Genomic DNA, 144,179 nt, shown 5'->3' with positions numbered 1-144,179 from the left:
AAAAATAAAATGGTGTAGAAACGTGACATTGTGATTGGTACTCCATTGAGAGTGAAAGGTTGGATAAGGGGAAGTATATAAGCTTTATGTTGAAGGCTAAGTAAGCTTGTCCAAAGAATAATTATACTCTCCTAACATTAAAGGGAATGATCCTATGTATTGAAAATACACGGGCTTCCTGTGATTTTAGCTGTGGACCGTCGGATGAGGATCTAATCTCGAGATAAAACCTTCTCTCCCACAGGTTAACCCCTTCAACCGGTGGTCCTCGTATTTACAAATTTTCCACTGGACCGCTTTTTCCCAAATTTCCGTACTCTCTCCTCCCATATGTTTTTTTCTCTCTCTCTCTCCCCCCATATATGAGCGTTCAAATGCTCTGGAAGCCCGAAAACCCTGAACGGAGAGAGAGAGCGCCTCAATTTCTTTCATAGAACTCGACGCTCTGAAAGCCTAAAACCGAATGCAATGCTTGACGAGATATTTCACCCCATCTCCTCTAAAATCTCCCCCTCAACTTTATGCCCAATTTTTTTGTTTCTTTTGCCAACAACTTTTTGGCCTAAATCAGTTATAAGACCTGTATTGTGTATGGAACAATGTTGGAAAAACTGGGCAATCTAACCGGTGATTGCCCGGTTAGATAGGAACCAGCCATTGGCGGGTTATTGTTTTGGGTGCTTTTGGTGATAGGTAAGTATTTAAAAAAGAAAAAAAAAAAAGTATATAAAATCCTAAAAATTAAAAATTTGGTTTATAATGCATTCTTTTAATGTTCTTGACGTTGTGGTAAAGATTAAAAATTGTTTTGGTCATTAATACTCATTTTTGTTTTGGTCATTAATACTCATTTTTATATTTTTCTATTTTTTTTCAAAATTTTTTATAAATATCCTTAGGCACAAATCGATTTTTTAAAATCATTTTCTTCATTAATTTTCAACTTCATTTGAATGCGTTTTATTTTAATTATTCTTTATATACTTTTCATAGTTTAATAAAAAAAATTTAATCTTTTTTTATTTGTTTTCAACATTTTTTTGACCGCCTAAAACTTACCCGATTTGAACGGTTGAATCGGCCGGTTTACCAGTTAGGTCAGTTAAACTGCTTAAGAGCCCATGTCTGGGAAACAATTTCACTTCGATTTTACGAACACTTGTATGAAATTTGGCGATTCTCAGGCGGTGGTAGAGGCAAAGATGGAATTAGATGATTTTCCCCTTTCTTCCTTGAAACAAAACTTTCATCTCCTCAGCTCCAAGGTATTTTCTCACACCTAGGGCGTCTATGTGTGTCTAATTTGACCACGAAATTCCTCTCTCTCTCTAATTCATATTGCAGAGACATGGAAATCTTTCATCGAGGGTTTGGTTTATCCTGATCTCTGGTTCTTTGACGGTCTCTTAGTGGCAAGCAATTAGCATTTGACATGAAGAATATGAATGTCAGCTTGAATTTGTGCATGGACATATTGGATCGTGTATAGAATTGATTAGCTAATATAGAACTTTGGTACCTTCCGAATTAATGGTATTTTGTAGTTCATGAGTTTGGTCCTCTTGTAATTGACTTGTGATTGTCTAAATTCTTTGAGTTGCTTTTTTTATTTTATTTTATTTACTTTATGTTAGATTACATCTTATGATAGTGTTATTAACCATTCGGAGAAAAATAAAAGTTTTTGGTGTCTTTCAAGAAAATGCTTGTTAATGAAAGAAGGAAAAAGTTTATATAAGTTTACAATCTTAAAATGTAGAATTACAGATGCGCCTCAAAAATCCATCGGAAAATGTTGTTTTAAGTTGAAAAACCCTCTAATTGATCATCTTGATATCGAGATTAATGATTACGAAAAAAAAAAATTTAAGTTCCAGAAATAGTGCATCTCGCAACACATTATCCAGACTGTCCATTTTCAATATTTTCATATGTATGTAGATCTACTTGATTTTAACTATTTTTGGAGTTTAAATTCTATAATTAGGTATTAAAATAGATTTTCTGATAATCCTAAGAATGTTTTACACCAAAATTATATGTTATGATAAAATTTGGAGGCGCGTCTTTATTGGATTGTTTAACGTTGCAACCTTATAGAAACCACACCCATGAAAGAAATGGTCCATTTTATGTTTAATATCATATGCAGATTTTCACATCTTAGTATGTTTTATATGTGGATTTTCTAGTTGATGATTATTGAAGTAATTTTATTCATGGAGATGTAAATTTCTCTTGAAATATTGGTTGGAATTTTAACTGCTTCATGTTTAATATGTTTTCATAAGTTTTTGTTAATTCAAATTTCTGCAGATTTGGGCAACATATATCTTAAGTCATTATATTTTTGAGGTGTTAATTAGTTAGCTTGGTTTGATAAAATTACATATCATTGAGGACAAGAAGTTCTTGCTATTGCTTTATTTTTCTAGAAAATGTATCGATTATTTTAGTAGTTCCCTGCAAATTTTTGCAACTGTGATGTTATAAATCTCGATTTCTAGTTGGAGTCTTAAACCTGATATTTTGACTAGAGATAATTGCATTATTATTGCTTGTTTGTATTTTTTACAATGAATAATTTACAAATGTGTAAATGTGCCCAACTACGTGAAATACTGTATGATAACCATAGATGCTTGTGTTTCTTTAATGGCTTAAAAGATCATTCTCCTCTTTTTAACAAATTTTTAATAGTAACATTTCCATGCACTCTGGACATGGTTAGTTAGTGCATGTGGACATGTTCCCAAGAGATGCTGTTTGCAATGATGCATTCTATGACCTCAAAAACATGAAACAATGCGTAACTGATTTTGCTTTTGTTTTTTTTGCCTTCTCTTTGACTTGTAAACTAATCTGCTATTCATATGCAGAAAGATGAAGTTTTGCACTTTGAGGAACAGTGAACTCTTTATGTTATTCTGTACCATTGAAACCCTTGGCAGCATTAATAAACAAGACTTGCATCCACAACTTTATGAGTCATTGATATATTTTTCATTCTGTCGGTAAATTGAGATTTGAACTTTCATCGATGTGCTCAATCTACTAAACCAGGAGCCTGTACTGCTTAAATATTGGCAGTTCCTTTTTGAGTTTTTCATTTATATACTTACGCAGATTATTCCTCATTTTAATAATATGCTCATATAGTTGTGCATTTTATTCCCAAGAAAAAGGGGAGATTATGCAGCTTACGTGGATAGTAAAGTATATCCCACGACCGAGCAGTTCTTCATTAATAATCCTTCAATGCATGGTGAATTGCAAATTGTACCTTGAGCTTAAGTGCCTATTTTATACATCCTCTTCAAATTGCATGACAATTTGATGTATTGGCGAATGGATACTTTTGCATGACTTTCAACTTTGTAGAATGGGCTCGATTGGGGGATGTTGATTTGTGGTTCTATGCGATTTAAATATGCAAATCTCTCCAAATGGGCTGGTTGGTCTTTCTCTTTAATTTTTAGGTATAGGGCACAAATGAAAATAAGACGAAGAAAAAATTTAAAATTTGTGTTTGTGTTGAAGTATGAAAATGTTGAAGTAGTAAGGGGGGGGGGGGGGGGGGGGGGGGGGGGGGGGCGGGGACCACCCTCATATATAGTATATATGACCCCTGATCTCAACCATCGGATATGAGTAGATCTTGATGCTCATAGTTTTTGGCTTTTTATTTTTATTTTACAAATAATTTTGATGCAAACTTTGGGGCATGCATAGATTTGATAGGGGTACCCATGATAAAAATAAAATAAAAATATTTTTGGTGATGAAAAATTATCATAATTCTCCTAAAAATTGTATGGGCATTTTGGTCATTTATATATATATATATTTTATTTTTTTCCAGGTTCACCCTAATTTTATTTAGGGATACCTAAAATTTCATCCAAAAAAGTTTTATAGAAAAAATATGAAAAAATAAAACAGTGTTTGACATGACATTGTGGTATGAACAATCTTAGCCGTTTTATTCAGATTGATCGGCTAAGAAGTGGACATATAACTTATATGTTGTTGGGGTCTCATATAAACAATGCAACCATGGCTAGCATTACCTGAATAGCAGTGTGTTTCATAATTTGAAAGAAAATCTCATTATAGTCAACACCTTCGTTTTGCAATCAAACGTGTCTTAAATCGATCACCAGTAGTCTCAGGTGACTCATCTTTCGTCTTATAAACCCATTTACAACCAATGGCACGGGATCCTAAGTACGATTCTTCTAAAATGATTTTATTTCTTCATCCATGGCTTCTCTACATTCTACATTCGCTACTGTTACTATCATGTGTAACTTCCTTAAAAGTTGATGGCTCTTGGCTTGTGACAACCAGTGCATAAGCTACCATGTCCTCAAACAAGTACCGCGCCACTGGCTTTTTTATTCTTTTTCCCTTTTCAAGTTGAGCCTCTTCCTCAAGTGGAGTATGCTAAATGACCTCCTCATGATCAACATCTTCTTCCACTCTCTTATAGGGAATTTCTAATACATATTTTGGAGTATTTTCTATGGAGTATTTTCTAGAGTTGTCAACTCCACCTCAACTGTATTACTACTACTGCAATTTTCTTTGTTTGACCCTTCTGAATGTGCTTTAACATGACAGACTCATCTTAACATCACAATTGATAATAAATTTAGGCAGCTTAGGATTTGGGCACCACATTATGTGGCTCATAATCCCATCTGCATAACCAAGGAAAATATACTTCTTTGATCTAGGACTCAATTTATCATCCTTCACATGAACATATGCAAGACAACTTCTTAAATGAGAATAAGCAATAGGTTTACCGGACCATACATCTTGTGGTGTTTTATAGTCGATTGTTGTAAATGGTGACCTGTTGACGAGGTAACACGCCGTATTGACTGCCTCAGCCTAGAAGTCCTTTGACAAACCAACATTACTTAACATGTTGCGGGCATTATCTTGAAGTGTCATGTTTATGAGTTCAGCAACTCCACTCTGTTGTGGCGTCTTCGGAGTGGTGAAGTAACGAACAATTCCTTCGCTCTTACAAAAGTGCACAAACTCTACTGAAGTGTACCCTCTACCATTATCAGTCCTCAAGCACTTGACTTTCTTTCCAATATGTCTTTCGACAATAGCTTTGCAATGTTTGAATGTGTTAAATATACTATCTTTTTCTTCAATGTGTAAATCCACACCTTCTTTGAGAAATCATTTATAAAGGAAACAAAGTATAAAGATACACCTTTCGAGACACAACAGATGCATGGCCCTATATATCTGAATGAATATAGTAAAAAATGCCTTTTCTGGTATGTTCTGAAGTGCGAAACTGCACCCTACACTGCTTATTATAAACACAATGCTCACAAAAGTCTAACTTGTAGCTTTCCATGCCATTGATCAATTGCCATTTGGTAAGTTCCGCCAAAGCTCACTCACCCATGTGGCCCAAATGCATATACAACTGAGACAAGTCAAAATCACCATCATCAGATACGGAAATGGCTGCTCTATCTGTGATAGTATTCCCAAGCAGCATATATAAATTCGATCTGATCTTCTTGCCTTTCATCATAACCAGAGCACCCTTAAGAATCTTCAAAACTCCATTTTCTCCATCAAATTTACAGTCATTGGAGTCCAAGGCACCCAAAGAGATAATATTCATCTTTAGATTTGGAACATGTCTAACATCAGTCAAGGTTCTTGATAGTAATTGTCCCAACATCAATGGTTTTGAAAGTTGCATCATTCCTCATAAAACTGATCCACCATCAATGCTCTTGTATGTGGTGAACCAATCCTGATGATGACACATATGATAAGAACATCTTGAATTATGCGGCCACCCCGAGTATTGTAGAAATGCGGGGCTTGGCAATAAATATAATTTGTAAATATAATGTGATCCTAATTTTTAGAGAATACATAATATTTAACATGGAGATCATGAATATGAAAAAAAATAAAAATAAAAATAAAAACTAGAAATAATAATTATATTAAGAAAACATTTGGACCGTTAGTTACACTTGTTTTTAGATGGGCCACCTATTTGCATCGAAATTCAAGATGGATGCCTTATACCTCTGGACTGCATATTGTAGACATGCGGTCCAGCCCGCATGAAACAATTTTCCTTTTGATAATCGAGGATTAAAAAATATGTAACTCCATCCTTTTCACCCCTCAGATTATCATCATCGCACAACCTTTGTCCAACTAAGTGGGGCCGGCTACACAAATCCTAGTATGCCACTCTGCTCTATTAAGAGTCATGCCCTCATTGAGGCCATAAGTCATCATATCTTTTCTCACTGCTTACAACCATATTTAGCAAGTCCATGTTTAAAACATGATTTTTTCAAAAAATGCTTCAATTTTTTGAATCCGTAAGAACTCCAAGTTTTTAAAAGATATTAAAAAAATTATGTTTTTTTTTAATGAAATAGATATAAATCCATATTTAATCTTTTTTTTAAAAAAAAGAACTTCCAAAAACAACTTCTTCCCCATAACTTGATTTCTTCATTAATTTAATATTAATGAATTTTAGTTTAAAGATAAGCACATTAACAATGAGAGTAAATTAAGAATATTTAATAAAACATTCTATCACAAATTTCACCAATAAATTCCCTTTAAAAAAGTATACAAATACAAAAGTTATTGAATCATACAATAATTACAAATCATAATATTATATTATGTCATTTTTTATATATTTGATTTTTTTTCACTCCATTTTTTTTAGCCATATCCGAAATAATCATGATTCTTTAATTTACCATAATTTTTAGGAATCTGTATTTTTTATCCGATTTTTTACCTCTTATGTTTTGGAGTAAAACCTATTTATTAGCTATGTTTTGCTTTGCCGATAATAATATTTTTCCCAACTTGCTAACGATGCTTCTAACCATGTCCTTTTGGGCCTACCTTGTTTTTTAGCCTTCCACTTAACTAACACACACCTCCTAACAAGTAATATAATGAGTTGGCGCGGCACTTGTCACCCCCCCTAAGATCAATTTCCCGAAAAAAAAGAAAAAAAAGAAAAGAACACTACAGATTTCTTGAATGTCATCTCAATTCAACATGGACCGCCCATTTCAATGCCCACTAGATCAACCAAATTTGTGGCAGGAGCTCTGAATCTATTTTTTTTTTTTGGGGGAGGGGGGAATGGATTTACCTAAATTTTGATTAGTTTTGGGGTTCTCAATCAATAAATTCATGAAATGTTGGGTCCTCAATCAATAAAAGATGGATTTTGAATAGGACCTTATAGCGTTTACATGAGGCGGGAGCCACACGTTAACACTTTTGCAGCTTTCAGAGTGTCTATTACAACGGTGTAACTAGCGTTTCACTCTTTTGCTTATCCCTTCCTAAGGCTTCAATGATTTCTTTTGTTGAGAAGATTTTTAAATGGAAGAAATAATCTCTCCTTTACTTTTATTTTATCCATCAAATAGCAAGACAACATTATTAATGAAAAATCATTATAAAATAAGAGGTAAAATAACAAGGAAAAGTATATAATGAGACCATTTACTTTCGTTACAAGGTGATCACAATAAATCTTGACCATTAGATGTGAAATTGGGTGGCTACATTTATTTTATCGACCAAACTCAAAGTTTAAAACAAATTTTCTCGAACTTTATAATACACTCAAGCTATCAGATTTCACATCGGATGGATGTAAGAATTGTGACCTCCCTATTCTAAAAGTAAATGGTCTCATTTGTATAGCACCTGTGTATCATACACATGCACTTTGTCACATCCATTGCAGAGAATCACAATGGACTTTTTTTATCTCGAAAAGTGATTGTACGTAAGGGAACGCAATTCTACATTTGTGTCCCCCCCATGCATTAAAAATCTATCTAGGGATGGATGCAAAAACATGGTGGTTGCATATAAAAGTAAAACGGATGGTATACAAATTTTCTACAAGAAAATTTATGTTTAAATTTCAAAATTTATTTCTTTTTACACATTAATGCTGCCCATATTAGATATTATACATTCCAAATAAAAAAAAAAAAACTATGTTTAAAATCCATCTTAAACATAGATTATAGAGAGATGGCGCATTCCTATAACTGACTCATTAAAACCATACCCTTTTGATATTTCGTGGAAAAAAATTGCAATTACTCCATTGGGAAAAGTTTATATAGAGCCGAGGCTCTAAACAATCAAATTAGAGCTTACCTAAAAAATTTCACTAGAAGAGGTTGTTTTGATGCCCAAATATCTTCAAATTGATCATTTCGACATTAAGATGCATGAACATGAGAAAAAAAATAGATTTTAAGTTTTGGAAATAGTGTCTTTTTTTTGCATCGTTAATTTTCATGATTTTCAAGTTCTCATAGATATGTCGATCTACACTATTTTTGAAGCTTTAAACTTTATAAATAAAGATTAAAATATATTTTAAGGCTATTACAAATATTTTTAGTATTGAAACCATATTTCTCGATACTATTTGAAGGTAGACTCTAATTTGATTGTATAGAGCCTAGGCTCTATACAAACCACACCCTACTCCATTTCCCATGGTACAAAATTTACATTAATGCCGATAGAGTGTCCCTATCTACATATTGCGAGATGACTGGAGATTCATCTAAAATTTTGAAACCACTAAGTCATTGCCTTCTAACCACATTATTCAACACCAAACTAAAAGCTTCACCTACAAGAGTGTATAAAAAAGGAGATAGTGGGTCACCTTGCTTTAGTCCTCTAGATGCACTAAAAAAACATTTCGAGCATCCATTTATCAAAACAGAAAAGTGTGCCAATGACAAGCATCCACTAATCCACTGTCTCCACCTTACCCCAAAACCCATGCGCCTCAAATTTCATCCAACACCTTCCACTCCACCCTATATACTTTCTCCGTATCAAGTTTTAACAAAATCCCCGGCTTCTCACTCTGAATTTTAGAATGAATGTACTCCTGAGCAATAATAATCCTGTCCATGATCAATCTCCCTTTAATAAATGCTGACTGTATCCTAGAGACTAACAAAAACAATATTCTCTTCAGTCTTTTAGCTAACACCTTTGAAATAATCTTATATAAACTTATGAGCAAACAGATTGGCCGTAAATCACTAATCCCCACAATAAAACTCGTTTAGGGAATTAATGCAATATAAGTTGAATTTACACCCCTATTCAAAATTCCCCTATCCAGAAATTCATTAACCATCTATAAAAGCTCATCTTTTAACATAAGCTAGAATTTATGGAAAAAAACTAAGGGATAACCATCCGGCCTAGGGGCCTTATCACCTAGTAGCGAAAAAACAACATTCTTCAACTCATCTACTTTTACCTTCTTTTCCACTTCCAAAGCTATAGCAACTTAAAAGGAACTGCATCTAGCTTCACTATAAAAGGCAGTTCTAAAGAGAACACTTTTTGAAGTGATTAACGAATTCCATTTCCCATTCTTTTGAATTCTCCTCCTCCACCCCTTGAAATCTAATACTCGAAACATCATTCTGCCTTCTCCTGGTATTGGCTATAGCATGAAAAGTTTTTGCGTTCATATCACCTTCTTTCAACGACTTTACCATAGAATGTTGCATCCAATACACCTCCTCCATTCTTAACAAATCATGGAGAGTATTTGCAAGCACTCTCCTTTCTCCAACTAATTCCCCCGACAGTTGTCCATTGTCATGGATGTAATCATCAATATCTTTAATTCGTCCCATTGTATCTTCAATATGAAATTTGATGTTGAAATTCTGATCTCTTCTCTATTGGAGTAAGCTCTATTTTAATATCATAAGTTTTTTAAACAATATGTAGCCTGCCCAACCCAACACCATTGTGCAACCCCACACTTCTTTTATTGATTCAACAACCTCACCCTCCTCCAACCAAGCAGCCTCAATTGAAAAGGCCTAAAACCACTATAAACAACACCAGTTTGCAAAATCAGTGCCGTGTGATCCGAAGTAAACTTTTCAATAGTATTAACCTTAGCTAGAGGAAAACGATATTTCTAGTCATTGGTTGTTAAGAACCGAACCAATTTGCTAAGAATCAAATTCTGAACACAGTTATTCGACCAAGTGTATGTCGCCCCATTCAAAGGCAATTCAATAAATGTATGAGAGTTAATAAAATCATTAAATATTCTCACATTAGAGTTCAAAGAGTTACCCGAAGATATCTCATCTGATCATCTCACAAAATTAAAATCCCCACCCACACATAATGGTAAGTTAACCATATGAATAATATCAGATAATTCTTGAAACAACATAGCTTTCAAAATTTGAACAATTGGACCATAAATATTGATAATCATCCATCTAAAAGGAGAAAATGGACATTCCAAGATAACAGCCACCAAGTTGTTATGGAAAAAGACATCTATACAGACAAAAACTGAGGCAACCTATATCATCCATAAGCCCTTAGAAGAACCAATTGCATCCACCCCCACAAAACCAACATGCCCATGACCCAAAAAAGCAGAAACATACCTATGAGATAGACTGAGGAGTTTAGTTTCTTGAATCATCAAATTTTCTGGTCTATGACGACAAACCACCATAGCCAATTCTTGTTTGCGATGCATCCCACCCAGACCCCTCGCATTCCAGCTAAGAACTTTCATTGACAAATGATGTTTCTTCGATCCTAGCAATGGAGGCCACATTGATAGAGTTCAAGCTTGAGCTGCCTTCAATAGGGACAACCTCATTCAGCTCACTAAAAGAAATGCTTCTCCCACAAGATTCCAAAGAACATTGAGCCGCAATTCTGAGAGATGAGCGAGTTGGTTGGTTGTTTCTTTTCTCTTTTCCACCCCCTATTGACTGCTTAAAACCATCTGGCAACACAATATTTGTAGAGATATTTTCATCATACCACCTAGTTTCTTAGATATTGTCTGTTGCCTGAGCATCATTAAGTAGCTCCTTGTCATCAGCCATATTATTTGCAGGAGCCTCCACATTGTCTTTTATCATTGCCAAAACTTCACCATTTGTAGCTTTAAAAGACACACCCATCACCGCCACCATCTCCATATACTCAGCATCAGTATCCTCAAACTGCTTATCAATACTAAGATTGTCATTAACCACGGCTGGATTTAAAGGCAATTGATCATCAGGCGGTGGTTGCATCACATCTAGAGGTGGCACGAACTCTACCTCTTCTTTCAACCAAGCATCCATATTATCCCCAAAAGACAAGGTAACAGATTATGAGTTTGGAAAGATAATCTCATTTTCAAAATCGTCATCATTCAAAACCACCAAGGGTAAACCTTGTTCCTCCGAGAGTATTCTAGGCTCTAATACACTTGGCCTTCGATGTGCCACTTACCTAAAGGGCTGATATCATTCTGGCATTCTTGACCAAAAATCTCGAAGCAAACACCGGAGAAGGTGGGAATCCACACTAAGCAGAAGACGAGCCAGATACCACACCTCTGCTTCTTGCAACACTACATCTTTCGAAACAGAAGCACCACAATCAGAATCAAAAGTTTTTACAGAGGTTACCATCTCTCTCTCCACAACATATGGTTCTCTCCCCCTTTCTTCTTCCAAGACCACCGTCTCCCTGGACCCATTGATATCTTTTTCCTTTCCCTCTATGTAACTACCATCTTGTCCTTTCCAAGCCATCCTTCCTTCTTCTTTCCCAATGCATATCGCATGCCGAATCTTAATATCCTTCTTGTCCACCTTTCCAAATTCAATATTATCACAATAGTCCTTAGCCACCTTCTTTCCTTTATCCTTAATAGGAAAGACCACTCCGTCCTCGATAATTCCAAAAGTAATCACTGATAATCTTGAAAAATCTTGATGAGAAATATAAACTGTTGATTTAGGCTTTGAGACCTTCTTTTTAGAGATCCACATCTTTCTTTTTTCTTTTTTTTTTAAACTACGGCTAAATCTTTATTAAAAGATCTGACCTTTCCAAACTCACACGTGACCCACTCTTCCCCCCCGTAACAATATTACCAGACTTCGCCATGGTCAGCCTCCGATGCTTCTGCTCACAATGATTATTCCTTTGAGGTAGCTGAACATTGTTATTGTACCTTTTAGACTCAACTTTCACCGAATTATTTTGAGCGGTATGCTGTACAAAGTCACTATCATAACATTTCTTAATTTCATCCTCATGAGACTTAAAGATTTTAACACCTTCAACCACAACATTAATGGTTAAAAACTCCTTATTAATCTCAAGACGAACCTTATTAGGAATAGACAAAACTTTCTCACTGCAAATCTTAATCCTAACATAAGATAAGTCTATATCTTTTAGAGCTTCCAATCCACAGTTACATACTCACCACAAAGACCACCCAATCTTTGAAAAACCTTAACATTCCATACATAAAAAGGAACCCCCAACAATATGATCCAGAACAAACTGTTAGGAACAAAAGATTTGTGGGAGGAACTCTTCCACCCATTTATGGTTAACAAATTAGCTCTCACCCTATAAATATTAGTATGAAAAGCATACTTGACATCATCTTCAAATCTAAAAATAAAAAATAATCTTCCGTCCCCAAGTCGTTTTACTAGAGGTTCATACACTAAATGCCAACCCCGCTTTGATCAGTCTCTCGAACCAAATTCTTTGGTGGAGACAAGAGTACCAACTACCCACCCACTCTGTACTCTTTGGTGGAGACAGAGTACCAACTATCAAATGCTCATTACGAAAGAAGGACCCACCTTTGAAAGAAGGACCCACCTTTGCAAAGGAAAATGCAACATCTCTTTGCAAAACACTTCACCCCCCCCCCCCCCCATGCCTCCCCCCCGCCCCCGCCCACCAACCCACTCCCAAATTGCAGAGCAATGCCCCATCAAATGGTCTTCCCCCTAGGGATCAAGTGGAAAATCTGCCCCTGTTAATATTAAGGTCGACAAAGCCTTTCAATCTCGCAATTGAGGCCAAATGGTCTTCCCCCTAGGGATCAAGTGGAAAATCTGCCCCTGTTAATATTAAGGTCGACAAAGCCTTTCAATCTCGCAATTGAGGCCAAATACTCGGTATCAGGCTTTGAATCCACAGTTTCTTCCACTTCTTCAATCGATTCACAGAGTTAGGAACTTAGTTCTGCAATGCTCCTTGATTCTTTGGAGAAAACCGCACAACAGACAGGGAATCAAAAGAAACATAGGGTTTACTCCACCGTTTTCCTTGTTTCTTAAAAGAGTTGCTGAGCACTCAGACCTGCAATGCTCGCTCGCTTTCAAGGGTTTGATGTATACGAAAGGCCCAACTCTGAGCATCGATTCTCTCTCCCTCTCCTCAAAAGCTCTGCAATCTCTCTCAATTGCTACCATGAACAGCTGCACCAATAAGCCAATGGAAACCAATTTGTGGGTTTACTCCATCGATTCTCTCTCCCTCTCCTCAAAAGCTTTAGCCAATGGAACCCAATTTTTTCCGCCAATGGAAACCAATTTGTAGGTTTACTCCAGAAAAACTTAGGGTTTACTCACTCCATCGATTCTCTCTCCCTCTCCTCAAAAGCTCTGCCTTGTCCCCCACTATACTCTCTCCCATCTATTTACCTTACGTCCTCACCATATGCATTCCATGTCACTCAAGTGAGCCTGGGGATTTGACTTCATAATTTCGGGTTCTTCTAGTTTAATTCTTTGGTGGGAAAATCATATGTTTTTGGGATTTTTTTTTAATTTTCCAATTTATATCTCTTATTTTATTATCCTTCTTTCTTGCTAAATTATCATTGTAATGCTTACTGTAATTAACAGGAAGCTATGGACGTTTCAACTCTTACTATTACTTAGGGAAATAATTTATGCAGTGCCCAGGCTCTAAACAATCAAATTATAGCCCACCTCAAAAATTTCACTAGAAGAGGTTGTTTTGATGCTCAAATATCCTCAGATTGATCATCTCGACATCAAGATGCATGGGCATGATCAAAAAATGAATTTCAAGTTATGAAAATAGTGCATCTTGTAATGTATTTTTTGACGGTCAATGTTAAAGATTTTTCAGTTTTCATAGATTTACTCGATCTATACTATTTTTAAAGCTTTAAATTTTATAATTAAAAAAAAATATATTTAAATATTATTACATAGATTTTCAGTATTGAAATCACATTTCTTGATACTATTTAAAGGTATACTTTATTTTGCTGGTTTAAAACCTCGGCTTTATATAAACCGCACCCGTGTTCCTTGAGGGAGAGAGTAAGATCGAGAGAGAGTTTATTATTACACATTAAAGGTGTCAAAATTAAAAGAAAAGAGGGCGTATGGTGAATAGGTGACCATGATAAAAAAGTGGAAATCGCTCATGCAATTCAAAAAAAAAAAAAAAAAAAAAAAAAAAAAAAAAAAAAAAAAGGTCCACCAAAGGTCTACCTATAAAAATAGACCAGCCTAAATAAAAAGATTGTTTTGAAACATATTTTAATAGAAAAACTAACAATTTCTCACGTGTTTCAAAGTAACTAACCTCTCCAAACATTTCAGGAAAGGTGGTGGACCCCTTCTAGTTATAAAACTGACACGTTTAAACCCCTTGCTTGCCTTTTTCTTTTACAGATTATAATACCGGTGAGTTTTTTATGTTTCTCTTATAACATAAAACTTATATATTTCCCTTTATTCAACCGTTCATTATGAATGGAGGGCTACGATTGTTCCAATCACAATATCATGTTTCTATATTATTTTATTTTAAATTTTTTTCTATAAATTATTTTGACACCAAATTTTGGATGTCCAATCCTCTATTAAACTCGCACTAGCAAAAAATCTAAAAAAAATATTTTCAATAAAATAAAATAACCAAAATACCCTTGAAAGATTCAAGGGATATTTTGATCATTATATGTTATCAAAAAATTATTTTTAATATTTTTTATAGGTGCGCTCCAATGAGAAGATGGCACGTACCAAATTTCATATTCATACAATTTGCATTGAAAAAACTAAAAATAAAATACTTTGAGACATCGAATCTAAGATCAAACGGTGAGTGGCTCTCTTGATCAAAATTAGATGGCTGGATGGTAGGGGAAACATAGATCTTCTACACTGTAGGAGAAGTATAGAAACATTTCCCTTATAATAGTGCTCTTTGTTTTCGCTAGCTCTCTCTTCGTCCAACGGAATTGTGTTATTAGGATTGGACCGGCTATTGAATTGATGAGGCATCTGTTGGTCTACTAAAAGTGGTTCAATTAGGCTTTTAAAAATTTTAAAGACACCTTTGGTTTGTATGAAAATATTTTCTTGCAAAACAAACATGAACGTTGAATTAGGATTTTAGAAATTAAGGAAAAAATAGGAGTAACAGTGCAACATGAAAGATATTAAAAAAAAAAGAAAGAAAAGAAAAAAAAAACCAGTTTCGGCCAGTCAAAACCAACCAATCCAACTGACTAAAACCAGACAAAATTTGTTTTTGATCAGTATCAAACTGAATCTAATTTTTACTTCAAACTGTACCAGCTAAGACACCTATTAACAATCCAATTAGTCGAATCAGGCAATCCAATTTAATCTTAATAACTGTGATAACAAACATTCTCTCGCTTCTTCAGCCAATAAACCCCTCTCTCTCTCCTCCCACGAAACCTCCTCTCTATCTCTCTCAATCTGAATTTCTCTCTCACAGCCTTCCCTGGAAACACTCCTCTTTGGCTCTCATTTCCTCAACTATTAAAGTCTCTCTCTTTACTCTTAATAAGGACACAGGTGTTGCTTTAGCTCTCAATCATACAAGGAAAGAATCTCACTTGTCTTTAGAGAGAAAAGTTGTTTTGGTTGCCATTGGTCTTTAAAACAAGCGAGAGATCTGTCTAGTTGACCTCTTGTTATACAAGACACTCCACAAATACCCGCGTATATTTAATTAGGGAAAGTATAGAATAAGACCGTTGGCCTTTTGGTACAAGGTGAGACATTAATGGGTGGCTGCAATTATTCTATTGACCAAGCTTAAACTTTAAAAGAAATTCTCTCGATACATCCAAGCTATCAAACTTTACATCCAATGATTGAAAGAAATTGTGACCGCTTGTATCAAAGGTAAATGGTCTCATTGTATACATTCCCCTATAATTATACAAACTATATATACAATTATATGAACAACTAAGAGTAAGGGTTGATATTATATATGATATCCTTACTTTAAAGGGTGAGGTTTGTATAAAGTTTCAACCTTAAACAATCAAAAGAAGAGACATAATTTTGGGGTAAATTTTTTTTAAGATGGTCTAAGAATCTATTTTCATCTATAATATATTTTTAAACTAAAAAAATGATTCAAATCAAGCAGATTTATATATACATGAAAATCTAAAAAATAGACACTCTACGTGCTATTTTTTAGAACTAGAAAAATCTTATTTTATTTATTTTCTCCCAATTTATATATCTCGATGTCGAGATGATCAATTAGATAAATTTTTCAACGTCAAAATAGTCTTTCCTGAATTTTTGAAGTGCAGTTTAATTCTTCAATTTAAGGTGCCATGGTTATATAAACTTTTCCCTCTTTTAAACGCTCCTTATGGATTAATCTTGTACTCGAAGAGAACCTTGTCATGCAATTCATTACATTCACTATGCTCAAAACAGTCTTATGCAGAAATCAGCAGTAAGAAACACACAAGATCCCTATGGAAAGCAAAAACCAAAAAGGGATTGCAGGTTTCTCCCTCCTCTTCTCAATGCCAACCTTTCAGACACCCCTTCTCTGAAAACAACCAAAAAAAAGACCTTAATTTTCTACCAGTAGTAGTAGTTACATGAAGATAACCTCAAGGGCCTGTACAATGGCAACTACGAGAGGCCTCGGAACACTTAGAAGACCAAGCACTGTACTCACAAGAACAGGACCTAGACCCAATTGGAGCAAAGCTTCCCAACTTTTAGCTTGGACCAAAGCTTATGGTTCTTTGCAGCAACCACTTTGCAGCTTTCTTACAGGTATCCTTAATCAAATTTGCAGCTTTCTTATGGGTATCCTTAATCAAATTTGAAGCTTTCTTACAGGTGTCCTTAATCAAATTTGCAGCTTTCTTATAGGTGGCCTTGATACAGTTGAAAAAACCCTTCTCTCTCTCTCTCTCTAATCCAGATAAAGAAACCTCTCCCCCTGCGGGCAGTATGGTGATGCGCTTATAAATACTTGTTTGTCGGTTCAGTTCGCTGTCAATCTTCATGGGGGGATGAGCTTGGGATTTCATGAACTCTTTCTCTCTGGGATTTCATAAACCTCTCTCTCTCTTTTTCTCTCTCTATAAATTTCTGCGCATACCAAAGCTTCAGTTTAAATGAGGTCGAGTTCCAAAGACATAGGCATGCAAAATGGCATACGTACACCAATATTCTCTTCCCCTTTCCCTAGTCTATGTAACGGCGTTGCTAGGACAAATGGTTAGAAGCTTTTTGTGCAGGTTCTCTCTCTCCAAACATTCACATTTTACCTTAAACAGATCTTGTGGTCCCGCGGGTCGGAAATTTACATTTGGTCCTGCAATCAAGTCAATGTCCAAATTAATTATCATTATCAAAGCCTTTTTTCTTTGTTATTTGGGATCGGTTACACATATCTTGATTCGCTAATCTGCTTTATTGAGAGTCATATCCTTAGTTGGGCTGTAAATCGTCATATTTTTTTCTCACTACTTTCACTCATATCTTTTTAAGCCTACCCTTTGTCTTTTTTTAGCCTTCCACTTGAGCCAACTTGTATCTCCTAACACGTGTTGTACTGGGTTTACAATGCATATAGCCAACCTACCTAAGTCTACTTCTCTCATCTTGTCACCCATTAGAGTCCTACCAAAGTTCTTCCAAATGTATCCATTTCGAATTCTATATGTTATTATCTTGCTACTTATCCATCTCAACATCCTCATCTTATGACTATGTTGTTTCTTGACTGCCTGACATTCCGTTCCATAAAGTACAACAGGTCTCACAATTGTCCTATAAAACTTCCCTTTCAACTTTATTGGTACACGGCCATCATATAAAATTCAAGTTGTACATCTATACCTCGTCCGCCGAGCTCTAATTCTATATGCGATATCTTCCTCAATCTCTCAATTTTCCCTGATTAACAGCCCTAAGATATCGAAAGCACATTCTTTTTTATATATCTAATCTCATAATTATTTGGCAAAACATAGATTTATAAGTTGGAGAACTCAATATCTTTTTTTTCTCTTTTGCTATAAAAGTTGAATAATAGATGATTCCTAACTGCATAAAATAAAAATAAAATGATTCTAAGCACCAAATGTACAAATTGATCCTAAGGGACCACTATTTAAAGGCGATAGAATGACGACTCTCCTAGGGCGGTGAAGGTGAAAGGATTGAACAATGTGGGGAAGACGGCCCTCAGTTTGAGCTCAATGAATAGCGGGGCAACATGCAATGCCATCAAATTTTAGTAAGAAGGTTCTTAGGTTTGGGCAGGGAAGGGAAGCACGGTGATGCTTGATACGTGGAACGTTTTATGTTTTCCTATTAAAGGAAATTTATGCACATATAAATCATATAAATATTTTCATTTTATGTTCCAATTCAAAGTTTGATTTATTCTTAAATAACCAAATTGTCCCTACTTCTTACGTTTAAGGCTAACTGTTTACCTTTTATAATGCCTAAAATTAATTTGGACGTACAAGTTTTAGTTTTGTATAAGTGTATATTAAAAAAAAAAGGGCAAGTTTTCTATGTTTTCCCTACAGCATAAAAGTACTATCCTCTTCTTTATCCAACTGTCTATTTTGAATGGAGGGCTAAGATTGCCTCAATCACAATATCACATCTCTATACTATTTTATTTTTAATTTTTTTTCTATAAATTATTTTGACACCAAAATTTGGACCTCCATTCTTCTATCAAATTCGCACTAGCGAAAGATATTAAATTTTTGTAATAAATAAAATGACCAAAATACCCCTAAAATTTTTAAGGGGTATTTTGGTCATTATAATTATCGAAAAATTATTTTTAAAATTTTTAATAGGTTTGCCTCAATGAGAATATGGCACATGCCAAATTTCATATTCATACAATTCATATAAAAAAAACTAAAAAAAAAATATTTTGAGACGTCGGATCTAAGATCAAACAGTGAGTGGTTCTCTTGATCAAAATTGGATGGCTAGATGGTAGGGGGAGGATAGAACTTCTATGCTGTAGGGGAAGCATAGAAACCTTTCCCAATAAAAAATACTTTGAAACCTTGAAGATCCAAATATGCTTCATGTTTTTAAAAATGTAAAGAAACATCGGACCAATATGTTCAATTTTATTTTTTTTATTTTTTGTGTTGTTCAAAAACCCATTTCAAACATTGAAAGTCCGAAGTTTAACATATCTTAATTTATATTAATTTGTTCATGTAGTTCAAAAAAGTTGGACATTCCTAAATAAAGGCATTTTGGAAAAATAAAACTCGTGAAGGACAATGTACATAATATTGAAATGATAAAAAAGACATTTTTAATAACAATAAGTAGGGGTGGCAATGGACCCAAGACCCACCGGGTATGCTTGACATGGGTCCGAGTATGAGTCCAACCTTTGCACCTGGCAAGCTGGGTCCGGATCCAAAACCTGGAACCAAATACTATTCTGGACTGGGTCAGATCCAGACCCGTAAACTGTTAGAGATAAAATACTTCAAGCCCTGTTCATTTGGATGTATTAAGGTCATATATAATAAGAACTCATAATCATCTTTAGCTATCAAACGACAAATAAAGCGGCTTGAAATCTAATAGTGGGTGCTTGTGACCTTGTTGCCAATACTTTGGGTATGTGGTGGTAAAAAAAAGACAAAGAAGCTCGTAGTGAGGGTGGCAATGGACCCGAACAAACTCGAGACTGTCGGAATAGACCCAGGACCCGACGGGTTGGTTCCGGGTCCAAAACCTGGACCCAAATACATTCGGGTCTGGGTCCGGATCCAGCCAAACTATATCCATACCTGACCCGTTGCCACAATAAGTTAATACTATATATATATATATATATATATATATATATATATATATATATATATATATATATATATATATATATATATATATATATATATATATATATATAAAATTAGGCTTATATAACTCATGGTATTAAATATTTATCATCTGAAAAAAATAGTGTTATGCACATGCGTTGCTCGTGATCTGATTCAGTTATAATTGAATAAATTTTCATTTTGAAATAACATTTTCGAAAATGCATCATTTGATTAATAAGTTATTTTTAATTGAATAAGATTGATTAATTATATTTATATTAACTATTTTTTGACAAATACTATTAATTGATATAAAATATAAAAATATAAAATTTTTATTATTTATCACTAAATTTATATATTTATCACTATGCAATCAAAATAGAATAAGTAATATTTAATTCAAATACTAATAAGTAATTGATAATTCTATGTAATTATTTACCTGATGTTTTCTCAACAAATCACATTAGCAAATAATAGAAATATCATAACAAATCAAACTAAAACCCTTAATTTCATTACAACAATTCAAGGCAAAATCTTAGAAATTTTTATTCTAAAACTAATAGCCTAGTATATGGGGATCTAAAATTGCTAAAAAGTTTACATGCAAAAAATATTAACTGACTTCTCTATCAATTATTAGCCTCATTTACCCAATTTTTCTTGCCATCTAAAAAACAAAATAGTGAGCCCCTTTTTCCAAATAAAAGGTTAATGTTACAAATTATTCAAGCCCAACAATATAATACATAAAACTAAATCGCCTATATCAAATGTTCAAAAATCCCTTTTAAAATAATGTATAAAAAGGATTAAAATTCGTATAAAAGAATCAAATGCGACTGCAAAACTCTAATTTCTTAAACAATGATAGAAATCATACCTCGTATGACAACACGTGGCATCGTGAATATTCTTCTTTGCTCTTCTTCCCCTTAAGTACCTTCATGCTTTCTCTTCTTCTATGCTGAAGAGATAGGTAGCAGGCTGGTTTTCTCGCCATGACCTCTTACTCTCCAAAGACTCCTTGTGATAATAGATCTCTTTTCAAATTGCATAATGTCTGTATGTACATGTGATCTAAACTTAAAAAAAAAGAGAAAAAAAGCTCTAAAATATCATGTGTCCGACCCACAAAAAGAAGAGAAAGCATGCAGGTACTTACTTATTCCTCCTGAAGGCTTTTGAAGTTGCAGATGAAACATAAAGGCACAGCAAACAAAGCCAATGCAGAATTTTAGATAGAAGGTGAACTCCATAAGAAGTTATGTAACATCTCTCAAGGTTTATGTTTCAAAATTTAAATTCCAAAAATATGGGGCCTCTAGATATTTTTCAATATTGATCCAAAATAGAAAATTTTTCTTTAACAATCCTTATAGAGTGTATATCTATGTGACATCCTAGACATGGATAGTCATAAACTCTTTAGGAATTAACAATTCCTAAAATTTGGGACCTCTAGATATTTATTAATATTTATCCAAAATAGGGAGTACATGCCAGACAGAGGAAGGAGAAGAGGAAGAAAGGGAAGAGAGAGAGAGTACATATAAGAGAGAGAAAGTACATATTACGTATAAGAGAGAGAAAAAAGCATATTAGAGAGATAAGTGCATGCATATTTTAGGGAAAATCTATACGTACTATATCCTAACCTAAAATATATCTCTCATGCTAAAAGAGAGATTCCATATCTCATACTATGTTAAGACTTCTATCCTAATTAGGTTTAGAAGTCTTATACATAGAAGTCTCTCAAGTATGTTTAGATTCACGTGCCCCTCTCAACCTCTTAAAATAGATACGCTATTTTTTATTTTTCATGCAACAATGCGTGCTTGTCTCTCTCTCTCTCTCTGTTTATGCGTGAGTTTGATAAATTTATTGATTTATAGTTTTTAGTTTGTTATTTAAATTAAGGAAGTTATGGCTTTTTAGTTTTTTAATCAATATTTTTTAATTAATGTTTTTAGTTTGTTTTTGGTAGTTAAATTTTGGATAAAAGAATATTAGGATTTTGTTCATGGATAAATTGAGATACTCATATAATTTTTTTTGTCATGGAATTGCAAATTTGGAAGAATTCAATGCATACTATTGTATATACTTTTACAATACTTAGCAATTAGTCTGAATAATCTTTCACTTTCCATTATTTAAGTTTTATATGTTTTTATTTTTGTAAAGAATCGTGAGAGTAGACATGCACAAACAATGAATAAGGAGAGAAGAAGAGATAACACAACATTTACGTGGTTCAGACCGAAGCCTTATGTCCACAGATCTAAAGCTTCAACTGGCTACATCTTCATTGATTTTGAATAAATGTTTACATCAATAAGTACCTCTATATATAGAGGACTATCACACAATTACAATAAACAAATATGGTATGATTTTTTGAGATAGAAATAAATAGTAGGAGGCTTTATCACCAAACTAACTTGTTGACTAAGTAACTTTGACTTGGTCATGATTTTTATTTTCAACACTTTTATCACTATAAATTTTGATTCATAATTTACCTGCAAATAGGAGTAAAAAAAAAAAAATAGTGACCTTCTTCTTAAGGAGAGGAGAAAATGCTCATAGGATCAAATCTCAAACAATGGTATTACATAGCATGAATTTTTGTAGCATAAAAGTTTGATTGTGGTATGGGATTTAAAAGATTTGCTTAGAAACATATTTTGATCTCCACATACCAAATCAAAATTGGGATTGACCCAATATCAATTAGCTAGCAGAAAGTTATAGCCAACTGATAACCTAGAACCTAAACCACAACTAATAAAACGAACTGAAATCTAAAGACACCACACAAAATCAGCAGCCTCTCATATGATAACAATAGTGAGATCTCCATGAAGCAACTTACCATTAATGGGAATTTTTCTTCAAGATAGTGCCTTTTACTAGCTTCAGAATCACCAAAACACAAACCCAGTAGCCCCAAGGAAGGCGTACTTCTTTAACCAGGCTAGATGACATGATAAATTCAGGCAGCTGCGGTATTGCAGTAAAAGCATGTTGTCTACTTACCTATAAAAAGTAAAAACACCATAGTAGTCAGCACTATTCCAGTCAAATTCCTCAAAAACGAAAAAGATTCAGATAGTACTTTCGATGATTTGGGCTTGGTCCGAATGGCAAGATATTCAGTTTCGTAAGGGAGGTCAAGGATTCAAACCCATGAATTTGTCCCAAAATCAATGCAAGGCAATCTACCCTTAAATAGTAATTCAACAGGACCTCTAAGAAAGGGGCATTGCCATTTTCAGTAAGCCTTCTTGGATCTTCACTGTAACTTTGAGAGCCAATACCTTTAATACCTTTTAAGGTAATCGATACAAAATCCACGAATCGTTTGTGTATGAGTTAAAATCATATGTGCTGCTACAGACACGTGCATTGAATGAGTGAATACCTTAAGGAGCTATGCCGTATTGTGGACCGCACATAACATGAAGTTAGGATATTTGAGAAAACATGATCTTAGGATAAGCATTAGTTCAAAGGCTTTTAGTATATTTTGAATTTTATGTGAAAATTACTGTACAACTAAAGTGTACTTCTAAATTTTGTTGGCTTGAAAATCTATGTGCCTTCCATAGTCCATCGATTTGTTATTCATATTTATGATTGTTTCCTGATGATCTCATTTTGTTTTTGAACATCTTCCCAACTATAGAAAACCAAGAAGCCCAACAACCACTAATAAGCTATTCTCTCTAAAGCCCTCGCTCTCAAACGATCACTTCTTTGCTCTCTAAAGGTATAAGCGAGTAGTAATACTAATAATAATAAGTAGGAATTTGTATATTCTCTCATTGTTTGCCATAATATATTCAATAAAATGGTTGATAAAACTACTAACCAATTACTTAATTTATTATAGTTCATGCATGCAACCGTAAAACGACCAAAAGTCAATAGTTTGGCCCAACGTGTATATGCTTTTCTTTCTGTGTTTTCTCTTTTTATTATTATTATGCATGTTGTACTTCCAGGAAATCAAATAGCATATATTCATTTTTATGTAGTGCAATATTTATCTGCTCCTATCTTATCTGTTGTATGATTTACTGAATTAGTATGCAATACATATTCAAAAAGTGTAGTAACTATGTAATAACAAGAAGTGGGTCGTAACCCCGGAAACCACTCAATTCGTAAGAGTTCTTTGAACAACAATCAACATAGAGATTCACATTCCCGTGCTCGTCTGAGAGTGATGGAAATGGCATATCAACATGTTCAATACGAACAATCTCAAAATTCGAAAACTAATATTTCACAAGAGGTTTCTACACCATTGACAAATACTATTCCTTCATTATCAAACCAATTCTCCATTGACAATATCTATGACCACTTAGATAGAAGAGATCCTTTGCATATGGATATAGCTAATGGAATATATCCATTAGTTTCTGAGGAAACCTCTATTATTGACAATGGCAATGGTATGAACTCAAAATCATTGTCATTCTATACATATTTTGCTCACATATTTTTTGGAGAAAGAAAAACTCTAAACTTCATTTCCAATCATAAATACTATTTCTTCATCATCAAACCAATTCTCCAATGAGAATATCCCTTACCACTCAAAGAGAAGAAATCCTTTGCATATGGAAATAGATGATGGAATATGTCCATCAGCTTCCGAGGATACCTTATGTATTATTGACAATGACAACGGGTGTCATCTCATGCCTCCAATTATTTGTCGACATTGTCATGCACTCAAATTTCAATATGAAGCTTCCACTTTCTGTTGTGGAGGAGGTGGAGTGGAGTTAACTCACCTAGATACTCCGAATGAATTGTATGAATTATTTATACAATCATCTTATCTTACAAGCCAACTCAAAAAGAATATTAGATAATATAATGGTGCATTCCAATTTACTATATTTATTACTGGTGATGATAAAGCAAGTTCTCAAAACAGAAGCGACACATATAATTTTAATGTGAAATGACATATCAACGATCATGTTCCATCTCTAATCCCTAATGAACACTCTCCAAGGTTCTTGCAGTTATATTTCTATAATACAGATAATGAAGTTGGTAATCGTCTCAAACATTAAGACATGCTAAACCCCACTTTAATTGAGCTCCTTGCACAGATTTTACAGAAATATAATCCCTATGTCTCAGTTCTTCGAAGCATAATTCATTACCATGTTTTAAGACCATGTCGATTAGTCATCAATTGTGACCCAAGACTGGATCAAAGAGTTTACAATGAACCTATTGCATCACAAGTTGCTGCAGTTTGGATAGAAACAGATAATAATGCACAAATTCAAGGTAGGAATATTGTTGTCCAAGGGCAATCTGGAGAAACGATTAAAGTATAGAAAATTACAGGTTGTTATGATCCATTACAATATCCATTACTTTTCTCCGTGGTGAAACATGATGAGATCCTAAGATACTCAAAAGAGCAAATGAGTCCAACATGAGAAAAGGATATGTTACTTGTTGTGAATATTATGCATATAAATTGCATATAAGACTTGGTTAAAGAAATATCATTTTGCGAAGTGGACGGCTCTTACAACAATATTTGGTTGATATGTATGTAAAGATAGAGACATCTCGCCTTCAATTTTTTAAAGACAACTAACAAAGTTAAGAAACGAGTGCTATCAAGGCCTACACGATGCCATTGTAGATGGAGAAGTCAGAGCACATAAAGTTGGCAAAATGATTATATTACCAGCTTCGTTCATTGGGGGTCCAAGAGATATGCAAGCACGTTATTTAGATGCAATGGAGTTAGTCCGAAAATATGGAAAACCTAATCTCTTTATTACAATGATTTGTAATCCTAATTGGCCCACAATCAAAGACAATTTGAGCCTTGGTGACGTAGCCCACAATCGACTAGACGTTACTACAATGGTATTCAGAGAAAAACTAGAGGTCCTCAAGAAGTATGTCATAAAAGATAATTTGTTTGGGAAAGTAATTGCCCATGTATGTACCATTGAGTTTCAAAAGAGAGGTTTACCACATGCACATATGCTGCTAATTATGGCAACTAATGATAAGATATGAACAGTTCAGCAAGTTGACGCAATCGTTTCTGCCGAGCTACTCGATAGAAAGAAATGCCCCATATCATATGAACGTGTAATAAAGCATATGGCGCATGGCCCATGTGGGCCTGGGAGGAAGAAAACACAATGGCATATCAATGGGGAATGCAGGTTCAACTATCCACGAAGTTTCTCAGAGACTACAGTTATAACAGATGACAACTACCCAATTTATAAAAGAACATCAAATTGTGAGCCACACATGATGAACCACAATGTCATCAATAACACTTGGGTAGTCCTATACAATCAAAATTACTATTTGTTACAACTGTCATATAAATATTGAAGTCTGCTCCAGTATAGAAGCGGTAACATACTTATACAAGTACATTTACAAAGGACACAACAAAGTACAAATAAAAGTTGTGCTGGAGGTTGAAGAAACCATCATTGACGAGGTCCAAGAATTCCAGCAAGCAAGATGGGTGTCAGCACCAGAAGCTGCATGGAGAATTTTTTCATTTGATCTCAGTAGTATTATTCCAAGTGTTTATCGTTTCCCATTACATCAAACAAATCATCAACCAGTTCAATTCAAGGAAAATGATTACATTCCATATATACTTGAAAATGGCAGGTTGTCTTGTACGATGCTGACAATGTTGTTTTCGGCAAACTATCAGTTCTTCTCTGTTGTTTCTTCTGCTTGTCTTGTTATAGACTGGAGTTTTTTTAGAGCTTGAGAGAGAAACCATAATTTAGTTTCTGTTATTTCTGGGGTTTTCTTAGTCCTCTAGTCTCTAGAGAGAAATAAGCTTCTTTTGTCTTTGAGCCACCTTTTTTAAATGGTTTTGCTCTGTTCTGCGTTATACTTTTTCGAGTCCACTTGTCTCTAGAGAGAGAAAGGAACCCATCTCTTATTTTGCTCTGTATTAGGTTTTTTTGACTTGTTCTGTAGAGTGAAACTCGTTGGTTATTTGTTTGGGTTAGCTATCAACCTCAACTGTGTGTTCGTATAATCTCCATGGAATCGAAGCAGGAGCTTGAAGAAGAGGAAGATACGAAGAGAAACCCAACCATGGCTATATCCAACCCTTCCGCATGACACCAACACCTAGGGAGAGACCACAACCACCACCATAACGTACATGACAGAGGAACCCGAACTAGAGACCCTTACAATGGTGGCCTCAGCTGCACTAGAAAATCTAACAATTGCTTAGACAGGCACACCAAAGTCGAGGGCTAGGGCTGGCACATCTGGATGCCTGCCACTTGTCATAATCTTCCAACTAGCCATGTAGCTGGACCACAAATCCGACAGCGAGACCATCACTTGGCTCCTCCACCAGCCTACCATCATTGTGGCCACTATCCCAACCATCACTGTCTAAGTCAATGGATCCTTCAAAATCCCCACCTCTGTCCCTTCCACACCCTTACGTACGCTTTCCCTCACTCCACACTCAATTTGATAGAGAAGAAAGACATCTATCGAGAAGAGAGAAGAAAGAGAAAGAGGGGCTGACATGTTTTGAAAAGCCAAATACTGTCTGGTATTTCAAACACGCGGCAACAAATTCACCCAAGTTTAAACATATGTCTATGTTCGGTATTTATATTGTCGAGTATGGGGTAACTTAATAAAAAAAATTGAGCATGAGAGAGGTGGGTGGTACTTGTAATTTTGGGCAAATGAGTGCACATTTGATAATTAAGTTAGTATCTATACGTAATTTTCTATAAATCCTAATCAAACGCTAATTTATCAGTAGAAAGGCGGCAGTTGAGGTTGCTCCAAGTTTGTTGCTCCGAGAGAGAGGTAGCAAATTTGCTTGTAGAGTTTACCCGCACGGCTTGCTTGTAGAGAGAGAGCACAGAGAAGCGAGGCTCGAATAGGGACAGAGAAGAGAGGCTGAGTTAGCAACGAAGGGATTTTGAGAAATGTCAAAGAAGAGAGGTTGAGTTAGCAGCGAAAGGATTTGGAGAAATGGCACGTAAACAATTACCCGTCGCACCCTGTAATTGATTTCTTAGCTTTCCCCAGCGTAATAGTTTTCACAATATATGCGGAAATGATACCTAATCTATTTTCATCTCCTTATGCTTTAGGTATACTCAAACATTGAAAATGCTAGATTTCCTTATAATATGTTTCATTGTAATGGATTTCTAGCGGTGGGTGGTACTCGTTCTTTGTTACTATAGTTTTCATAAAATCAATAAAGTTATAGGTTGATTTGGCTCGTTCTTGTTATTTTAGTTTACATAAAATCAATAATTATTAAATGTTTCAGAAATCTTGATGATGGGGTTATCACACAGTAGTTACCAATATTTATTTCATAAGGTCAATCGTCGTATATGATAATTGTTTTTTTGTGTGTGGATATCTCTATGTGGAATTCTTCTGAGATTTTTGTATGATTCATCATTTGGGAATCTCTCTCCTGAGTTTTTCGAGCTCTTTTTCTGAATCATGATATGGGTTTTCTCTCTCTACAATTTAGAAAATTTCTTTGGAGTTTAGGTTATATTTAATATGAATAACAGTTAATTATTTTAATAATCTCTGATATGAATTTTGGTGCATTCTTTTTATAATCAAGGTGAGCCACATGCTGCTGAAATTATCAAAGTATGATCCATGATGTTGTTGAAATTAAACAGAGTATGATACATGTATGATACATGTTGCGTAAATTGATTTATCTCTCTGTACTTTAATTAGATTTATATGCTTCTCTTTATGGATTGGTTATTGAGAAGCTATTTTGTGCAACCTTCTTCTCTCTAGGTTTCTTTTTCTTCCTTTGTTGCAATTGTGAGATATCTTTCAGATTCTTTAGGCATACCATGAAGCATCTTTCGAGCCGTTTTTTGTGTGTGTGTGATTTAGTGTTAAACAGTAGCCATGTATTTCTTTTAAACATAGCCAAACAATAACAATGTATTTCCCATATTGCATCTAAATACTACTAAAATAGTAATAATCTATTTGCAAGTAATGTATTACGAATGTATTTCGCCAATAATATATTTATGCAATATATTTTCACTTATCCAAAACCCTTCAATGTAATCGACATGGTGTTCCTTGATAATCACTCAAAACTTCGTCACAATAACTTCAATCATTTTATTTGGAAGCGCTAGACATGACTTTGACCTAATTGAATATAAGTCAAAAGATATCAACAACTTCCAAATTTAGAGAAGAATCAACAAAGAGAACATGCATAGCAATCCACGAAATAAAAGGATGGCAGGCCCCATGCGGAGAATCCAATACTATAATAATGTTAGCGCCGATGCCTTAATCCTCAAAAACCCTAATTTATCAGTCTTTAAACTATTCTCTCTCTCCTCTTCTTTCAATCCTCCCCATCTTTCTCTGAGAACTACAAAACCTCCACCTAAAATTCTCTCTCTGCAAAAACCGGGCTTCAATGGCAAACAAAAGGATAAAGAGCAAATTTCTCATTTGTTTATGTCAACCTTACACCATTCATGAAAAGAAATCGCAACCACGAAAACAGACTGATCCTTTAAAATCTGATGAGCATGATTCAAATACATCACTAACCTCTGTCACCATCTCACCTGAAGATTTGATTCCAGTCATGATTTCCCCTTGCAGGAAGAATCTTACTGGAACGAAAAAAACTTGTAGCCATCGTCATCGGCTGAAAACTCAAAAGTTTCTTGCTAATTGTATCCCAAAGAAACTCATATTACGGACATTTCACCTTGATTAATTTTCCATTCTCTGTTGCTTAGTGTTATGACGAAGTTTTTTGGTCCTTATTTTTGCAGGCAAATATCAAGCAAGAGCCATATAGACCTCCTGTTTCATCCAAAAACAAAATCGTGCTGCGCAGGTTTTCCAGCAAGAAATTGGACGAAATAACAGGAGATTGTCAATTTTTTTCATCCCTAAGCAATCGTATATCAAATGGAGAATCTTGCAATAAAATGGATTCCGGCGCCAGACTCTCACTTGGCAAATCTTCCTGGTTCAGAATCAATAAGAGCTCTCCTTCACGTTGCTCATCTTGTCAACAAGTTTCTTCTTCCCAAGATTCCATTTATTTGAATCCAGTGACTCGCCGGAGAAGTGAAAATTTATGCATGGCCAAAAAATTAAGTTTTAAAACGAGTTCGTTTTTCTTGTTCTTTATTGTTTTAACTGCTGTGGTGTTTTGGGGGAGAACATGGGCTATTCTTTGTGCTTTAATGTGGCTTTACTTCGTCCCTCGCAGGAAAACTCTGAAGACTTTGCCAGGGATAGTGGACTCAGCCAGGAAATGGCACGGTCGAGGCTGGATTTAATTCGAGTGAGCAGGAGAAGAGGATACTCATGGACGATCTATTTTTTTGGGTGAGTCGTGGGGCAAGGGAGACGTAGTGTTATGTCTTTTGGCTTGGAAAAATTTGCTCTTTAGACACGAAAGTAAGTTCTGAATACTAACTTTTTTTTATGTGCTCCCTTTTTTTTTCTTTTTTTTTTTTATTTTAATTTTTGAGTGCTCTCGCTAAGTTGGTTACGGGTTTGAGCGGGTGTCCCACCCATAGTTAGCAAGTCGGAAACCATCGGTAAATCGGCTCACCATAAAATCGAAACCAAATCATTTTTATTTTAAAAAGTTAGATGAAAAAATCGGGTAAAAAACACGGATCGGCAAAAATATTTCATATAAAGATATTGTCAATATATTGGATTAAGCTCAAAAAATCGGAGTAAAAAAATCGGATAAATTTATAATATTAGAAATTTAAAATTCTAAAAAATAAAAATTATGTCAAACCATCAATAACTGATTCATCTATAAAAACTTTACTAGACTAATATAATTAAGTCAATTAATTTAGATGCTTCGTGACTTTGATGCAGTCATCCAATATTAAATACATAATTATCTAGTATATACCAAAACAATTGTACCATATAAATCTACCAATTACATACTAAAAACAAATATACTATATAAATTTATTCATTAAATACTTTAACTATAGTATGGTGACAAATATACTATATAAATTTATTCATTAAATTTTTAAACATCACATTTACTTGGCCAAGTACAAAAAAAAAATACATGATTTTTGTTTTCTCATTACAAGGATTTAACTATAGTAAGATGACTATGGTCACACCATAACTATGGTTAAAGTTTTATGAATCTCTTTAATTGAAAAGAGGCCTGTAGAAATTTGGGTTTCACAGTTGTGTTTACGGTTTAGAGAGAGAATGAAGAAGAAGAAGAGAGAGAAGAAGGTTACAGTTTAGAAAGAGAATGAGAAGAAAGAAGAGACGAAAATAGGGCTGGGCTCATAGCCAAGGTATATAGAGAAAGAAGAAGGAAGAGAGAAGAAGGAAGAAAGAAGAAGGAAGAGGTCATGGCTTCACAAACTCTAATGTAAGAGGCCCTAATTGATTTTTAGAAAAGAAAAGGAAGATGGGATGTCGATTTGGGATAGTTTAACCTTTATGGAAGAGGCCCTAACTGATTTTTAAAAAAGAAAAGGAAGATGGGATGTTGATTTGGGATTGTTTGAAGATGACTTTTATCTCTGATTTGGGATGTTGTTTGAGAGAAAGCCCTAACTCTATTAATTTGTCAAGAGGGGTTAACTGATTTTTAGAGAGAGAAAAAGAAGACGGTTTTCTATTTTCTTGGGGAAACAGGAAGCAGAGCTGAAGGATTAGGTTTGGGGACTAACCCTATATGTACAATTGCTTGCTCATGTAAGTTTACACAATGACACTCTGCATCTATTTGTTTAATTTTTAAAAAAAATTCAAAAAATTCGTACCTTCAATATGCAAGTGTAGCTTTGAAGAACATAGTGGGGATAAAAATTTCTATTTTAGGGTTTTTTTAAAATAATATTTTTTCTTTTCAAAAGCATGAAAGTAGCAATGGCTGCGATACACAAAAAGTAAAAAAAAAAAAAATTATCTTTCAAAAACAAAATTATAGGTAAAAAAAGATGTGATTTTTTGGCCGGATTTAAATCGTGTTATGAAAAAGCACATCTTAAACGTTTTTAAGAAAACTAGACGACTTTTGTCCGATCTTTTAAAAAAGTGGCCGTTTAAAACTTTTTCCATAAAAACGTCGATTTTTTTTAAAAAATCGCCCATTAAATAATGATTTGCTTACTATGGTCCCACCTGTTGTATTAGGTATCTCACGTGTATTGACGTGAGGAATGAGTACAAAGCGTTTACATGAAAAATAAAAGTAGGGAAAAGTTTATAGTGCCGAGGCTCTAAACAATTAAATTTGAACCTATCTCAAAAAGTTTACTAGAAGAGGTTGTCTTGATGTTCAAATATCTTCAAATTGATCATCTCGACATCAAGAAGCATGGATATGAGAATAAAATAGATTTCAAGTTTTAAAAATAGTGTGTTTTGTAACACATTTATGGACCGTCAATTTTCAAGATTTTCAAGTTTTCAAAGATCTGTTGATCTACACTATTTTTGAAGCTTTAAACTTTATAAATAAATATAAAAATATATTTTAAGGCTATCAGAAAGATTTCAAATATTGAAACCACATTTTTCAATACTATTTGAAGGTAGGCTCTAATTTGATTGTTTAGAGCCTAGGCTCTATACAAACGCACCCATAAAAGTAAGTAGTTTCATAACGTTTTTAGAGCGATTCCCGTAAGTTCCCTAAAATAAATAGTAAATACGGTTTGCTGCCTTCGAAAATTACCAACAAGGTATGGTAGTTTTTTTTTCTAAATTTGCCCGGCGATCCAAGGATATTTTTTGTTATTTATTTAGTAAAGCACAGCCCTGAGTTTTAGGGGCAGTGCTCAGGCGATTCGAGGTTGGAATTCTTGGACACTGAGGTTGTAATCCACAAACCGCTCTCTGGATTAAGAACTTCATGTGCAAGGACAGTCCGAGGTCCCCATCCTCATATCGCACTGCATTGTCACTTAGATTTTTTGGTATAGAGTGCGGTCTGAGGTTCACATTTTCGGACCGCTTATTCTTTCAGAAACTCAAAGGAGCGGTCTAAGGGTAGGGACCTCAGGCTGCTCTCTGGGCTAAGAAATCCAAGTGTCGGGGCGGTCCAAGGTTCCCATCCTCTTATTGAACTTTATTTGTTTTGAGCAGTGCCCAGATGGTCTGAGGATGGAAACCTTGAGCACCTCAATGAATGAGGTGCCTTTGGTTTGGGGTTATCCGAGAATGAGAACATCAGAATGCCTCAAGTAATGAGGAGCCCTTGCTTCAGGGGCGGTCCGAGGATTGCAACCTCGGACCGCCTGGGCAGTGCCCCTAAACTCGGAGCATTGGCCTACTAAAGAAATAACCAAAAAAAAAAACCATTGACCGACCTTCTCTGTAATATACGATAATAAACGGAGCATCTATTTTCCCAACCTTTTTAGGGGCCATACGTAAATCACTCAACTTTTATGTACAAGTATCTCGCTGCAACACTCACTCAAGCTTCTCAATGTATGGAGGGAGAGTTTCCATCTCTCATAAATAAGGTTCATGGCGTCGTTTTATGGGAGGAATATATGAATATCTAGAGAGTTATTTTGACTTTTCCAAGTTATTATAATCAACACTTGAATGGTTTTATTTCAATCTTCTTTTGCCCTCTGCTTCCTTTCTAAGTTACTCATATGAACCCTCACATTTTATTAATGAACTTGTAAAATGTGGAGGGTAACTCTCCCTATCGATTGTCAACATGTCGGTAACTTGATATGAAGGAGTAGAAGGGTGAAAGCAAATCAAAGTCAATTCATTCAAGTAGTGACGAGAAAAATAACTTGGAAAGAATAGCATACCAAATACTCGTGTACCACTCCCAAAGAATGGAGAAAAGGACAAATAACCAAAATGGCCCCATTAATCGGTCTTCGATACCTTCTATTTTCTCTGTAATTTACACTTGAGGGATTGTTCATACTATTTAGACAAGAGTCATTGGTTTAACGTAAGGTTTTAAAAAAAGATCCGTGACTCGACTCGTTCATCTAGCAAATTGGGTTGGATTGGTGGATTAGCTGTCAAGATCGGAGAATTGGTCATATCGGCTGGATCAAGCTTTAAAAAATTTAGTTTCCAAAAAAATGTACCTGATGCATTATGTACTTTCATTATTTTGTAAAAAACAAGAATAGTAGAATGTCCTTTTCTTATCTAACTATCTCATCATCATCGTAACCTTTTTCTTAACTATTTTGGGGCGGTTTGAAAGAAAGACCTATGTGATCTTTTGCCGGGGAAATACAATTTTTTTAAAAAGATAATAATAATCACCCCTTATAATTTTGGCAACAAGATTACTCACAGATAGTCTTATTACAAACAATAGAAATTCCAAAAATAAATAACACATCAATAAAATAAATCTCAACTACTTGATGCCAGTTATACAACCTAATCATGTGCTTGAGAATATAAAATAAAAGAACAAACAAATAAAAAAACAAACAAATAAAAGAAAAGATGACGGAGATTACCTCAACCGGGCTTTTTATACCACACGCCGAGTCACCACATCATTGACACGGGATCTGTGGTCTAGCTTCAATCTCGAACCGAGATAGCTGATTTCGGCCAAACTAGGTAACCACCCCTTAAAATCTGTACTAAACCTTAACCCCCAAAATTAACTTAGGTCCCCCTAACTTAGGTCTACAGAAGAGAGAGAGTACTACTTAGGATTTTGGAAAGAGAAAATTACAGAGAGAAATATAAAGGAGAGAGTGGGGCATGCCTTTTTATGAGAGAGAGAGGTGAGAGAGAGAAGAGAGAGAGAGAGGTTGTTTGTGTGTAGAGATTGGGGGAGAGCACCCCTATTTATAGTGGATATTTAGGTTTAGGGTTTATTAGGGTTTTCTCATAGTTTGACTTTTTCATGAGATTGAATCTAGACTGTTGATCAATGTGACTTGTGGAGTGAGAGATTTGAGCCATCAATTCTATAGATGTGTCATCAACATTATGGAAGATGTTTGGACTATTATCCCTCTCTCCTTAAACCATTTTCCCATCAATATATTTAAATAAAATAAATATCATGTATTCCATAAAATTGCATGATTCATCTCACATATTCCATAAAGATTTGTCAAATATTATCAAGTAAAGAAATACTATCAATATCTATTCAAATTGACCATATCCCTTTAAAGCAAACTTGCTATAAAACAAAATATGCCATGGTCAATATTTCCCTTCCAAGATTTGACCAAATGCCACAAATTAAAGTTACCAAAACTCAAAGTCTTGAACACAAAACAATTAAAGAGTATCCAAAGGGTGGGGCGTGCCACCCCTTTGAGGCACATGTAGGCCCCCACCCACATGCCACATGGTGGGCCCATGTATACTTTGGGCCCCCTATAGAATTTTATAAAAAATTTTAAAAATTAAATAAAACCAATTAATATATATTTGAATTTTTTACAACTTTGTAAAATCAATAACTGCATTTTTATAAGTCCAAAAATCTTAATTAAAATATTGAGATATTCATAAAAATTCAAATAATAAAACTAAAATCAATTCAATAATAAAATAAACACAATTAAATTTATATGATGGAAAAATGATCTATATGATTTTAAGAATTCAATATGTAATAATAGGGTACTCCACTTTCAACTGTGGACTACAAATCACACTAGCTTTATTGAACCAACTCAGTGTTTTTCATGACCCATAGTCCAACCAGGGGCTCATTAGCGGGTCACCAAAGTCAGGTCGATGAATCAATGGTCACAATCCACTCTATGGATTACAGGTCCTCCCCTAGAGACGAGTCAAGGTCACTACGACCTGATGCGACCACTGCTCTATGGTGCGTAGGGGTATCTCTCGTACATGCATACGCTTTACCCAAAGGTGGATATCTTACTTTCCCGAACGATCTATCGATATGCATGCCGTGTGATGGAACATGGATGAAGTTTTGGCCCTTGTCTCAGTAGGCCTACCATCACACACAAGGGTCACACAGTCCCTCGGCTCACTCATCTAGGCATAAACTCCGACCTCATCAAGGGCTAACCCAAAACCCTCTTCGGTTTATTTATTTCTGACCAAGTACCTTGGGTTTTCCAACCGATTGGTATAGATCGATAAGCACAATCTGGCATAAGCAAACATCATTTGCTTATTATGATCATCGAGGGATCACACTCCCACTGAGTTTATGTTTCACTATAATAAAAGTGTTTCAATACACACTCATAAGGCCACATAAACCTTACATCTCTCACTTGGCCTTTGAAGGCCTTACATTCTCTCTTCCTCACTTTCTTTCATCCCCATCTTTCTCACTTGTCTTACAAAAACATTAGGTACAACCCCCTTAGTCAGAGGGTCTGCAATCATCAAATCTGTAGATATGTAGCTGATCTCGATCTCTTTTAATCTTACATCATTTCTCAAGTGATAAAAATAAAGCTTAATATGCTTGGAGTTCTTGTGAAGTCGAAGCTCCTTAAAGACACAAATAGTTGCAGCGTTGTCACAGAAAATTCGCACTGCCTCACAACGTACAAGATGAAAATTAAGTTGATTAAGAAACTTCTTAATCCACAAGGCCTCCTTGGCTACTAGACAGCATGCCACATACTCGGATTCCTTAGTGGACAATGCCATAATATCTTGTTTCTTTGACTTCTAAAAAACTACACCCCCTCCAAGCATAAACACATACCCAGATGTAGATTTTACATCATCTGGATCCGCGAGATAGCTTGCATCTAAATATCTCTCTATTGCAGTTTCAGTTCCCCCATTATATGTGAGGGCATAGTTCATAGTCCCCTTTAAATATCTGAGAATTCTTTTTACAGCTTTTCAATGCTTCTCTCCTGTATTACTTTGGAAACGACTGACCAGACTCATGACGAAGGACAACTCAGAGCTTGTTCTCGTCATGACATACATAAGGGACCCAACTGCGTTCCTGTGTGGCACTCTCTCCATGGCTCTTATATCCATGTCTTCGGTAGAACACATCTTATTACTAAGCTTCGTCTTTTTGTTAATTGGGATAGATATGGGCTTGCACATGCTCATATCAGACTTTTCTAGAATCCTCTTACAGTAGGTTTTTTGGGAAAGTTGGATAGTCTTCTCTCTCTTATTTCTTATTATCTTGATTCCCAACACATATGAAGCTTCTCTAATATCCTTCATATCGAAGTGTTGTGCAAGGAATTTTCTGTCTCTACTACTAGGGCAATTGAGCTACTAACAATTAGCATATCATCCACATATAATGATATAAAGACCACATCACTCTCACTGACCTTTTGATATATGTAATAATCCTCATTATTTGTGGAGAACCCTGTAAGAGCAAGGGTCTCTTGGAATTTTATATACCACTGTCGCGATGCTTGTTTTAGGCCATAAAGGGATTTATTAAGTTTGCATATTAGGTTCTCTTTCCCGTTCTCCTCAAATCCTTTAGGTTGGGTCATGTAAATTTTTTCTTCTAAATCTCCATTTAAAAAGACTGTTTTGACATCCATTTGATGAACCTCAAAGTCAAAATGGGCTGCTATAGCTATAAGGATTCAAATGGATGGAAATTTGGTAACAAGAGAAAAAGTTTCATCATAATCTATCCCTTTTTTCTGGGTGAAATCCTTTGCAACCAACCTAGCTTTATATTTTTCTATTTTCCCTTCAAAGTTCAACTTTTTCTTGAAAATCCACTTACAACCAATGGCCTTACGTTTTTTAGGTAGGGGTACTAATTCTCATACATGGTTTTGGTTAATGGAAGCATACTCATCTTTCATGGCTTTTACCCAGTATTCTCTTTCAGAACAGGTCAAGGCTTCACGGTGAGTCCTAAGTTCTAAATCTGGATCTTCCCCAACCTTATCAAAATGTTCTCCAAGGTAGACAAAATGTTCTAGGTAAAGAGGTGGTCTACTGATTCGGTTACTTCGTCTTGGTTCAGATAATTGTTCACTTTCTATAGGGAGTTTAAGATCAAGTTGGGTTGGTTTAAAAGTTTCAGGTTCAGGGTCTCGAACTACGTTCTTGTTTTGGGCCTCCTCATAAAAGTCAGTTTGTTTTCTACTCACCCTTGCTTCAGGGAACTCTTCCTCGAAGAAGTGAGCATCATGGCTTTCAATAACTGCACATATTTCAAGGTTGTGGAATCGATATCCCTTACCATGATCTGGGTAACCAATGAAAATGGATTTGACAGTTTTGGATTGCAATTTGGTTCTTTTTGATGTGAGATAAGGACATGGGCTGAGCAACCCCAAACTTTCAGATGTTCAAGGGAGGGAGTACGACCTGTGAAAATTTCGTGAGGAGTAAGAGGAACAGCTTTTGTGGGAGTCCGGTTAAGGACATAATATATCGTTAATATGGCTTCTTCCCAAAACTCTAATGAGAGATTTGCATACCTCATCATACTCCTTACCATTTCTATTAAGGTCATATTCCTTCTGTCAGCTACACCATTTTGTTCAGGAGTATAAGGCATAGTGTACTGATGGATGATCCCATTTTCAATGTACAATTCTTTGAAAATGTCGGATGAATATTCCTCCCCTCTATCGGTTATAAGGACTTTAATATTCATGTTGGTTTGATTCTTTACTTGGGCTTTATATTCTTTAAATTTTTCTAGGGCTTCTGAGTTTGCATGAATAAGGTACACATAGCCATATCGCGAGTGATCATCTATAAAAAAGATAAAATATCTTTTTTCACTTTTGGTGGTCACATTCATAGGTCTACATATGTCACTATGAATGATTTTCAATACGCTAGTAGCTCTTTTTTCCCTAGTGGTATTTTTTCTTATTAATTTTCCTTGCACACTAGACTCTTACACTTTCGATAAATCTCCCTTATAGTTTTGAAGAAGCCCATCCATTTTTTATCTTTCCATTCGTTTGATATTAATGTGTCCTAACCTCATATGTCATAGGGTAGCATTCAATTCATTAGGAGATGAGACATAAGCAATATTTTATTTTATTTCAATAGTAAATAGCTCATCTACAGGTCGTCCAATCATGATTACATATTTTCCCTTTTTGACCACAACTTTTTTCCCAATGAAAGTGCTTATGAATTCAGCCATAGACATTTTAATAACTGAAACCAAGCACTTACTCATATCCGGAGCATAAAGTGCTTGTTTTAGGATCAAGGTGCTCCCACTCTTCAGTTTCAGCTCAAAATCTCCAACCCCAAGAACACCAATCTTCTGATTTCTTCCCATGTAAATATGTTGTTGTCCTAGGCCCATGAACGAAAACCATTCTTGGTGTTTATGACATGGGCCGTAGCACCAGAGTCAAGACAACAAGAAGTTCCCTTGGGGTTAGCCAGCATATACTTAAAAAACACAAATGCCAATTCTTTGTTGGTCCCTCCATATTTGTTAAAACAGCAACTATTGGCCATGTGGCCTATCTTTTTGCAAATAAAGCAAGTTCGAGTCTCTCTTTTTGCTCCCTTATTTCCAAAATCTCTCATTTTAAAATCTCTTTTCTTTCCATTTCTTCCCTTTTATTTCTTAAATTTAAAAGAAGGTGGATATTTTACCATATGCACAACTTCCCTTGAAGTTGTCGTCAGTAGTTACCTTGAATTTTTCCTCTCCTCTTCAGCTTTGATTGTAGTGATGAGTTCCTCTCCTCTTCTGGCTGAGATAGAAGATATGAAGATCTCCCATGAACTAGGAAGTAAATTCATAAGATGAATCACTTGCATAAGTCCATTAGGTTTCATTCCTGTATCTTCTAGCTCTCTGACTAGAGCACAAAACACGTACACATAATCTGCAAACTTGGTACCTTATGTTATCTTTAATTCATTATACCTCCTCATAGCCATGGTTTGCTTCATAAGAGAGGGTTCAATATATTCTCTCTCAAGCTTATCATAAATTTCACTTTTAGTATAGATTGACTCATACTCAAAAGCATATGAGTCAGTCATGGCAAATAAAGAATGTGTTTGCATGTCAGATTCCTCCTCTTCCAATTGGCGTACTAATCTTTAATGATTTGAGATGAGTCGTCAATTGGACGACGAGGTCGGTCTTCAAAGAGTACCTCATGCAAGTTTTTTTCATAGAGCACAAATTTGATTTTTCTTTTCCATGAAACAAAATTTGTCCCATCAAACCTTTCTGTTTTCAGGATCTCTGAGATGAAGGTACGAGCAGCCATATATTTCTATTCTCAAGCAAAATAAAAAAAGACTCCTAATGGCAATCAAGTAAAACTAGCTCTGATACCAATGAAAGAAAGACTTATGTGATCTTTTACTGAGGAAATACAATTTTTTTTTTTTTAATAATAATCACCCCATATAATTTTGGCAACAAGATTACTCACAGATGGTCTTATTACAAACAATAGAAATTCCAAAAATAAATAACATATCAATCAAATAAATCTCAACTACTTGATGTCATTCATACAACCTAATATTGTGCTTGAGAATATAAAACAAAAGAACAAACAAATAAAAGAAAAGATGCCAGAGATTTCCTCAACCGGCTTTTTACACCCCACACGGAGTCACCACATCCAATGGCGCTGGATCTGTGGTCTAGCTTCAATCTCGAACCAGAATAGCTGATTTTGGCCAAACTAGGTAACCACCACTTAAAATCTCTATTAAACCTTAACCCCCAAAATTAACTTAGGCCCCCTTTAATTTTTCCAACCCTTAAATTAACTTAGGTCTAAAGAGGAGAGAGAGTACTACCTAGGATTTTGGAGAGAGAAATATAGAGGAGAGAGAGTGGGGTGTGCCCCTCTAGGAGAGAGAGAGAGAGAAAGGTGAGTGAGAGAGAAGAGAGAGAGAGAGAGCTTGTGTGTGTGAAGAGATTGGGGGGAGAGCACGTATATTTATAATGGATATTTAGGTTTAGGGTTTATCAGAGTTTTTCTATAGTTTGCCTCTTTCATGAGATTGAATCTAGACCGTTGATCAAGGTGACTTGTGGGGTAAAAGATCTGAGCCATCCATTCCACAGATGGGCCATCAACATTATGGAAAGTGTTTGGACCATTATTCCCCTTTCCTTAAACCATTTTCTCATCAATATATTTAAATAGAATAAATATCATGCATTCCATAAAACTGCATGATCCATCTCACATATTTCATAAAGATATGTTAAATATTATCAAGTAAATAAATACTACCAAATGTAAATAAGATAAGGTCAATTTTTACTATCTATTCAAATTGATCATATCCCTTTAAAACAAATTTGTTATAAAACAAAATGTGCCATGGTCAATATTTCCCTTCTAAGATTTGACCACATGCGACAAATCAAAGCTACTAAAACTCAAAGTCTTGAACACAAAGCAATTAAAGAGTATTCAAAGGGTGGGCGTGCCAACCCTTTATGGCACATGTTGGCCCCCACCCACATGCCACATGGTGGGCCCATATGCACTTTGGGCCCCCATGAAATTTTATAACAAATTTTAAAAATTAAATAAAACGAATTAATATATATTTGAATTTTTTACAACTCCGTAAAATCAATAACTGTATTTTTATAAGCCCAAAAATCATAATTAAAATATTGAGAGATTCATAAAAATTCAAATAATAAAACTAAAATCATTTCAATAATAAAATGAACACAATTAAATTAATATGATGGGAAAAGGATCCATATGGTTTTAGGAATTCAATATGTAATAATAGGGTACTCCACATTCAATTGTAGACTACAGACCACACTAGCTTATCGAACCGATCCAGTGTTTCCCATGACCCACATTCCAAGCAGGAGTTCATTAGCGGGTCACCAAAGTCAGGTCGATGAATCAAGGGATCACAATCACAGTCTTTATATTACAGTTCCTCTCTTAGAGACGAGTCAAGGTCACCACGACCTGATGCGACCACAACTCTATGGTGCATAGGGGTATCTCTCGCACATGCATACGCTTCACGCAAAGGTGGATATCTGGTTTTTCCGAACGATCTATTGATATGCATGCTGCGTGATGGAACATGGATGAGGTTTTGGCCCCCGTCTCAGTAGGCCTACCATCACATACAAGGGTCATACAGTCCATCAGCTCACTCATATAGGCATAAGTTTCGACCTCATCAAGGGCTAACCCAAAACCCTCATCGGTTTATTTATTTATGCCTAGGTACCTTAGGTTTTCCAATCGATTGGCGAAGATCGATAAGCACAGTCCGGCATAAGTAAACATCATTTTCTTAGTATGGTCATCGAGGGATCACACTCCCAGTGAGTTTATGTTTCACTATAATAAAAGTGTTTCAATACACACTCATAGGGCCTTTAAAGGCCACATAAACCCAACAAGATTATATGAATCTTGATTTACCATTTTGTTCTATCAAGGGCCATACCTTCAGTGAGGCCGTAAATCCACATATCTTTTTTCACTACTTCCAACCATCTCTTTGGATCTACCCCTTGTCTTATTTTCGCCTTCCATTTGAAGTAACTCACATCTCCTAACAAGTGTTGTAGTGGGTCTACGATAAATATGGCCAGCCCACCTAATTTTACTTTCTCATCTTATTGCTTATTGGAAGCACATCTACAGTCTCCCCAATATATTCCTCTTGAATTATGTCTTTTATTATCTTGCCACTTATCCATCTCAATATCATTATCTTAGCTACACTCATCCTAAGTGTTGTTTCTTAACCACCTAATATTCTGCACCTTAGGCAAGCAATAGCACTTGTCCAGGGCTAACAGCCGCATCCAGAATGGGCTTCTTGCCGATTTTGACAAGATTGCATGAAACTAAACCCTCTTCAATCATAGGGTAATCCAGATCACTGAGATAAGTTTGGAATGGTATAGACAAAGGACCCAGGAAAGTTGATTGAGTCTTTATTCATAGGCTTTAGATGCGTTGGGATAGCATTCTCTGCTTGGTCTCCCAACTCGTTTAATCTGTGATGAGATGCAAACATTGGTCGAGGAAGAGCTAGTATAGGGCTGAAAGGTTTGACGTTCATTCAGATGTTATATACCGATAGAAATATATCTATTTGAGCCGATAATTATATTTATGATAATCAAAATATTTTTATATATACCGATAAAAATATTCTGATTATCACAAATATAATTATCGGCCCAACTAATTGGATGCTAAGGGTTAGTAAAATATTCTCTACCCCTTGTAAGCTTGCGTAGAGCCCACAACGTATCATCCCACACTTGGGTCATTTGCAAATCTATTGGAGTATCATTTTGTCATCCTCTCCTATGATAAGTATTATAATTATCAGCTCAACTAGTCGTTAGCTGAGGATTAGTGAAATAGTATCTACCCCCGTATGTTTGCGTAGAGCTTAGGACCTATCATCCCACAATGGGGTCGTTCGAGTGCAGGACAACACTTGCCAAAAGTTGGTTAGCCAGTCATGCGGAAATCGTGCAATAGCAGAATCCTGATGCCCTCGCTAGGAACCTGCATGCCTCATACCGGCCGGATGAGGAACCGGGCTTATTTTCTTGAAGATTGTTTGCAACCATTGTTCGTAAAGCTGGCTGGTTTGAATCGTAACTTGCTAGTTAGATGGGAACCGCCAAGGTTTCATAAGGGCCGGTTTTAGAGTACAAATAGCATAGGGTACAACACCAAAAAATTTTCGGCCCAAAACCGGCAGGTTAGAGGTCGAATCGTCCATTTTTTTTTAGTAAAACCGGCCGGTTTTATGCTAACCGGACTGGTTAGATGATATAACGGGTGTTTTTAGGAAATAACGGTAATGTACACATTATGGCCGTTATTTTAAAATCAGGGCTGTTATTTGTAGTAGGCATTCTTGAATTTAAATTTTCACTTATTTTTATTCACTTTCATGCATTTTTTTGTCTTTTTTCGTGTTTTATTGCCGTAAATCACTAGCTAGAATCTATAAACCAAGAAATTTGGATTGAAAACAAAAAAAAAAAGAGTTTCTTGGATTTAAATGGCGGATTTTTTGGGTTTTTGAAAATTTCTGCCATTCTTTCAATAATTTATTCAATACCTAATGGTTCTTGAAGAAATTTGGTGGGTTTGATAAATAATCAAAGTATTTATCAGATTCATGTTTCAATTTGTTCAAAAAACCAAATATTACGGATCGATTTTGGCCTGAAATGCTGCTACTGCTCAAAGAACCTGTGCTCGATCCAAAAATACAGATTTTTTATCAATTTATTGGTCTTTCTTATCACATTAAGTTGTGGATTTTGATCATCAAGGCTTAATCTCTCAAATAAAATAGGTATATCTATTTATGATTGTTTAAATGTTTTTAGATGAATTTTTTGTTGCACCATATTATGAAAATTTCATATATATGAAATTTCTGCCATTTTTTCAATTAAATTAAAATACCGAATATTTTTTTTATGAGATTGGTGTGTTTGAAAGATGATCGAAGCCTTTACAATGCATGTATGTTTATTTGTTTGATTATCCAAACAATGAGGGTCGTTTCTTGCTCGAAGTGTTGTTCGATTTTAGGGGTTTTTGAAAAATCTTTTTTTTTTTAAGATTGTTCAATAAAATTATGTTTTTTGATGAATATAGAAATTGTTTTTCTATTTTTTTAATAAAATTATTTTTAATATAATTATGATTTTTAATAAAATTATGTTTTTTTATTAATATGGGAAGTGTTTTTCAATTTTGCTTAATAAAATTATTTTTTTGATGAAATTGATTCTTCTTTTTGATAAGTGCATGATAATGTCGCTTGATCTTTGCTCGATTTTTTTTAATTATGTTTTTTTAAGTGCATGATATAGTTGTATTTGTAATGATGGAAATGAGACACTTTGTTTTTTAAGTGCATGCCAAATTTTTGGTTGCCGTATGTTCAACCAAAAGGTCATCTTAATTTCAAATCATACATCACATTTTGAGAAATTGATTTTTATTAAAAAAAATTATTTTGCTTGATAAAATTATGTTTTTTTATCAATATGGCAAATTTGTTTCTATATTGCTTAATAAAATTATATTTCTAATAAAATTATATTTTTTAATAAAAAATTATGTTTTTTGATGAATATGATAAGTACTTTTCTATTTTGCTTAACAAAATTTTTTTTTATAAAATTATGGTTTTTTAATAAATTTATGTTTTATGATGAATATGGGAAGTGTTTTCCATTTTTCTTAATAAAATTATTTTTTTTATAAAATTATGGTTTTTTTAATAAAAGTATGTTTTATGCTAAATATGGGAAGTGTTTTTCTATTTTGCTTAATAAACTTATTTTTTGATAAAATTATTTGTACTACTATTCTTATTTTTTGATAAAATCAATGCGCAACACATTGATATGGATATGATAGATACATATAAGAACAGTAGAACATATCAGTGTGTTGTGCATTGATTTTTGGTTTTGTTGGATATCATGAGATGTACTTTTTGTGAAGTATGCCTCATTTAACTTCATCGAAAAGCGTTATATGAATTACAATTTATCTAACTATATGAAAGAGGTCCTTTCTGTTTTCAGTCTTAATTAGTTGGTGTTTTATTTGATTTAATAGCATCATGCTATTTTTGTTGTTTGCAAAAAAGTGCATAACCTTTCATTTCTAATGTGAGCGATTTTTGTACAAAAGAAACAAGAAAGTTTTTCATGTAAGTTTTGGGATGAATATGTTAATTCTTGGAAGAAGATGTTACATGACAAAAATATCTTCAAAGAATATCTTAATCTAGGAAACAAAAAGATTTGTGTGACCTGCTTGGGATCATGTACAGGAAGGACCATAGTAATCAAATATTAATTTATAAAAAGTTGTTTCAACTTTTTTTGTAAGATAAATGTATGCAATAAGATATTATACACTTAATCTAAGTTTTTCATTTTTTTTTTTTTTTTTGGGTTTTTGATCCATTTTTTTTAAACAAATTCTACTTGACCGATTTGTTTTCCATTTTTTTTTTTTTTTTTTGGGGTTTTTGATTCATTTTTTTTAAAAAAATTCTACTTGACCGATTAGTCCGATTAACCGCTCCAGTTAATCCATTTCTAATTTAAACCGCTTCCAACCCTACGTACAATTAACAGTTCCGGTTAAATTTTGTAAACACTAGTTGCAAGGACATATTTGTGAAGAGAAGCCTTCATGTTCCTTTGCGTTGTACAAAACGCAAGGATATCTTTGAAGAGAAGCCTTCATGTTCCTTTGCAATTGTACAAAACGAGGTCGCCATACCGATATGCCATGAGATGATGGACCTCAGGGGTGGTTAGGTGAATTAACCTTGCTAGAGACACCGCTGCTCTCCTTTGACTATGAAGAGGAGTCAGGTGCTTTATAGATCCTGCCCCCCATTCCCACGACGTAGTTAAAAGGTGAGGAAATCACATCCGTATTGATAGCACACGACGTGACATGAGAAGAAGAATAGCTTATAAATCCTCCCCCCCCTATTGATATTTGCAGGCCTCTTTGGTCATTTTTCTTCTTGGAATGAGGCATAAAACACCGGTAGTGGCACAAACACAAAAAGCCACTTGGTTATCAGTCAGAGCCAATGAAACAACAGGCAGCAGAGATATATATATATATATATACACACTATATAGTAATTTATTATTTTACTCAATGATTTCGGATACTTCTATATTTTTGCTTTGTATATGGAGCATTTTTTTTAATAAAAGTATTTTTGATAAATGTTTTAGACCCATATGACAATTTTCATGCTGAGGTGTCACTAGCATGTGAGGTTTGGAACGTTACCAAGGTGTGTTTCTAAAGAGACCGTGTCTGTGAAATTTTGGCCAAAGGAAATGGTCTACTTCTTTTTGCCAGAGTGTAATGGATGGAGCAGGGCCTTGTAGGTGACTTTGCCTAGGGGAAAACTAAGGTGAGAGGTTTTCACCCGAGTGATTTTGAATAAAAGAGGTGTGGGTGATAGAGGTTTCAAGTAGTTTCAGTATGCCGCCACTGGAGACTTTTTACGTTGTAAGTCAAAACTAAGGGTTGTATTTCCCTTTTTATTGCCCATGGTAAAACCTCCATCACGTATGATTTTTTTGACCCGGGGTAAAAGAGGAAATTTTCATCTTCTTTTCTAGACGGGCTTTCTAATGAGGTTTCAATTGGTATCAAAATAATGATAAGTTGCAACTCTTATACTTAACTGATTATAGGCTTATTTTCAGTGAATTTAAAGTCAATAAAAAACAGTTGATTGCATGGCTCTTCAATCTTATTTGACCTCCAACTCATTCTATACTTCACTATAGATGGAGATCCATACATGTCAAATATGGGGTCTGTGAGTGCGTTAAAGATATGTCCTTGCAAATGAAATTGTCCTTTATCCATTTTCGATGAAGTTTGGACTGTTTCTCCCGTTGTTGTGCTTTTTCCCCATCTCTCATTCGACTTGCAATGGCTCCTTCGAAATTGAATAAGTGAGAACATAGGCAACCTTGGGAGTGGTAAAAAATAAGAGTTTTTGTTACCATCTCCGAAAGTTTCACCCATCGTAATGATTGATAATCCCCAATTTGAAGGACTCCATGTTTCACCCAAATATTGTCTTGAATTGTTGGAAATAGGAAGGTGAAATGGGGCAAAATACTTTCTCAATAGAATATATCACTTTCTCTATAGAATATATGCCCCTTACTCATTGAAATTAGTGTGCATCTAAATCACAACCAGGCAGATCCATCCTTTCCAGTACAAATATACAAACATTACAAAATCTAGAGTACCATAGTTGCTCCTTTCTAGATAGAGAAATTTGTATTGGAAAGTACTTAAAGGAATTCATATGGCTTATGTGTGTCAATACAGGAGGAAATACGTCCCTCTATATAGAGAGATAAAATGCCCATTCACTTTCACCTGTGTTCTCAAAAGTCAAGATTTGTGGCTCTTGAAATCTCAATCGTCAGTCCAACATATTAACACTTCGAGTTCCAAAAAGTAACAGCCACACTTATCATGCATGCGCCCTCAAAAACATGGTGCCTCTTCGATTACTGGGAGACCAATCGTTACACGTTACGAACGCATCTTCACGAGTGAACCACAAGTACCAGAGTGCACCTTCTCAAATGAATACATACATATATATATATATATATATATATATATATATATATATATATATATATATATATATATATATATATATATATATATATATATACATATATGAATATCCAAGCAACTTAAACAATTGTGGAACTGTAACAGCTCCCACTCGAACACATATAATATGTACTTTCTTAGTATGCTCATGCCTATGTCGTGAGGTAGTACAACAAGTCTCATACAAAAATAACTCAATGCCCATTGGTTTTGCAATATGGAAAATCCTTCTCGAACCACAAAGGTTCAGCCATACTAGTCTCTTGGTTGAAATCCATAGAAACCAAGTTATCTTATCCACACAACATGCATTAAGGAGGTATAACTAGATAGCCTTCCTATGACATCCCATATGGTTCATGGTCTTAGGCAATCAAGGATTCTAAAGAACTCAAAACTGGTATCATAATTGGTACCTAAAACATAAGTCAAGACATATGGGTTTTTAAAATCAATGCATAAATAATATTCTCTCCCATGTTTATGAAATACTTTTAATATTCAATATTTTTTAGTCTTATCAAAACTATTGACTTGCTATATTTTCACAAGCAATAGTTAGAGAATAGCAAGGCATTTTAGAATGATTTTCCATGAAGACTTAGTGGATCTCACAATAATATGGGGTTTTTTTAAAACCCTATCCATAGATCTAGGTTTTTCAATATGAAAGGTCCAATCCAATTTCTAAAATAACATACTTAGCCTTTAAAAATCATTTTACCACATACACTTTTAATTATTTACCAAGTCATGTTATAGCCACAAAAACAAATCCTAAAGTCTATCTTATGATTTTATCCAAAATAAAATATGACTAAAAGGGTGGTCATCAAAATCCGATAAAATTAAAAATACACATATTTTCTTGGCAACATTCTGGAGACCTTAACATGATATCATCATCACATACAACATACCATATCGCTGGACATTATTAGAATGATGGTCACCAAGACCTGGTCCATTGGAACACTCCATTTATACCATATATTTGAATGAGTCATACTTCATCTCTCAATGATTAAGACTTAAGTCCATAGACCTTGATCAAACCACATCTCTATGCATTTTACTACCCTAAGTAATTCACACAAGCACAAGGTGGCACAAAAACATAAGATATTACAAACTGGCTCTTTCAAACTTGTTAGCACCTATCAACTAATGTCCATACAATCCATATATAGTCATAAAACAAACAACCAAGATATAATCGAAGATACATTAAGGACATGAACAAACAGTGTTGAATCATCTTTCCCTACATGATATTACCATCTAATATGCGATAGATTTCATACATTAACACCATGTAGTGTAGTACTTGGGCTTTCTTGATCCTTGCTTTTGTTTGCTGACGAACTTTTGTGATCTTGGAAGAGTACACAACTGATGGAGAATCACTGGGTCATCATTTTTACATGCCGATGAAGCATCTACCTATTCAGCCCTTGGATTAGCCCTTACATATAGCATGAAAAAAATACTCTTCTTCATGCCATCGCTTCAAAAATCACAATTTTGATTTTCCATTGATCTTTAGAGTTTCTATGATGCCATTAAGTCTCTCAACATATCCCTTCATTGCAAAGAGAAACTAATATGCTTTTACATGTATTGTGTTTCTTCTATTTTTTACAGTTCCCAGATTAAGCACCCTCCCCAATATTGTATTATCTATCTCTAAAGTTTTACTGTTATAAACCATACCCATGACATACTATAAAATTTTGAATGAGCCTAAAATGACTTCCATTATGAGGAGTACAAATATGTGCCTTAACATGTTACATATTTCAATTTACTACAAAATAGAAGATGAACACCCATGATAAAAATATGATATCTTTCAACTCGCAAAGAGTTTATCTCTGAGTCGTTTTTAGTATGAATATAGACTTAAAATTACAAAACTAATAGTCAGTGTCATTCCCAAATCATACCATTTAGTGAGTCTATTAATTAGTGACATTCACATCACAATACATTTTTCATAATAGAAAATAACGTTGTGTACCTCTCAATAAAATAATTATTTCTCTCAATCCACAAAGAATTTCTTCCTTAACCTTTTCTATTGAAAACTAGACTCATAGTCAAAACTTAACATCATGGTGTGTGTCCCAAATAATATTTTTTTTTATGGAAATAAATAAGTGACATTTATATCACATAATAGGTCAATCTGTATAATTCCAAGATGAACATTATCCAATAAAACTACATTTTTTGTCTACTCGCATGAAGTTTCCCTTTCAAAACCCTTTTGTTTGAAAGTAGACACAAAATGACAACAACCATATTTATGCAAGCCTCATATCACTCTATTAGATAGGTGTGAAAAACATAGGTATTCACATCTCAATGAAATACATCAAACTACAGAAATTCAAGATGACTCCACTCCAATAAAAAAATTTTCCCCATAAATTGTTCTTACTCAAATAATTTTTTTTAGAAACTAGACTCAACATAGTAACTTAATTAACTCAGTATGGGTCACAAAATATTCTGTTAAGAATGAAAATAAAGTCATGACATTCATGTCATAGAAACAGTCTTTGTTGCAGAAAACAATACTTGCGCACCCTTTAATAAATGACCATATCTTTCAAACCACAAGGGTTTTTTCCATACAATTATTTTTTTTTGCAAGTAGACTCAATTTGATGAGTTTCAATCAAATATTCCCTAGAAATAAGATTATTTGCTTGGTAAAAAAATTCACAAAACTCAAAATATAATTCCTAGATTGTGCAAGGTCAGATATAGCGTCCCTCAATGATGAGTCCATAACTCTCAACTCCGCATGATCTCCCATTCAAATTTTATAGAAATAAAATACAAATATAGGTAGGGTATGCTGTAGAGAAACACCTCATCCTCTTGTTCAAATCAGTGCTCCAATACAACAGAGAATTTTCTATTCTACAGAGTGCCTTTTTGGTTTAGGAATCATGTCAGTAATATTTCTAGAGGTTTTCCATATGACCACAAAGCCATTGGTTTCCAAATCTCTGATTCTCAATTCACCAAAACAGTGAAATAAAAGAGATATGGCTGCAAGAGATCTAGTTGTTGGGTTTATGTGGCATTTAAAGACCTTATGAGAGACTGTATAAAACATATTTAATAAATGAAACATAAATTCAATGGGAGTGTAGTCTTTTTGTGAACTATACTAGGCAAATTTTATTTATTGATACTCGGATTAGGCTCGACGAGCTAGACCAGTAGAAGTTTGCAAAAACCCAAGATACCCGAACATAGGAATCTAACCGAGAAAAGTTTACTGGATTAACCCTTGATGAGGTCGGTGTGTGTCTAGATCAGAGCCAAAGGACCGTGTAGCCATTGTTTGTGATGAATAGCTTTTAGAGACTTGGCTAAAACATCATCATTATATCATCACATGGTATATATACAGATAATCGTTTTGAGATTCGTCAATGAGGATGAAGCGTGTACATGTGCGACAGATTACCCCTATACATCATAGAGTCATGGTTGCATCATGGTCTGGAAGACCAAGCTTTTTGTCTTTAGGGGAGAACCTGAAATTCATAAATTGGGATTGTGTCGCTTATGCTATTGGCTGACGTTAGTAGTCAACCCTTGCAGTGGACTGTCGGTCATGGGACCCGTTGGATTAGTTTGAGAAAGCTACGTAGATTGTGATTCACAGTTGAAGGTGGATTTCTGTCATGTATTGATAATTTTCTAGATCTGACGGATTCAATTCCCATCAAAATTAATTAATTTTATGTTATGTGATTTTTATAATGTTTATTTGAATTTTTGTGGACCTTTTGTTATATTGTTTGATCATTTTAGATTTATAAATTAAGAGAAATTAATTTTCTAATGTTTTAAATAAAAATATAAGATTTAAAAATTATAAATATGAAATAAAATATTTTCTTAAAATATATGGGACCTCTATAAAATATGAGGCCCAAAAATTTAAAAACATGTGGATTAGGTGGGGCCCACACTTGGCCACCAAAAGGGTGGCACGCGCCACTCATTCACGTATTATTCTTGTGAAAAATGTTTATCCTCTTGGTTGATTTATCTTTTCAGGTATAGCCAACTTATGTGATAATATTGAATATTGGAGATATTTACTAAATCTTTGAATCAAGATTGATTGTTCCAATAATTAAAATTTTGATATATTAAAATATAAACTTTCCTTATTTGATGGTAATAGTTTTAGGAAATGGAGGATAGGACTCTAGCTCATCTGTTTGAATCGTAATGGTGGATCAAGGAGATGGGTAGCTCAAATCTATCACCCCAAAAGTTTCCTTAGATCGACAGTTAGGATTTAACTCTACGAATTGAGGTAAAATCTATTTGCATAGAAAATATATAAAATGCGTTCTCCCCTCATAAATTTACAAACGTATTTTCTTCTCTCTTTAAGAATTCTCTCTTTTCCTATCCCAAATTTAGCTCTCTCCCTAGATTCTCAAAGGCGAGGTACACCCAAATTTTTATCTCTCTCCAAGTTGTTTTGTGTGATAAGTATTACATCTTTTCTCTTTAGATCATCTGTCTCTCCAAGTTTTTTGTCTGGTACATATTACCTCTTTCCTCCTTAGATTCCCAAAGGGGAGGCACGCTCAAATTTTTCTCTCTCTCTCCAAGTTGTTTTGTGTGATACGTACTACCTCTTTCCTCTTTGAGTGGCACCCCTAAGCCTAGGTGGTGTTTTTCTTTATGGGTGGCAAAGGGGTGGAATCCCGTACTAGTAGATCTCTCCCTCTCTCTTGATATTCATCTCTCGTCTCTTTAAATCATGCTAAAAGACTTGATCAAGATTAAGTTATTGAGTGGATTTTTGCCATAGTAGGAAAATCAACACACCGATCATAGATCCTGAGCACCATCGGAAGAAAGAGACTCAGCATGGGTGTACTATACCCAGTTGAGGTAATCTCCTTCAATTTTACCTTTTTAAATATTTATTTACGTTTTGATATTCTCGTCCAATAAAATAATAATTTTTGTTTGTTGAATGAAGAATTGTTTTTGAAGATGTAGCAATTGAGAACCGATTTTATTTTATTTATTTTAATAGTGGTTTGATTGTAAATGGATATTGTAAGTGATCTTGCCAGAGTAGGAATAAAAGAAGTTTTAAAAAAATATATAGACCGTGCTTTATCATCAAGTCCTTTCACTAACTGTGATACCAATGAAAGATTGGACAATGTGATCTAGCACAATATATATAGTTTTTAAGTTTTCTCTTTCTCACCAACTTGAACACTTACAAAGATCTAATTACAATAAAACTCTCTTGAAATAAACAAATAAATAACCAAATGTGGTTCTCACTTACAGCCACTAATTATCACTTCTTTTATTAAACAAATAAAACCAACATAATGTTTATAGGAACAAGAAACAAAAAATAAAATACTACAAACCACAAAGCAAGATGCCAGAAAATTACCTCAACTAAACTTAGTATACCGCACAGGGTCTCTTCCTCCAATGACATATAAGATCAATGGTATATTTCAAATCTACGAAGTATGAGAAAGCCTTAGCTACTACTCTTACAAAATATGAAAGCATCCCCTCACCCCATAACTCAGGCGTACCCCTTACTTTTAATTCTAAAAATAATCTAAGGGAAAATGATGAGAGGCTTGAGAGAGAAGAGAGAGCCTAAGGTGGCATGCCACCGTTATAGAGAGAATAGAGAGAGAAGAGAGAGGTGTAAAGAATTATAGGAAAGAGAGAGCCTATTTATAGAGTTTACAGGGGTTAGGGTTTCCTTTGGGTTAGTCATCCTTAATGAAATTAGATCTAGATCATTGATTATAGGAGACTTGTCGGATGAGAGGTTTGAGCCATTTAATCCGTAGATCATCTATCATAAATCAAAAGAATGTACTAGAACCTTATCCTTCAGCTTCATAAGCTTAAACCCATCAAATAATAAAATATGAAAAATATTATCAATCATACTATAATTTTCCACAATCTTCTTATACATAATATATCGATTAAAATCAATCTTCCATGATTTCAAACCTCTTTTGAATATTCAAATCAACTCAGAATATAAAACTTTTCATAACAATTAACATGATTGTATGCATTGCATAACAATGCCTTGAAATTAAGGAAAGAGTGCCCACTACATGGGGCGTGCCTCTCATGGGGCTCCCAAGTGGGACCAACACACAATCTAGGTGGTCCCATGGCAATCCCCCTATGAGCCCCCATATAAATAATGATTTATAAAATAATAATATTAATTTTTAGAATATAAGAAATAAATATTTTTTCTCTCTGATTATTTAAATATTGAAAATTGAATATCTCTTAATTTATAAATCCATGTTACAAAAATAAAATATCAAAAAACTCTAAAAAATTCAAATAATCGATTTAAAAATATTTAACATCAAAATAACTAATTCCAAGTAATTTTTTATAGGAATTGGATCCAACTAGGTCTAGGAATTATAATATCATTGAAGCACTCCATCTTCTACTATGGACTATAATCCACATTTGTGTTCTCAAACTGACCTAACAATTCTCATGACCCACCGACTATTGCAGGGGTTCATGATTAGGCTATGACCCACCGACTATTGCAGGGGTTCATGATTGGGCTACCAAAGTCAGCCAAGAGATGAGTTCTATGTCACATAAACATGATGTAATTAAAGCTCTGTGATGTATATGGGTAATCTCTCACACATGTACATGCTTCATCTTCAATGATGACTCACTTTCTCGATACGACTATGATATGTACATGTCATATGATGGTTCAATGATGAGGCGTTGACCACGTCTCTAGAAGCCTACCATCACACATAAGGGTCACACAGTCCCTTAGCTCACTCTTTGGGACAACTCCGATCTCATCAAGGGATGACCCTACAAACCCTCATGGGTTTTGTTCCATTCTAGACAATAAGGGTTTTCCAACTTAACTGCCCTAGCATGTCAAATAAAAAATGAGTATCGATAAATAACATTTGCCTATCATAGCCCACAAAAAGACCATACTCCTATTGAGTTTATATTCCATTATATCAAATATTTGAATACAAGATCTCATAAGGCCTTTAATGACCACAAAAACCCAACATATATCATTAAAATTCTCTCTCTATCAACAATCTCTTGTATTAAATTTGTTCCATATAACTTATTTCAAAATTAAAACTCCTAAGTCGACACAATAATAAAATATATAAAATGAGTTACATAGATTCATTTTATTGTCATGTTGCATTTTAAACTTTATTTTGGTTATATTATGAATTTAATACACGATAAACACTCAACATGAAACAGATTCTCAGTATTTACATATTTGTTATACAATAATGAAAAATAATATTGCAGTTGCCATTATTTCTTTCAAAATCCTAAAACCTTCGAGATCATCGGACTTGAAAACCTATAGAGATTTGGTCGCTCTGAAATGTGGATGAGTTAAGAAACAGAATGTTTAGACAAACATTAGACTCCAAATAGAAAACCATGATATACGTAGGGATGTGTTATCCTTCGAGTGTGGTCTTCCTAAGAGAACATGTCTCAAATGAGTCATAGGGAAACGATTATCTCTCTCTTTGTGTCTTGAATATCACTCTCTTTTCTACTCTTGGTTCTTACCGAGGCAAAACCTCTGAAAAACTCTTTATCTCTCTACTGGACTGTGTCTATCAGAAAAGTACGCCCTCTCTTGAATTGAGAATTCCCTTTTTTATACTGCTAAATTATGGCTTTTCAAGGGATAACCATGCATTTCCCATCTTCAAATCTTCACCGTCCATCTTCATCCTGAGTTTATCTACTCATTTGAGTCACAGATCTTGTAGGGCGTGAACCTTATCTTCGTAATGCTGTTTACCTCTTGTGTTTATTTTTTCACGGTATTGATCTCATTGCTGGGTTGTTGCAGATACAATCACTGGCACTTGTCTTTCAAATTCAAACTTTCAAACCTAATAATCTCATGGGAGCAAAATCAGGGATTCATTGGTATCGTCAATGGACTGCAACCACTTATGTTATTCAGCTCCATCTATGCTACACCTTTTATGGGTGATACAACAAGGAGCCAAGAGTTCAACGGTACTAATCTTATGAGAGAATTATGTTTCAAAGAAATAAATTACCCTATTGCGGTAATCTGCAAAACTTTTAAGGATTCAACTGCCGGACAATGATGCTAATGATGAGTTAAGCCATATCTGGGCGGTTCGAGGCTTCTATTGAAAGAGATAGCTTAACCCATCTAGAAAGCTTTTAAAACCTTTAGGTCTACACAGAAATGGTATACCAAAATAGGGTGTACGAAGATATTTTCTCTTAAAATATATATTTGCATTATTTTTTATATGTTTTGAAAAAAGGGAAAGAGACCATTTATCTTTTCCACATGGAGGTCACAATCATTCTTGTCCTTAAATTTCAAAATGGGTGGTTTAAAGAGTATCATTGGATGGACATAAAGTTCCAAAAAAAAAAATCTCAGACTTTGTGACTCACCCCAAACTAGTCAATTTGACATCTATGTGCAAAAGATAAATGGTCTCTTTGTAGATAATCTCTTAAAAATATATAATAAAATTTACTTTCTTTGGGGTGGCATATCTAGGTCCCCGATCCATCTTCTTAAACCTTATTTCAATGTTTAAAAAAGTGGATCGCTGACTCAAATCGGTCACATCCATAACCATGTTGGATCGGTGAATTGGATCGGAGAATCGGCCGAATCGGCAATTTTTGTCCCAAATTATTTTTAAAAAAAATCACTGTAAATCTATAAAGATATTGTTCTTTTAGTTTTTAAAAGAAATTAGGAGTCGTGCATTATGTATTTCCATTACTTTATAAAAATAGGTGAATACTGAGACCATCTTTTCCTGACTAGATGTATGTAAGCTTATTAATTATAATATAATATTATAATATTACATCAAAATAATTTGAAATATTAGAAAACGCTTTTATATTATAAGATTAAAAAATAATTTCCGACAAAATCACATCGAAGTATCAAATACTTATTAATTTGCTTTACTCACCCAAAATTATCAACTAATTATAATATTATATTCTAAAATTGAAATTATTGGTTTATAATTATACTTATTTTACTATACAAATAAGAACAAATACGAAATGTCTTATAATATCATCTAATTTTAAAAAAATTATTTACATCTATAAGAAAAAATAATACATTATATAATTTATAAAGCAAATATATTAATAAATAAAATACAAGATTTGGTTATCAATATATAATGATTAATTACAATATTATAACAAATATGATTCAACTATTTATATACAATAACTTAGTACAATTTAAAATTATATTAAATATTTATTGCTCTATAAACAAGTTATTGTAATAATAACAAATTAACAATAAGTTATTTATTAGTATTTGTAAAATACAAGATTTAGTTATCAATGTATAATTATTAACTACAATATTAAAATAAATATAATTCAATAATTTCTATACAATAACTTTATAAATTCAAAATTATATTAAATTTTTATTGCTATATAAAACAAGATATTGTAATAATAACAAATTAAAAATAAGTCATTTATTAATATTTGTAAAAGTTATAATTATATTAATTTAAAATTACAATCTAGACTAAATATGAAAATAACATAATCTATAAAATAATAATAATCTATTAACTAACATAACAATATAATATAATAATAAAAATTTCAATGTAATAATAACAATTTTAATATAATTATAATAAATAAGTTAACAATTTTTTACACTATATTCATTCAACATAATATTATTAATGTAATTTTAATGTGATGATATTTACATAATTAAAATTTCTTAGTAAAGGGTCAACTATAAATAGCTATATATATATATATATATATATATATTCTTTTTATGTTAGGGAACTCACACTATAATGCATTTATCATTGTACTCAACAAATTTTAGACACTTATATATCATTATTTTATACATAGAGTAATATTTAATGAGGGTATTTTTTTATCAATGACATCATCCATATAAAGTATGACATCACCCATATGGAGCACACTAGTAGTATTTAATGCTCAAGTAGTTGGGCGGGGGTGGCCATGGCGGGCGGGAGGGCGGAGGAGAGAGAGAGAGTAAGTGAGGTAGTTGGGGGTGGTCATGGGGGCTAAGTGTGGGAGACACAGAGTTACTAAACTTTATTACGTAATTCTCCATGAAAAAATAGGAAAAAATTCAACAAATTGTCCCATATCAAAGATCTAGATAAGATTGAACATGTATAAAAGAGGTCATCACGTGATAATGTGGCCTACTTGATGACACTTGTTTGGGGTACAATTAGGGTATGTATGCCTTTTTCATTTACAAAAAAATTAATGAAAGTGTCCCATTCAAACTAGTTCACAAAAAGTGATGCAAGAATCGATATCAGTACTCTAGTGTCTGATTTATCACATAAGCATATACCGATTTTGTGTCATCCTATTTATGACATCCGCATATACACATTCTATGTGTCAACATGGAATTTTGTGTCATCTAATTTATGACATCGGCATATACTCATTCTATGTGTCAACATAGAATTGTTTAATCTCTGCATCATTTGATTTATGACATCAACATATACCTCCAAATTTTATCATAATATGAAATTTTGTTGTAAAATATTCTTAAGATTATCTTAAGAGAAAAGTTTCAATACGGATGCATCAATATCATAACACCTACGGATGCACCCTTATCAATTGTCCGATCAATTAGACGGTTGAGATGTTTGACCAAACCTCAAGAAAGCATTGCATCCACCGACATCCTCCGGTTTCCGGTTTTTCCCTCTATTTCTCTCTCTACGAATCATTTCCCTCCAAAAAATTTTCGTTGTGCAGTTCTCTCTCATGCTCTCTCTCTTGCCACCCTCTCAACCCAAGTTGTTCTTGTAATGTTCACCATCGTCTAGCTCTCTCTCTCTCTCTACTCCCTCATCCTATGAGATAGCCCACATGTGGGTGACATTTATTACCAGAGAAAAGGGGAGAGTTGGGGTAAGTAGAGATCTCCCAAGTTATGAGGCAGCCCACATATGGGTAAAAATTTATTACGAGAGAAAAAATGGAGAATTGGGGTGAATAGAGATAGAAGAGGAAGAGAAGTTCAGACCGGAGACTTTGGAGCCATAAAAGGAACATGAACTTACAAAGAAATAGGGTACAGTTGGGGTGAATAGAGAAAGAAGAAAAAGATAAGTTTAGATTGGAGCCTTTGGGGTTACAGGGCTTGCAGTCATAAACTTGAGCAGCAAGTTATTGAAGCTCAAAACCTTCATCAAAGTTTCCTGGGCATCATCTTCAGGTAAGGATGCATCCAATTAATTTTAGCATGACGATCCTTTGTAGATCCACCATGATGTCCATTTCAAACAAAAAGCAAACAATTTCAATGAGGTTTTTGCATCGAGACCTCTTGTTATTGAACCCTAAATGACCCATCCGCCTTTCTTTAATTTTCTTTCTCAAATCAAAACTAAACAAAGTAATAATTGATTCAAATCATGCATATTTCATTAATTTAGAAAACCCTAAAGTCATTTTTCAGATCAATCAAAAAATTTGTAGAAACTGATGCACAAATTTCTCCATATATATTCATGTTATATATCCAATAACCTCCATCATGGCATAGCAAGCATTTTTTGTATAGGGCAACTGTATGTGGACCGTCTCTCTAAATTTCACCCTTGTGTAATAATTTTCACAAATTTAATACAATGTTAACCCTCAAAAAAAAAATGGTCATCCAAGTTTTTACCAAAGAAGTGTTTTATTTGGTGTGAATCTTAAGTTGAGTTTGCTTTGTTAGCAACTTATTTCTTTTTTGCCCATATATTTTACAGGGGTTTCTTATTCTCATCGCATAGATAAGAGTAATGAAGTTGTGATCATAACTAGTGATAATCTTTTACTAGACCATATAAACAACAAATAATTGACTACTGATAAGTATTTTTCAAAATGAGGATTGATTATGAATTTGTTGTCTTTAAATGATTTAGCATTCTATCTTAACAACAGTAGAAATATTTCTACAGATAGTCTATGTTATTATATGTAGTACCATTTAAGAGGTGTTAAAAGAATTCTTAAATGGTACTACATATAATAAATGGTCGAAATTTCCATTGCAGTTTCTAACAGGTGGATTGTGAGGGTGGTGGTCTTAAAATATGGTTGTTGCTTAAGCTACGGCCATAAAAGAAAGACAGAGATTAAAAGATAAATTTCATATCTATGCTGGAAAACACCACTAAATAATTGTAAAACACAGATGGACAACATCAATTCCCAACAAAATATAATAATAATCCATGAACCTAAAATTCAAATACCCAAGAATGAAGTTACGCTCATGATTATTTTAATGGAATTAAGGCCACAATATTTTTCAGCAGTTACATTGGCTTAGTTGACTAGTATCAAGTATCTTATGTGAGGAAATAACTAGAATTGAAGGTCATTTGAAACAATTTAATCATAGAATGAAAAAGTACATGATAATTTTTTGAACAACAAATCAAGTTTTTATTTTTTGGGAGTCATATTATAGAGAAAATAGCCCTCAAAACATTCTTAAGCAAATTACTGAATCAAAGTTTAAATACAAGGAAGTGGTTTTGTGGTTCCCAACCACCAATTTATACACAAACAAAGAAATCCAGATCATGAATAATGGTAAACATTTTGCTTAACTCAACTTATAGAACCAAAGTAAAAATCAATTTATTTGAGAGACTAGGTGGAAGCTAAAAGTACCTCAAATTCGGTGCCTCCAATCCTCAAAAATAAGAGATCAAACATGCAATGACAGTAAGCATAAATGAAAATGGGATTGAGAAAGAGTCATGCAGTTAGCCAATTGAAAGTTATATAAACCATCCATCAATAAGAAAAGAATATAGAACAAGTTATTTCGAAGTCAAACAAAGCGGCATTGTACTACATGAGTAATAAATATTAACATGAAATTGAGCCACATGGTACTACATTCACATCAATACGTGTCATGCGACAAAAACCATCTCCAAATTGAGCCATAAATATTAAATTACATTCACATTTGTCTCATACAACAAAGCCATCCCCAAATTGTGCTGATTCAATGAGTAAGTCCCAAATTGTGTTGATTCAATGAGTAAACAAAAGCTTCAATTTGTCTTATGCAACAAAAGCCATCCCCAAATCATAACTACATTCACATCAATACAAAATTGTCTCATATAGCAAAATCCATCCCCAAATTGAGCTGATTTATGAGTCTATACACTTCTCAAATACAGCAAAAGCCATCCCCAAATTGAGCTGATTTATGAGTCTATACACTTCTCAATCAATACAGAGTTGTCTCATACTACAAAAGCCATCCCCAAATCGAGCGGATTTAAGAGTGTATACACTTATCAATCTATCAACAACTTCAGGATAGTTCAACCATTGGCTTTAGCCTCACCTTAGTTTTTAGCCTCACCAGTAATTAACACTTAAAAAAAAGCAAACTCAACTTAACAAAAAAAGATTCACATCAAATAGAACACTTCTTTTAATTAAAAATAAAATAAAATTGGATGACCATTTTTTTCTGAGGGTTAACATTGTATTAAATTTGTGAAAATTATTACAAATGGGTGAAATTTAAATAGACAGCCCACATTCGGGTGCCCTATAGAATGCCCAAAAAATGCTTGCTATGCAATGACGAAAGTAGCGCGAAGGTTTTTGGATATATAATATGAACATATATAGAAAAATTTGTGCATCAATTTCTACAAATTTTTCAATTGATCCGAAAATCACCTTAGGGTTTTTCGAAATGGATGAAATATGAACGTTTTGAATCAATTAGTAGATTGTTTGGTTCTAATTTGAGAGAGAAAATTAAAGAAGGGCAGATGGGTGATTTAGGGTTCAATAACATGAGGTCTCGATGCAAAAACCTCACTGAAATAGTTATCTTTGTGTTTGAAATGGGCATCAGGGTGGATTTACAAAGGATCGTCATGCTAAAATCAATTGAATGCATCTTTACCTGAAGATGATACATGAAAAACTTTGATGAAGGTTTTGAGCTTTAATAACTTACAGCCAGCGTTTTAAAAAACGCCGAGTCGAACCGGACTCGCCCGGTTCGACTCGGAAATAGTGAAAAAGGAACCGGATCGCCCGAAAATCGGAAATCGTCCGGTTCTAGAGAGAACCGGACGATTCTGTACAGTGAATCGCCGATTCACTGTACGGAATCGGCGAGTCCGAACAGTGAATCGGCGATTCCGTACGGAAATTTTTTTTTTTTTTTTTTTTTTTTTTTTTTTTTTTTTTTTTTTTTTTTTTTTTGGTAATCCATGATAGATTTTTTTTGTAATCCATGATCGAATTTTTTGGTTTTTTGTAACCCATAATAGAATTTTTTGTAATCCATGATCGAAATGTTTGTTTTCTTTTCTTGTAATCCATGATCGATTTTTTTGTTTTTTTTTTTTTTTTTGTAACCCATGATAGAATTTTTTGTAATCCATGATCGAATGTTTTGTAATATATGATCGAAATGTTTGTTTTTTTTTTGTAATCCATGATTGAAATGTTTGTTTGTTTTTTTTTAATCCATGATTGAATTTTTTGTTTTTTGCTTTTTTTGTAACCCATGATAGAGTTTTTTGTAATCCATGATTGAATTTTTTGTAATCCATGATCGAACTATTTTTTTCTTTTTTTGTAATCCACGATTGAATTTTTTGTTTTTTTTGTTTGTTTTTTTTTGTAATCCATGATCGAATTTTATGTAATCCATGATCGAATTTTATGTAATCCATGATTGAATTTTTTGAAAATTTGTGATTTTTTTTGTTTAATCCATGATCGAATTTTTTTTTGTAATCCATGATAGAATTTTTTGAAAATTTGTGATTTTTTTTTTAATCCATGATAGATTTTTTTGAAAATTTGTTTTTTTTTTTTTTTAATCCATATTATTCAAAGAGAAAACGAGAGAGATGATGATTCTGAGGCCACCCTATCCCAACCATATTATTCACATATCGAGTCCCAACAGCAACAGTGTAGGGATGAGCACGAAATACTGTAAATTAAATGCTGAATGGCGGTTCATGCAGGGAAAGAACATATCAATATTTGCATATTCATTCAAAAACATGAAAATTCTTAATGGAGTACCCTCATTTTTTATTGAATTCCTAAAAACCAATATTTATAATGAATTTTAATAATTTTTTCGGATTTTTTTGAAGCTTTATTCTGACCGATTCACCCGATTCCGATCCGGATCGCCGATTCGCCGATCCGGATCGCCGATTCGCCGATCCGGATCGGTTTTTGAAAAGCCCAATCCGGGTCACCGATCCGATTTTTAAACCATTGCTTACAGCTCAAGCATGCCCTATAACTCCGAAGCCTCCGATCTTCCTCTTCTTTCTCTACTCACCCCATCTCTCCCCTATTTCTCTCTCTAAATTTCTCTTCCTCCCATGGCTCCAAAGCCTACTGTATGAACTTTTGTTCCTCCTCTCTCTACTCACCCGAACTCTCCTCTTTTTCTCTCTCTCTAAATTCCTCGACATCTCTTCCTTATCTCTTTCAATCCACCTATCTTCTTTTTCTCTCTAAATTCCTCTTCCTCCCGTCTAGTCTCAAGTCTGGTGTGGTAGAGGGACGTGCCGAGGGAAGCAAAACCGACTAGTGACGATCACCCGTTTTGGCCTTTTATTTACTATGCAATCATGGCCGTCAAAATGTATGGACGGTGCAAACTGCACCCTTATCTTAAAAGCAGTTTTCATATCTAATTAGAAAATTTTCAACTCTTAAAATGGTTAAAATCAAGTAGATTTATAAACATATGAAAATCTTGAAAATGGATGGTTTAGATAATGTGTTACAAAATGTATTATTTTTTTTGGAATAAAAAGCTTTTTTTTTTTTTTTTTTAACAACCATTATTAAAGATGATTAATTAGAGGGTTTTTCAACATGTGCAACCTTATATAAGCTTTTCCCTTCTAAGAAAACCATTGCAGTTGTTTCTTGAAAGCAAAATGTTTTTGTAACTTCCCGCTGGATTAACCTATCAGTTCCGCTGCAAATAGTTCAAAATTCTCACTCGCGCACACCCTCATGGCTCTAAAACTTCTCTTCCCATTCCCTCCCTCGAAACCCCTTCGCCACAAAGGTTTCTCTTTCTCCACGGTGGCTTCAACCCTTACCCTGAATTCTGACTTCTCATATGGCCCCTCTTTGAGCAAAGGTCACAAGACACCATTCCAGGCCCAATTGAGCTTAACAGAAGAAACCCTAACCCTAGGAAAGATCGATGAACGGATGTTCACTCGAGTCTTTGATGTTGCAGCTCTCCGCGTGCCTGCTGAGGATTGTTTTCCGCTGGAAAACCGTCTCAGAGGCCATTTGCTTAACTGGCCTCGTGTTAAAAACATTGCTAGAGTTTCAGGTGACGAAATGGATGATTCAATAAGGAGAATAATGAGGGAGAACATAAAGGATGCTGACGGTTTGGATATAATTAACCGAAGAATTGATGGGAAAGCAGAAGGTGGTGGTTTCGATCCTGTTTTATACAGAGACAAGCTTGCGAAGTCTTTCAATTGCAGGGGTTTTGTTCAGTTTCGAAACCTTGCAAAGATGTCGAGGCCGAAGAAGTCAAAGAAGAGAGAAAATGGGCTACATTCACAAAGTTTTAGAGAGAGGAAGGCAAGGAATTCATATGATATCATGGAGGTTTCAGGATGTGTCGGTGTTGATGATGAAGATATGAGTGGACTGCTCGGGGAAGAATTTAAGGGAAGGAGATGGAGAGGTTCAAGCAGATTGTTGCTTTTGGATGAGAGATATGCATATAAAGTAGTTGATGAACTTCCTCCTGCCATTCAGGTTTCTGCTTGCCCTAATCTATGGGTATATCATCTGATTATTTGGTTCTATTTGATATATCTGGATGTGTCTTGTTTAATAGGTTAGAAGCAGTTAGGCCCTGATCACTTCAAAATTAGGACACCTTAGTTTGACAGATTTGAACGCTCTTTGCTTTTCATATGTAGTGATGTTCTTGGCTAGATGAATAACGATTGCACCAATGTTATCAAATGCGGGATATGTAGTTGATGCAATGGGGGCTCTAATACCCTATTTGGCTAAAATGCGGTCCCAATGTGGACTCATCACCTCTGATGTGGTCAATAAATTAATTTTTTTAAAATTTATGAAAATATAAGAATTTATGAAACGACATAACTGTGTGATTTATGCTAAATTGGGGTTTGGTACTTATCTCTGATATATTAGTTGTCTGATATAGTTTGTCTTAATTATTTTCTCAGAGGCTAGTACATTTAATACGTAAAATAAAGTAATCCATTCTTTCCCATTTGTTAAATTAAATAAATAAAACTCAAAATACTGAATAGTCATGAGTCATGACTCATGACAGAACATATAAAGAAAAAGCTTACTTCATATCACAATTCATAGGTACATATTATTAACACCTGAATTCCAAACTGTAAACTCGATATACTACAAGTTTCATGGCATATCAAATAGAAACGATAATACATACACTCGTATTTCTGAACTGTAATCTCTCAATCACTTGAGTCATACGTGGTCAATACTCATCCGAACCTTCAAAACAATACCCAAAACACTCAAATGATTGCCCACAAGACTCCTAATTTTTTTCCAAAAAATCCGGATTTAGAAAATAAATTATTATTTCCTTCTCTAAATTTAAATCCTTTTAAAGCCATGTAAATATGGCTCTAAGGTGTTTGTGGTGGGATATAGTGGGAAAAGGAGGGTATACCATATTGCCCCTGCTAGCGGCTACATTTGTGCCCAAGAGCAGGGAATCTCATATGTGTGTGCGTCGCCGGCGATACGATGCACCCACATAATTGGGTGCATCACTCAAATCCTGCACATGCTGGGTCCATCGGGTACTTGATGCTGCCGCATTTGATAACAATGGATTGCAATCATTCATGGGATGAAATATTCAAATTCATCCTGATCAATATTAGAGCACTAGAATAAATTTCATCACTTATGGCTCCTTGCTTTAATACTTCCACATTGTGTTCAATTTTTTTGGTAAACGATGTTCATGAAAGTTGGCACCGTCAGCTTCTTAATACATGTTCTATTTTTTTTGAATCTGGTGAAGCGATGTTTCTTTGGTATTAAATTGACTTGGATAAAATGAGTTGATTTGTGTATACATTCGGAATGGTCTAGAAATTTGATGCTGGTTTGGATACTTAGTTTGAAAAATACCCCAGTAGTTATCACCTCTTCAAGATGATCATGCTTTGCTTATGCCTGAACATGATTCTTGAAAGTTCATGAGGATAGCTGCATCCTCCTTTAGCACGACAGTCTGCTAAATTATCTATTTAATCTTTTGTCGAAAGATAAATTGTCGAAAATTTCATATTAATGGCTTTGGCTGATTGATTTTTAGAAAGTAGCCATTGAAACAATACCAAGTAGAAAACTGCCTGGAAATTTACCGATTGTTCCTCTTTAACACCACCGCCCCCCCCCAAAAAAAAAAAAAAAGACAAAAAGAAGAAGACGAAGAAAAAGAAAAAGAAAACTACTGACAGTTTCTTGCATGAAAATGAACCAAAAAGTATGAATGCATCTCCAAATGGGTAAACGGAAGGATTTGAAACTTCAGAAAGGGCCTTACAATGTTTGTCTGAGCCCATCAAGACAAGAACCAACCTCTCTAATGAAGCTTGTATGTTCTTTGATGCATAAAAAATTTGACCTAAAGAAAGTTCCCCAAGTGGGAAGAAGATGTTATATGTGCTTGGATTTAACTGATATTCAAACAACTCTAATTGTCCAGGATATATACAGTATTATATCACATAATCTTGTTTTTAGCATGGACTCAAGCAATTTATTGTAGCGGGGATGGTGGACCTTGAACTTGTCAGCTGATTAATTCTTCATAATATGAATCAATGCTGTGAGTTCCTCTGTTTTGTACCAGTTGAAAATAGATATAGCCAGTTATGAGATACTAGAGTAGATTAGCATTCCCATATGATGAATGTACATAGAAACACGAAAGGAATACACATAACTAGATGCCTTTGAAATATTAAAGAGAAGCAAGAATAACTGAAGTCCACTGGTTAAAGAAAAGCACAAATAAAATAGTTTCTAATTACATATACAAGAATGGATTCCTGTCGAAGCCCTGTAAATTCAAATATGGAAACCTTATTATGTGGCTAGCATTGTTTTCTGATGTGGCCTGCAAAATGCATTATGTACCCACTTCACAAGGCTGCATTTCATCAGCTCGTCTAGGCGGGCACACAAGATGCGATTGCTAGGAGGGGCATAGCCCGCATATGTGGACCTTTCATTCCATGTGATGCTGCTGCATATGCAGACCATTCTTATTGGCATAAATTGTGACTAGGAGCAGGGTAAAAATGTTATTGAGAGAGAGAGAGAGTAAAAAGAGGGGGAGGGAGGGGAGTACATAACTGATCACAACATTCCTTCCCCCCCCCCCCCCTCACACGAAAAAATCAAAAACAAAAGAAAAGAAAACCCTACATACGTGCACACAAAAAAACCAAAAAACAGGACCAAACTTTCTTGGTCCCTTGGTGATAAAAATGGATAATGGTTTAGAGTATGTTTGATTGCACCACACTATCATAATATTTTAAGATAGTAAAGAATCTATTGTAATCTTAATGTTTAGGAAAAGTTTTTGGTGCGTCAGGGCCTGCTACTGTAAAGGCGTGCGCCCTAAAATCCGCACTATCCACAGAATTTAACGGTGTAGATTTGCCCCAAGTATTGACTAAGGGGAACCCGTAATAGGCCGCCCCAGTCCCCCTCTCACCTCTCCTTATCCCCAAAAAGTACGAAATAAAAAAATTAGGAAAACCCTCAACTTCTTGCTCGTTTTCTCTCTCTAGAACCCACGAAGTCTCTTCCCTACAACTCTCGTAGCAACCCTCCCATGGCCGCTAGAGGACAAATGCATGTAAACGTTCTCAAAACACTGGAAACACCGCTTAATTCTCTCTCTCTCTCTCTCTCTCCAAATAGATTGCCTTCTCTGCCCTCCTTCAGAAATCTCTCTCTTCATGTCATCAGGTTCTCCTAATCTGCCTCCTTTCTAGAAATTCCATTAAGCAAAAGGACTTAATTTAGCTTGTTTTTTTCACTATCTCTTTGAACAGATCGTGAGCCGTGGCGTGTCAGAGGACTTGATGTAAAGCATGCTCCATGAGGCAAGAATTCTTTGAGATGCCAAACGAAGAGAGGGCAAAGTTTTATCCGGAGGACCCATAAAAAAAAAAGGGGTCTCAACGAGCTTTAACACAAACAGAACCAACTTAGGCCAAGATGCGCATAAAGACCTTGAACATGATGACTGACTTTAGAAGATATATAATTTTGGGGCCAAATGAAACGGATCAAGGATCTAGGTTATCAACTTTGCTTGGGGTTAGTGAGGTTGAAAAACCCTTATCTTTGAGTCTTGGAAAGCATTGAAGACATGCCCACCATCAATGGCCGGTGATTTCATGGTGCCATGATGTTTCCCACAAGGGTTAGTGTTTCCTAGGGTCAAAACAAGAGCCAGAATGTGTTTATCAAGGGCTTGGATCTGGTTGCCAAAAGAACTAGTGTAGGGGAGTTTCCCGGCTCGATGGAGGGCCTGGATTACGCTAGAACTCAAATTTGAAAGAAGATTAGATAGAAATTTACAAGGGGTAGATTTTCCAACGATTTTAATTGTAAGGAGGGGACAGAGGGTAGGCTATAAAGGTTTCCGATGGATTGGAGGCTGGTTTTAGAGTCGAGTGAGGCTTCAGTAGAGCTAGGGTTTTTGGAGCTGGACTCGAGGGGGAAGAGGAGGTTGGAGAATCTTGCTTTTCCGACGATAGTGATGGTTTTATGGACATGAGAGTGGAGCAGACGATTAACTAGGCTGGCATCGCCATGAATTCAAAAGGAAATACTATGGGGGAGAGAGAGTTATGGCTGTATAAGCATTTCAAGAGCTTTTTTTGGATGCATGGCAGAAAATGCACCAACTCACCGTCCTTTTTGTTTTTTTTTGGTTGCCTTTGAAGACAACTTGCCCCATGTTAACCTGGGGTTCCCGTTAATCAGTTAACCCATTTGGAAAATCGAGAAATAATCTACTTTCTCCATATCGACATCCTAGATCTTAGGGCCTGCAACACAATAGGTACGCGCCTAGACCCATAAAAACCGGGTCCATTAGTTTATGTGCCATGTTTGATAGGGTCAAATCGTATTTTGAAATATCCAATAACCTCTAAATATCTGAATCCCAAAAAATTCAACTTATAGTTGAATTTTGCGGGATTCAGCTTCTCCGTCAAGTTTTTTTTTTGTGTCTCACTCCCTCTCTCATCTGCCAGCTCTCTCTCTTTTCTCTCTCCCCCTCCTGTGCAGCAGAGACCCTCTCCTCTCTTTCTGTATCTCTCTCTCTATCTCCCTCTCTCCCTCTCTCTTGGAATTCTTAAAATCCCTTCTCGTATCTTAGCGCCAACCTACTTTCTGTATTTTGGCAACTTGGGCGAAACTATCTGTTGCATTTTTTGGCTAAGCCATCTTCATTCTTATTCTCTCTCTCTCTCTCTCTCTCTCTCCCCGTCCTCTTTCTCTATTTGTCTTTCTATACTTCATCGTTTATGCACTTCAAAGTTTGAAAATGCTTTCTTTAAGTACACTATCTATTTTTTGTTTGTTTTGTTGCAATATCTAATTTGAGAAATTATTGTTGCTGAGCTTCTGGAGAAATTCTTGGTGGTTGGGAAAAATGGTACTTTTCAATTTATGAGTTTATTAGTCAGACTAAGACAAAGTATATGGAGTGCAAATTAGTAATAATAGGAGTAGAGACGAGGAAGTAATTAAGATTGACGGTACAAAAAAGACCGCACTTTCGATATCTTGGGTTGATAATTCAGGAAAAGAGAGAGATTGAGAAAGATGTCGCACACAAAATTAGAGCAAGGTGGGCGAAGTGGAGATGTACTACTGAAATTTTATGTGATCGCCGCATACTAATAAGGCTGAAGGGCAAGTTCTATCAGACAACGGTGAGACCAGCTTTGCTCTATGGGTGGAATGTTTGGCGGCCAAAAAACAATATACCCATAGAATGAGTGTTGCAGAGATGGATGAGTGGCAAGACAAGAAGGGATAGAATTCGCAATGAATCTATTCGAGAGAATTTAGGCATGGCACCGATAGGCGATAAAATGAGAGAGAATAGACTTAGGTGGGCTGGCAATTTGTGGAGCCGATCAAGTGCAACACCTGTTAGGAGGTGGGAATTAGTTCAAGTGGAAGGATTGAAAAGAGCAAGGGGTAGGCCCAAAAGGATGTGGTTGAAAGTAGTCCGAAAAGATATGGGGACTTATGGCCTCACTGAGGATATGACCTTTAATAGAGTGGAATGGAGAACCAGGATTCATGTAGCCGACCTCAATTAATTGGGAAAAGGCTAAAATGATGATGATGGTAGTAGAGTAACATGGATTTTTTGAGAAACCTATGACTGAAAAGAGGCTAGTAAAACTGGAGTTTTTTTCATAAGTTTATGCCCATTTTGCATTTGGGTTTTTGGATTGGAGTAGATGGTTATGGTTCATTTCAAAATTCGTTTGGTTTGTGGGGTTTTTCTACCGGTTAGAAACCCAAATCTATGAATAAAAGGAAGTTGAGATCATTCCATAATGTTTTGCAAGGGAGATGTTCATTTAGGCCCTATTATAAATCTTCATCAGCTTCTGCACTACTAGTTTCTAAGGATGAAGTCCTTGATACCTTCCTAAACCTTTGCTCATCTGCAATTTCTAATGAAAAAGCAACAATGTTCTCCTTGCCCAAAATAACATCAGAAAAGTCTTTTTCCATTGGTTATAAGAGTTCTCCATATCCCTAATGTGGAAACCCTCATAAACCATGGCTTCTATGACTCTGTTCAGACGTATGGACTAATACACTCCATTAAAACATTTGCCACATTGGTTCATATATTTTCTTTGTTGCGAATGAACTCAAGAGGTTTGCAAGCTGTTGAGGGATATGGTGAATTGTCATAAGCATCTAGATAGCCAATTCTCCAATTATATAGTGTTTTAGTAGAAGCATAGAGTGTTCTCAGTCAACAGGCTTCAGTTTTTTAGACCCTCATCAAGGTTTATGTAGAGTCTTTCATACTTGATCAAGCAGTGGACCCATCTTCTCAGATTAAAGAACTTGGGTTCAGATCTAATGTCACCTCTTATAATTTCTTACCATGCATTTGGTTGAGAGGGGTAAACTGGAGTCTGTCCTCATGTAATCTGTGAGATGAAGCTCTTGGGTCCTGTCCCCAATGTGTAACACTATTTTGATATACTTCTACTGTAAAAATGAAGATATAGGTCAAGAGAATTTGATTTAAATGGAGAAGAAGGGCTTTGCCCCAAATTCTATAACTTATGGTACATATATTTATGGTCTTTGCAGAGCGAGAAAAACTGAAATCGCTTTGAAGCTACATTGGGATGTGAAAAGAAGAGAGTTTTATTTTACTACATGAGACAAAGGTTCTCTCTATTCTCTCTACCCATTGTGTTGTGCTTCTATGAAATTGTTGATTTTTGTGCATAATACACACAGGCAGTCAAACGTGTATTAAAAAAAACATATATTAGCATACTTTAAGTTCCAGATATTTAGAAAGCTATGTAATGTTTCTATTCAGATTTCTAAAAATTTAAATATTCAAATCTTGTTTTGTCAAATATACCCTTAATTTTGTTTTTTTGAATTTTATGGTAAACTTTGTTAATTTATCCGGTGACACATCAAGTGATTTCATGCTATCATTTGAAGGATTTTGAGTGAAGATTATCGAGAGTTTCAACTTTGAAGGAGATTAAACCAAGACATCAGAATTTCTTTCAAAATTTGGGGTTGAGATTCAAACAAAAATCAATTTTGTCGGCAAGTCTGATTGCCTAATATTTTTTTCAAAACAATGTTTTTGTCTTTTTGAGTAACATGGATTCTACATGGAAATATACCAAAATCCTGTAATCTATAGATTGAAATGACATCTATTTTACACGTTTTGGAAAAAGTAATATTGGGTGGATTTACAGGCAAAAGGAACATAGTTATTTTCCAGAGAATGTAAGGGCATACTTAAAAGCGACCTAGGAAATTAAAAGAGACTACAATTTATGACATATTAACAGAAGAGAATTAGCAGGAGAAAAGAGAGTATTTGGGCATCACTGGCCCAAGGCAAGACAAATACTTTGGAAGGCAGTGGTAGCAACTACAATAAAAGAGAGAAATTCCAGGATATTCCAAGGAAAAGTTACTGAAAGCCCAACTTTAATCCACAAAATTATTTTCTCAATAACTTTTTGGGCAACCAGCCACCGAATTTTTTCAGGGATCGTTGCTAACACTTTCTTAAGTCAGTGGCAAAACATCATGCACCACAATCCCCATAAGAGAAAGAGACCCCACAATTGGCAATCTCCCCCACAAGGAACAATCAAACTTAACTTTGATGGCTGTTCCATGGGAAACCCCGGTCATGCCGGAGCAGGAGGAATTTTCAGAGACCCAAACCGTAGGATTTTGTTCACCTACTATGAATACCTTGGTATTCAAGATTCTCAGCACGTCGAAGCCATGGCCATTCTTTTGGGCATCAAGAGCTTCAACCGAGCATGGGGGGTAAACCTAATAGTGGAGGGAGACGCTAAAAATATAATATCATGGGCACGGGGGACGTCCTCTCCTCCATGGTATCTTGCTTTCATCTTTGATGAGATCGATGATATTTGCAGTGATATAAATGTCTCATGGACGCATACATTGAGGACATCGAATGAGCTAGCCAGGGCTCCAGTTGAAGCCCCTACCTTTGATTTGGACCACAGAGGGACCATTGTGTAACACTGCGTGGTCGGTTTTGATTGCTTTAGATTAAAGACTGTTGGTGTAAAGGGGCATTACTATAAGCCCATTTTTTGTAATCTCATTGTATATTCTGTATAACTCCGGACAAATACGATCATTTTGTATAGGGTTTGTTGACCTATTTTTTACGGAGAGTCCCAGTATGGAGGGACTCTCAGTTCAAATAATCCATGTAATACATTTATAAGCAATACATTTAACTTTATAAAAAAAAAGAATTGTTGGATGAGGTTTGAATATTTGATGATAAAAATGAATATGATGGTGAAGTTGGAAGATGTTGTAGGAATATTTGGGAGAGGGTGATTAACATTGGTGGTTGAGGGTCAACAAGACCTCACCAAAAAGGGCCAGCGAATGCATTTTGCACCTTGAGCTGAGGTTTTGGAGATAGCAAAGGGAAACCCAGGGGCGGAAATAACTTTCGATAGGGGCAATTTTGGTAATTTGTTTTTGTTTTTAAGGGCCAAAAATTAGGGTTTTAGGTTCATTTGAAACCTAAAATTTGTTGGAGCCAATTTTAGAGAGAGAAACCCCCCAAAAACTAGTTTTTGGTGAATTTTTTAGGATCGAAGAGTTTCTCAAAGTTAACAAAAATTGATCAAAACATCACCTATTGATATTAGATTTATATTTTGATGTTTTGCATAGTTATTAGGGGGTTTTTTAGAAGATTTTGAGCATTTAGAAGCATATTTGAGGTGGAACTTTGAAGATTGAGCAATCAAACTCAAAGTAAGTGATTTTGTTTTTTGCTTTAGTAATTTGCATTATTTTTGAGATGTCTTCTTCGAGATCTAATAGGAGTGGTGATCCCAATTGGAATTATGGCTCTAACCCAAATCCTAATGATAAAAATTGCATATGATGGAAGTTTTGTGAAAAGGATACAAAAGGGGCATAAACCTGTTCAAGAAACATCTTGCCGGTATTAGGGGGGATGTTGCCCCATGTAAAAAGACTCCTGATGCTGTTAAGGAAGAAATAAACAATTCTTTGAACATGGTGAAATGAAAAAAGATGATAGATTTGCCTCTATAGCAGAGATTAAGTCTGGGGTTCGGGTCAATTTTGGTGATGATGATAGTGACGAGGAAAGGATTGGGGAGGGATGCAAGAGGTTGAGCAATCCATTATTAGGGAAAAGGGTAAGGGAGTTGTAATTGCTTCTGGTTTTGGGACTAAGAAGTCTCGGGTTAGAGGCCTTATGGATAGTTTTTTACCTCGACCTGACCCTGAGGTTGCAGGAGAGAAAACAAAAAAGCAAACCACCATTGAAAATAGAATCAAGAAGGAAGAGAGAGAGAGAGAGCCGTGTATTATCTTGCTACATGGTTTTATGAGGCAGGCATTCTTTTCAATACCACTTGCTTAAGCAGCTTCTATGCTGCGGTAGAGGCAATTGGCCAATTTGGCCCATATGAGCTTTCAGAGCTTTTTTAAAAAAAGGCAGTGAGTGCTATGAAGGAAACTATAGAACTTATGAAGGATGCATGGGCTCAGTATGGGGTTACTATTATGACTGAGGCTTGGAGTTATAGGAAGAGAAGAAGTCAAATGAATTTGCGTGTGAATTGTCCTGTAGTGACTTTTTTTTGAGGTCTATTAATGCCTCTGATCAATACCATGATGCCCATTACATATTTCAAGTGATAGAGAAGGGAATCAAGGAGGTTGGGGAGCATCTTGTTGTACAGGTTGTCACAGACAATGCTGCTCCTAATGTTGCTGCATCTAATTTGTTGCGCATAGCTTATCCTAGAATCTTTTGGACAGCATGTGCAGCACATTGTATAAACCTTATGCTTGAGGCTATTGGCGGTTTAGTCGAGATATCAGGTGCAGTGAAGAAGACCAAGTTAGTTACAAATTTCATTTATAGCCACCATCTCACCCTCAGCATGATGCGTACCTTTACAAAGAAGAAAGGGATTGGGAGGCCTAGGGTCACGAGAATTTCGACTTAGTACTTATGTCTAGATAGCATACATTCGAGGAGAGTGCAGTTGAGGCAAATGTTTACGTCGGAGAGTGGAGAGCATCAGTGTTTCAACAAGCGCTAGGCGGGTCCTTGGTGGCCTGGGGGGTCCAGGCTGCCCAGCGCCCAGTTGAATCCAAATAAGGATTCTGTAGTGCAGTTATGTCAGTATCAGTTATATGTATTGCAGTACATAATTTAAATTATACTACATATTAGCATTTAACACACTCCATAAACATAATCATAATCCATAAATAGGTTCATACTCCATATCCAATTAAAACTTAAAATTTACAACCAACCAAATTGTCAAACCAAGTTATCAAATAGTATCACACCAGTACTGCAGTACACCACCATGAGGAAGAAAACAAAATTGAATTATGAAACTATGAAAGTAATTCTTGAAGACTCAAAAGAATCTTCAATAGTTCAATACACAATACTTCAATCAAAGTTCAAACTTTAAAGTTTAATAATCGACATTCATCATTCATTCATCATCAGAAAATCTTGGGTCAGTTGCTTTGGCATCATATTCATCGGAGTCGACGGAGTCATCACTCTCCTCAACATATTTGTCGTCCCCATCCTCCTCCGTCTCTTCTGAATCGGCCTCTTCTTCCTCCTCGTCCTCCATCCTTGGTCTCTGTGTAGAAGATCTAGTGGCCCTAGGAGGGTCAGCTGATGTCCCTGAAGCATCCTTGACCATGTCCCATGTCAATCCTTCACGATCTCCGACCTCATCATCATCAACTAACCACTCCATAGCATGGTCCATATTTTTTGATCTGATGGGGTCTCTCTTAGCAAACCTGTCCTTCAAGAATCGATTGTACTTGACATAGACTAAGTCATTGAGCCTCTTTGATTCAAGCCTGTTCCTTTTCTTTGTATGAATCTAACGAAATCAAATGAAAGTAATTAAAATCTAATATCTATGGTTTATGTATTATTTATAAAATTTTGCAAATTACCCTTACGACCCCTTCAAAAGTACTCCAATTGCGCTCACAACCTGATGAAGAAATGGTTAGGTTTAAGATCCGAATGACTAACTTTTGTAAATTTGGAGAACTAAACCCGTGTTGGTTCGACCAATGGGCTGCAAAGATATATAATAAAATCATGAATAAATAATAGAATTATTTGATTACTTGAACTTGATGAACTTAATAATATTATTAATGCCTGGATCATTTTTGGCCCTTTGTCTCATCACCATTGGACTTCCAAAAGACTTTAATGAGCACTTGTAATTTATCAGCTCATCAGCGCATATAATATCTTGCATATCAGGATCAAGGACTAGCACCTCTCTACACACTCATTACATCTATTCATAATTGTGTCATTTGTTTGTATATCCTTGTCAATATAAAAAAAAGCTGAGTTCAAATAAAAAGCTGCATGCAATGGCCGATGTAGCTGCCTATCCCACTTCTCATCAATAATATCAAAAACAGGCTTATAGTGGGTATCTTCATCATTGAAATTTTGGACTATCTCTCTTTTGCATTTCTCCATAGCCTTATATATGTTAACTTTGAGAAACCTTTCGATCCTAAAAAATTCACCACAAACTAGTTTTTGGGGGCTTTCTCTCTCTAAAATTGGCGACACCCTCCGACCCTAAAAAATTCACCAAAAACTAGTTTTTGGGGGCTTTCTCTCTCTAAAATTGGCTCCAACAAGTTTTAGGGTTCAAATGAATCTAAAACCCTAATTTAGGCCCTTTAAAATCAAAACAAAGGGCCAAAATGGCCCCTACCGAAATCAATTTCCGCCCCTGAGTGGGGTGGGTGGCCGCCTAGGGCTGGGCATTAGGCGCCCGCTTAGGCAGGTTCCGTACCGCCTAGGCGGTTGCCCAGGGATCGACCGCCTAGATTGGCCGCCTAGGCCTGGGCGTTGTGCCCAGGCCTTTCGGACAGCCTAGGCGCTGGGCGGTTCACTTTTTGAATCATTGGAGCGCGTGCAAGTGGTCTAAAGATCAGGTTGGGAAGAAGGTGAGAGATATTATCCTTTTCAAGGCTTTTCGGTGAGGGGTGAAGGACGCTCTTAAGGTATTTTTTCCTCTTATCAAAGTCCTTCGCATGGGTGATAGTGATAAGCCTTCTATGGGCTACATATATGATGCTATGGAGAAATGCAAATGAGAGATAGTCCAATATTTCAATGATGAAGAAACCTGCTATAAGCCTGTTTGGGAGATTATTGATGAGAAGTGGGATAGGCAGCTACATCGGCCATTGCATGCAGTTGGTTATTATTTGAAGCCGGCGTTTTTTTATATTGACAAGGATATACAAACAAACGACACAATGATGAATAGATTTAATGAGTGTATAGAGGTGCTAGTCCCTAATCCTGATATGTAGGATATTATATGCACTGATGAGCTGATAAATTACAAGTGCTCATTAAAGTCTTTTGGGAGTCCAATGGCGATGAGGCAAAGGACCAAAATTAATTCAGGTATTAATAATATTCTTAAGTTCATCTTCATCAAGTTCAAGTAATCAAGTAATTCTATAATTTATTTATGATTTTTTTCTATATCTTTGCAGACCATTGGTGGAGCTAACATGGGTGTAGCTCTCCAAATTTACAAAAGTTGGCCATTCGGATCGTAAACGTAGCCACTTCTTCATCCGGTTGTGAGCACAATTGGAGTACTTTTGAAGGGGTAAGGCCGTAAGGGTAATTTGTATAATTTTATAAATAATACATGAACCATAAATATTTGATTTTAATTAGTTTCATTTGATTTTGTTAGATTCATACAAAGAAAAAGAAAATGCTTGAATCAAAGAGGCTCAATGACCTAGTTTATGTCAAGTACAATCGTTTCTTGATGGACAGGTTTGCTAAGAGAGATAAGAGAGACCCCATCAAATAAAAAAATATGGACCATGCTATGGAGTAGTTAGTTGATGATGATGAGGTCGAAGGGCATGAAGGATTGACATGGGACATAGTCATGGATGCTTCAGGGACATCAGTTGACCCCCCTAGGGCCACTAGATCTTTTGCACAGAGAACATGAATGGAGGAAGAGGAGGAAGAAGATGCTGATTCATAAGAGATGGAAGAGGACGGGGACGACCAATATGTCGAGGAGGGTGATGAGTCCAATGAATATGATGCCAATGCAGCTGACTCAAGATTTTTTGATGATGAATGAATGATGAATGTCGATTGTTGAATATTTATTAAACTTTGAACTTTGATTGAAGTATTGTGTATTGAACTATTGAAGATTCTTTTGAGTCTTCAAGAATTGCCTTCATAGTTTCATAATTCAATTTCGTTTTCTTCCTCATGGTGGTGTATCGCAATACTGGTGTGATACTATTTGATAGCTTGGTTGGTTGGAAAATTTTAAGTTTTAATTGGATATGGAGTATGAATCGACTTATGGATTATGGTTATGCTTATGGAATGTGTGCTAAATGGTAATATGTAGTATAATACATATAATTGATACTGACATAACTGCAGAATCCTTATTTGGATTCAACTGGGTTGCCCAAGTTCTGGGGGCTTGCCTGGGCGCCCGCCTAGGCGCTGAGTGGCCTAGACCCCTCAGGCCGGTTAGGACCCGCCTAGCGCTTTTTGAAACACTGGTCCTATATTTCATGAGCTTAGGGAGCCCCATTGAGAGATGCAATGGAGGATGGAAAGAATATCTTGAATTACCTAATAGATGGGCAGAAGTATGCGGTCACAATTGTATGTGATGGATGATCTGAAGGAAAGACTTCCTTTATTATTATTTTGTCAATTGGTCCTTGGGGACTCTTCTCTTGAAATCTATTGGTACAACAAACCATTCACATGGTGCAAATTACATGTTTAATTTGTTGAATTAGATTGATGATAGGCAGAAGTGCATGTGGTCCAAGTTATCACAAAAAATGCTACTGATTATTTCTTAGCTGAGCATCTATTAACATTGAAGAAAAATTATGTGTTTTGGACTCCTTTTGTAGCAAGTGGTGCAGACCTTATTCTTAAGGACATATGGAATTTTCCTAGAGTTAAAATGACAATTGACAAAGCTAAGGGAATTACCGTTTTATTTGTGGTATATATTAGTCGTAGAGCATGATGAGGGAGTTCACTCTCCAAACGATACTGAAGCATGAAAATGCTTTAAGGAGCTTGTTGTTTTGTGGAAGATGGGCTAAAAGTTAGTGGGTTAGTCATCCAGATGGAGAAAGTCTATGCAAACTGTGTTAAATACATATTTTTGGGGTGTAGTCCACTTTATATTGGATGTTTCTCATCCTTCTGTAAAAGTGTTAAGATTAGTTGGTGAAGCTTAGCTTGCCATGGGCGACATGCACAAGGCATCTCTTTGAGTGACAAAAGAGATCAAGTTTATTCTTAAGGAAAATGAATGCAGATATAAGCTCCTAATTAAGATTATAAATAGGAGATGGAATGCATCAGCTTTGCTAGCCCCACTAGATAGCTGGATACTTTATGAGTCCATCCCTTCATTAGGGGACTTTGGATGAAAAATCCTGCACATTAAAAGGGGTACGATTCAACTAGGTAATCAAATTTTGTGAATTTAGTTTGATTTACTTGTTTTAAGTGATATTACAAATGTCTAGCTGGTGTTGGGCATCATATGGGAGCGAGACACTACATTTATAACGTCTCTCCATTAAAGCATTGAGCCTCACTTATAGTTCATCCAGTTGCGGCCACAATCGTAGCACATTTGAGCATGCAGGACTCTTTCTGCTTGGTATTTTAAAATCTAGATCGTAGGAACTGCTGGGCATTAGCTAATTAACCGTGTTTTTCTTTTGGTTGTTTGCTTTCTTTTTATCGCAATACCATAGTAAAAGAAGGAAGTTGTTAGAGCAAAAGAATATAGATGATCAACTTTATGTTTGATACAGCGAATGCTTTACCAGAAGCGCATTTACATTAATGTCTGTCTTGGATGAACCGGATGACACTAGTGAATGGACTGTAGAAGAATAATGACCTTTTGAGGGTGTAGACATACCTTGGTTGGACATCACACAAGCTTTAGGAAGACCATAGGCTTAGTGCGAGACTACAAAGGAATAGAGTAAGGCCCACATCCATATAAGTTCCGTAGATTGAGAAGGATGAAACTGATTTAGAGGAGGTTGAGGAGGAGGAAGTATATGTTGATGAGGGGATGTAATAGATGATGATGGCTTGGCTTCAGATGTGGGACACATTGGAGATGCACATGCATGTGACTTAGAGTTGGATTTAGTGTAGTTTATCTCGTTATTCTTTTATCTTATGAGCTTTTTTGGTTTTTGGATGTACTTGTGAATCTAAAAATTGGCTCACCCAACACTTAGGCGGGGACTTAGGTTTCTCGCCTTGTTGAGGCAAGCTGCTCTAGGTGAGACCAACTAGTTGCTTGCTTGGGCTCAAGGCGGCATGTTTGAGACATTGCTCGAGGTTGGAAAATAGGCCCTAGGGCAGGGGAAAAAAAGTGATCTCCCAAAATACCCCATCCACTCCCCCCCTCCGCCCCCTCAACAACAACAAAAAATAAAACAAAAAAAGACAAATATTACTCTTTTTTGCCTGTTTTTTTTTGGGGGATGGGTTATCTGATGGTCACAATTGTATTTTGTATTTTAATTGTAATATTTTTTCCACAAATCCAAATAATATGAACCATAATTGCGGGAACCGTGTGGCCAAGGCCATGGTCCCAATTCAAAACCGCGGTCCCACGGTTCCATAACGGAATCTTACAGGGTGCACGACGCGATTTAAAATTTTATGGTCCTTGTTTCTTTTCAATTTAAACTGCGGTTCCGAAATTTGAGAACCACGATCCTAAGAATGTATCATTTTGGTTTCTCAGTTCCTTGGCTCGAGATTCCTAGGCTTCTATACCGAGGTTCTTGAATATAGGATCCGTGTTTCCGAAAATTATTCATCGTGATTATTATTGTTAGGATCCTCGTTTACTAGGAGCCTTGATCGTGCGTTTCCTGAAAGTATTAATCGTGATTCATATATCTGGGATCCTCTTTTAACAGCATATTTTAGTGCGCGTTTCCAGTAAGTATTAACCCTGATTCTTATGTCGAGGATCCTTGTTTACCAGCATATTTGATCGCACGTTTTCAGTAAGTATTAACCGTAGTTCTTATATCTAGGATCCTCGTTTACCAGCGTCTAATCATTTATTGTGAAGCCATCTTGCTCCATCACCTCTCTATTACTTTCTCTCTCTACATTGCTGTTCTTGCTCCAGATTTTCCAGCAAGGTATTGACATGCTTTTGATGCTCTAAAGCTGTGGATTTACTTGTTCTCTACAAGTCCTAGTTAGAGCATATTGGTGAGTTCGTTCCATACTTTGTAATTATACATCTTGGTATGAATCATGAATAGGTTATAGCATAAAATAGAGGATAACAGATTTGGAATTCGAATTTATGATTTGAGGAGATCTTATTATAGATTGGATTATCCTTATGTGATTGGATTATATGTATGTGAACTGTGAAGTATTTGATAATATATATTCAAGTAAGGTTCAAAATCTCTTATTATAGATTTATGCTTATGCTGATTATGTGATTGGATTATGTGCATGTGAAATGTTTGATAATAAATATTCAAGAAGGTTCAAAGAGCGATTTTTAGCGGAGTCTAATTTTGTAATTTGTATTAATCCATATTAGTAGCCATCTCAAATCAATCCTAACACACATAAGCAGGAATCACATATCAAGCATGTATCAAAAGTTTTAATCGTAATATTGGATAATTATGATCCTCGTTTTTGAAAATTATAACCGTGAGTTGTAATAACAATTCTCTTTTCTCGTAGGTTTTGAAATAGAGATCCTTTTTCCTATTTGATCATTTTTCCCTTAGGTGAACCCTAAGGGATGGAAACGATCTACCCATTGGCTCGATCTTCACTTAAAACGAGTGAACTTTATTTGATAACGGTGAGTTGGTGGCATAGTACATAATACAAAAACAGGGGGAAATGATAACATATATATATATATATATATATATATATATATATATATATATATATATATATATATATTATCCATCCAAGCCATCCATCAACCATGGATCTAAGCTGTTGGGCGCACAAAACATATATTAGTGAGCTGGTTAACACAAGAGAGAGAGAGAGAGAGAGAGAGAGAGAGAGAGAGAGAGAGAGAGGTGTCTATCATCTTGTGGTTTTCTTGCCCTTACGAACGGATTGCAATCTTTGTGAAACAACTGAATTTGAATTCGATGATCCCTATATAGTTGGAGGTCGGGTCACATGGCTTCGAGATGGAGTGTCACCTACCACATCATCAGGCTCGGTAGATGCAGGGGGAGAAAGAGGTCTCAATAATGGAGTAGGAGACTAGGCATCATCATCAACATCGAAATGAGCATCCAATTCTTGTAATATCTCGACATCATCCTCAAGATGGTCATTCTTAAGGTTTGCATCCCAGTTTATGTATTTCTCTTGATAATTTGTGCGCAGTCTACTCATTAACCAATCATTGTAGTGAACATATACTAACGACTCAGAGCGATCAAAATTTAGACGATTACGCTTCACACTATTAATATAAGTGTATGTGTTCCAACATCTTTCCGCACATGAGGAGTTCACACTTTATGAGAACACTTTAGCTGCTAGAGAATATAACTCAGGAACCCCACCACCATGTAAATCCCACCAAGAAAGTACTCACTTTAGAGGATTGGTTTAAATGCAAACGACCTAAGGATACTAAAGGGAAGATGGCACGTGATGTTGTTTTTTCTAAGGCTTTCTAGGGTTAGAGCAAAGTCATTATCATCATCATCATCATCATCATAGCCTTTTCCCAATTCATTGGTGTTGACTATACGAATTCTGGTCTGCCATTCTACTCCATTAAAGGCCATACCCTCAGTGAGGCTATAAGTCCCCATATCTTTTCGGACTATTCTCAACCATGTCCTTTTGGGCCTACGCCTCGCACTTTTCAGTCCTTCCACTTGAACTAACTAGTACCTCTTAGCAGGTGTTGTACTTGATCGGTGGCACACATGGCTAACCTATCTAAGTCTACTCTCTCTCTTCTAATTACCTATTGGGGCCACACCTAAATTCTCTTGAATAGATTCATTTTGATTTTATCTCTACTGGTCTTGTCACTCATCCATCTCAACATCGTCATCTTTGCTACACTCATTCTATAGGTATATTATTTTTTGCCTACCCAACATTCCACCCCTTAGAGCAAAGCTGATCTCACAACTGTTCTATAGAACTTGTCCTTCAGCTTCATTGGTATGCGGTGATCGCATAAAATTCCAGTTGCACATCTCCACTTTGTGCACCCAACACTAATTCTGTGTGCGACATCTTCATTAATCTCTCCATATTCCTGGATTATCGACCCAATATATCAAAAGTGCGGTCTTTTTTGTACTTCCTGACTGTCAATATACTTTGTCATCTCTACTCCTACTATTACTAAACTTGCATTCCATATACTTTGTCTTAGTTCGGTTAATTGTAAAACCTTTAGATTCTAGAGCATCCTTCCAAAGTTTTAACTTTGTGTTGATGCCATTTCGGGTCTTATCGATCAAAACTATCTTTGCGAACAACATGTACCACGATACCTCATCTTGTAGGTGACTAGGTAAGTCGTCCATAACTAAGACAAAGAGGTATGGGCTCAATGCTGACCCTTGATGTAGGCCTATTGTCACTGAAAACTCACTCGTCTCTCAGCTAGTTATTCGTACACTAGTTAGCACTCCATCGTACATATCTCTCACCAAGTCGATGTAGTATCTGGAGACTCCTTTCTTTTCCAATATCCGCCAAATCAAATCTCAAGGTACTCTATCATAAGCTTTCTCTAGATCAATAAAGACCATGTAAAGGTGTTTTCCTTTCGGCCTAAATTTCTCAATCTGTTGCCTAATTAGGAAAATAATATCGGTTGTTGATCTTTTTGGCATAAAACCAAATTGATTTTCATACAATCATTTCATGCCTTATTCGTTGCTCAATCACTCTCTCCCAGGGCTTTATAGTATGACTCATAAGCTTGATCCCTCAATAGTTTGCACAATTATGTATGTCTCATTTGTTCTTGTAAATAGGTACCACAATACTTTTCCTCCATTCATCAGGTATTTTCTTTGTTCTCAACACCTTGTTGAACAACTTCGTCAGCCAAGCAATGCCAACCTCCCTAATGCACTTCCGAACTCTTATCGGGATACCATATGGTCCTAAAGCCTTTCCCATCGTCATCTTTTTCAAAGCTTCTTTCACTTTCGATATCCTAATCCTACAAATGTATCTGTGACCTCTGGCCTCATTTGTATCAATAGTTCTTTCTACCGCTATGGTCCTATTGTGTTCATTATTTAATAATTTTTGAAAATAAACTCTCCACCTTTCGTTTACCTCATCATCCTACACCAAGGCCCTTTGATCCTCACTCTTAATGCATGTAATATGGTTAAGAACCCTACACTTTTTCTCGCTTATTTTTTCTAATTTGAAGACATCTTTTTCACCTTCTCTTATTCCCAGTTATTAAATAGATTATCATATGCCTTAAGTTTAGCTTTACTTATTATGTGTTTAACTTTTTTTTTAGCATTTTTATATTCTACTAAGTTTGATCGTTTCTATTACACTGCCAGGTTTTATAACATGATCGTTTTTTGCTAATGGGCTTCTGAACCTCATGACTCCACCACTAAGTTTCCTTATTAGAGTTTCTTTTTCTTCTAGATTCTCCTAAAAGTTATCTTGCCACTTTGTTGATACAGTCAGCCATCTCATTCTATATTGCGTTGGCCTCATGTTCAGAGTTCCATTTTCCTTCTTCAATTAATTTATCTCTAAATAAGTTTATTTTCGCATTTTTTAAATTCTACCACCTAGTTCTTAAAGCAAAGTATACAAAAATATTTCAACCATAGTCAAAGTGTTGCGAAGTCTGATAGCGAGGTGAGGCCCACTGTGGCCTCTATATATGACGCGTACGTGGAACCAAGAAAGAGATATTTGAGTCTTTGGGCAATGATGAGAGCAACTATGATGCAATATGGGAGATTATAGGAAGAAAATGGGATATGCTCGACTATTGCATGCAGTTGGGTACTATTTGAACCCATTGTTTTCTTATACTCACCTGGATATTGAGAGGAGGGTTGCAGTTATGGAGCGGTTTAATGAAAATATCTTGAGAGGTTAGTTCTTGATAATAATATCTAGCATAAGATATTTGTTGATGAAGTTATTTTGTATAACTATGCATTGGAATCATTCAAAAGGAAATCGCGTTGAGGCAAAGGACTTATTAGACCCAAGTAATCTATTTACTTGGAATAATTTCTTTAAGATTCATTGTGCATCAGACCCCCCTAGCACCTCTCTCAGCAGATAACCTTGTGGCTACTGGTGTGCTTTTGGATGCAATAGTGTAATTGCTTCAATAGTATATCATTTATGTTACAAGGACATGTGTAGCACACTTATTAAGGAGAATCGGACATGCAAATGCACTAGACATGGGTGGTGCATGCATATAAACATGGTAGTTCATGTTGACATGCATATCTAGAAATTTTCATTTTTTTTGGATTTGTTGACGTGGTTTATGTGCCATGTGGACACAAAAGCACACAGATTGGATAACAAGACATGCTTGTCTGTTTTGTACTTCAAGCTTCCGCATTCTGAGATGATTGTCCTCTTTGTAAGATTCATGTCCACACAATTGGGCGCACGGGTCTTTGATTTGGACACGTGTCTTTCATTTGTACCTCTATACTTTGTTTTAAAGTTAATTTAATTATTTGAAGGTCACAAATCAATATTATATATATATATATATATATATATATATATATATATGTATATATATATATATATATATATATATATATATATATATGTATATATATATATATATATATACATATGTATATATATATATACATATATACCTATATATATATGTATGTATGTATGCATGTATACATCTGTCCATGTATGTGTATGTGTATGTGTATTTGTCATAGTTACCAGAAGCAATTCGGAAACCGAATCGATTTAGGAATCGGAAGCACATAATTGCCTCTGGCTTGAAGATTCCTATTTTTGGAATCAATGTCTGTACAAGAGGAATCATGGGGTACAGGATTCCTATTTTTAGGAATTGAGATTTGACCAAAATAGAATCGAGATCCCTCCATAGATGTACCTAGCTCTTTGGAATTAGGGGTGGTAACAGGTCGGGTACGGGTTGGTTTTGGTTAGAATCAGACTTAGTCTCGAATAGTATTCGGGTCCAGGTTTTGGACCCTCGGGTTCCGGATCTAGTCGGGTCCATTGTCACTTTCACTATGAGCTTCTTTTTTGTTTTTTTTGTTTGTTGCCATTCTTTTACGATCATATACCCATACTATGAGTTCTTATTATATACAATCCTTAACACACCCCAACGAATAAAGCTTGAATTATTTTATCTCAAACAGTTTACGTGTAAATGTTGGACCCATACCTGGACCCATGTCGAGTATACTCGGCGGGTCCCAGGTCGGGTCCCGGTCCATTGCACCCCTATTTGGAATCAAGTTTTGGACCTAGTTGGAATTAACCAATATGCAATTGAGATTCCTTCATTTATGGAATCGAGATTCTAACATCTTTAGAATATGAGAGAGAACTGAGAGGGAAATAATGCATGTTTCAATGTCATTCTTTGACCGACATACCATGCATGCACGTTTACATTATTTATATTACGTTATTTCTAACATCTTGGAGTTGCAATATCTTCATTGGATCAATATATTATGTAAAGATTTAAATAGAGAACAAGGACCACCACTTTGATTTCTATTGGTCATTTTATGCCAAAAAAGGTGATTATACCCTACAGCTTGAGATTGAGTATCCACCTTGAGTAGTTTGATGCCTTGAAAGCTTCTAAACATGACTTCTCAAAAAAAAAAAAAAAAAAAAAAAACGGATGGGGGGGAGGGCGGGGGGGAAGTTGTAGAATTCCAGTAAATATGGAAACCAATTTCAACAAGTGTAGAATCTCGATTCACCAATTGCGGAATCGATGATCAGTAAATATTAGAAACGAGATTCTATAAGTGTTGGAATTGAGATTCTTGGCTTAACGGAAGCGGGTCTTAAAAGATTCCTAGTCGGAATCGCTGAATCAGGGTTCTGAATCGGAAGAGATTCGGGTAACTATAGTATGTATAACATGTATGTATGTATTTGTATGTGTGTGTATGTATATATGTACGTATGGATATGTGTTCATTGTAAGAACTTGTATGGAGGTGCTGTGCTGGACTTGGCAAATTATAGGTACGTGAGTTGGATTCTTGAAATCTGAGTCAGGTGTGGATTCTTGTATCTGTGTTCTTGTAACATAGTTTATCATATACTGTGCTTGGAACCAGTAAATGGCCTTCCCGTAGCAGGTGGATACAGGATACCCTGATTCCATCTCTTTAGAATGTAGAGTCCCACTGCAAAGTCATGACCACTTCACTTATGGACTTGTGCCAGTTGCCACACCATACTGATCTAGGATAGCTGGTATCTCCAAGCCAACTGTATGAGCGGTTGCCTTCTGCTCATTGCCCATCCTCAAATCAACCTCAATTGGATGGTTTGAGGTTAATTAAAATAGAACCAAATCTCTCCACATGCGGAACCTTGCCCGCAGGTTGTGGTGTTGGGGTGGGGCAGTGGTTTCTTAGATAATTTTCTTATTCAATGGATAATATTGGGTTATAGGTGCTTAGTTGAACACTTTGTGCTCAAGATTCTATAACAATCTTGTTGTCTTATGTGAATTGCTAGGTTTATGTTCTTTCTATTAGCTGCTTTTCTAGTTATTTTTGCTAGTAATCTTGACCTCATATATTATTGAGTGGTCAAAGCTACACTTCCCTGCATTTTTCTTGACGTGAATCTCCAGTAATAGGCCTTTCTGTTTAATATATGTTTGACTTGGTTCATTTCATTCTTAATGTTTCTTTCAGGCTGTTTTAAGAGAATATAATGAACAAAGCAAAAGATCAATTTTCGACCTTGTCCAGTGCAAGTTGACCTTACATTATGATTACTGGCAAATGAATGAGGTATTAGTCATTCGGCTCTACAAGTGTTTCATGCCTGCTAAGGGCCTGAAATAAAAACAATTTCAAGGAGGAAACTAGTAGGCGTTTTTATTGAAGAACTTACCGGTGTTGTATGATTTTAATAATCTTCTGTTATTTTAATTCCTTTTGCTTCTCTATCCTTCTAATTAGTGTCCTTTTTTGGTAGTTAAGCTTACTTGTTAGTTTAATGTGCTTCCTTTATAAAGCTGTTTTTTTGGTAAAGTTTCGCAACTGTTATTTTTTTCTCAACTACTTGGTGATAGAAAAAATGTGGCCCCTGAGTAGTAATGTAATCAAAATATGCATGACAGATACTAGAGGCTTTGCTACCAAAGGGCATCATTGTTCCAGCAGCATTTGAAATGGTTGGTCACATTGCACATTTGAACTTAAGGGATGAGCATCTTCCTTTTCGTAAATTGATTGCAAAGGTAGTTCTATACCATTTTACATAAAATTTATGCGTTAATATATTTACATCTACTCTATATCTTATTGTAGAGGGGATTTTTCTTTTTGTCTCAGGTGGTACTCGATAAGAACCAGCCAAAGATTCAGACTGTTGTTAATAAGATTGATTCAATTCAAAATGATTATAGAACAATGCAGCTTGAGGTTTTAGCTGGAAACCACTCCCTAGTAACTACTGTCATTGAAAATGGACTTCGTTTTCAAGTTGACTTAGCTACAGTGTATGTTTCCCCACAAACTCATTAAATTGTTTCCGCACGACCTCATTTAATTTGGATTTGTATTTCAGTTTAGGATTTTAATGTTCTTTTTGTTTTGTGCAAACAAAAAAAATGAAAAAGACTTTCCTTGGAAACTACCATTTATGATGGGCTTCCCATTTCCAATCTGCAAGGTTGTGTTTCGAGAGCAAAACTGCTGGGGGAGCCCTCTTCTCTTGGGAATATGGTTCCCTTCATCTTGGGAATATGCTTCTCTACTCTCAGGGATTGAGTCCAAGGAAAATATTATTTGAAGATGCTAAAACTGCAAAAGAAGCAAAATTCAACTTTGACTCTATGGCTGTGTTCGGGAATGAAAAGATATGCATGATAAACAAGTAAATTCTGATAATAACTGAATTATATAAGCATCTGAAGGACATAGCATTCAAATGAAAATGAATTTATAACTATTGCTTCCATCTTACCACTAATTTTTCTTATTTTAGCTAATATTGAAGAAGGTATTATTTAAGAAAATAATTTTCTTCATTTAACAATGAGTGGCTTGATGGAGGCTTTAACCTAATTATTCTTAAGAATGGGATAGGGAAAAGGTTACCCTCTCCCTGTGAAAAGCAAGATGGGGGGCTCTCCCTCACTGATCCCCATTAATTAATGGAGGCGGTGAGGTGTTAGTGAGGAGTATTAAGGATGCCATGCTCTTGTTATTGTCAGTTGTCTCTACATCAGATGAATTGGCTGTGTTTACTTTTTCTCTGCTGGGTTGTAACTCATCCATGTTTAACTTCTTTTTAGTCCAATATGATGGACTTGACTAAGAGAGTTCTACACGATCGTTGTCATCATCATCATTGTCGTCATTTGAATCTTATCCCGACTATTTTGGTTCGGCTGCGGGAATTCTGTTCTGCCATTCCGCTTTATCAAGGACCATAACCTCAGTTGAACTATAAGTCACTATATCTCCTCACTGCTTCCATCTATGTCCTTTTATGCCTTCCCTTTGCTCTACTCCTTACTCTATTACAACCTTCCACTAGAACCAAATCGCCAAGAGTTCTACATGACCGAGTTGTATTGTATTGCCTACATGGCCAAGTTTTTTTAGATTTATGGTTTTCTGTTTTTTGTTTGGCTTTGCTTTGTGGATCAATCTGTTTTTCTAGGTTGCTATGCCTCATTGTAACCTCCTAAAAGAGGATTTTGATTCCACTTTTCTGGTTTGTTTGACCCTTGAGCATCCTCTTCTATGGATCGCCAAGGTCTCTTGTACTGATTCTTTTTTTATTAAAGTTGACATTTTCAAAAAAAAAAAAAAACTCACATTTAAGCTCCAAATCTCATTCTTTACCGAGTTGTACTTCCTTTTACAAAATTTGAGCTATTTCTTTAGTGCATTTAAGATGTTCCATCAGTCATGATTTCTTACTTTTAGGTTCATGCAGATATTGGAATTCAAGGCTTTCAACAGAGAGGCAAAGGCTTGTTAGCAGCTTTGCTAGCGACGACATTGTTTGTAAGTTATTTTGTTCGTATTGGCTGTTTTAATTTTTATCACATGTTTCTGAGGTTCCTGTTGGAATGCTTGTTTTCTCGCCTATGTTACTTGAAGATGATGAGATTGCGAGTTGAGAAATTTCGTATCTTTCTTTAATCTCTCTTTACAATATGTGCGACTTTTTCTTTATAATATGTGCATTAATCAACTCTCAAACTTTTCCTTGGCTAATTGTTGGGATTTTAAAGTTCAATGTAATGAATTTAATGTTGTTAACTATGGAGTTTATATTCATATAAACATGACCTAGACATACTTGGAGGTCCATTCTAGCAAATTTGTGTGGTCATATGTTGTTTCTGGGGAAGTATTTACCTGAGGTTGTTTCACTCATATCTTGTTTCATGTCCAAGTTACCTAATGTTGGTCATTCTCACTAGTCAAGGTTTTGATGGCAAATTTAATGGTTTAAATTTGTGTTTTAGAATCATGACGCATTGGTGAGCCACTAGTAGTAGCTGATTCATTGGGATTTAATCTCCTTCGTATAGCCATAAAATATGTGTGTTGCCCTCTGTATTGAAATTTTAAGTACTACTTGATCGCTTTGTTTTGTGCCATTTAGAGAGCCAATTTTTTTAGGGTTTATTTGACATCATTGCATACCAGATAAATGGCAGCGGTTGGTTGGCCTTTGTTGGAGATTATTACAACTTTCACTACAATCACTTGTGCAGTTGGACAACAATTCTTTAAGCCATTATCTAGACTTCTTTTTTAGTGGTGTTTCCTTGCTTTATCCTGGAGACATCCATGTTATCTTATCGTGGGATCTAGGACAATTTCTATTCCAGGTTTTGCTCAAGTTTATTATGAAGCGACCTGGACCCTTGATCCATGTGTTTGATAATGGTCCTTGCCAAATGGTGACATTACTATTACCAAGGCTTCTAGCCAAGCAGCACATATGGTTTCCATTGGAACCTGTCTAGATATAGGCAAAGTGATAAGTTTTGGCAAAATTTTACATTGGCTGCCTACCTAACACAACCCAGCCCTTTTACCTGGGCGTGGTACAGGTTAAGGGAAAGTTTAAGGTCACCACTCTTCTTAGACTTGAGATATAAGCAAAGTAGTTGACTTAATATGTGATATATTTTCACTTAGGAGTTAGCTTTGTAAAAAGCTTGTAATACTGTGTTTGAAATTTGAAACATCAGTGGTTATTTATGGGCAGAATGAGTTGCAAAAGACGATTTAGATAGAGTTGGAATTGCTAGTACAAGATCAATATCATCATCATCATTTTAACCTTTTCCCAATTAATTGGGGTCGACTACATGAATCCTGGTTCTCCATTTTGTTCTATTAAAGGTCATCTCCTCAGTGAGGTCGTAAGTCCCCATATCTTTTCGAACTACTTCCAACCACGTCCTTTTGGGCCTCCCTTGCCCTTTTCAGTCCTTCCACTTGAACTAACTCGCACCTCCTAATAGGTGTTGTACTTGGTCAGCGCCAGACATGGCCAGCCCACCTAAGTCTACTCTCTCTCATTTTATCGCCTATTGGTGTCACGCCTAAATTCTCTCGAATTCTATCCCTTGTCTTGTCGCTCATTCATCTCAACATCCTCATGTCTGCTACACTTATTCTCTGAGTATATTGTTTTTTGTCCGTCCAACATTCTGACCCATAGAGCAAAGTTGGTCTTACCGTTGTCCAATAGAACTCGCCCTTTAACTCATTGGTATGCGACGATCACATAAAATTCCAGTTGTGCATCTCTACTTCGTGCACCCAGTTCTAATTCTGTGTGCGACATCTTCCTCAATCTCTCAATTTTTTGGATTATCGAACTAAGATATCAAAAGGTTTTGTACTTCATGGTCGTCAATTTTGACTACTTTCTCATCTCTAGTCCCATTATTACTAAACTTGCACTCCATATACTCTGTTTAGTCCGACTAATTTTAAAACCTCTGGATTCTAGAGCATCCCTCCAAAGTTCTAACTTTGTGTTGACACCGTTTCGAGTCTCATCAATCAAAACTATATCATCTGCGAACAACATGTACCACGGTATAAAACTTACACTGTTAAGTTTTATAACTTAATCTTTTTTCGTCAATGGCCTTCTGAGCCTCATCATTTCACCACCAAGTTTCCTTATCGATGCTTCTTTTCCCTCTAGAGTCTCTTAAAACCCTTTTTGCCACTTTCTTGATACATCCAACTATCTCATTCCATATTACATTGACATCATGTTCAGAGTTCTATTTTCCTTTTTCAATTAATATATCCCTAAATAAGTCTATTTTCTCATTTTTAAAATTCCACCCCTTGTCCTCCACGTCTTTATGCAGATGTCTATGATGACGAGCCTATGTTGGGTAGTCAAACTCTCTACTGGGATAACTTTGCAGCGTTTACATAATGGTTGATCTACCTTCTTAATTAGAAAGAGGTCTATCTGGCTTTTATGTGTTCCACTTTTATAGGTTATTGAATGTTCATTTCGCTTTTTAAAGTAAGTGTTTGCTATTGCTAGGTCATAGGCTATAACAAAATCTAGAATAGTCTCACCCATCTCATTTCTTTCCCCAATCCTATATCCCCCATGTGCCCCTTCATATCCTCTACTATCCTTCTCTACATGACCATTTAGGTCCCCTCCTAATAAGGTTCTTTCTCCATTTGATATGTTTTGGACTATTCCATCTATATCCTCCTAAAATTGTCTCTTACTTCTATCATCTAATCCTACTTGGTGCATAACCGTTAATTACGTTAATTATCTCTTCTCCTAATACGAGCTTAATTAATAAGAGCCTATTGCCTATTCTTTTAATATTAACTACTTTATCTTTTAAATATTTATCTACTATTATACCTATGCCATTTTTATTATTCTCCTTTCATGTATACCACAGTTTATACCCATCTATTTTTTTAGCTTTTTCTCCTTTCCATTTGGTTTCCTATAGACAAGCTATGTTTATTTTCCTTTGTCTCATTGTATCCAATAACTCCATGCTCTTACTTATAAGCGTTCATACGTTCTATGTGGCTAAACAAATCCTATTCTCCTGGACTAGCTTCTTTATTCGCGCTCGTTCAGGATGTCGCGGGAACCTTTGCCTATTTTTCACTACAACCGTACGCGGCTACTGCGCGTCGCTTCTGGGGAATGCCCTAGCTAATCCTTGCTCATTTCTCACTGTACCTGAGGTCCAGTACAACGCATCGTTTTTGAGGAACGCCCTAGCTACCCCTTGCTCATTTCTCACTGTATCTGGGTTCTGGTACAACGCGTCGCTTATGGGGATCGCCCTAGCATAAGCAAATACTATAAGTTGACCATGATGAGTTTTGGCCAAATTTTACGTTGGCTGCCTACCCAGTGATTAAAAAAGCGCGCCGCCCAGAGCCTAGGCGGTCCAAGCCAAGGCTAGGCGGTCTAGGCCAGGGCTAGGCGGGCGGTCCCTGGGTGGCTGCTTAAGCGGTACGGCACCCACTTAGGCAGGCGGCCTGCCCAGGGGCGGAAATGGATTTTGTTGAGGGTTGTTTTGGGGGGAAAAAGAATTATTTTTTAAAGATGGGTTTTAGGTTCATTTAAAACCTAAACCCACAAGAACCCATTTTAGAGAGAGAGAAACCTAAAAAAAAAACTAGATTATGTGATTTTCATTGGAACGAAGTGTTTTTCAATGTTATGGGAAATGGATCCAAACATCACCCATTAAGATTAGATTTAGTTTCGAAATTTTTTTAGTCCTATTAGAGGGTGTTTTTTAATATTTTAGCATCAGAAAACATCTCAGAGGTGGAAGTTTGGAGTTGGAGCAGTCAAAGTAAGTGCAAAACTATATTTTTTATATTGCTTGTAACATTTTGAGATGTCTTCTTTAGGATCTAGTCAAAGTGGTGAATCGGGTTGGAAATATGGATATAACTCGAATCCGAATGACAAAAATTGCATAAGATGCAATTATTGTAAAAATGATACAAAAGGGACATAAACCGATTTAAGAAACATCTTGTCGGTATAAAGGGGAATGTTGCCCCTTGTAAAAATGTTCCTGAAGCTATTTGAGAGGGGATTAACCAATATATGAGGTCAGTAAAACACAAACAGGAACAAAATCCTTTTAGTTTGGATAGGTCTATTTCTGGTTTTACTAGAAGAAGTGACCCAGGTTGGAAGTATGATTATAATCCGAAACCAAATGATAAAAATTGTATAAGGTGTAATTTTGGTGAAAAGATACCTATAGGGGTATTAACCGATTCGAGAAACACCTTACCGGTATTAAAGGGAATGTTGCTTCTTGTAAAAAAAGTTCCTAAAGCTATTTGGGATGAGATTAGACAATATTTAAATTTAGTAGAACCAGAAAAGGATGAAAATGAGCCTTATCCTATGGAGATATCTCTTGCAGATTCTTCTAGAAGTGGTGATCCGGGTTGGAAGTATAGTCATTACCTGAATCTGAATGACAAAAATCGTATTAAATATAATTATTGTGGAAATGATACTAATGGGGGTATTTACCGGTTCAAAAAATACCTTGTCGGTATTAAGGGGAATGTTGCTTCGTGTAACAATGTTCCTGAGGCTACCAGGGAGGAGATTATACAATATTTGAGTTCAGGGAAGCACAAAAAGATAGAAAACGGTAGAGAAGCCAAGACTCCTAGGGCCTCATCTGCATAGAGTAAGGAGGTAGAAGAAGAGGAGGAAGAGGCAGATTCAGAAGAAACAGAGGAGGACGATCGTTATGTTGAAGAGGGAGATGATTGATGATGGTGGTCTCAAATCTGATGCATATGATGAGGTTTACCCTACTCTTTCTGATGATGATGATGATGACTGAAGAATGAAGAGTGGAAGACGCTTGAATCTTGGTGTTGACTGTTGACTAGTCCTAGACTGTATATTATCTGAATTTTTGTATATTTTCTTTTTCCTATTTTTAGTTTCTAGTTTCTACTATCTAACTCTTGTATGTATGCTTGTATGGTTTTAGCATTGTATGAAAATATGGATTATGGACTATCAAAATTCTCCTCATTCATGGAAATATAGATTATGGATTATGTGTTATATAGTTATACTGTTAGATTTGGTATATAGTTATGAATAAAAGTTCTAACATTTTTCTTTCTACTGGGTCGCCCAGGTTCTGGGTGCTCACCTAGGTTTTGGGTATCCGCCTAGGCATTGGGCTGCCTGGACCCCCATGGCCGCCTGGGTGCCGCCTAACACTTTTTGAAATATTGTGCCTACCTAACACAATGATGCCCCTTTACTCCGGCATGGGATGGGTTAAGGGAAAGTTTAAGGTCATCACCCATCTTAGGCCAAAGCTTTATATCAATTTAATTTCCATATATTGGAGAGCAAAGGACTGTTTGAAAGAGTTAAAGACAAACATATCATTGTCACGAATAAGCTCTTAGACTTGTTTTTTTTTTTTTTTAAGAAAAAATTCATACAAGTTTCCGACTTTGCTCTCTTCATATTACAAAAATATCACAATTTAAGATTAATAGGAAGGGGGTGGAATCCCCACCAAAGTGCCAAGGCTGACATTGCCAAAAAATTAATGCACAAAGCAAGATATGGAGAACAACAATTGGAAGCTTCATTTCTTCAAATCAGCATCATAAATCATGGACACATTCTAATCTTTCACCAGGAAAGGCACAATTAATCTTTAACTCAACCAATACTACACACTAACCAGCATATGATTTATTCCCTAACGCTTTTTTCTTAAGTAATGATTCGATTCCCTATCATTATTGAAAGATAATACAACTAGCTACCTTGACGTGTCTTCTTGCCCCGAAAGATCTGGTCCACTAAGTGCTATGTTCAACAATACAATACTTCAGTTTGCACAAACAGGAATCTGATATTTGCTTGTAGAGCATCTACAAAGTCTTTAAGGCAGCACCCGTGTAATATTTAGAACTTAGAAAATAGGAAGAGGGCAGTTCTAGGGAAGACAGAGGCATGGTAGATGAGTCTTTTTTATGGTTCAAGATGATTTGCACTATTTACAAATGAGCTAGGTTTCACTGAATCACGAAGTAGGTTAGCGTGAAAGATCAGTATATAGGATGGAAAGAAAAGAAGAAAAGGGGAGAATACAAGAAAGAAGAAAAGGGAGAGGGAGGTGGTGTGAGAGAAAATGAGATAAAACGTATGGTTTGGTCTATTGAGTTAGACTAATCACACCATGGAAAACTTACAAAGTATACCTTATTTAAATGAAGAAACCCACATTGTGTCCTTATCAAATAATGTATCTACTCATGTTCCTAGCTTGGCATTGCAGTTTTGCACTCCTTAAGCTGGAGTGTAGATATCAATCATAGTGATGTAGGATATTTGAAAAAAACTGTAAAACCAGCTAGCTTCAAGCGAACACAAGCACTCAATTGAAGAAACTTGAGGTTTATCCACCACTAGACAGTGGTCAGGTCTGGTTCTCGTCGTTTCGGGGACCTTGACCTAGAACCCCCCTGGAAAACAGCGTGCCCGTGTGTGTGTTGCGTTTGTGGCGCATGGGCGATGTGCGGATAGGTACCAACAATATGAGAGTGATTTTGGTGGCGAGGGAGTCAGGCACCTACCTTGCTCGGTGGAGTTCGTGGGCACGTCCGGGGCTAGCCCTCTTTGATCACTATAGAAAGCCCCCCGCCTTCTCAGCATGGTTTGGATTTCGCTCCTTTTTTGTTCATGCACCTTCTTTCTATGTACCTGGACTTTGAGAGTCCCTGGTTCGTCCCTTTTGATCGTTTGGGTAATAGGCTTAGCCAGGCTAAGCTCGGGCTTTAGGTGGGGGTAGAAGAGGATAGATGAGGGAAAGAGGTAGAGAGTAAGAAGGAGAGGACAAAGAGAAGACTACCCAATGATCTTGCAGCCTTCTGGCGTCGCCTCCCCTAGGAGGTTATTCCGGTTATCTCAAGATAGGTACCAGACCTAAGTCTGATACCCCAGAGGCATCGCAAAAAGGAACGGACTTCTTGGGCACTCAAGAGCCCGAAGGTCGACCTAGTGCACGGGCCTCCTCATGGAGTGGAGAGGGGAGAAATGAGAAATGAAGAAAAGGGGAAAAGAGAACCACTCTACAATCCTGCAGCCTTCCAGCGTCACCTCCCCTAGGAGGTTATTCTGGTTATCTCAGGAAAGGTACTGGGCCTAAGCCTAATACCCTGGAGGCACAATGAAGTGGAACAAACTTCTTTGGCACTCGAGAGCCCCAAGGTTGACCTAGTGCACGGTTTTCCTTAAAGAGTGGTAGCGAGAATAGAAGAAGAAGCAGAGAAGAGAGAGTCAGAAGAGAGGAGAGAAAAAAAGAGAGTGAAAGAGAGGTAAGAGGGAGGTGAAAGAGATGAGAGAGAGGTGGGAGAGAGAATGAGAGATTAAGAGAGGGAGGTGAGAGAGTGAGAGAGAGGTGGGCGGCCTAGCTGCCTACCTCGTGAGGAGAGAGAGAGGGATAGAGCTGGGTGGTTGAGCTTTAAGAGAAAGAGAGAGAGATAGAGAGGGAGAGGTGGGTGGCCCAGCCGCTTGCCTCTCAAGGGGAGGAGAGAGAGAGAGAAAGAGAAAGGGAGAGAGGGGAGGTGGGTGGCCCAGCCGCTTGCCTCTTGAGTTGAGAGAGAGAGAGAAAGAGAGAGAGAGGGGGGGGGGAGGTGGGCAGCCCAACCTCCTGCTTCTTAGGCAAAGGGAGAGAGAAAGAGAGAGGTAGGGCCGCTTCCTCAAGGAGAGAGAGAGGGGAAGAAGAAGAAAGAAGAAAGAAGAAGAAAGAAGAAAGAGGAAGAATAAAGAAGAAGAAGAAGAAAAAGAAGTAGAAGAAGAAGAAAGGGAGAAGAAGATAGAGAATGTGACAAGTACCTAGCAAGTGGACTGGTGGCTTGAACCCGGTGGCTAGGTGTACTCCTAAATGGTCCTTTGGGTACTCCTTGACAATGGCTAACATCTTGGGGTAGAGGGTTAAGGTGTAGGTCTCGGTGCATGTGAACCTGAGTGGGCTAGGATGTATACTGTATACGTTAAGGGGTGTATGGTTTGAGATAAATGGAGACTATGGTTTATGGTGGAGGTTGATGATCTAAGAAGTATGGTAGGGTTAGGTGAGGACTATGGTCAAGTTTGTAGAGATGGGTGGTCTAGGGTGTATGGGTTAGGGTCTATGGAGTATGGAAGTGAGAAGTTTGAAAGTGTGGGGTATGGGATGTTGGTAGTCCAAGGGTATCTCTCTCAAAGTAAAAAATATTCTCTCTCCTCTCTCTTGAAATGAAAAGGAAGGCAAAAACAGAAGCTCAAAGAGAAAAAAGCTTGATCTTAATCTCAACTTTGCCAACCTTCTTACCAAATGAAGTAAAAATGCTTATATAAAGTCATCCACAAATATGGGTGGATGCTCAAAAGACCTTATTGATGAAAAATACAATTAAAATGAACTAAAAGTGAATTTCGTTTTTATGCAAAAATGTCCATTTTGCCCCTCCACACTTTTGTGGAAATGACAAGACCATCCCCAAAAAGGGGCCTCTTGCCTTTGTCATGGTTCGGGCATATTTTCGCTGCATTCCGACAACATTCTGAGCGATCTAACACCGTAGAAGTGTAAATCATTGCGAGACGATCGTTTTTGATATAATATTTGAAGCTTGAAGCGAACTTTTGACCTTGGTTCAAAAATTCGATCAAAACCCCTAAACTTGAAAATTTTGACCTTTGATCTTGCTTGTTTTGTCATGTTTTTGGTCATCTTTCTTATCACAAATTGAAGCGGAAGTCGTTGTGATCGTTTTGCAACGAAAACCCCTTGATTTGGATTCCATTTGATCAGTTTTCTAATTTTGAAGGTTGTCAGAAAATGGTTTTCCGGCAACCGAAAAACGTGCCTTCCTGACTTCAATCTTGAGAAAACTTTGCCTCAAATTGAATCCCTTTTGAGTCAAGGTTGCAACGGACCCGCTCTTATGGTTTTCCGATGTCGGGGCTGCGAGGGACAATCATGTAGTAAAGGGATATTGTGCTTCAAAAATTCTGTATTTCTTGCTTGCCAGTTAAACTTCTCTCTAAAATTTCTTCCCTTCCAGGCGACCTCTCGGGCCATGCCATATGTCGAAACATGCATCTTGATGAGATGAACAAGATACTGAAATTTGGGCTCAATTGACTTTAAGTTGAAGAAGAGATGACTTTCACAAGAAATCTTGTTCTTAGAAAATACAGTTTCCATAAATGGAAGCTGGTTCCTTGAGGCCCCTCAAGCATAGTGTACGACCTGCTCATTTTAAGAAAGTTGGCCCCCGATGTGTCCGAAAGAGCCGAAACTTGGTATTGTGGGGTTTTTGGGCCTTCTAAGTCTATCTGTGGTGGTCTGATGACCATATGAGACCTTTACAATATACTCTAGTTATGAGGTACTTTGTGCATGTTAGAGAGCAGCATTGGAAATGAAATTTCGTTTTGTGTTTTGTTTTGTCTTTGTCTAATTGAGACGAAACTTGTTAGGCATGTTTGGGACATCAAATGCCACCCTCAGATGCTTTTTGAGGCAAGAATAACATCGTTTCAAATTCTTCCAAAATTATGTTTATTTGTGAGCGATCTTCCGTAGTCCATGGGCATGACTAGCACCCACAGGATTGGGTTGCAACCGCCTCCTCTATTATTTGCATTGGGGAATTAATGCGTAAAAAATACACACTAACAGATTGTACTAGGGTTCGCCATCTTAGAGCTCTATTTATCTGTAATAAAAATCACGTGAATGAGCCATAAAAGCTCGATCGACCTCCATTTATTTTTTAATTTAGGTACGAACTCCAAAATAGCCATAGCTACTTACATAATTGACTAAATAGTCCCAACTTGAACACAAACTTTGTAAAAACATTTTTCCCTTGATAAACAAAATATAAAAAACCCTAGAATTCCTAAAAAACTTTAAAATCCAGAAAATAAATCCTAAAATTAATATTGAACCCACATTCTTTGAAATAAACAACAGGTTAAAAAAAAGAAATGACCTGCATCAATCTCCTATGGTTGGAGAAAACTCGTCCTCGAGTTTTGAAATAAGATGATCTGCACTAAAACTATTGTCTTCTTCAAATTGAACATTGTGCCTTGAATCCTAGGATCTGTGGGTTGTTGGCTCAATAAAGTTAGAGCCATTGTGCATCACAACATAGTCTTTGCAATCAATATACTCATAAACTCTTTTGAGAATTTGTCGAGGAAAGGGTCTTTGTATGTCGATGGAGCAGTTATGACATGCAGCTTGTTTCAACCCAAGAACAAACTCAGAGAGCATCTTCATAACGCGCTCTAGATTTGATGACCAAATCGGCAACCTCACCTATTGGTTCTCTTTGGAGTCCTTCATTTTATTGTTCTCTGCAGATGTCACCCACCAAATCATTATCACCAATAGGACCCTCGTTAAAGATGGGATCACTAGCAAAAATAGGATCACTAGCTTCATCAAAAATTTTCTCAAGATTGCCTCACCCAAACCATCACGACGATTTTCATGGGTTTGGGGAATAAATTCCCTTTTATTTTCAGGAACTTCTTGGTACTAAAGTAGCCTCTTTGGTTAACTAATAAAAAATTCTTCGGGATGAGGCTTATCGTCAAAAATCGAGAAGATCAACCTTCATATCAAAAACTCAGAGTGATGTCCTCCACTTTCTAGGCCTTTCTTCACTTTCCCCTTCACTTGACTTCCTACATGGAGCATGGTGGTGAAAAGGGTTGTATTCAACATGTTCTTGGGCGGAAAGGTCATTTCGTTGCTAGTGACTGATGTTCGTGATATGCTACATAAGCAGTTGAACTTGCCTTCTAAGGTCTTCCATTGCCTCATCTCTAGGATCACATGGTAAATCTATGAGAATTCCCTCCCTTGGCCCCTTCCTTCTACCATGGATTCACCAAAATACAAACCCGAGGCAGAGAATCAACAAAACCTAGGTGAAATCAACAAGATCTAGGCTCAATTTGGCAAAATTTGGGCTGAGATCAGCAAACCTTGGCCCAAAATCAGTAAAACCTAACTTGGTTGTAGTTCCTTGGGCTTGTTGTCGAAGAAATATGAGCTCTGATACCAAATTAATATAACAAAATTGATATACTATAAAATCATCGAGCTCAAGCAAACACAATCACTCAATTGGAGAAACTTGAGGTTTCTCCACCACAAAACCCCATCTAGGGCTTATTAACTCATTCAAAAAAAAAAAAAAACTGGCTAGGGCCCAACAAGCTTAAAAGCTATATTTCGTCTCTCTAAAAATCACGTGAATGAGTCAATAGGGCCCCACACACCTGTACTTATAATTTAATTGTGGTACAAAATGCGAATTAGCCTTAGATAATTGCAAAAGTGACTAAATAGTCCCAACTTAAACACAAAATTCATAATGGCATTTTTACCCTTGATAAAACGAAATATATAAAAAGTGGAATCCTTAGAAAACTTAAAAACCCTAGAATTAAAAGTAAAAGATGCATCTTTTGAAATTAAACAAAAATTAAAAATGAAAATAATTTTGTTCTGCATCACATACCTAGTTTGATAACTATATAGTCTACATCTTGTTGCCCATCATATGCAACTGCTTTTGTGAGGATATCTGCTAGATGGTCTCTTGATTTTTCCGTCAAAATATTCCTGTTGCTATTTTTTCCCTTATGAAATGACAGTTCACTCTGATATGCTTTATTCTCCCATGATATACAGGGTCAACAAAATGTGGATCGCTGCTTCATTATCAAAATAAAGGGTCATTCATAACTGAACTTTATTTCCCAGATCGGCCAGTATAGTTGTAAGCTACATAATTGCACAAGTTCCAAGTGGCATGGCCCTATATCGTGCTTCAACACTTGATCTGGACTACGTTCTATTTTTTACTCTTCCATGAAACTAAACTGCCAAAATCACCACCTAAAAAGGCATAATAACTTGTAGTTGACCTTCTATCAGTCTGAGTATCAGCTCAATCTGCATGAGTGTATATCAGGACACTCGTTATGACCATGAATCAATTAATAACAATTTGGAGATGGCTTGTGATGCTTTAGGAAATGATAGACATCATTTAGGTGAGGATTTCGTGGGGCATGCATAAATTGACGTAACTTACACTAACCGCAAAAGATGTATCTGGTCGTGTGATTGCAAGCTACATAAGCTTGCCCATATGATACGGCTTGACTTCTTTTGAACCCTTTTCAGCAAAGGCTTCAATGGATTTCTTAGACCATGCTCTCAATAGTTTTTTAAGTCCATATCTGTCTTGGAAAATTCGACTGCCAAGCCGTCTAGGCGGGTCGCCAAAGCAGTCTAGGTAGCCCCCCACACCAAAGGGGCTTAGGAGGCCTGCCTGAAAAATATAGTGAAGAAGATAACAGAGGCACACACTGTTCTCCCATGAAAACACATACTGGGGTAATGCCCTAATTCTTGTATTATAATACATATAATAGGAAAAGTATACAAAGAGAACATTCACTTTTAATAGAAGGAGGTCACAATCACTATTTTCTGTCATATTCTAAATCTAATAGCTGTGTCACTGACTAAAATTTCAAAAAAAAAAATTACAGACTTTTGTGCCATACCCCAAGCCATACAAATTGACATCTAATGGCAAGTTACAACTGTGACCTCCTTGTAACAAAGATAAATGGTCTCATAGTATACAATCTTTATATAATATTATATCTTGAGTAAGGACAAGTTTGCCCTTATACATAACAACAAATGGCTTTGTAATATATAAACCACTTAAAACACATAGATCATTCTAACAATCCCCCTCAACTTGTACATCATGTTTGACATGTACAACTTGTTTTTTAAGTACTTGTGTCCACCTTTTCCAAGCCGTTTGGTGAATATATCAACTATTTGATTTTCTGTCCCAATAAAGCAAGCACCTATCTCTTGAGCTTCAATTTTCTCACAAACAATATGGTAATATACCTGAAATTGCTGGAAGTGCTAGGATACTCATATAATCACTGTAAGCTGTTGAGTTGCATATTTTGTTCTGAAAAAAGAAATAATATTTAGTAGCCATGAAATCTCTGAAACTATACCTGCTAGTGCTCAATACTCAGCTTTAGTACTAGACTTTGCAACAATTTTCTGTTTCTTACTTCTCCATAAAATTAGATATTTACCAAGAAAATATAATACACCCTAGCTGATCTTCTAGATTCTATATCTTCAGCACAGTCTGCATCAATGTACCCATCTATAGAATAATGTTCAATTTATTAGTGTTGTTTATGTAATAGAGCAGCTCATGATGCACTGCTCCTTTTATATATATGGTATTCTCTTCAATGCTTCCATGTGAGTGTCAACGAGAGCATGCATAAATTGACACACTTGGTTAACAACATATGATATTTCAGGTCTGGTGAGAGTGAGCTACTATAATGCCCCTGTTAAACTTCTATATCTCACTGGATTATATAAAGGCTGTCCTTTAGATATCCTTAATCCTTTATTAAGAGCAGTTGGTGTACAATACAGCCTGCAATTAGTTATATTTTCCTTTTCAAGAAGGTTTAGAGCGTACCTTTGCTGAGACAACCAAATTTGATTCTCATTTAGATTTGTTCCAATTCCCAAGAAATATCTCAACTAACCCAAGTCTTTCGTCATAAATCTATCGTGCAAAAATTTCTTGATGCTATCAATTATGTCTATAGAACTCCTAGTAATTGTAATGTCATCAACATAAAGCTGAATGACAATGACATCTTCCTTGTTGTGACAAATGAATAATGAATGATCTGATGCTGTCTTGATAGAACCCCTTTCTTTTAACGCATTATGAAACAATTGAAACCACATTCTTGGACATTTTTAAACCATATATAGATCTTTTCGGTCGAGTTAACCAGGCACCTACAAGATGAGGTACCGTGGTGTATGTTGTTTGTGGATGACAGTTTTGATCAATGAGACTAGAGGCAGCATCAATGCAAAGTCAGAACGATGGAGGGATGCTCTAGAATTTAAAGATTTTAAATTAGCAAGACTAAATTAGAATATGTGAAATGCAAGTTTAGAAATAATGGGAGTAGAAACGAAATAATGGGAGTAGAAACGAGGAAGCTGTTGGGTTTTGTGGCTTTTAAAGGCCTAGAGAGCATGTAAAAATGATAGTTTATAGTGGAATATGCACTTTAGTGGGAGAGTATGTGTTGACTGACCATGGGTGGGGCGGTTTATGTTATGGCCCTGGTTATGTCCAAGACCCTTACCCCTAGGCATGTGGCACTATCGAGTAGGGTTTACCATGGGTCATCCCTTATTGAGGTCGGAGAAATGCCTAGGGATGATGTTTATAGGCCAGGAGAACTGTGTGGTTTCCTGTGTGTGGTTGTAGGCCTATGAGAGCAAAGGCAAAAGCTTCAACAACATTATGTATGGCATGTACACATGATAAACGCATTATTGGGAAACAACCCTCTAGAGGGACACGATACATGTGCATAGAGAGTACTCCCTTTACACTGTAGTGACAAGTGTTGGACTTGCTCTTAAAGGAGGGGGCTGAAATCTACATTCCATGATTATGGTTCTACTGTTTCTTGTCCAACTTTAACAAGTCAATCATGAGCCAATGCATCAAGATTATGGTTCATGGGTCTCTGTTGGGTTGGACAAGCAAACAGTAGTGGATCATGGTTCTTGGGTCAATTAGAGTGCCTATGTTGTCGTTAATTTTGACCAATTGGTACCAATCCACTTCTAAAATATTCTATTTTCGTATTACAAATGGTTTTATGATTTTTTACAATTTTTCAGAATTTTGAAAATTTATTTCTGCTGTAAAATCCTTCTAAACGACATTCTCATAAATTTTTGAATTTTGGAATGGCGCATGTGGGGCCCAGGATCGAGCCCCACATGTGTCGCCCATGAGTGGGACGTGGGCCATTGTCGGGACCACTTAATCTCTCTTGGGTGGCACACCCTCTTTCTTTTATTTATGTGACATTTCATTTTTGTTAAAGGTTATTTTATGGGAATTTTTTAAATATTAAGATATTGTTTTAATTAAGAGTTTGGTTTGATCAAAACTCTAATTATTTTGACTTCCTATAAATGTTAGAAAGATATTAGGAAGTTTTGGATTTGTTATATTTTTAATTTAAATAGAAATTGGACTTGGATCAAATTATAAGGGGATAAAGTTCCTAATAATCTTTTCAAAATCATGATAACTGATTTGTGGGATAAATGACTCAGATTTGTTCTATCACGCCCCACATATTTTCTAACTTCCTAGTGGACAAGCTGTGTCATTGGATAGGCAATACCTACGGAAAGAATTATAATCTAAATAGGAGAAGAGATTCATTTTATTTAAACACCATTGAGCCCCACTCTCTCAAGACATATTTCTTCCTCCTCCATGCACCAAGTCTCTTTCTCTATCATTAAAAATTCATTTTTTCTCTCTCCCCCTTTTAAAAAGGGTCATGCCACCCAAAATTTTTTAAGACAAGGGTGGCACATTGAAACTCTAATTAGGGTTTTGCTGTTTGGAGAAGGAAAAGGGGTATGAGCCATAAAAGGATTCTATGCCTTCAAGCCCAGCTCTAATTTGTTCCTAAGGATTCCTACAAACCCTTGTTAGGTTTTCATGCTATCTAAAATCCTAGAGTAAGAGATATTGCTTATTAAAGCTTCCCTTCACTGAAATTCCAGCAAGATCAAAAGGGACAAAAGTGTGCCACCGATCAGGGTATCAGGTGTGCAGTGAGAAGGTATCTTCAGGCATCTTCTAGTAGTCTTCTCAGTAGATTTAATTATTTTTTAGTCTTATTTCAATTTTTTTTTTTTTGAGAATTTTCAAGAACATATATTGTACTCAGAATTGTAGTGGGAGATTATTTATTGCTCTTGAATGGTTTTTATTTTCTTTGGCAGTAAAAGTAAAGATCCTAGTTTGTATTTAGGGTTTTAAATTTAATTTACAACAGTGTATAATGGCCCATGTAAGTGGAATTCGGGTATATCAAATAAAAGAAAAGAAAATTTTTGAATTTAATACCTTGAATTCCAAATAGCCACTCATTTCAGAAGTAATTCGAATTAATAGTTAAGGAATACCTAAAAGAGATTGTTTTCAATATCTAGGGTCGCTAATCCAGGAGAATGAAGAGATTGAGGAAGATGACGCATATAGAATTAGAGCTAGATGGACAAAGTGGAGACCTGCGTCTGGAGTTTTATGTGATCGTCGCCTACCATCGAGATCGAAGGGGAAGTTCTATAAGACAGATGTAAGACCAACAATGCTTTATGCAACAATGCTTTATGGAACATAATATTGGGCGGTCAAGAAAACAACATATGCATAGGATGAGCATAGCTGAGATGAGGATGTTGAGATGGACAAATGACAAGACAAGAAATGATAGAATTTCGAATGAATACATACAAAGTAACTTAGGTGTAGCTTCATTAGGCGATGAGATGAGGTAACGTAGACTTAGATGGGTTGGCCATCTGTAGCATAGACCTAAGACAACACCATTAGGAGATGTGATTTGATTCAAGTGGAAAACTCTAAAAAGGCAATGGGAAGGCCCAAAAGGACATGGATAGAAGTAGTGAAAAGAGATACAATAACTTTTGGTCTTATTGAGGGTATGATCCTTGATAGAGAAGAATGGAGGAACAAGATTCATGTAGCCGACCCCAAATAATTGGGATAAGGCTTGGATAATGATGATGAGGATATAGATCTTTTTGACCTGCAAACATGAGTTCCTAGATTCGGTTCATGGAAACCTAGTGGTTGTTTAATGTAGACGTCTTGAACTAACTTTCCATGCAAAAAGGCATTCTTGACATCCAACTAAAAAATAGACCAATCATAGGTTGAAGCAAGAGAAATAACCACCCGAACTGTCATTATCTTAACAACATAGGACTAAATATTTCCTCATAATCAAGTCCATGTTGATTAAACCTTTTGTAACGAGTCTTGCTTTAAACCTTCCCACACTGCCATTTTACTTGTGCTTTACTTTATAAACCCTCTTGCAGCCCACTATATTTTATTTGTAGGTCTATCTCCCAAGTCTTGTTTATGTTAATAGCCTTGATCTCTTCTGCCATAGCCTCGTCTACTACTGATCTTTTCTTGCCTCAAAATAAGTTCTAGGCTCTTTGATGTAGAGAATTTTACACATAAAAACTTGAAAATTATGAATGAAGGTGTCATAACTTAACCATAAATCAATTGGATGCTTTGTTCTGATAGATCTGCATGGGTTTTGAGTGCTCTTTGGAGCTTCAACTTGCCTATCTTCTTGCTGTCGTTCACGCCTTCTTCATTTATATACTAAAATATCCTTGGCTGATTTATGAACGTTGTCAATTTTATGAGTCTTCGTTTGGACTATGAGGATCTTCATTTGGACTATGTTTTTACTTCCCTTCACGCCTTCTTTTTTGATATACTATAATGTCCTTGGCTGATTTATGAGGTTCTTCAATTTTACCATTCTTTATTTGGATCCGGATCCATATATTCCTCGCGCTCTTCCCCAAGTGTTGGAGGAGTTTCATCAATTATCTCCCCCCTCAAAACTATGCTGCTCACCACTTCTATCTACATCTTTATTAACAAAACATAGTGTCTCATCTACAAGTTGATTCATGTGTCGGCTACGAATTTCATGGTGCAATGGCACTTCCCTATTCCTTGATTCATCTGCATCCATAAAATGAGGAGGCATACACACCCTCCTTTCATCAAAGGTTACGTGTCTCGAGATACAACTCTTCTCAATCACTATATCATTTGTATCCCTGTATTCAGCTACATACCCTTCTGCCTTTGGGGATAACCTTTTTTTCTAGCTCTCATCAACATGAGCATAGGCGTAACGTTCTAACGAGCTTAATGTGGAATAATTAGGGTCCTTCCCAAGTAGAACTTGGTAAGCTGATTTTCCATGTAGATCATCTGTAGGCAATCTATTGATGAGATGAATTGTTGCACGAAATGCTTTTGTCCCTAAAAGTTTAGCAATATCATTCATAAACATCATGAACAATACAACATCATTGACCTATGTTTTCTCTCTGCTACTCTATTTCGCTCATGTGTGTGTACATGGTATTTGTTTTTTTAGTCCATTATTCTCTAGATATGTTCTAATTTTGTGGGATGAAAGTTCTCCCCTCCATCACCACGTAAGTAGATAGGTGATTGGAAGTGTTTTCCAATAAAGATTTTTGAATTTTATTAGAATTTGATACACTTCAAATTTGTTCTTAACAAAGAATATCCAGATAACATAAAATAACAGCCAGACGAAGAAGAATATGGAGCGGGACAGCAAACATCGTAATGAATTAATTGAAAGGGAGCAGAAGTTATTTTATTATGAAGCATAATAGAAGTTTTACATGCTTACGCAACTGACATCCATGGCATACAAACGAAGATAGAATATCAAGATTAGAGGGAATTAAGCTCTCTTTACATAACAAAGACACAAAACTACAATGACCTAAATGATGATGCCAAACGTTGGCATTTTTATTGACACTAAGAGAAGAAAAGAACAATGAGCGTTTCTTTTTAACTTGAACCTCGAAAATATATAGCTGTCCTCGACGCACACATTATCCCAGATTGTTGTTCCTTCAGAAAAACAAAATCACTTGTGGGGGGAGGAAGCTTTATACTCATGAAATATAATTTTCCCCGACAAACTGAGAAACTGAAAGAAGATTTTGTCACATTTTATGAGCAAAGAAACATTGGATACCTGTGACACTTCTTGTACGAGTGAGACATTAAGGGAGGTTCCATCAACAATTACAGTAGAGCCATTGCCTTAGTAAGGAATTAAGGATGAGAACATACCACTATCACTTGAAATATGATTTACAGTACCACTATCCACAACCCAACCTGTATTTGTAGGTGACGTGATAGCTAAGTTCCCTAAAAAATGATTTAGGGAAGGAACTTGACTTTCATCTGGTTGGGTTTTATAATGATAAAAGCACTTGGTTGTATGATTCTTCCTTCCACATATCTGACAAACAAGACCACCATATGAAGTGACAGATGATCCTATTGAAGGAGTAAGTAGCAAGCCTGGATAAGATAGAAATTAGTTCTTCCACCTCGCCGCTCCATGTCCTCTTCCTTTTTATCCTCTACCTCTTCTACCATGATTTGAACTTAAGCCTGTATTAACAGTTGAATTACTATTTGACAATGAAACAAGATTAGAATCTGTAGTAGAAGACTTGTCCAAGTGAGTGTGTTGAATAATGCTACGTGTTGTGACAATAATGGCCACAATTCTCTAAACGAGGGAAATAGAGTCTTCATCATCGCAAAGGAAACAAATACTCTATAATCACCCTCGAAACCTCTCAAAACATAATGGACCTTGTACCTTTCACTTAGAGGATATCTTGTTATAGAATTCTGAGGCCGATGAGTTATTTTGTTTACAAGCATGAAGCTCACTTCGAATATGTAGTATTGAGGTTCTGCTTCATGTGAAAGTAAGTCATGAAGGGCCTCTCATAATGCTGTGGCAGTTGGTAAATTAATTACTTGAGGAATACTTTCCTCTGAAAGAGTGGTCCAACTGTTGAGGTTCTGGTCCTTAGATACCCAATCGTCATAAGCAGGGTTGGATTGAGAAACTCTCTTAGTTGTTCCATCTTCACTAATATCTTCCATTATAGTGTTGAATTTGTTGGCTCTGCCTTTTGTGATAATCTGTATTTGTGTGAGATAGACACGTTTACATTGAGGTAATATGGTGATTTTCTCGTTGTTTATGTAGTTGGAAGCAATGGAATAATTTTAGGCTGTAAGGTCTTCTTAGTCCCAAGTTCTCGTTCTCATACCCTAGAGTTTTAAAAATGAACGGAGAGCTTGATCGATCTTCTAAAAGACCCTGTGTCATGTCTTAGAAGCGTTCCCTATGCTGTTTTCCTTGTCTATTTTATTTTAGAGAATTAGGCTTTTATTTTTTTACTACCAAGCAGTACATGTTATGTGAATGATCATGTGCCAATGCTTCAATTTTTTTACCATATAAATCACAAGAGAACTGGAGAATAGTTCACTGCCTGCTGATGTATGCGGTTGTGCCTCAAACTAATTATTTAGTTTGCTATGTGCACTACATGGTGCACCACTCTATTATGTTTCGTTGGTTGACCTTTTGGTGTACGAGTAAACTTCTATTAGGGTTTCATTGGACTGATTTGGATGAGGGTGTCATGCATGGAGCTGTCATGATTTGGATGAGGGTGTGTCATGCATGGATGACGGTGTCATGCATGGAGGTGGAATTTGATTTGCTGCCTATTAGTTTTGTCTTAGACTTGATATTTTTGTTTTATTCTCTCTAGAGTTACAAACTTAGCCCCCAGTTTGGATGGTTTTGGGGCTGCTGTTTTGCAGGAGTTTGTCATATGAAATGGGAGACATTGTGGGCCATTTTGGAGGGACTCTTGTTCTTTTATCATGGGAACAAGGGGGTTCAGCTATGGTCTACTAAAGACTCTTGATGGTCATTCAGGTATAAAAAATGATTAGTCTGGATGGTGCCTGTTGAAAGTTGTGTTTAGGGTGTCGGCTGGAAGAATGCACATGTTATTGTCGTTATTGTACCATTTTATGTAATGATTCGTCAAGGGCCTTTGACTTTTACAAGTCTTTGAGGCACTTTCTTCCTTGGAATCTATCTATGTGTTTGGGGTGGGTGGCGATATGTATAATTGACCTATAGTAGCTTACTACCCTTTTGGTTGCGACTTATTTCATTAACATGTTCTGGTGTACGTTTTGGTTTCTGATGAATTTAGTGGATTGGTTCTTGTATTTCGAGAAACCAGCTTTTCTTGTAATGGTATTTGGCACTCCAGAGATTCCTTCATATGCTCTATTCGTCAAGTGGTTTGAGCAAGGGATCCTGTTCTGGCATTTCTATTTAGGATCATGGCAGAATTCTCAAGTCATTGTGGAAGCTTGGCCTCAAGAGGTTACCAAGGTATACCTACATGGTATGAGGAATGGTTCATAGTTCTCATTTGTGGATAACACGGCAATGTTTTCTTATGAGAACAGCATGTTGATCCAGTTTGGCTTTTAGGTTATTTTTATGCTTCTAGAATTCTACGGTTTTAAGGGTAACTAGAAGCCAAAAATTGACTTTCACTGGGAAGACCCTGCCTTCCTTGGTTTGCTCCTATGCATGGTTTGCACTGGAAAGAATTGATTATAGATAGGTGGGAGTCAAATACTTTATTTATGAGCGAGGAATTTATTTTGATTGAAGCAAATTTAGACATGTTTATCATTGTAATCTATCACCATCACTATCACCACCATTATCATCATTTTATTGGAGCCCATTTTGTGAATGATTGCTAGCACGTTTTGTGAAAATTTCATATATTTCCATGGTATTTATTGGTTGAGATTCTTATGGTCCTAAGGAGGCAAACCTACCTTAAATACTCATTCTGTGTTTGCTGGGATTTGGGGATTTTTAAGGGCAAGCATTCTAGAGCAAAACAGTAGGTGATTGAGTTAGAGACATGGTTATTTCATGGATACTAATCAGAAAGGAAATCTAAGGCTTTCCGGCATTGGATTTGGTTAGAGGATGTAAGGTAGTGGTGAATTGTTGGGTGCTGGAGCTTTTGATTCATGTCTCATGGAAGAAGCCTTTAGTTCGGGTTCTCAAGCATAATTGTGATGGAAGGAAGCTTTGGGCTACCCTGGCCCCTGGAGTTTATAAGGAGAGATTAGAGACATTAGGGAGAGACTTAGGTTGCCTTTGCAGGGCCAATGGGCACTGGAGATGCTAATAGAGCTAAGACCTTAGCACTTCTCATGGGGTTCGTTATATTTTCCAGTCCTTTGGTCCTTTTCTGGTTGAAGGTTACTCCTTAAATGTGATTCACTGTGTGTGAAGGGATGGTGGAAACCCCCCCACCCCATGGAGACTAGCTGACACTTTGGAGGAGGTATATGATAACGTGCCAAAGTCAGCAAGTTATCTACCAGCATGTTCAAAATTAGCTAATGACATTGCTGACTTATTAGCTCACACAGGCAGTCGTAGAATGGAATTTTTCTTGTTGCACTCCCCCCCCCGCTGATGTTTTGCTCTCTCTTCCTTATGCTTACTGATTATGGCTCAGTTTGTGTTCTAAATTTGAAACAACTTGATGTAACAGTTTCACCTCTAAAAGATTAAAAAGAAAAAGAAAAGAAAATTGACTTTATGCTTTCCTTGGTGAACGGTGATTTCTGCAAATTTTCGAATTGAGATGAGTTGGTTGATGGAGAAGAAAATGGCTACTTGGATTTTATTGTAGTTAATTTGAATTGGGGTTTGTCATCTAAGGTTTACAGCTTTACATAGGTGGATGTTGTGGATGCTGATGTAAATTTATTAAGTACTTATGTCCTGGAAACTACCATGCTTTCTAAAATTTCACTTGTCAGTAACAGTTGTACAAGAAAATGAATAGTGATAGTGCTTCTGCTAATTTATTTTTCTGACACGATCTGATTCTCATTTAGAACCTTGGTAAATTGCATTTTGGAGGATTTTCAATTTTCCCTTTAGAGGCAAACCTAGAAAAGAACTCATTTACATTGTTATTATTCACTAGATATACCTATTGTGTAAAGTCTTGCTTTCTTTATGCTATAATGATATGACTTTTATGGTGATCTTTTGGCTTGCTTGAGTCTGCGGCTGAGATTTTATTGCCTTTCATCTAGTGACTGGTGTGCTATTACTTCTCATTCAGAAAATGTACTCTAAAGCAGTTATTGATAAGATTTGCTACTGAATGAGACACCATTTTGAATATCAATACTAGTGGTCTGTATTTATCTTTTGATCTTCATCTAGTATATAATGTCTGCACTTTGGCTCTTAACGTTTGAATGTGTACTGTTTGTACTTGAATCTCCTTGTTCCCATTGGACAGGTGATGTTTTCTCTGGAGTAGGTCCAATAGCCATAGCTGCAGCAAGAGTTGTAAAGCGTGTATATGCTAATGACTTGAATCCTTCTGCAGTGGACTATCTTAAGGGGAATACTATTCTTAACAAACTTGAGAGAAAAGTTGAGGTATGTGTTCAATGTGATTCCATGCACCATTTCACATTCAATGTTTTGGACCAGTAATCTTGTTGCGCTATAGTTTTCAAGCTTGTAGAGCTTGTTATCATTCATATAGAGGCATCCTGTTCTCTAAAAATGTTTGACTTTCAACAGCATTCTTTTGGTCTGACTTTCTAGAACATTTCATCAATTTATTCAGTGTTGGTTATTTTACTAGATGTAATAAATAAAAATATGAGATGTGAAGGGTACTTCTGGACCGCTATAGTTCATTTCTTCTTTGTGTAACTGAACTATGGTAATAGAAAAATCATATCCAGAGATGCTTATAAGAGCTCTGTTCACATGGCTTACTGACGTTTAGTCATACAGACAAGTGTTAAAGCAATTTTGAAGGTGAGAGTTTTTTTAAGCCTTATCTTGTTATGTGAATGACATGTGGGAATGTTACAGCACTGAAAATTTTTAAATTCATCTGTTTTTTTTTTTTTTGTGGGGGGAAGGGGGGCGGTAATTTAGTGGGGGAAGGAGTCCCCAACTCATACTAGGAACAGAATTCAAGACATCACGTTGTGGTACCATACCACTCTGACCACCTAGCCTTGAGCCCATTCTTGAATTCATTTGTTTATAGTATCCACATATCCATTCATCTAATGTAAATGGCAATAGATCCCTTTCTGAAATTGATGCAGCTGTGTATGGCAAACTTCCCAAAAAAAAAAAGAGGAAAGAAAAATAATTCAAATTAAAGGAGCTGTAAAACCTAACTTCAATTAATGTTATTTTTTATTATCACGATTATGTCTAAATTTTGTAATATAAGCTCCTAAAGAGTTTAAAGGATATCACGAATAAGCATGTAGACCCCCTTTTCTCTTTTGAGCTTTCTAGCATTTTGAGTTGCTTTTGATTGTTTGAGTCATCTGAGTTGCAAGGCATGTCAACACTGCCTAGCCAAGCACATTTTGGGCCATGCATAGGCATAGCATGTCATATGCATGATTCATCTTGGGCCAGACTTTGATTAACTGAGACTCAGAACTTTGACACAAGCATTGCTAGCTGTCACAAGTGCTGTAGTTTTACATCTGTGGTTTTCACTGAATTTTGTTGGGACTGTTACTTTGGGTATTTATCTTTAGATGGCATTGTCATTTTTAAAATGTTCTTAGATGGAATTGCGTCATTGCTTAGGATTTCCTTTGTAATAACAGGACCACATTGGTCCTGTTTTTATCTAATAGATGTTTAATGTTTCTTGAGGATGCATTAAGGATTTCATCCATGACACGTCTAGGTTTGCAACATGGATGGACGGAGGTTCATCAATGCCATGTTGTCAAGTAGAAGGCTGGAACCCATCACCCAAGTGGTTATGAATTTGCCCAAAGATGCTGTGGAGTATCTAGGTTTGTTTAATCTGATCTTTTGCTTGCTTCTTAGGCTGTACTATATAAGGACCTTGTTCTTTTGGTGGGCAAACTTTATTCATATCTGCTAATTGAATCTTGCACCTTGTAAGTGATGAAAGCTAGTAGTTATATGCTGATAATCTTAGCTTTTAAGTTTATGCCTAACCCATGGATAATCCCAAGCTGCACTTTTTTGTGTATTGTTTCTCATACTAGTAAAATGAAAACATGCTCCTGTCTAATTTCTTTAAATGTGCCTGTGTTTTTAGAGCACAAAAGTGATAATTCCTTTGTTCCTGAGACCCAGTTTATGTTTATGCTAGATGCATTTCGAGGATTGTTCCGAAACAAACCTAATTCTAAGGATTATCCCTTGCCAAGGATTCATGTTTACGGATTCTCCAAAGCTCAAGATCCTGAGTTTGACTTTCATCAGGTATATATGTTCTTAAAGTTAGTATTTTTGTTATTTATTTACCTATCGGTATGCTGGGATTCATACATTTGATATTAATTTCAAGTTTCTTTGGTCTTGCACTAATATGGGAGACCTGATCCTTGAATTCTAGTAAGGATCCTTGAATTCTAGTAAGGTATTTTCATGAGTAAATTCCTCAATTGTTTTAAACAGTGATGCTCTATTTTTCTCATTTGCATTAGTAAAATAATTTGTTCATAAACTATACAATGAATAAATCGCTATATTCTTATGCAGAAAATAAGAATTGCACTTAGTGAGGTGGGAGTAGAAGTGGAAATGCATCGTGTCCGCCTTGTTGCACCTGGGAAGTGGATGCTGTGCGGATCATTTGTCCTCCCAAAGAGCGTTGCCTTCTCGGAATCAAGTGTTGGATTGTATTAGTTTTATTTAAAGGAAAAAGCTTATATGCGAGAAACCCGAATGGTAACTCCCCATCACCACCATCCAACTTGTTGGAGATTGGGAAAGGACGGTGGTGATGGGGAGTTGCCGTGCGGACTGCCCGCACGCTAACCGCATTCTTATTTAAATTAGTTGTATATCAATTTTGCTAATGGTTGTTGTTAGTACAATGGTCCTAAAAAAAAAACATCTCGATCTCTAATTAGGTTTGGGTTTATGTGGATGGGAAAGTTTATGATCCATATGATCACATAGAGAATGGTTGTCTAAGCAATAGATGAGTGGTGATGGATAGAGTGTGGGACCTGCTACGCTACCTAGAATATGCTATGTTCCCGTAGGTCTCACATTGTCACCATCGCCACCCGTTTCATTTTACGGTTTAACCCTAGCCTTTGGTTTTCTAAATGCATTTGTTCTTTTCATTTGTAGCCATAGTTGAAATGCAAGAAAATGACCAAAGAAAAATGAAATAAATGATAAAACACAGCCTTTCTTAGTCGAAGCCAGGCCAGTGGACCTGGCACGCGGAGTCGGAGTCTGAATGTACTATAATGATGAATGTCAATCCCTGCTTCTGAGATACAAAAAACTCGTCCAGTTTAGAGGCATGAGATGGAGTCAAGATACCAATATATCTATGTTATTTACGTTACATAGATAACATAATTGGGGTCGGTTAACTTGAATTATGGTCTTTCATTCTGTTATATTAAAGGCTATATTCTACATACAAGTCTTTATATTTTTTCACATCATTTTCAACTGCATCTTTTTGGGCCTATTTTTTGTTTTTTAAAGGTTTTTCCACTTGAATTAATTCGCATCACTTATCAGGTAGTGTATTTAGTCGGTGCCACACATGGTTAGCCCATTTAACTATACTCTCTTTCATTTTGTCGTCTTCACGTCTAAATTCTTTCAATTAGATTCATTTTGAATTCTATCATTTCTTGTACGAGTGTTAAAAAAAATAAAAGTAAATAAAATAATATATATATATATAGATGGCAATGATTTCATGCACCTGTTGTATAATAATATGATGCAACAATCTTAAAAAACCATCTTATGGCTAATTGTTTGATCCAAACTTTGAAATATACACTTTTTTCATTCTAATGAATAATCACAAAAAAAAAAAATTGAAATCACAATTTAGAAAGTATTTTTTTAGCACGATTAACATATACCGTTCATTTTGGTGGGATGCTTAGATTTAAGATTTATAAAGATTTTTTTCATTTCCAATTTATTTGGATGGTTTTATTATCATTAGATGAACAATATTAAAAAAGAAAAAAACGATTTTGAGTTTATAAAGGCTAAGATCTTGAAATTCACAAAATGAATGGTTTAGATTCGTTTTTGGAGATGATTCATTTTGACCATATCAAGGGTTCAATTTTTTTTTTTTTGCATTGATTATTGAGATGAAGAGAGTATGTGTGTAAAATTTTGGGTCATACAAATATCACAAACATGGTTTTATAGAAGTATCATTGCATTATACTATGATAACCGTTGCATTGCATTGTTGCATTGCATTAGATCATTGTTCATATATATATATATATTAAAATTAAAAAATGATTTGATAGGGCTGCATCCCTATCAAAATAAGTAAAGCCACACCTTATAACTCATCGAAAATTGCGGTTCAAATATTGGAAAATCTTTACATCGATCATCTTGGCTTGAATATTATGGTTGTGAAAAAAATTAGGATTTCAAGTTTTAAAAGTAGTGTATATTGTAACAACTTATCTCCGTTATTTTGCTCTAAAAATAAATGTTCATAAATTCCCAAGATTTGTATCATTTTTTTAGTTTCAAATTTCATTGCCGGTATTGGAAATTGATTTTAGAGCTATCATGAAAATTTTCATTGCAAAAAGTGCTTTTGAAACAAAGATTTTAGGTGGGGTTTTATTTTGTTTTCATAACGCCTAGCCCTTATAGAAACTTCATCCATTAAAATTTGTATAGTTTATATCTGCATTTATGTACACTATAATTGATGTCATACAACAATAATAAAGCATCTAAAAATAAAAAATAACGAATTTGAAAATACAAAAAAAACTTATTCTGTAAATTTGAATTGTACTTATCAAAATTTCTTATAGATCAATCCAAATTGTATCATAACAATATGAAAAAAAAACAACAAACTATTACCTGGTTGTTAACTCAATGTAGTAACTTTATTGTGTGGCTATTGAAAAGGCCCTTAATTTGATTCGTCTAAAATCACATGGTCATCCTAGCACCTTCAATAGGTCTTTCCTTTTCTATGATTGGTTCATGAGACACCATATTTTTAATGTCAGTTTATGTAGGTCCATCTATATTATCTTCATTGATGCTTACATCTCAATATCTACATGGAAAGGATTTATAATCATCTTGCCTCTGAGCAATCTTAGATTGCTATGAATATATACAAGGTTTTTTTGCTCATGGTTGCAAACGATTGAACTTTACTTAATGGATAAAAGAGAATGTGCTCAAATTTCTCTCACCGCAAGAAAGAGTTGATTGTTGTAGTAACCTGCATAGAAATTTGTTTCCACGGGTAAAAGGCATACATAAAATTTACAAATTTGAAGATATGATTATTGAACAACTTTAATTTTTAAAGCTATTTATCGGCAAGCTTTGTAAGCAATGGGTATTGTGATCCATAATTGCTCTGTCAGATCAAGGGTAGGGTCGATATCTTTGTCTTTAAATCTTATGGAATGTTTAATCTTGCAACAAATGACCCACATTCTTTTATTAATTGTTTGCGATCTTAATCTACGAGGAAAAGGTGCTCAACAATTAATGCGACCATATGAAATTCCTTTGTCTTGAGTAATTAAATATTGAGGATATATATTGATTGATAGTTATCAAATATTCAAGATATATATTGACTTTATTGAGTGCCCTATTTTGTGGGATTACAATTGTAATGAGATTTGTTTCCTGCGCATGAGATATTGGTTTACTCTCCGTAGATGTAGGTACCATTGTCGAACCATGTATATGTTGTGTTGATTAATTTCTCTTCTCTATGTCTGTTATTGCAACTTCAACATGGTATTAGAGCTCACTTGAGCTCACTGCCTTGCCTTGGCACCGATTACTTGAGCTCACTGCCTGCGACTCCTGTTGGTGTCTTCGGTTGATTATGATAAAGGCATCTCAATTTCTTTAGTCGCCTTTGTTTTTTTTGCTACTGATTAGGTCAGCTTTTTTTTTCTTATGGTTCTTCTTTTTTCTTTATAATGGCAGATTAAAAAACTAACTTCAGTATGAAACTTACTATTATTCATTTGAATGAATTTAATTAACTTGCTTGGTCGAAAGTTGTTTCTTGTTCTCTTTTGCAGAAATCTAAGCTTGGGTGCATTAATTGGAAGAAAAAGACTCCAAGCAAGGATGATCCCTCATTTAGCAATGTTTGTGTTATTATTCAAAGCAAGGAAACTAGGAAGAAAATCATGAATCTTGGTTTTGAAACATCTGAAGAAAGTATTGAAAAATCTCCCTTGGTTGCTAATAATGAGAAATATGAAACAAAAAGGCTTTAAAATAGTGGTAGAGGTAGTGACCCCGATAGATCTATCGCTCAAAACGTAATCACTCAAACCAATCACTGCAACTGTGATCATAATCGACAACCAAGTAACAACAATGGTTCTTCCTCCACATAAAATCCTTCTTCTCCATTCTTGGGGACAAGTCACCCTCTTGCTTCTATGTCTTCATGTGACATTTTTTCTTGGATAATAGACTCAGGGGCTATAGATCATATGACTGACAATTTACAATATCTATCAAACCTAAAAAATAATAAAAGTGTGAACCCTGCGTCTATTGCCAATGGTTGATTTCTATCCAAGACCAATTTCTTCTCAAAATCCCAAAACTCTGAAGTTCTTTTTATGCCATCATTTCTTCGAACTTGATGTCTGTTAGTAAAATTACTCAGAGCATGAATTACAATGCTATTTTTTCTCTAAACTCTATGATTTTTCAAGATCGGGCCACGGGGAAGAATGGTGAAGGAAGATTGTCTCATGGGCTACATTTATTCAATTAGGATACTAAGGTCTTGGTTGCCAGTCAAGATAATTCTGATATTAACAAATTGTGGCATTGAAGATTTGGACACCCCTCAGATAAAGTTTTAAAATTTTTAATGCCCTCTTTATCTTTAAACTCTCATTCTTGTGAAGTTTGTAAATTACCAAATAGACAAAACTTCCTTTTCAGTCTTCTGTGCATGTTCAAAGGAACCATTTTATTTGATACATTCTAATGTGTGGGGACCAGCCCCAGTTAATTCTTATACCAACTTTAAATATTTTGTTACTTTTATTGATGATTGGTCTTGTGCTACTTGGGTATAATTATTGAAATAAAAAATAGAACTTTTCCATGTGTTCAAATAATTTTCCAAATTGAATTTCACTCAATACAATGGCAAGATTAGAATTCTGTGGACTAATAATGGCACAGAGTATGTGAACAAAGTTTTTTCTGAGCATTTATTGAATCTTGGTATTATACGGAAAACATCATGTGTTGGAACATCTCAACAAAATGGAGTTGCTAAAATGAAAAATAGACACATTTTGGAAACTACAAGGTCTTTGATGTTTCAGATGCATGTTCTAAAAATTTATTGGTTAGAAGTAGTTTTAACTACTTGCTATTTGATTAACAGACTTCCAAGTAAAATTCTTAAAAATAAATCTCCCCTTGAAAGTTTGAAAAATAGAAAAATTGATTTGTTCTATTTGCGAGATTTAGATGTATGTCTTATATTTATGTGGCTAGGCACAACCAAGATAAGCTTGATAAGCATTCCAGTAGATGTATCATTTTCGGATACTTCTCTATTAAAAAAGGATACAAATGTTATAATCCCACAATAAAAAAAATGCATGTTTTCAGAGATGTTCAATTTGTTGAAACATAATTCTATTTTCATGACACATTGGAGAGTGGTTTGGAAAATAAGACTCAGGTGGAATGTTCAAGAGGTCGTTTGCCCTTGCCTAATATTAGTAATAGTGATGTATCCAACACAGCCGAAACAAGTCATGATGATCAAACCGAAGTTGAAGATACCTCTAAAACTCACCATACTGGTTTAGAAGAAAAAGACTCCGCCATGGCCATGGCCCCACCTGATCCCCCTTTGCGTAGGTCTTCTTGTATCTCTCAATATTCCTCTAAACTTCAAGATTTTTATACTTATCATGCAGTTTTTTATCCTGTTCAAAGTCATATATCAGATGAAAATATCTCTCCTGACTCGTTTGTTTTTTTGAGTTTTATTTGAGCCAACCAATTTTCACAATATTATTTTTCAACTTATGTAAAGGAAGGTTATGAAAGAGGAATTTCAAGCACCTGACAAGAACCATTCTTAAGACATTGTCAAGCTACCTAAACGGAAGAAAGTTGTTGGATGTAAATGTGTTTACAAAATTAAATACCCTAGTGATGGGTTTGTTGAGAGACATAAGGTCAGGTTGGTGGCCAAAGGATGTACCCAAACTTATGGATTCGGTTATAAATAAACTTTTGCACCAATTGCCAAGATGAATATTGTTCGTGTTCTTTCGTCTATTACAGTTAATTGTGGGTGGTTTCTACATCAGATGAATATTAAAAATACTTTCTTACATAGTGGCCTTGAAGAAGAAATCTATATAAGTCTTTCTCCAAGCCATTCTAATGAAAAGGAGGAAGGCCTTGTATGCAAATTAAAGAAAACTTTGTATGGAATTAAACAATCACCTTACGCATGGTATGCCAAACTCAGCACATCCTTGATGAGTGTTTGGTTTCTTAGAAGTTTAGATGATTCTTCGATGTTCACAAAAAGGGAAACTTCAGGTACAACAGTTGTATTCATTTATGTTGACAATATTATCATTATAGGTACTGATAAAGAAAATATTATGAAAATTAAAAATTATCTTCACAAGAAATTTGACATAAAAGATATTGGTCAACTATAATATTTTCTCAGTATTGAAGTAGCACATTAAAAAAAGTGATTTTTCATTTCTCAAAGGAAATATGCATTAGATCAATTGAAAGAAACTGAGAGTTAAATCCGTTCACACTCTTGTTGATATTAATTGTAAATTTAATTCAACAAATGGTAAACCTGTTGAAGATGTGGGCCGATTAATTTATTTGATTGTGACACGACAAGATATAATGTATGCGGTTTGTCTTGTGAGCCAATTTATGTATGCCTCTAGATTATGCCATATGGAGATTGTCGATGGGATTCTCAGATATCTTAAGTCATCACCTGGCTGAGGTGTTTGGTTGGAACCGAATAGTCACACTACTATTATTGGTTAATCTAATGTTGATTGGACAGGTAGTCCAATTCACAAGAGGTCTACTACTGGCTATTGTACACTAGTAGGAGAAAACTTGGTTACTTGGAAAAGCAAGAAATTAGTACAGAGGCCAAATATGGAGCTATGACTTTAACTACAAGTGAATTGATATAGCTAAAATACCTACTTTGAGATATAGGGTTCCCAACGATCAATCAAATGGAGATGTTTTATGATAATCAAGCAGCTATGCATATAACCTCCAATCTAGTTTTTCATGAAAGAACCAAGCACAGAAGTTGATTGTCATTTTGTGAGAGAAAATGTTCACTACAAAATTATTAGTACTCCTTATGTTCAAAGTGAAAACCAACTTACAGACATGGTTACCAAAGCTATTGCAAAGACAAAGTACCAAGTTGGGCTGCATTGATATCTACACACCAACTTCAGAGGGAGTGTTGACCATTATCAAATATTGAATATATATATTGAGTTATCAAATATTGAAGATATATTGATTGACAGGTATCAAATATTCAGGATATATATTGATTTTATTGAGCACCCTGTTTTTTGGGATTACAATGGTAATGGCATTTGTTTCCTAAACGGCAAGAGTTGTAACTCTATAAATATCCGGTAAACCAGAGTAATCTTTACAAATGAGATATTGGTTTACCCCTGTTTTTTGGGATTACAATGGTAATGAGATTTGTTTCCTAGACGACAAGAGTTGTAACTCTATAAATCTGCGGTAAACTAGAGTAATCCTTATGAATGAGATATTGGTTTACCCCATGGATGTAGTTGCCGAACTACGTATATGTTGGGTTGATTTATTTCTCTTCCCTTCTCTATTTCTGATTTTGCAACTTCAACACATATCATCTATGGGATTCGTCCATGATAAGAAACAATTAATCTTTTGCCACCATAATTCATCAAGAAGAAAAGTTTGAATGTATCTTGAATCTATAATGTTCTCTGTTTTACAAAGGGCCCAATCATCATCAATTACCATGTGCACTAGAGCAGATAAGACCTCCCTTATTCTTTTTATCATAACAATATTTGAAGCAAATCGAGTCTCCGCCACACTAAGTAGCCTGAGTGGTCAATACTTGCTAAAAATGGACAATCCATGTGTATGATTGACCACACTTCACCATTACCTTCTTTACCATCTTCCTTTGGGTAGCAAATATTTTCAACGCCAGATTTAAAGTATGAACAGCAGAAGGGGTCCAAAAAATATTATGATGAATACCTGCAACCTGAAGTCCTACAGCCTTACAATATCACATTTTAGGGCCCCACGTCGTGAATGGTATTAAAATTAGTTTTTCCATACAATCAGCATTTTTGTACTCATCTGATGCATGTACTGGTTTCAAAAATGCAGGCCCAAATGTGGAAGATGCCATAAAATATAGTATAGGCCTATGACCAATGTCAGTCCATCCATCACTAACACCCCATCCCAACTGTACTTTAATGGAACCAAACTTTTTCCACATTATTTTTCTCTTCCTCTAACAATGTTGTCCTTAACCTATTTGCAGTTGGAGGTACATATCCTTCTAAATTATTGTAACCAGCAAATAAGATGAAAACACATGCAATGATCGAGTTTATCACCTACCAAAATATTGAATGACATATCACCCTTTCTCAACCTAATTCCAGAACTATCGACACTTGGTAATGGAACTTGCGGCTTTCGACTTCTTTGCATCATATGAAATTCTTTTTCCATGTTATCATCAACGCCTGGACATTTTTTAATTCCAAAAGATGAGCTTTGAACTTAGTATATGATCCTTTCTATTGGCCCATATAATGGGGACACTTGAATTCCCAATTTCCTCTCCCCGTAATCTTTGCTTGCTTCTCAACAATTTTTCATAAAGGGAAATATTGGTCTTCATTACTGCCGCCAGTTGACTGTTTTTCCTTTTCACCGATATTAATATGAAGAGCTGGAAGAGTCATAGAAGCCATGACAAAGCAGGATATATCCTAAAATATTTAATAACCTCGTGATGTTATACGACTATAAGTTTATGATAACTAACTCGAGTTTATTGAATAGATACGTAAAGGAAGATTTACCTAAGAAAAACAGTTATAGAACGATTAACCGATATCCAATATATTATATGCAAGGAAAATGATGGAGATTAATATTTGGTTGCAACAAAATATTTTAATTTGATTTTTATTAATTTTATTTTTGAGATGACTTGTTATTTTTTTATTAGGGTTGATTTGATAAATATTATAAATTTTAGGATTTAATGTTCCAATTTTGTGTTTTTATAGGAAGCTCGTCTTTTATTTTTAGGAAATATTTTTTTTTTTTTTTAATGTTAGGAAAGTCTATCTTTTAATTAAGGATATGGAATGGGTCATTGGAAATAGAGGAAAAACGTTAACTTTTAGGAGGAACAACTTTGGATATTTACATGTAAAAGTTCACGTCAAACAACTTTGGATATTTACATGTCAAATGGAATAGGTAATAGGAAATAGAGGAGAAGACGTGAACTTTTAGGTAGAACAACTTTTGGGTGTTTACGTGTAGGAAGAGCTTATCTTTTTAAGCTTAGGAGATCTATATTTTGATAAGAGTTATCTTTTCAGGAAAGGGTGGTTTTGGATAGATTAGCCTTTTAAATAATGGGCTTAATGTTAAGATCAAGGTGAAAAGAAAGTGACGCGAATAGGTCATTTCTGTTTAGGAGGGACACATCGGTTTTAGTGTTTTTTTTTTTTTTTTTTTTTCGTGATTTTTAAAAAGATTGGTTTTTTTATGATAAACCTTGACGTTTTTTGTTAGGAAGGATGATCGTATACGAAATCCTTTTATAAAAAGGAAGCACGCTACTGTAAATGGGAAATTGACTTTATTTGAATGAAATAGTAAGTTCCTTCATAGAGAGAGAGTGTGTATGAGAGCCATTTGTGGTGTTTTTTCTTCACTTTTGTTTATGGGCACGTGCCGGTATACTTGAATCCAAACATTTGTTCTTTTTGCTTATAATTTTCTTCTCAATTTTTATTTATCTGTAAAATACGGTTATTTTGCCTGGAGTTATTCGTCGTTAAATTTTATATTACTTCAAGGATATCATAGCACATTCTATTCTTGTAGATCGTAGTGTTTATCGATATGCATCATGGCTCGTGGATAAGATCAATGGTTGGGTATCGGGACTCAACCCATCCAACGAGGACGAAACCTCCTAGCTCTTCGAGAGATACAAAACAAAATTTTGAGAACGCAAGTAAAGGGGTTGACTCTGCGCTTGGAACAAAAACTAGTCCCGACACACTCTGATAATAGTAGTGAGTTAGGTACTATTTTCGAGAAACCCATTCCATACGTATGCTCTGTATTGAGAGCCTCATAGTAGGGAAAGTGATCTTGTTCATCATGGTTAGGAGTGTGATCTAGTGAAGTTTGATGAAGAACCAATATGTTTCTATTTTTAATCAGACTTATCATTCAAAAGTGATCTTATTTTTTATGAAGATCCTATATTTGATGAAGAGCATGATCAAAGGAGAGAAGTTATCATTGAGGAAACATTGATATCTAATTTTTTTATCAACGGAGAGATGAAGAAGCAAGAAATCGAGCCTATGAAAATATTTGAGGAAGAGAAAGAGGATGACCTAAGAGAAAGAGGATGACCTCAAAGGAGAATCAGAAGGTGAAATTGGTTTAACCATTGAATCTAATGCTCAACTAAAAGGAGCATAGGTGGTGTGCTATAAGGAAAAATTTGAGAAATTTCAGCAAGTTTATGTGGCTGAAAAATCGACATACAACGAATTTTTTCTTAAAGTTTTTTCATTTTCAATGTACAATTATTATTTTTTGATCTGTGCAATAACCCACATGTCTCAAAATCATATTTGCAATATTTAGATTGAAGAATGATGCGAAGAAAATTTAATCTTAACGCATTTTAAAACTCGAGGATGAGTTTTCTCCAACCAGGGGAGAATGATGCATATCAATATCTGGTTGCTGCAAAATTTTAATTTTACTAATTTTATTTTTAAAGATGTGGATAGACTTGTTATTTTTTTATTGGGGTTAATTTGAGGAATATTATGAATTTTAGGATTTAAGGTTGCAACTTTTTTTTAATAGGATGTTAGTTTTTTATTTTTAGGATATTGTTTTTTGTTCTAGAAAATATCTTTTTTCTTATCGTAGGAAAGTCTATCTTTTAAATATAAATATGGATGTCAAATGGATAATAGGAAATAGGAGAGAAGATGTTAACTTTTAGGAGAAACAACTTTGGGTATTTAAGGAGTTTTATCTTTTTGAGCTTAGGAGATCTAGCTGAGGAGATATATATTTTGGTAAGAGTTATCTTTTTAGGAGGGGGTGATTTTAGATAGATTTGCCTCCTAAATAATGAGCTTAATGTTAAGATCAATGTGAATAGGTCATTTCCTTTTAGGAGGGATAAATAGGTTTTAGTTTATCTTTTTGGTTATTTTTATAACGGTTGGTTTTTTAAAATAAGCTTTGACGTTTTTTTTTTTAAGAAGGATGATCCTTTGGTGAAGTACGAAAGCCTTTAATAAGAAGGAAGCATACTATTGTAAATGAGAAATTGATTTTGATTCAATGAAAAAGAAAGTTCTTTTGTAGAGAGAGAGCCCTTTGTGGGTATTTTTCTTCTTCTTTGCTTGTGGGTTCGTGCCGGAATATTCAGATCCGCACTTTTGTTCATTCTACTTGCGATTTCCTTCTCGATTTCTATTTATCTCTCTAAGACGCGATTAGCTTGCCGAGTATTATTCATTGGTAAATTTTATATTGCGTAGGAAAACTCATGAAATAAAACAAAACAAACAAACAAAAAATAAAAGGAAAGAAAAAATTCCTTCTATGACAAATCGGCCATTTCTAAAATATTTTGAAGGTCACAATAAACACGCTCTTTTTTCTTTTCTCAAAATACTTGGACTATTACATAAAAAATTCTATTGTATATAATTTTCATAAAAACAACATAAACAAAATTAAACTTTGTGATACCTAATAACATTTAAGACCAGTTTGGATGTCAAATAAAAAGAATTTGTTATTCATAAAAATTGCAAATTTTTCAAATGCCAATTGAAAAAAATACAAAGCCTTTTTTTTTTATTCTTATAAAAGTCGTTTGGGTTACACAAGTATTTTATTTTAGGCCCCACTATGGATTTGTATTACTTTGTCATAAATCCCTAGCTTCACCAAATGGTCTCTCCCTCCTCCCATCGTACCTCTCCTGATCTCTTTTCTCCCTCTGCATATTTTGGTTCAATGTATTAAGCTTTTCTTCGCTCCTAATGTCGAGTTTCCTTTGATTCTGATGAACCGTAGGGTTTTTTGTGAGAACTTGTTCGTCTCTGTAAATTTGGGGTTTGTGTTATTTTTTATGAACATTGGGGCTCTCTGCAAAGTACTTTATTATTTTTTTTTTTTGCTGAAAAACTAAGGTTTCTGCTTTCATGGCTTTTGTGAGGAAATGTGTGGACTCTGATTATTAATCGAAGGAGATATGGAGGTTGAATCAGAAGAACCGTTGAACAGGCATTTCAAAAGATGGAGACCCTGAATCAATCATAGACTCAAGTCTATACAGATGCTTGGTGCCACTAAACCATTAGCAACACTAAAGGAGCTTTTTAGAGAGATAGAGACAACGAGAAAGTTGGGTAGCAGGGTGCTATATAGAGTTGGGTTTTCGTTTGCAATGAGAGAGAGCAAGAGAGTTGGATCATGGTAAATAGCTAGAAAGCTGGGTGTGGGGTTTGCACTGGGTGAGAGAAGGCGACACTTTCATCCAAAAAAATTCAAGTCTAACTTAAATGTTTTTGAACAATAACTTTGGCCTTGATACAATAGTATTTTTTCTTTCAATCTAAAAATCTAGCAAAATTGTATGGTTATCCAAAGGGTTCAAATTCGCTTTCACAAGATTTTTGGATTGCAATCCAAAAATATTCCAATTTTGGATACATCCAAACTGGCACTTAAGTATTGTAATAAATAAAATGGGTGTTTTTTTTATTATGTTGTGCTATTTTGGATACGGGGAAATCAAATGTCAACCCTCTCAACCATTCATTAATATGGCTAGTGAGAGAAATCCTAACTAAGAGAATAAATCCATTTAACTTCAGGTACAATTATTTTTTATTTCAAGACCATTAAGGATGTCAAAGAAAAAAATATTCACATTGAAAAAAAATGCAATTTTTTTCCTCCTTAATTGAGAAACATTATTTTTTTATTTTATTATGTTGGTAGACTGTTTGGATATCTATTAAAATATAAGAAAAAAATTTTATTTGCCAGATATGTCTGTTTGGATGCGTTGCAATAAATTCTAAATGCGTATTTTTTTTTATTTTTCTCATTACATAAAAACGTTTTGACCAATGATCTCGATAGAGCAGTCGAATATAGCAGAAAAATAACTCGAAATATGAAAATTTAATGAAATCGGCTCAAACCCAATATACACAATTTCATAATTTAATTATATTGATTCCTCTCTCTCTAGATCTGTAGATTATTCCTATAGATATAAGAGACAAACAGAATGGGAAGAACTCCAGAAAACCTAAAAAAGCTCTAAAAAAGCAGGTGCACGGAGAAGTTCAATATTATTATTATTATTAGAGAGAGTGTAACTTGATGGATGGGCAAAAAGGTGAGACATCCTTTACAAACTTTCCTCTGTAAATGTTTTGAGGTTGTAAAACATCTCCCTCTGTATACTCAGAAAACCACTCCATTAAATTTACATGGAGAAATTCTATTTTATAAAGAAAAACTCCACTCTCAAGACCTGAAGAATCATAGTTCCTAGAGATATCGAGTAAAACCCTAAATTTTTAGAGAGAGAAACATGGAAAGGTTCTTTTTTTAGAGAGAGAAAGTCGAACTTACTAAAAAATGGGATCTGCATAGTTGAAGATGAGAGAAGGAAAGAAAACCACTCCATTAACTTTAGATAGAGAAACTCTATGTTACAGAGAAAAATTCCACTCTCAAGTTCTGAAAAATCATAGTTACTAGAGATATCGAGTAAAATCCTAAATTTTTAGAGAGAGAAAGATGGAAATGGTCATTTTTAGAGAGAGAAAAAGTCGAATGAGACCTGCATAAGAGTGGGAGAGAGGCTTTTGTAAGTGCGACTCAGAGCGGAAAGGTTTGGGGGAAAGGCGCAAAGAGGAAAGCGAAAAAAATCTGCATAGTTGAAAATGAGAGAAGGAAAGAGGAAAAAAATCTGCATAGTTGAAGATGAGAGAAGGAAAGAGCTCCAAGATCAGAGAGGCTTTTGTAAGTGAGATTTAGAGGGCGAAAAAATTTGAGTCTAACCTGTTTTGTTGGGGAATAAAATCTAATGGGTTATCAAAATGCTTCTTATATGCTATCTCAATCTTTTTTTTCTTGTCATTGGAAAATATTGCAATTTTGGATGCATCCAAACTGACCATAAACCTTTTATTTGTAAAAACTAAATGGAAAAAATGTCTCCATATACCCTATTTTGGTGTACCATTTCGAATAGACCCGAGGTTTTAAAAACTTTCTGACGGTATAGGTTTTCTAAAAAATATATCTTCTAACTCTCTAGACCTAATTATCCTTTTTGACTACTTGTTTTTTGCCCAAACAAAAATTAAAAAGATACCTCGATATGTCTACTCAACATTTCTCTCTATAAGTCTTTATTTCTCTCTCTATGTAGGAGAGAGTGTATACAGAGAGAGGCATTATGGAGAGAGAGAGAAATAACTATGGATAGTGAGAGGTTTTATAGACAGATTGCGGTGTTGTTTTAGTTTTTGTTTGGGTAAAAAAGTGAATAATCAAAAGGGGTAAATTAGGATCAGGGGTTATAAGATATATCTTTTAGAAAACTATATGCCACCAAAAAGTTTTTAAAACCCTAGGTCTATAAAGAAATAGTACACCAAAATATAGCAAAACTATATGCCACCAGAAAGTTTTTAAAACCGGTCTTTAAAGAAATAGTACACCAAAATATGGCATACGATAATATTTTTCAAAAGTAAACAGATTTAATAGAACTTAAAACAAAACATAACAAGTTACAATGTTAATAGATAAATAAATAAGCCTCCCCCTTACAATTTTGTATAGAATGAGTAAGATAAGGTCAAGTATTTCAATGTATAAGACAAACGTATAAGAAGAAAAATAATGATATCAAAATTTGAGATAAAGACAAGCAATGGATAAAACAAAATTTTATAAAATTTAAATAATATTAAATACAAGACGGCAAGTTCTACAATATTACAAAGTACTAAAAAATCATTTATACAAACAAAAAATTCTAGGAGTGCTATAAAATTTAGTGTTAAAAGTTGAGACATGGACAAGTTTTATACTTTTTAAAAAAAAAGTACTAAAATCATTAATTTCTATCAAGTAAAAGTACAATACTTTCTATGGAAAAGGTCCAAGCTCTCAAAATTAGTAATAAGAAATTGCTACAAAAAGAAAAGGTACAACATAATCCATGTTTTTAATAGCAAAGAAAAATTAAGAAAAACTAAAAAACTTACATAGCACAAGGTAAATGAGAAAGGAAGGGAGGACAGTTACGAAACTGAGATAAATATCCGATAGTCAATAGCTTAGAGAGGGAGAACGCATTGGTCGATTTGATTTGGAGAGAGAGAAGAGAGTGGTCTACGATTTGGAGAGAAAGAAACAAGTTGGGAATGGAAAAACCTCATAAAGTATTTTTTATTTATAAAAACATTGACTAATGGAAGCCCTAATTAACAAGTAGAGATATTTGTTATTTTTCATTTTAAAGTACTTATCTTATTCTAAAATATTGTTTACTTTTAAAATAAAATACTCTTCATTGAAGAATAGAGTGTTATATTTTTTTATTATTACGCAAATAGTGTATTGGTAAAAGCTTATAGGTCTCTTCAAGAGATTTTATTTGTCAAAAAAATAAATAAAAAAGAAAAGTCTCGGAGACACGGTAGTGGAGACTTAATAGAGATTTTGTATACATGTCCAAAAGTATCGATACACATGTCGATATCCATCAGGTGTTGACACACGGTCTAACCCCAAACACACGTGTCTATGTTTAGCCATTTGAACATAGGAATAGGTTCGATTGAAGTTTTCTATGAGCTTTAATAGCTAGTGACCATTAGTTGCAAGGAAACGTTTAAGGCATTTGTTACTTAAATTTTAAGTTCGATGGCTAGGGTTAGGGTGTCTAGGGCTCGGAAGATAAATCATGAATTTGGTTAAAATCTAAGAAACCTCTCCCTATTTCTCCCCATTTGTTATCCTGAAATGGCCCTATTTATAGTGGAAAAATGCGATGCCATCCAGACAAAATTATCAGAACCATGTATGTTATGTTTGGCCTCAACGGGCTGGTTACACACGATTTTTTTCTCTCTCTAAAACTCTCTCCATTTCCTTTCTCTCTCTATAATGGCACGGTGGCCTTTATCTCTACAACACTTGTTTCATTACAACTTACATTCAGCACGTATCATAAAATATTGCATGTCACTTAAATCTCAAATGAATCAAGAATACACACTTCTATGTTCTATTGTTTAAAAGAATGGGATTCTCCAAGGATTTTTATTTCATGTTTACAGTCATTCTGAATATGGCTTATAATTTGCCTCCTTTTGAAATTTACCAGCATGGCCAACGAAATCCCCCATTATTTTGGTTTTTTTTTAGTTCGATAGGAACTGAACTTGAAATATAGTGCTGCCAAACGTCAGCGGCTAATTACTCGAACCCGACCCCAGTTCTACATGAGAAACGTTTATATGGAGCCGAGGCTCTAAACAATCAAATTTCATCCTACCTCAAAAAGTCAAATATCTTCAAAGTGATCATCTCCACATCAATATGCATGGATATGAGGAAAACAAATGGATTTCAAGTTTTAAAAATAGTATATTTTGTAATATATTTTTAGACTACCAATTTTCAAGATTTTCAAGTTTTCATAGATATATCGACCCACAATATTTTTAAAGCTTTGAACTTTATAAATAAATATGAAAATATATTTTAAGGCTATCACAAAGATTTCTAGTAGCGTAACCACATTTCTCGACAGTAGGCTCTAATTTGATTGTTTAGAGCCTTGGCTCTATAGAAACCGCACTCTTTCTAAACGTTCCTCTATTTACATTTATTGAACAAATGGTTATATTTTAGTTCCCTATAAAACCTTTTTATATATACTTATTTTAAAGTTCCAATAATTTGGTAAAAGACCCAGTTTCTATGCGGCCAAGACTCCATATATAAAAATAGGAGTATGTTAATAAATCTATTTTTGAGATGGATTTTAGGGTGCAGATTTTAAAGTTTCAAGGATTTGGTTAAAGACCCAATTTTTATGCGGCGAAGCCCACATATATAGAAATGTGGGGCCTTTTAATAAATATATTTTTGAGATAGATTTTCAGACTTAATTTTTAAGGACACGTAATCTCTGACATGGAGATCGTGAACATAAAGATTAAGTTTTAGAAACTCGAAATAATAATTCTAATAAGAAAATATTTAGACCGTAATGTTTAGATGATGGAACACCTATTTTCATCCATCTTTACATCTTTAAGATGGATGCGCACTAGTAGAAATGCGGTCTAACGAATATGAAACAATTTTCCTACGTGGTTCGCAATAGGGATTGAGGAGGGAAAAGTCATAACCTTTTTATGAAAAATGAATATTGTAAAACTTTGGTATATTTTTACGAAGAAGCTTTCGTTAACAATTTTTTTTTCTTTTTTTTTATTTATGTATTTATGGGTCGTTTAACGGGAACATACTGACCCATACTCGTTTTTGAAATAGTAAACGGTTTACGAAAGTGTTAGACCAGAATGAAAGCCTAGACTTAGTTGGTTCTTTTGGCTTAGCTTTCCTTGATAAAGATACCCTATATCTAGTTACTATCAAGGGAAATTTCGGGAATTTCTCGTGGAAAAGAGATCAGAAAATCATATCTACAATATTATAGCACATTTTGCGAATTATTTATGTTATACTCCTATCTCTAACTCTAAGCTAGTTGCATGGGGCGATTCTATTTTCTGGTCCTACAAAGCGCAGAGAGAGAGAGAGAGCCAAAAGAGTCCATGGAAAATTTAATGGAAATGTAGCATATTCACAATTGATAGCTCTTTTTTCAGCGAATCAGAAGGTGGTCATCTCATTGGATCAGCAATTTCTTTTTCCTTAACATTCAGATGTCTCATTGGAACTAAATAAAAACGAAAGATAAAAGTACCTTTCAAACCAGCAGATTTGTAAGATGGGTTGCAGAGTGAGAGAGAGTACCAACAAACCAGCAGATTTGAAGGATTGGTTGCATATAAAGAGAGAGAGAGAGAGAGAGAGAGAGAGAGTTCAAAAATTCTCTCATACATTCTGTCAAAGAGAGGTCTAGAGAGAGAGAGTCAAGTGGATAGCTTGAGAGACAAGTCGAGGAAGGAGGAAGAGGGTTCAGGGTAAGGCGGTTCATATGAGCTGCTGCCATCTCCTCCTCTTAATGGAGCATCACCACCCAAAAAGTCATACTCCATTAACTCTCTTCCCCTGCTCCTTTGCAACGTAACAGTCTCCCCTCCCTATAATAACCACAAATTTCAATATCACAAATTTCAATCTCTCTCTCTCTCTCTCTCTCTTCTCTCTCTCTACAATTTGGCAGCTTTTTCAGTCGCATTCTTTTTGCATGTATTTCCTTATTTATGTATAAAGCAGTCCTCTTGTATTCGACTTGTCGACCAGCCGCAAGCTTTGTGAAAATGAAACCACAGAGATACGGTATCATGCACAAATACGGTCGGTACTCCACCAAACAATCGGCTGCTTAGCGGTTGAGTATATAAAATTATAAATACAGATATAGGGTACTACAGCAATAAAAACTTGTTTGCACTACCATATGATGGAAAAGTCTATATTGGGTTGCAACATTGTCCTATTGAAAGTAAGGTACATCTCTAAAAGCAACTATAAAAGAGTGTTTGAAAAACCTTCCAATTGATCATCTCGTCTTCCAAATGTAGAGATGTAACAAAAAAAAAAAAAAAAAAATTTTGAAGTCCTAAATCTAATACATTTTATAAAAGAATAAGTTTATATAAGGTTCTAAATGTAGAGATGTAAAAAAAAAAAAAAAGATTTTCAAGTCCTAAATCTAACATATTTTATAAAGAAAAAAGTTTATATAAGGTTGCAAAAGTTTATATAAGGTTACAACCTTAAAGTGTAGAACTACAGATGCACCTTAAAAATCCATCGAAAAGGCCTGTATTAATGTTGAAAAACCTTGTGCTTGATCATCGAGATGTATGACTATGAAAAATAAAAATATTTTGAATCTCAAAAATAGTGCATCTTACTATTTCAAGATTTTCATATGTTTCTAGATCTACACCATCCATTTTCAAGATTTTCATATGTTCTAGATCTACTTGATTTTAACCATTTTAAAAATTTAAAATTTTATAATTAGATATAAAACTAAAATTTGAGATAATCCTAATAATATTTTATATCACATTTATATATTATGATAAAATTTGAAGGTGCACTTTAGTTGGATTGTTTAAGGTTCCAACCTTATGGAAACCTAGCACCTCCATTATATAGTATAAAGTGGGCATCTAATACAAACCGCACCCAAATGGTAAACTGGTGATTAAGGACTCGGTACACTGCATTTTCGATTTGTAAAAGGACTACCATCTAATCTAAGGGCTGGCTAGGGTTCATTTGAGCCCTCCCTCACAACTTTCATTTTTTTAAAGTCATTTACATACAAAAGCAGTGCATTTATATTCTTTCTTTTTTTAAATTTAGTTTGGTGGTGCTGAATCTCCTGATACCGATCCCGGAGTGTAAAGTCATGAATTTATTTATAGCATGGGACAAGGAAATGTTTACAAAGACAGTGCGTTCCCCAATCTGTATTCACATAAACAGAAACCTGAATTTAATATGTTGGGGATTCTGATTTTCGAAGTACAGTGAACTGGGTGAAATATTTTTATTTATTCATTGAGACAGTAGTGATACTAAGTATGTGTCAGTTTTGGTCAGAGAAAGTAAGAAGCAATAAGAAGGTGCAAACAAGTTTTAAAGAAAAACATTTAAAAGGAAAGGAGGACACTGTCCTTCAAATATGAAGACTAATAATGCCAATGCAGCGAACAATCTGAGCCGTCCAAAAGAGTCATCATGCGGCTCGTGTGAGCATATCGGCGCATTTGGTGTTTGAAAATCTACAGTATTTGAAGAATAAATCGAAAAAACACGACGTAATGTGTTTGGGAAACAAATAATGCGTTGTGCTTCGGGTTTGATGTGTTCCTTTCAGGCGTTTGGAGAGAGAACGAGGAAGAGAGAGAGAGTCACAAAAAAGTAATGGGACAAGGTAGTTACCTCATGAATGGCCATTCCAGTGTGGACATGCATTATATCTCTTGCGGCCTCACCCTCAACGTTTTTGGCGTTCCAGAGAGCCAGCCCAAGAAAATCGCATCCTTCTTTTGACGCCGCACCCATATTTATCCCATAAAACTCCCGCTTCCTCTGCAATCGTGGCAATTCATTCACTCACTATATATATGCCCATGAAAATGTACCTAAAATCTCTCTCTGAAACATATTATTTCTCTCTCTCTCTCTCTCTCTCTAAACGTTTGCAAAGGTGAATGTATGAACGCTGAGAACATGTTTCAAAGAAAAAAAAGATACATAAATAAACGCATGGAAATGAGAATCCATGGCCAGGAAACCATACATACACGATTTTTATTCAAAGTAAACATACAGACAAAGAAAGAACACCAAGAAAATCATTTCAAGAGAAGCACAAAGACAAAAGATTTAGCTTCAAAGTCCCCCCAGTCTACTTTTAAGCAGTGTCCATATACTCAAGTGTTTGCACAAAAAGAAGAAAACACACATGCAAAGAAAGAAGAATGATAAACCTAGAGAGAGAGAGAGAGAGAGAGAGAGAGAGAGAGAGAGAGTACCTTGAGGCAGTATTCACACTGATCAGACCAGCACACAGGACTTTGGTTTGAAGAGAGCTCTTTCAACCTGATACTCTCGCTCCTAAACGGAGTGGGGTTATGGAACCTCATATCGTTAACGGGGACCCTCTCACTCCCAAACGGCTCCGTCACCCCGGGCCTCATGCCGTTTCGCAGCCTGTACCTCTGAACTACGTCGGTTAACGCCATGTGACGCTCCGTCAAGCCACCGCAACTCATGGGAGCCAGCCTATTTGGGAAATTAACGGCGTTATGACGCTCAATGAAAGAAACGTTACCAGGAAAAGCGGGGAACGGCGAGGCTTGCTCGGAGTCCGCTTGCTTTCTCCTTTGCTCCTGAAGCCTGAGCCGCTCGAGCTGAGCCACGCCTAACCCCCGCTGAGGCACCTTCTTCTGGGAAGAACCAGAGGCGTTGATCTTGGACTTTCTCCCTCTAGATCTGCCTTGGTCGGGCTGGTTCTCTTGATCTTGGTCGTTGGTTTGGTCATCAGGTGGTGGAGAACCGGAGGGGGACCACAGGAGAAGAGTAGTGGCCATTAATTCGCAGACAAGAATACAGTGAATGGGTTTTGAATGTCTTCAATGGCGAACTGAGAGGGTTTTAGGGAGATTTCAAGAAGCACTCCTTTTCTGTCTGTCTGCTTGGGCCAAAGAGCAACCAGAAATGTTGCTCTGGTTCCAGAGAGATGGATTTATATATAACCCACACACTCTCTCTTTCTATCTAGAAATGCTTTGAAGAAGACGCACTCCTCGCACGTGCCATGCACCACCTCTCGAAGTCACTGGTGCCCGGCGTCTTCTTTTTCGTTTCTAAATTGCTGGCAAAGTTAGCCCTAGAATTCACGTAAATGACGTGAAGATCCTAACCTCTCAATCATTTTTAATCGCTCTGCGGCCCCTGATTTCTTGTTAATCCTTAGGTATTTTAAGAGATTTTCTTGTCTGAGTTGGATTTAAGAAAATTGTATTTAGGTGAGATTAGTACATTAAACAAATGAGGGTCTTGAGAAAATCTTTCAACTTTGTGAACAAAAGGGATTTTGTATAAAAAGAATATTTATTCTACGAGGGGGAGGTTATAATTATCTTTAGCTATTCGATGTTGATCTCTTTGTATTAAGAATAAATAATTTTATATACACGATCTCTATGAGTTCACATACTAACATGTAAAAATACGGATTAATAATTTATTTTTCAAATACATTTGATGCTAGTTTTTTGGAAACGTATAATATTTTAACATGGAGATTATTAATTTATAAAAGTAATTAAATTTTAAAAACTAAAACTTATATTTTTTAAAAAAAACCTTTGAACGATAAATTTTACTTTTCTTTTGTAAGACTATTATTTACTGGACAGTTAGATCTTCTGAGCCCACATAATAGCAGGTCCGGACTTGGACGCGGCAAACAATTTTTCTAATTTTATTGTGTAATTTGCGACGGCAAACTAGTGAGCCTTTTAGGAAGTGGAGCCAAGGGCATTTAAGGGGATCGTATCGTCATTGAAAGAAAAGAGTGGGGGTTCTTGGGTCCTGTGGCTATATCCAAACCGCATTCAGGTCCAAATATTCGCGAGATTTAAAGGCTGCATCACCCAACCATGACCCTCTCTTCTCCATTGCGGTCCCCGCCCGCTTCTGAATCGTGTTGCGAAGACGTACGGGCCCCTCACCCCTTTGTTCAGTCGCCGGTTTATCTCTCCCTCGTTGCCATGTTACACAAATGCCCCTCTTGTAAATGTCATATTCCACGGGAATTCCAGGTATGATTTTTTGGAGAGAGAACCACATTCCCACTATTAGAAAATCCCCTCTAATGTTTCAAAACGGGGGCCGGTGAAGTGGATGATCCATCCTGTAAATCATGGTCAGATTGCGGGATCGTCGGTTTAGATCTCGTCTAAATCATAAGTAATTCGAAAATATAAATAAGTAAAAAATACATTTAATGTTGAATGTATTATGGTATTTAAGGGGTGTGGTTTGTATGAGGGTGCAACTTTAAATAATCAAATCAAAGTGTACTTTCTTAATTTTAGTATAAAAAATTCTTACGATGATGTAAGAATTTATTTTTTATATTTTATTTTCAAATTTTAAATTTTAAAAACGATTTAAATCAAGCTGACTTATAAACATATAAAAATCATCAAAATTGACGGTCCAATAAGTTATATAATTTTTAAGATTTGAAATCTCTTTTTTCCTCAATATCTATCCATCTTGATATCAATTTGATACGTTTACAAATTCATAACAATCTTTTTTTAAGGATGTTAGAAACAACACTTTATATGCGACCAAGCCAACATATGTAGAAACGCAAGACTCTTACTAAATCTAATTTTGAGATGGATTTTTAGATTTTATATTTAAAGATACGTAGTCTCTAATATGGAGATCATGAATATGAAAATAAATAAATAATTTTAAAAATTAAAAATAATAATTCTAATAAAAAAATATTTGGACAGCTAATTTCTATTGTTTTCCGATGGAGCACCTGGATGCTTCAAACCTTTTGAACCGCAAATAATGTAGTCATGAGGTGCAGCCCACGAAACAAATTTCCTTATCCATATCCTCCTCCATTTGTCCGTACTTTACATTAGTAGAATAATGCCCCGATAATAATGCACAATTCCAATTATAACCCCACTGGTCCCAATTTCGCAATCCATTTACTCTCGAAAATGTGGAGGCGAAAGGACCCGAGAGAAGCGGAGAACGGTAAATCGCCACGTGTCCATCGAACGGGTTTTCGGGTGGCTGGTGAACCGGGAAAGAAGGAGTGGTCTAATACGAGGAAGTTAAAAAGGACGAGGGCATTACTTGTTGTACGGAACATGGCGGCTACAGAAAGCGACGTGGCAGTGCCAATATCCAGGTAGCACGTGGGACTGGTCTTGTGCCGTACGCCCCAGCCATGTAACGTGAAGCCACTTCTTTCGCACATCGTTGGCACGTGCCAAGGTGTAACTCGGGCTCGGATGGGGCCGCTCCGCTCGCTACAAATATCTGGGAGCAAAAGTACGTGCAACTCCGTTTGCTCACGTTGCATGGAAGCCATAATTACTCGGGGCCGTCCAATTTTAAATCTGACGTCTTTTGCGAGTTTTTAATCCAGAAATATTCGGACACTATATCGATCATGACAAAATTAATTTCAGAAAATAAATAAAACTCTATAAAGATGAGAAGATAAATGATCCTATAAGACCCTTCCCAACATATGTGTGTAGGTCCCGAAAATATCATCATTAAATTTGGCACGAATCTAAAAAAAAGTCAAGTCTCACGTTCATATGAGTACTTTTCTAGAGATCCATACTAACTTTAATGATGATCCTTTGATGTTCTATACACATAAATGGAAGAAGATCATATAAGAACATTACTCGAAAGGATAATTCAAAAAAGAGGAACAATTTAATATGCTACCTACCTCTTCTGCTTTAATTTCAAAATGCCCAAAAGAATTAAGATGGTCTTGGGTGGAAATGGTTACAAATGAGTAAATCGGTTGAATAATTCATTTCTCATAGGTATTTAATAAATTTCTAAAACAATTATATTTTGAGTTATATGATAGATTTATCGGGACCACATAATAAAACAACAACATCAATGCCAAATATAAAAATTGTATTAGCAAATAACAAGAACGGTACACCAACATATGGAAATCCTGTTATTAAAAAAAAGAAAAGAAACAGAGACCCTTAGTATAGCAATGTCATTAACTAAAAACTCCAAATATAAAAAATGTAAGTCAATGGTCCATCCAAAATGTTGCCTTTTATACACAAAAGGAAATAGCAAAAAGGATAAAAAGGTTAAACTAATCAAACTTTTGTATATAGAAAAAAAGAAAAAAAAAGCAACAAAATGCTTAATAAAATCCAGATATTCAAATCTCACCTTGAATTCTTAGCTGTGTAAATTTTTAGTTGCCACTAAATCTCTCTCTTGATCTTTACAATGATGCTTGTGGTTAGAGAGAAAGAAGAGTTTTTAGTTGGGTTAATCTTCATTTTAACTCTACCTCTTATTTTAAGATAATACAGTTTTTATGATAGATTATCTTTTTCAGAAATATATTACTTGTATTTTTTAAATACATTTCTTTTAGAGGAACATGGTGTTGAGATTTTTTTGTTAAGCCAAGATTCTTTATTTTGTCGCAAGATCAATGAAAGTGAAATTCAAAGACAATCAATAAAGAGAATGGAAGCTTTAATAAAGTTATAAGGATGAAGTTTTACAAAAAAAATAAAAATAAATAAATAAAGGGATAAAATGCGATTTCTATTTGGTTCCATTAACGGGCATTTTAGTCATTTTAGGATAATTTGATGAATTCGTTCAATTTCTGTGTGTGGATAATTTTGGTTTAATTTTGGGTAAATTGATAAAAGGCAAAGGGACCCAGGCTAATGGTCTAGCAGAGTTGGGGAAATTATTAATAGACAAATAGGTGGGCCCCACTCAAAACCTGAATACCTAAAAAGCCCACCACTTTCAGTCCTAGAACTGGAAAAGTTTGAAAGAAATCGATTGCATATTTGGCTATTTGTGTATTAGGGTAATTATGATCATTATTAAATTTGAGGGAGGGGAAGGATTTTGTGGCCATATATATATGTATATCAAGGGGAGGATCCCAACAAGAAGATCTCAGAGGAATTCAATGTTTGGAGTCGTCTTTTTCAGATTAAGGGCCTTTTGGGTCATGGTGCAGGTAAAAGTTAGAGCCTTTTCTAGGGTATATATGGTAAAATTAGACCATTGCTTTCGAGAATTGTACTCTCGTGGGCACAGTACAGTGCATTTCCCTTTCTAGTAGAGGGTATTTCTGTCAGTTTTTAAATACCAGGGGTACCACCATTTTCGCAGCTTTGGACTTCCCACGATGAGTAATCCAAGGATACTCATGAAGGAGAATGCATGCTTTGTTAAGGGTGGCTGATTTTTTTTTTTTTCGGGGCTATTTATCGGGGAAGACAAGGCCTTATCTATTTTTTTCGACAGATAAGGAAGTAAGTTTTTTTTTTCAAAGTGTCACAAAAAGGCCGTAGGATTGAAAATCACAACGTTAATAATTAAGCATGGAGTTGCTACCACCGTAACGCAGCTGCTTTCCTCGAAGTGTAGCGTTTAGGTCCGCCTTGGAATGCATGTCTTATGTCTTAAAACCGATGAAAATCAAGGCACATGCATGAGTTGGTCTAACTGTTTTTTTTTTTTTTTTTGATAGTTTTCCTCCTAATCTCAAAGACCGAGTTGTTCTCATTAAGTGTATTATATATACTGAGCCGCATAGAATTAGAGCTGGGTGTGCAAGACAAAGACGTGCAAGAGTTTTATGTGACTGCAAGCTGAAGATGAAGTTTTATAGGACAATTATTTAACCGCTTTTGCTTTATGAGATAGAGTGTTGGGCGGTCAAAAAATAATATATCTTTAAGATGAGTATAGCTGAGATAAGGATGTTGAGATTGATGAGTGGCAAGACAAGAAGTGATAGACGAAATGAATACATTCGGAATAACTTAGGTGTGACTCCAGTAGGTGATAAAATGAGAGAAAGTAAAGTTAGGTGTGCTGGCTATGTGCAACACAGACATAGTACAACACCTGTTAGGAGGTGCGAGTTGGTTCAAGTGGAAGACTAAAAAATAACAAGGGGTAGGCCCCAAAGAACATGATTGGAAGTCGTGATAATAGATATGGTAACTTATGACCTCACCCATAATACGACCCTTGATAGAGCAGAACCACAGACCATGATTTGCATAACTAGCCTTGAATGGTTGAAAAAACACTTTGATGATAATGATGATAATATATATATATAGAAAAATGATCATGTGAGCCAATGGGCTCACAAGTAAAAATGAGCTCAACGGCCCAGATTGAATCTAGGCCGATCTGACGATCATGGATGTTCGATAATATTTGAAATTTAATATTTTTTCTACAAATACAAATCACTTGAAATTTTACTTGTATGTTTATAAAAAATAGATGAATCTTTAAACAATATCAAAAAATATTTTACATGAAAAAATTAAAAACTTTTAGGGGTATTTTGGTCAATTTATTTTTACGGATTATTTGTTTCATATTTTTATTAGATGCGGCATGATGAGACAACACACGCCTAGAATTTCCAATTATGTGAATTTATAGAAAAAATATTAAAATTCAAATACTACTGGGAATCCTTGATCATCGATTGACTCAGATTCAATATGGGCCGTTGGGCTTATTTTTACTTGTAAGCCCACTGGCTTACATAATCATTTACCATATATATATATATATGAAAGATAGTATAAAATGCCTATAGACGAAAATGAATAGTGATTTCACTTACCCTCATCACCATCCAAACTTCATCGCACGGTCACAGATATCTGTTAGTGTTTCAATTTTCATTTTTTTTTACTAATCGGAATGACCTGAAATGTAGAGCGTGTGTATATCTTAGTGAAGCATACCTAATAAAAATATAAAAAAAATAATTCACAAAATATAAATTGATCAAAATACCCTCGAAATAATTTGAATTTGTAGAAAAAAAATTAAAATTAAAATACTACTGGACAACTGTGACAATGAAGTTTGGATGGTGATGAAGGTAGGCGACGTCACTGCTCATTTTTACCTATAGGCATTAGGAAGAGAGAAGGTAAAGCATGTGCCTAGCATAGAAATCGGACTTTAAGGTAAATCATGCAGGCATCTTTTTAAAGGAAGCAAATCCCATCGGGTTTGGGATATAAAGATATGGTGTGAAGAGTAATAGACAGATAAAATCTTATTTGGAGAGATTTTGATGCGAGATTTGCTGAAAATTATATGTAAATATTTAATATTAAGAAAGAAAGAGAGAAAACAATCCCTTTATATTAAGAATTTAACAAGAGTTAATGATATCGCTTAAAAATTTTAATAGTAACTATTAAAATCAAATATGACAATCATTATTGTTGATCATAGTGATTAATATCGTCATTGATAGTGAGATATGATAATTAATCAATAATTTTAAAATATCTCTTAAAAATTATTTTGTACAATTGTATCATTATTTATGATGATTATTATCTATGGTAATGCTATATTAATTATGCTTATTAATATAACTATATTAATATTATCACTGATAATTGTAATAATGATTATATATTGATGACTATTATACAATAATATAATTATACTAATGGTATAACAATTAATACATATTATTTTAAGGACTCGGTTTCTATGCGGCCAAGCCTGCATATGTAGAAATGTGAGCCTCTTAATAAATCTATTTTTGAGATGGATTTTAAGACTTAATTTTTAAGGACATGTAATCTCTAACATAGAGATCATGAGTATG

At 35.4% G+C, this 144,179-nt stretch overlaps 2 protein-coding genes across 15 annotated transcripts; one reads left to right on the top strand and one right to left on the bottom strand.

Annotated features, from left to right (window-relative positions):
• Nucleotides 1-64,384: 64,384 nt before the first annotated feature.
• LOC18426405 (Met-10+ like family protein) lies at nucleotides 64,385-116,746 on the top strand. 14 transcript variants are annotated; one of them, XR_016049450.1, is made up of 9 exons: nucleotides 64,387-65,271; nucleotides 88,465-88,563; nucleotides 88,896-89,015; nucleotides 89,110-89,276; nucleotides 90,725-90,795; nucleotides 102,549-102,636; nucleotides 113,844-113,986; nucleotides 115,281-115,392; nucleotides 115,719-115,831. XR_016049450.1 is itself a non-coding variant. In XM_020662518.2 (9 exons), exons 1-9 carry the CDS (start codon nucleotides 64,501-64,503, stop codon nucleotides 116,255-116,257), a joined length of 1,767 nt encoding a protein of 588 aa, XP_020518177.1. In that variant the 5' UTR covers nucleotides 64,387-64,500; the 3' UTR covers nucleotides 116,258-116,746. The 14 variants fall into 14 exon arrangements, 10 of the variants coding, with proteins under 10 accessions (XP_088714476.1, XP_088714478.1, XP_020518177.1 ...); XR_016049448.1 differs by having other exon boundaries at nucleotides 64,387-65,295; XM_020662518.2 differs by lacking the exon at nucleotides 102,549-102,636 and adding an exon at nucleotides 116,111-116,746 and having other exon boundaries at nucleotides 64,387-65,295.
• Nucleotides 116,747-134,065: 17,319 nt separating this feature from the next.
• On the bottom strand, nucleotides 134,066-137,583 carry LOC18426404 (uncharacterized). Its single transcript, XM_006833051.4, has 3 exons — nucleotides 136,759-137,583; nucleotides 136,163-136,312; nucleotides 134,066-134,340 (listed from the first exon to the last, which is right to left on the bottom strand). The coding sequence occupies exons 1-3, from the start codon at nucleotides 137,314-137,316 to the stop codon at nucleotides 134,170-134,172; spliced, it is 879 nt and encodes a 292-aa protein (XP_006833114.1). The 5' UTR covers nucleotides 137,317-137,583; the 3' UTR covers nucleotides 134,066-134,169.
• Nucleotides 137,584-144,179: the final 6,596 nt, after the last annotated feature.

The sequence above is a fragment of the Amborella trichopoda genome, chromosome 2 (assembly GCF_054954075.1).
Source record: "Amborella trichopoda isolate Santa Cruz 75 chromosome 2, AtrichopodaSantaCruz75HAP2 v2.0, whole genome shotgun sequence".
Taxonomy (NCBI): Eukaryota; Viridiplantae; Streptophyta; class Magnoliopsida; order Amborellales; family Amborellaceae; genus Amborella; species Amborella trichopoda.
The sequence above is the reverse complement of the archived record's forward strand: the minus strand, read 5'-3'. Positions and strand labels throughout refer to the sequence as shown.

What these genes read in the sequence shown, in the direction of transcription:
- LOC18426405 (XM_020662518.2), top strand. Translation starts at nt 64,501, where the DNA reads ATGGCTCTAAAACTTCTCTTCCCATTCCCTCCCTCGAAACCCCTTCGC. An exon ending in ATTACTGGCAAATGAATGAG is followed by an intron (nt 88,564 to 88,895) that starts GTATTAGTCATT and finishes TATGCATGACAG; the next exon opens with ATACTAGAGGCTTTGCTACC. An exon ending in AACTTGAGAGAAAAGTTGAG is followed by an intron (nt 113,987 to 115,280) that starts GTATGTGTTCAA and finishes TGACACGTCTAG; the next exon opens with GTTTGCAACATGGATGGACG.
- LOC18426404 (XM_006833051.4), bottom strand. Translation starts at nt 137,316, where the DNA reads ATGGCCACTACTCTTCTCCTGTGGTCCCCCTCCGGTTCTCCACCACCT. An exon ending in AGTGTGAATACTGCCTCAAG is followed by an intron (nt 136,313 to 136,758) that starts GTACTCTCTCTC and finishes CCACGATTGCAG; the next exon opens with AGGAAGCGGGAGTTTTATGG. An exon ending in CTGGAATGGCCATTCATGAG is followed by an intron (nt 134,341 to 136,162) that starts GTAACTACCTTG and finishes TGGTTATTATAG; the next exon opens with GGAGGGGAGACTGTTACGTT.